The sequence below is a fragment of the Passer domesticus genome, chromosome 2 (genome assembly GCF_036417665.1).
Source record: "Passer domesticus isolate bPasDom1 chromosome 2, bPasDom1.hap1, whole genome shotgun sequence".
Taxonomy (NCBI): Eukaryota; Metazoa; Chordata; class Aves; order Passeriformes; family Passeridae; genus Passer; species Passer domesticus.
The window spans coordinates 73,680,747-73,824,925 of NC_087475.1; the positions used below are offsets into that span (position 1 = coordinate 73,680,747).

General features: G+C 39.8%; 2 protein-coding genes and 3 long non-coding RNA genes across 16 annotated transcripts in view; 2 read left to right on the forward strand and 3 right to left on the reverse strand.

Annotated features, from left to right (window-relative positions):
- Positions 1 to 5,902: 5,902 nt before the first annotated feature.
- Positions 5,903 to 23,217, forward strand: CENPJ (centromere protein J). Of its 5 annotated transcripts, none has more exons than XM_064409313.1 (17): positions 5,903 to 5,996; positions 7,437 to 7,945; positions 9,034 to 9,157; positions 9,951 to 10,184; positions 10,851 to 10,998; positions 12,141 to 12,246; positions 12,543 to 14,157; positions 16,496 to 16,628; positions 17,385 to 17,550; positions 18,620 to 18,859; positions 19,460 to 19,559; positions 20,710 to 20,810; positions 21,492 to 21,590; positions 21,700 to 21,840; positions 21,948 to 22,032; positions 22,126 to 22,246; positions 22,884 to 23,217. In XM_064409313.1, exons 2-17 carry the CDS (start codon positions 7,568 to 7,570, stop codon positions 23,074 to 23,076), a joined length of 3,984 nt encoding a protein of 1,327 aa, XP_064265383.1. In that variant the 5' UTR covers positions 5,903 to 5,996; positions 7,437 to 7,567; the 3' UTR covers positions 23,077 to 23,217. The 5 variants fall into 5 exon arrangements, with proteins under 5 accessions (XP_064265383.1, XP_064265386.1, XP_064265387.1 ...); XM_064409316.1 differs by having other exon boundaries at positions 20,713 to 20,810; XM_064409315.1 differs by lacking the exon at positions 5,903 to 5,996 and adding an exon at positions 6,012 to 6,126.
- A 1,242-nt stretch (positions 23,218 to 24,459) lies between these two features.
- Positions 24,460 to 64,238, reverse strand: RNF17 (ring finger protein 17). Of its 5 annotated transcripts, none has more exons than XM_064409311.1 (37): positions 64,189 to 64,238; positions 63,767 to 63,848; positions 63,066 to 63,157; positions 62,335 to 62,393; positions 61,347 to 61,402; positions 60,023 to 60,122; positions 58,904 to 58,984; positions 57,444 to 57,541; positions 56,481 to 56,652; positions 55,113 to 55,189; positions 52,818 to 52,931; positions 51,577 to 51,668; positions 49,871 to 50,032; positions 49,094 to 49,286; positions 48,470 to 48,635; positions 46,970 to 47,160; positions 46,256 to 46,394; positions 45,640 to 45,793; positions 44,837 to 44,952; positions 43,779 to 43,899; positions 42,936 to 43,053; positions 41,096 to 41,314; positions 39,982 to 40,132; positions 38,795 to 38,913; positions 38,115 to 38,205; positions 37,161 to 37,276; positions 36,541 to 36,848; positions 35,628 to 35,791; positions 34,736 to 34,855; positions 32,305 to 32,385; positions 31,606 to 31,731; positions 29,165 to 29,269; positions 28,444 to 28,594; positions 27,403 to 27,538; positions 25,899 to 26,088; positions 25,472 to 25,573; positions 24,460 to 24,636 (listed from the first exon to the last, which is right to left on the reverse strand). In XM_064409311.1, the coding sequence occupies exons 2-36, from the start codon at positions 63,841 to 63,843 to the stop codon at positions 25,475 to 25,477; spliced, it is 4,554 nt and encodes a 1,517-aa protein (XP_064265381.1). In that variant the 5' UTR covers positions 63,844 to 63,848; positions 64,189 to 64,238; the 3' UTR covers positions 24,460 to 24,636; positions 25,472 to 25,474. The 5 variants fall into 5 exon arrangements, with proteins under 5 accessions (XP_064265381.1, XP_064265379.1, XP_064265378.1 ...); XM_064409309.1 differs by having other exon boundaries at positions 64,133 to 64,208; XM_064409308.1 differs by lacking the exon at positions 64,189 to 64,238 and adding an exon at positions 63,935 to 63,992 and having other exon boundaries at positions 52,818 to 52,892.
- Positions 64,239 to 66,953: 2,715 nt separating this feature from the next.
- LOC135295516 (uncharacterized) lies at positions 66,954 to 78,766 on the forward strand. 4 transcript variants are annotated; one of them, XR_010357641.1, is made up of 3 exons: positions 67,173 to 67,334; positions 77,064 to 77,805; positions 78,277 to 78,766. It is a non-coding gene; the product is annotated as an uncharacterized LOC135295516 (long non-coding RNA). The 4 variants fall into 4 exon arrangements; XR_010357642.1 differs by lacking the exon at positions 67,173 to 67,334 and adding an exon at positions 66,954 to 67,156 and having other exon boundaries at positions 77,064 to 78,766; XR_010357640.1 differs by having other exon boundaries at positions 67,166 to 67,334; positions 77,064 to 78,766.
- An 11,754-nt stretch (positions 78,767 to 90,520) lies between these two features.
- LOC135295517 (uncharacterized) lies at positions 90,521 to 100,609 on the reverse strand. The gene is made up of 3 exons (XR_010357644.1): positions 100,473 to 100,609; positions 91,208 to 91,306; positions 90,521 to 90,750 (listed from the first exon to the last, which is right to left on the reverse strand). It is a non-coding gene; the product is annotated as an uncharacterized LOC135295517 (long non-coding RNA).
- A 38,377-nt stretch (positions 100,610 to 138,986) lies between these two features.
- Positions 138,987 to 144,179, reverse strand: part of LOC135295518 (uncharacterized) — an 11,346-nt gene continuing 6,153 nt past the window's right edge. Inside the window, exons 2-3 of the long non-coding RNA XR_010357645.1 lie at positions 141,363 to 141,505; positions 138,987 to 139,681 (exon numbers count right to left, since the gene is read on the reverse strand). This is a non-coding gene — a long non-coding RNA (uncharacterized LOC135295518). The remainder of the gene's footprint in view (positions 139,682 to 141,362; positions 141,506 to 144,179) is intronic.

Here is a 144,179-nt window from a genome sequence, read left to right on the forward strand (position 1 = left end):
AAAGGTTTTCTCCAACCTAAACAATTCTATGAATCCATGGATTTGCTGAAGTACAGAAGTATCAAAAGTGTAATTACCAATCCCAATCTGAAACACAAGATACATATTTGCTGGGAAAAAAACTACTTCTAACAGCCTTTACATATTGATCCTCACAGAGGAACAAGAATTAACTTAGATAATTTAGGCTTATGTTGTTTACTGATTCAATTAGTAAACCAGCCAGGCCTTTCATAGAATTATCAGCTACATGGACATAACAGTCTGCAGACCCCAAATTGTTACATTAATAATAACATAACTAAAACCCAATTCAGTGATGTGTTTTTTATTCAGAGTTTCCCCTCTCCAACAATGAGAGAAGAACAACAGCATGGCAGTTTTAGCCAGGGGAAAAAACCCTCACTGGTTCTTTTGTGGAGAAAGAATATTGCTCTTCATTTCTTTATATAACATTTCACTACTACAGCATCACATGCACTAAAAATGTAAATGTAATGTTTTAATTTAAATATTGAATCAAGACAGAATCTCTACAGTTCTTGTTTCTCTACATGAAAGCAAAACTCTACAACACTTGCACCACTTGGTATTTTCTATCTGAAATCACAGAAATAAGTGTGGCACTTGTTATTCAGCACAAAATTAACTATTCTACTGTTTTCCTTTATGGATGCTTTCACCTTGCTCTTCTCCTGAATAGGCAAGAATTTCAGTTTAATAAAGAACCCGCAGTTTGCAAAGATTGCCATTGCTGTTCTGTTACAAGAGAAAAGATTTTTTTTTTGGCTGAGAAAACTTCTGTTCCCAATATCCATCCAATCTCTCATATTCTTGCGATTCCAGGGAGTTCCAAATCAAATCCCATTTTATCAGCATGCTATTCAAAGCTACTTGTAACATATCTTAATCAGTTTTATTCATTTTGTTTAATTATGTGGAAAATTTAGTGTGACCTACATTTTCAGTAAAAGCATGGCTTTAACTAAGTGCAAACTCTTTTCTTAATCTCTTGCTGCTAATACATGCTATTAGTAATGTGGAATTACCTTAATTTGGACTGGAACAACCTCGCCTTCAGTTCTCCTTTCACACAGAACCATTATAAAATAACTTGCTTTCAAGAATGTAAATTGCATTTCATGTTTCCACTCACTGATTTTTAATCTGAAAATATTTAAAAATAAAACCAAAACAAAAACTCCACTGCACAACATCTAAAAAAAAACCAAAACCAAAAACTTTGGAAAACTAATCCAGACTAAACCCAATGCAGAAAACACACAACACACACCTCAACTACAACAAAACCCCCAGACCCACCAGGACAGTATTACTCCACATATTTTTCTGATAGAATTCACCTCTGTCAGTGGAAGTGAGGCTGATGCAGAGGAGAGATGGAAGTAGGAGTGCTGTTCTTTTTAGTCTCAATCTAAATCATCTGTAAAACAACTTGAGTGAAAATCGGCTGCATGTCGTTTATGACAAACTATGCTAAGATATGAGAGACTGGGAAAGTTTCATTTAAACTGGAGTAGAGTTTATGACAACAAAATGTTAGTATTTGGCTTAAGTGATTAAAATATATCATCAATGTCTATTTGTTTTCCTGGGCACCTATGAGTGTGAAGTTATTTTAAAAGCTGATTTTAAAAGAATGATAAATGCTGTGTAAATGAGCACACTGCACAGAGCACTGACCTCTTTATATAGCATATGAGCTCCTCAGCATGTCATGGGGCTTTCTAGGGTTTCAGAGCCCCTCAGTGGTAAATAAGTCTTAAGTGCAAACTAGCCGGTCTCATGACTGGGTGGGTTCAGACAGAACAAAGCCAAAAACAATGCCCCCATTAAGCTTATTTGAAGCACAGGGCAGAGTTTAATTTTCTCTGAAAGGCATTCAGAGGGTATGCTTCAAAACCCCTCTGAGAACTTAATCAACCTTAGGCAGCTCTTGATTTGGCTGAAAACTGCATTAGTGCTCCAAGCCAAGCTAAGGCAGACACCCTGCTAATGCTACAGTGTGAAGAGAACACATGCTTGTAAAACAAAACATTCAAGTCATAAAGTTTTTCACTAAGGAATGTTTGGATCCCCCTGCACCGTGTCCATACCTCATCCAGAGGGTTTGTATCAGTGTCACTGGGAAAGACTTTTACTCCTTTTACTCTATTTATATTTCTGAAAAGGCTACTTGATGATGCAAATTTTCCACAGTGACCTAAGGCCAAGTAATTTTATTTGTGAGATAATTGGACAGAGCTGACACTCTAGAATACTTGGCCCCTCCAAATTCATCCTGCACTTGCAGGATGAGGCAGAAGAAATCAGAAACTTCTTGTTCAAAGGTAAAGTGAAAGGAATGCAGTTCTTGTGCTTTGCAAAAACATCTGATGTTAAACTTCCCTCTCTCTTGGCGAGGCCCTTGAGAACAAAAATGCCTTTTCTCTATCTTAAATGAGAGCTCCACATAGACTGCAAATTCTGATTAAGATTCTATCCTTCTATAAATAAACCTACGCTAAGGACTGAAAAAAAAAAAGCAGCTGCTGCTTGAAGTACTTATGTTCATTTCTTAATTCACATTTTTCTGTCCTATGTATGTACAAATGGGGAAACATTGATTAGAAAATTTTGTTTAGACTAAACCCAAATAGCTTAATTACCCAATAAGTCCTTCTGGCTTTAAAATTATTGGTCAAATTGTGCCAAAGCCTTTACAAGGTCAATAAAACCTTTGCACCATCGCTGCAGAAAGATTCTGCTTTAGTGCAGAAAAAGAATAAACCAAGAGACAGTGACAATGCAGAGGAAATGTTTTAATGGAACTGACATCAGAACTTGACAATCTGATATAAAACTATGGTTTGATTAATTTATCAAGGGCCAAGTTGAGAGGAGATGATTAGGATAAGGTTTCAGATAAAAAAAAAACTCCAACAAAACACATTGCCCTGAGATAATTTTAGGCTGAGATTGACAGCATGTTACCTACACTACATTTAAGGAATATGTTTATTTTCTTACTCTCTGACCTACTTGATTTTCAATGTATGCATTGTTTCTGCAGCACAGTAAAAAGGAAATCAGATGGCCAGCTACTGCGGAATAATATAAATTATTAGCTAAAACATAAGTAGTTAGTCAAGGAGAGAGAGCATCATAATCCATTTGAATTTAGGTTTTTTATTAAAACCTGGAAAATCAACACTATGAGATGCAATTTTACTGATGTCTATATACACTATACACCTGATGGAACTGGCAACTCTATAATGGTAGTGGGTGCATTTAGACCAGGTAGATAACAGATCAAAGGGCACATGAGGCCAATATATACCTATATATTATGGTTCTTGTTTTTGGTTTGTTGTTTTTGCATTAGCAGTGGTTTTGGCATAAAAGTACTCTCTGCTCACACACACACACCCCCCCACAAAATGGGACAATGCAGTCATCAATCACAGCCAGCTCAGGCACATGAGGAAAAAGTCCTGCTTGGCAAATTTAATTTCTTTTTTATGACAAGATAACCCACCTAGCTGATCAAGGGAAGCCAGCTGATGTAATTTTTTTGGATTTCAGTAAAGCTTTCAAAACTGTCTCTGACAGTGTTCTCTGGCTGAGGAGGGGATTGTGCTGCTCTGCTTTGAGCTGGTGTGGCCTCACCTTGAGTCCCATGTGCGGTCCTGGGTGCCACCATACAAGAAAGACAATAAATTATTAGAGAGCATCCAAGGAGGGCCACAGGGATGGGGAAGGGTCCTGAGGGGAAGCCTGATGAGGAGCAGCAGAGGTCACTTGATGTGGTCAGCCTGGAGAGGAGGAGACTGAGGGGAGATGTCACTGCAGTCTGCAGCTTCCTCGTGAGGGGAAGAGGAGGGGCAGGCACTGATCTGTTCTCTGTGGTGAGCAGTGACAGACCCGAGGGAATGGCCTGAAGCTGTGTCAGAGGAGGCTCAGGTTGGACATTAGGAGAAGGTTCTTCACCCAGAGGGTGTCTGGGCACTGGCACAGGCTCCCCAGGGAAGTGGTCACAGCACCAGCCTGGCAGAGCTCAAGGAGCATTTGGAGAATGCTCTCAGGCACAAGGTGTGACTCTTGGTCCTGTTGAAACACAGGCCTCAATTGACACAAGTGACATAAGCACTTTAGCACAGGCATGAATTAGCAAAAGCTTTAAGTGTAGCTGCTGTGTCTGTAACCACTTTTGCAAGCAGAGGCCTAGCCCTAGCAGGCTAAGGTGGTAAGAAAGGAGAGGCATGCTGGCTGTCACAAAAGCCTGGAAAAAGGCAAAGTCATAGGGGTTGTTTTCACAGACACACAGTTATAAAAAGCATAACAGCAGTAAGGTGAATGTGATGAATGTTAGATAGGAACTATGTACTGTGTTTGTAGCCCTTATTTAAAGAAACCACATGTTATGTGAGACCCCAACCCTTAAAACTGCAGCTTTTAGATAAACAAACAAACAAGGGTAGGTGCCAGAAGTGTGAAGTATAAAAGACTGCGCAAAATGAATCCCAGTCAGACGTGCACATGGAGTGCTAACCCCTGCATGATCTCTTGGCTTCAATAATGGTGTGCTGTGCTTTGCTTTGCAGTACCTGCTGTGGAGTAGATTCCTTTGAATCACTGTGCAGGGCCAGGAGCTGGACCTGATGGTCCTTGTAGGACCCTTCCAACTCAGGATATTCAGGACTCTGGAGTCTATGAACTTTGGAATACCTGACAGAGATCAGAAATTTGAGTTAAAACCTGTTCAAAGCATGTACTCAGCCTCTTTTCTCTCCCTTGAGTGAGGGAGATTCTCTCTGATCTCTCTCATTATCAATTAATGCTATCACTGGATTGTTGGCCCTTTTCTCCTATTCCCTAGAGAATGAAACTTTAGCAGTGTTTGGCTGAACTAGTTTTGAATGGCAAAATTTACAAAATTCAAAATCAGAATTTGTGTTTATTGTATATCTTTTAATCTGTGTGTTCAGGATTGATTAGCTGGTAATGAAAACTTTTATAATTGGAATACTGTGTTGTTGCAGAATCTAATAAAGTAGTTATGCAAAGTCTAACTGCCGACAATTTTCCCTGTTTTAATTTTTACAGTTTTATATTGGTGGAGATCCTTAAGGTCCTAACAGCCTCAAAAGGATTTCACACGAGCACTCAAGCTTGTAGTTCATGATCAAACCACAAACTCAACACCGCTGTCAGTAATGGATTGTATTCTTAGCACATGGAAGGAGCCAAAAATAAATTTCCATCATCCAGCAACAGACCATCATTAATCTGTAGCCTTTAAGGCCATAAGCGTGCAGGTCCTGCTGCCGGCCGTGCCCGCAGCAGCCGCAGCCCCGGGACACGGCCGGGGCTCCCCGGGCTGGGCCGTGCCGCTCCGCCGCCTTCTGCCGTTCAGAGGAAAACAAGAATTTCGCTCATAAGACAGAGCACGCCTAAAGCAGAAATGGCAGAAAGTCTGGCCGTGCTTTTCGCCCATTTATCTTCGCGTTCCTCGCGTCCCGCTGCTGTTTAAAGTTTAAAAGGCTGTGAGTAGCCGCAGCTAAAGCACACCGAAGCCCGCAGCCTCGCCCCAGCAGCAGAGCGACGCTGCCCCAAGAGGCCTCCGCAACGGGAGCACCCGGGAGCCACCCCGAGCTGCGGAGCGCCCTCGGGAGCCGGGACAGCCCCGGCTCCGAGCGGCTCCCGGGACAGCCCCGGCTCCGAGCGGCTCCCGGGACAGCCCCGGCTCCGAGCGGCTCCCGCCGCCGCTTCCCGCCCGGACAGCCCCGGCACGAACCGGGGCACGGCCGCCTCTGTGGACGCCCATTAACCGCCTTCCCGCCGCGGAGGCTCGTGGGAGCTGTAGTCCCAATCTGCCGCGTTCCCCGGCCAGCTGCGAGGCGGTCCTGCGGCGCTCGAACTACAGCTCCTAGCATGCGGGGCGGCGGGGCGGTGTCCGCCTGTGGCGCCGGGAGGCTGTGCGATGGCGGCAGGTTTGTAATAGAAGGAGAAGGCTGCGGCAGTCGGAGCTGGGCGCGGTGGCGGCGGCGGCCCTGAGGAGCGGGGCCGGCCAGCTGCCTCGCTATATGCGAGGGGCCGCGGGTCGGAGCTGTCGTGAAGCGGGTACTTGGGGGCCGGGGGTGCGCTCGGGGCGTGCTCCGTGAGGGCGGTGTCGTGAGGGAAGGAGGCGCTGGGCCCGGCGCCTCGGCTCGGCGGGGGAGCGGGGCTGTGCTCATCTCCCCACTGTGGACCCATGTGGGGATCCCTTTGTCCCTCCTCCCCTTCGCGGGACGAATCAGCCCGGTCCCTGCCGGCTGCTCCGCTTGGCACGAAGGTGCTGCTGCCGTGAATTTCACGGGGAGGTTTAGACTGGCAGGCGGCGTCCCGAGGGTCTCCCCAGGGGGACGGGAAAAACAGACCGTGAGCATTGCAGGCTTCAATTTGCCACTGCGGGAATCTGCACCTCGCTGGGAAACAGAAGGCAGTCGTTTCTGTAGGAAACATTTGTTTGGTTTTCCCAGTCGCGGTTTCAAACTCTCGTTGGAAGCGTAAGTATTTTGACTGCGGGAAAATGAAGTGAGAGCTGGCATGGGCTGATCTCTTGGGAATGAGGAAGCTTTAAGAAGTTATTTCCTGACTAGCAGAACTCTTGAACCTGGGCTGCTGTGGTTGTCTGTCCTTGGTGCCCTGGCCCCTTTTCTCCTCTGTATTCCCTCTGACACACCCCATGAACAGGCAGAGAATCGTTTGCCCTGGGATTACTTTGGGGAAGCAGGGCTGAGCAGCCCGGCTCGTGTTGTCACACTGTCACCAGCAGCAGTTTTGTCTTTTTCTTCCTAAGTGAGGAAATCACTTTGGGTCTCCTTCCTACATGAATTTGTTCATGTTTTATGACACTTGTAGGATTTGTTGCTGTATTTAAAATTTCTTCTGGATGGATTTTAAAGAAGCTTTTTGGGAGAAGGAAGATAACAGGCAGCATAGTTGCAGCGTTTCCTTGAGAAACTAAAGATGTGAAAATGATAAGTGTTGCATTGAAGTATGTGCAGTAAAGTGTTTGTATTTAGATGGACACATCTGAAACTTTGCATTAAGATGAAGTTCATGTGGCGGAGATCTCTCAGCTCATCAAATCACTTATTTTGTTTTAGGTGTTTAAAAAAGTTCTGAATCCCTCTCAGTACTACTGAAGAAAATATTATGTACATCTTTATGGCATTTGAGATTATAGTGGCTGCACTCAAATAATACAATTAAGAGTTGGATTATGTTGATTTTCTGCACCAAAAGTGTTTGTTACTTATTATCCAAATTGTTTCTATTGACTATGACTTATTTTTATAAATACACAAAGTTCGTTGTAAGAGAGTAATTTTCTTTTACTGAGAATGTTATTGTAAATTTCTTATTATATTTATCTACTTAATTTCTAGGTGCTGCAAGTGGATAGATAGCTGTCCATACCAGCTACCTGGAGCTTTGAAAGTTATATTGTCTTAAATCTACAGAATGTAATATTATTGTTAGTGCTGATCAGCAGAGAAATTGGAATACAGTTTGCAAGATGCCAACTGTTGAAAATCTGAGTGGTGAGCAGAACTTCAGTGCACACTGGATGTTCAATAGTGCCCGTGCTGGAGTCTTATTAGGTCCTGGTTTTACTGGTTTGAACTTCAAGAAAGAAAATTTGTTACCTGGACCTGAAAACATCTCAGCTTTGTCTGAAGAAGTGCAGCATCTGTCAGACAGCTGTTCTGTAAGTGATGACTCCCTGTGTGAAGAGTCTGCCAGCTCTCAGACACTTCAGCAGTGTGCCACTGCAACACCTTTTCCAGCAGCAGCTGGAAACATGGAGAGCTCTAAACCAGACTTAGTCCGTGGTGAAGTGGATGGTCAGAAGAAATCCAGTCACAGTGATCCACTCTTACAAAAGCTTGAACAGGTAATAAATACACCTAGAATTCCTTGACATACTTGCAGTAAGATTTATTCTGTTCCTGCATATGATTTGTCATGCCTGCAAGCAGGCAAACCCCTTGCAACAAATGTACAGGCCACGGCAAGCTTAAAGAGGAAATCCTAAATTCCAGTTGTGCTCACTTGGAAGTTGGTGTCCTCCTCATGATGTGCATTTACTGAGAGTGTAACTGCTGTTGTTTCCAGGTGACACAAGTTCCAGTTTAAAATGAAATCGTTCTTAAAAACATTTTACCTGGAAAGGTGCACACAGTTCTACAGTGTTTCTTCACTCAAGGCTGTGGAAATGGGGTGCTGGTCATTGCAGTGGTAGTGCTTGGCCACAGGTATTCACAGCACAGCGCAGTTGAATGTTCTTGTAGCTATAGCAACTTCTTTTGTTAGTACTCAAAGTAGGTGTGACAAACCTGGCTCTGTGAGAGAGTTCTCCTCTGATGAGGAGATATGTTAGTGTGATTGTGATAAAGTATCCAAGACATCAGGGTAAAAAAAGGCCTGGAATTGTAATGCTGTTATGTTATTTACTTTTTTTCTAATGCAAGTGTGTCAGTCAATCCACTGTAAGTGGCTGTTTGTTCACTTAAAGCTCTTCCATTTGTACTGGATACAAACTGGGTTGACTGGAAGTCTTCAGCAGGACTTTAATAGATCTTGCAGTTAAGGACTAAGAAGTCCTTGTCCACTCAGCCAGCAGCTACATCAGCATAAATCCCTATGTCTGTTCACTGGAGTGCAGAGAGGGAGATGGTGTGTGTGTGTCTCCAGAGTAGAATTCCACAAATTACCAGGTGCTATAAAAGTTTTCTCCTGTATTTTACATGATAGGAGAATATTTTCTCCTATCATGTAAAATTTTTAAAATATTGCCCAATATTTTAAAATATTATCAGTAGTATCAATCAGTGACTAAATAAATATAGACTGATTTATTGGTATCTTAACAGGAATTATTAAATGTCCTTAGAAAGTTATTGACAATCTATAACAGAATAATTCTTTGGTACATTCTAAATAAACCTAGCCTCTAATACATTTATTTATTTGTTTGAAAAGCTGAAGGAATTGCAACTGCAGAAACAGGAACAGTTAAAGAAACAACAGATGGAACAACTTCAAAGGTTAATGGAAGAGCAGCAGAAGCTACTTAGCATGGTATCTGGCCAGCCAGCAGCTCTTGGTAAGTTGAGAAAGAAAGCACATGATGTACTTTGTGTAAACTGGAAAATCTAGTCTCATTTTTCAGTTAAAATCTGAAAGTGTCTTCTGGGTTCTTCATTATTTTAAGATTACTTGATTAGTCAAAGGTAAATGCTGCATTGCTTCAGTGCCTGAAAGTTGAGTGCTACTGAAGAAGGAATATTGTCCTATTTTTATAAAATGTCAGCCGTAATTGTGGCTTGATCGATATGTGCTATGATGGGAGCCCTTGCTTCAAAGTACACGTCTTGAAGTGTGAAACAAGTACTTTCCTTTCTGATTAGCTGCTTCTCACAGAGCTTTTGATTGCTTAAGCTTTCAGTGTAGCCAGATTAAATGGTCCCTCCTTGTTTGTGCTCACACACATCACATTCAGGTGATGAGGTGAACCAGGATAGAGAGCTGATCTGTATTTAAAAACAGAGAGTTGTAGTAACCTGTATCAGTTTTCCAGTCTTGTTTGCTGGGTGCAAGGAGAGGGGGCAGCTCTTGGCTTCTGGAGCTAAGAAGGGGTACTTTCTGCTCTTGGCAGTGTCAGTCCAACCTGACTTAAATGATTGTCTTTCACTCTGCCCACCTGAGAAGATTAAATTAGGGCTTATTTTAGGAGAAGAAAATCAAGATTGCCCAATCGTTTATTCTTGGTCAGTGACATACAGGTGGAGGCTGGGTGATCAATCCTGCCCTTCAGTGCCATTTCTTTTCTCCTGTGGAGCAGTAGTTCTGTGATACAAATAGAATGACACAGCCATTTTGTTCCTTCTCCTTTCAAGGTTATACTGTAATGGCTGAAAGCCAAAAGCTGAGACCTGGGCATTCCACAGGCTCAGCACCTTCTCCTCAGTTGCCATTGTCTGGATATCAGAATATCTTTGAAGACAGAGCTCGTGCTCTGGTTGTTCCCTCCCATACACAAGACAACGATTCTTTACAGAAGCTGAACAACAGAGAATGCACCTCATCTTTGAAGAGCAATCTTTCAGAAGTGTCTGCCTGTGAAAAGCAAGGTCTGTATGTGCCTCTGAAAAGGCCAAATTGCTTGAAAAACAAGGAAGACAAATACATTACTGCTTAGTCATTTATAGAAAGATAACTTGATGTGTGGTGCTTTTTTCCCCCTTGTCACTGAGAGTAATTTTCTGCTACTTACTTTGAAGGTTTTATAATTTTAGTTGGTTTACTTGGTATGTTGGTTTGTTTACTGATGGCTTACAGACCTCAGAATGTTCCTGTTGTTGTCTGTTCAAGTTTGGCTATGAGCAGCATGAGCCAATAATCAAATTCTTCTCAATTTATGTATGCATACGTGGGAAACGAGAAGCTTGATGAGAGAGCTCTTCAGTACTGCAGACATCAACATTTGTTCAGTTGTGTTTTTAAGCCATACATTAGGTAACAATAACAAAGCAGATGAACAATCAGAATGGATTATTTAAGGTCTGTGGAAAATTTTTAATGCATAAGTGCTTGTTCCATTAAAAAGAAAGAAAGTGCAACTCCAAATAAGAACTAATTTGGGCAAATCTTAGAACTGTTTTGTGTAGGAATTCAGATCACATGGCCATGAAGCTCCCTTCTGGTTTGCACCTGACCTGAGTGCTGTTTAAAGTATGTGCTAAAAACTGATTTGTTGTTGGGATGAGAAAAAAAAGCCAACTCTGTTGCTTTCACAGGAAAAAACATGTGGTGTCCAGAAAAAAAGATGGAATTATTAATGGAGAGTGAAGATAATCACATTGGTCACATATTAGGTGTGGGAAGTGCAGATGTCTCTGAAAATTCCCGTGGAGGTGAACAGTTGTTGACTAATGCAGAGGAAAGGTAATTCAGACGACGATTATGCATTTTTTATCAAATTACACAAGTTTGGTTGAATTCTGAGTCCTGAGTGAAAGAGACTGATGCTCTGAAATTGTGCAATTTCTTAAGAAAGGATTTGATTTTTCTAGCTACTGTGGAGCCCTGTGGTAAGAGAGGCTCTTGCTTGGAATTGGTTGTGCTGTAAAAGATGGAATGTTGTGTGTTGGCTGAAGAGGTGTGTGAGCAGCCTGGGGTCATGACAGCATAGAAGCACCTTTCAGTATAGCTGGGTATATAAGCAGTCATGACTGCTGTTCCCAGTTTGATTTATTACAACCTCCTATCCCCTGTTATGCTCTGAAAGTAGTAATGTGAGGGAGGACAGCGAGGCTGTGACTTTTTAGTTTATCATGGGGAGTTGTGGTTGTTTGAAATGTCCAGTGCCAGGCTGGATGGGGCTCTGAGCAACCTGGTCTAGTGGAAGGTGTCCCTGCCCACTGTGGCAGGGTTGGAAGGTTGGAACAAGATGATCTTTAAAGTCCTTTCCAACCCAAACAACACAGTGACTACATCGTTCTATGAAATGTGGCTGTATCTCCCCTGGGGTAGGTCTTGGCCACCCCCAGCCTGCTTCCTGGGGTGGGCAGCAGCATGAAACAGCAAAGAAAGCCCTGATGCTGTACAAGCAGGGTTCAGTAATAGCTAGAATATTATGTTATCAGTGTTGTTAGCTATAGAAAAAGCTCACTCCCTGCCAGCCAGACCCAGCACTCCTGTGAAGGAGGAGGAATATCAAAGAGGGAGACAGGGAACGTTATCTCAGTAGCATTCCTGAGTGGAAGGGTGATACTGTAGGAATTGGCAGTGTGACTAAATTATGAGGGGAAGTTGGGTGATTTGTCTGAAGGAAAGGGTCCTTAAGAAAAGCAGTGAAAAAAAAGCAACAAACCCTGCACACAGTGTCTTTTAGATATGTATATTAACTATTGCAGGGATTGGATAAACATGTAGTGTTAAAATGCATTTCTCAGATTAACTTCATGCCTAAAGCACCTCAGAATTTGTCATCTTTTATACAATTACACCATAGATCTTTGATTACCAGTGATGTTAAACATAGTTATTTTATACAGAATTATAAGTTGTTTTTATAATTACTCTAGACCCATTAAAGCTGCAATACGTGAGAAGAAACAAACTTTTGAAGAATTCTTGGAAGAACAGATACAACTAGAAGAACAGCGTCTGGAGCAAACCCAGAAGTTACAGGTTATTGATTATTACTCTAAAAACCTTCATTATTGTTTATATATTGTGCTGAGATGTGATAGGTGCTTTAAAGTGTACAAGGAAGATGCTAGCAGGGAAAGCTAACACTGAATGCAGCATTCCCATTCTAAAAAATAATAAGCCCCAAATACTTCACTTGCTTAAGTCTTCAGAAATCCAGTAGAAATGTACAATGTAAATTTCTGCCGATATCTGGGATTTATTTGAAGAAATCTTCAAACTGTGTAAGGAGCTTTTTAACATTTTATTGTTTGCTCTTCTTTACTCATTTTCAGGAGACAAATGGATCAGCTGTCCAAAAACCAGTGATCAAGAGACCCTTCCTGAAAAGAGGGGAAGGTTTAACAAGATTCACTAATGCCAAGTCTAAAATGACAAAACTTGGAGAAAACACCTCAAAACTTCAACAAAGGGCTTTAGATGATAGAAATGTTATTAAAGTGGACAGATTACAAATACAGAAGAAAACTGTGCTTCCTGGAAAAGAACGGGTTTCTGAAAATCCTTTTGCACCATGTAAAAAATACAGCCACCCCCATAAAGTAAAACGTTGTCCTATTCAGAAGACAGTGGTACTCAGGAATCACAATGGAGAAAATATCTTGCCATTAGAAACAAGAATGCAACCAGGAAAAAATCATGATGGACAGATAAGAGATTCTTACCCATCAGAAATTAACAACAAAATAGAAAATACAGAGAACAGAGTAGAATTTGCTAAGTCTAACACTGGTAAAATCAAAAACAAATTACCTGGTGTTGAAAAGTCTCAAGAACTGACCAGTGCCTTTTCTAATTCTAAATGTCCCGTAGGTCAGCCTGTGAAAGATTCAGAACTGTCTTTTGAGCTTTCATTTCAGAATAAACTGGAGAACTGGGAAAAAGAAAAAGAAAAAGAGAATCTAGAATTAGATGAATTTTTGTTTCTAGAACAAGTTGCAGATGAAATATCTTTCTCAAGTAATTCCTCATTTGTGCAAAGGATCTTGGAACGAGACCAGCAAACTTCAAAAGGCCGTAGGATGTCTTCTACTCCTATCAAGGCAAAGCAGCAGCAAGTCACAGCACTGGCCATCGAACTTAAAAATGAGAGAAATAAAAGGGCAGACTGCATGGCACAGGAAAATATAAATGATAGCCCAGTTATACACACAGCCTCAAATTCAGGAACAGATTTCAGAATGAAGGATCCATTGAGTAAAACAGATGGTGTAATATTCTCAGCTTCTTCCGTGAAAGCAGCTCCTGCTTTAAAAAGTAATCACTGGATTGTAAGTGAAGATAAGAGTGAGGGCAACAGTGATACTGCTACAGATTCTGAGAGTGAATTTGGGGCCACATTGAAGCATGACAACAAAGATGCTAAGACAGCCCTTGTGAACCACAGAGAAAGTGATGCAGAATTTTTTGATTGTGGAAGTTCTGTTACAGACATCAGAAAAGAGACCAGAAATGGAGATGCTGACCTTGTGTTGTCAGACAAAGATTGTGGTGCACTGTCAAAGCAAAAGGTTAGAAAAGATGCAGATGATCACAGAAGCATGTCGTGTATAAGTAGGAATAAGTTTGAGTTTGATGATGAAAGAACATGGAGTGATCTTGATGAAAATTATGTTAGCATTGACTTACCTGAGAAATATACTAAAACACCTTTGCAGATGGACTTTGGCTTTAAAAATGATACAACTGTCCCTGACAAAGCAATAAAGAGAAAAGTTGCCTCAAAGAAAGGAGATGAAATGTTCAAAGAGTCTGCAGTGGACAGTGATTCAAACGGACCTCCTGTATCAAACCTGATGATGAAACTGTTTCCTTCACTGAAGCCAAAGCAGAAGGCAGGCTGCCATCCAGAGCATGAAACCAAATCAAATGTGGAACCAGAGCTGGGAGGTGAGAGAACAGCAACTGGTAGGAGGTGGTGAGGAAGGCGTGTTGTACAAGTCTTCCCTACTAGAGCTTAAGCTGCAAACTGAAATTACACCAGAGGGTTTAGGTACAGACTTCTGCTGTGAGAAATGGCCCTACTCTCCCCCTGCATCTCTGGTTGCATGTCTGATGCCAGATCTAACAATTACACAGCTTGCAGAATGACTCTGATTGGTGAAACCTTCTTTTCAGAAATTTAATTGGTGGGGGTTTTTTTCCTTCCCTCTGGAGGCTTCAGCTCATTGAAGTAACTTAATCTGAAGCTGCTTGATCACTGCTTCTGAATGAAGGAAAATAGTAAGGGGAAGCTGAAAATGAATTGGTACCTTCCAATTGGTGATGAGTTGAACGTGAGCCAGCAGTGCCCTGGCAGCCAGGAGGGCCAACCCTGTCCTGGGGGCATCAGGCACAGCATGGCCAGTGGGCAAGGAAGGGGATTGTCCTGCTCTGCTCTGCTCTGGGGCAGCCTCACCTCCAGTGCTGGGGCAGCTCTGGGTGACACCATAAAAACGACATTAAAGTATTAGCAGGTGTCCAAAGGAGGGCCATAGGGATGGTGAAGGGTCCTGAGGGGAAGCTGTATGAGGAATGGCTGATGACACCTGCTGTGTTCAGCCTGGAGAAGAGCAGACGGAGGGGAGACGTTATTGCAGTCTGCAGCTTCCTTGTGAGGGGAAGAGGAGGGGCAGACACTGATCTCTGCTCTGTGGTGAGCAGTGCCAGACCTGAGCAAGACACACTGGCCTCGCTTGACATCAGCACCACTTTTGCAAGCAGAGGCCTAGCCCTAGCAGGCTAAGGTGGTAAGGAGGAGAGGCATGTTGGCTGTCACAGAAGGCCAAAAAAATGCAAAGTCATAGGGGTTGTTTTCATAGACACACAGTTATAAAAAGCATAACAGCAGTAAGGTGAATGTGATTAATATGTTAGATAGGAACTATGTACTGTGTTTGTAGCCCTAGGATGAAGAAACCACATGTTATGTGAGACCCCAACCCTTAAAACTGCGGCTTTTAGATAAACAAACAAACAAGGGTGGATGCCAAAAGTGTGAAGTATAAAAGCCTGTGCAATGAATCCCAGTCAGACGTGCACATGGAGTGCTAACCCCTGCATGATCTCTGGGCACCAATAAAGGTGTGCTTTGCTTTGCAGTACCTGCTGTGGAGTAGATTCCTTTGAATCAAGGGAATGGTCTGAAATTGTGTTAGGGGAGGTTCAGGTTGGATATTGTCTGGATATTACCTTACCACCCCAGAGGGTGGCTGGGCACTGGAGCAGGCTCCCCAGGGAAGAGGTCACAGCACCAGCCTGACAGTTCAAAAAGAGTTTGGACAATGCACTCAAGTACATGGTGTGACTCTTGGGGATGTACTGTGCAAGGCCAGGAGTTGGGCTTGATGATCCTTTTGTGTTCCTTCTAAGTCAGGATATTCTGTGATTCCTATGAAAGCTGCTACTTCTGCTTATTGTTTTCTTGAGAATTGGTTGTGTAGGCTTGTCTAAAGATGGCTGCTAAAAGTTTGCAGGAAATGGGGTGGGGTTGGGGTTTTTTTTACAGCATTTCAGAGGAAGGGTGAGCAAGGAAACCACCTACACAGCAACATCAATATTTCGTCTATTCTCTTGTAAAGTCAGACTCTGAAACCCTGTGGATTCTTAAGTGGTGACTGAACAGCAAACTGGGATGGGAAAAAAAGCCCATAAAACCCCCTCCCTATTATCAGCTCTGCAACAGATTCCCTGTCAGGGATGGATGTGAACAGACTTTGTAGTGACTGAAACTTGAGAAAACTTAGAACCATAAACTTTCCTGTTTGATATACCCTATACCATCGTGCATCGATGTATATACCCTATACATCGTATACATGTACCTGGCACATATATGTGGTATGTATCTACACATGTGCCATGTACACTCATTACACCCTTATACCTCCATTTTATTTCTCTGGTTTGCTGTGAAGCCCTTCAAATTTCAGTTCCAAATATAGCTTTAGTTCTACTAAGATGAAAGGTACATTCAGTACTTAAAAGTACAACAGAAGTAATGCATCTACTCCATATTTGAGGTACTTGAGTAAATAGTGCAGTGTTTTAAAACATAACTTCTGTATTATTTGGATAGTAGAAATTTTTTTGCAAAATTACTGCTGTCTCTAAATGATATTTACTATGTCTCTACAAATAGTATTTACTTGGGGTTTTTTTGACAATTTTTAAGCTGGTGTGTGATAATTGTTCACTTCAGTCTTATGAATGCCATTTGGATAATGTGCCTGTGGCTGTGCTTTGGCAGGAAACACTGTTCCATCCCAGCTACTGAGAGAGAGACTTGCTGAGTTGGAAAATGAAATCGAGAGATTCCGAGCTGAAAACACAACTCTGAGTAAACTCCGTGAAGAAAGAGAGCACGCCCTGACAAATATCAGGTAATTTTTACTCCAAACATTTTGGGGCATTCACTTTCATAGTGTGTTGCAGACTCTCCTGATGTCCGCTTACCAACAGCACAGGTTCACATGCTTCAGTTACAGTGGAGATAGGGCTAGACACAAGTTGTTGCTCTATGGGTGTGTTAAACTGTAATTGTTACACACAATTTAATAGTGTTAAGAACCCCTGCTCAGTTAATATGATGGCCCTAAAGGCTGTATTTTGGAGAATGTGTACTTTGTTCTAAAGGATAGTACAATCCTGAATTAGCCTTGCAGAACTGGTCTCAGTGCTTTTGCTTTGGATTTGATAATTACCTGTGATGACATAAATGGGGCACATCTGTTCCTACCACAGCCACTTTTTTTTTTTGTTTGGGAACAGCATTGTGTCTTTGGCTAACATTTACTTTTTGTCCTCGTATTAGCAGATTCTTTTCTCTGGTGCTTTTGGGGGATGGTGTTCTAATGTTTTGAAGAATGTGGCAAGATTTTGGCCAAAGCTTTTCTAAATTCAGGATAATGTTTGTGACTAGAAGATGTAAAAATATGTATTGTCGGACATCAAACACCCGCTGTGTGACAATTCTTACTCCTTGAATAAGTAATACTGGTTATAAGTAAGTCTTCCTGGGGGTAATGGATGCTGAATTGCAATCTGTGACCACAAGACACAGAGTCTTCACTTTCTTTCTTAAAATCCAGATTAAAGGAGATTTGGGCTAAAGCAACAACTTTGTTTCATAATTATAGGAAAGAAATTGCAGACTTTGAACAGAAGAAAGCCCAAGAACTGGCTGAAATAGAAGAATATAAAAAAAAGGAAATTAAAAAACTGCAAAAGGAGCGTAAAGTTTTTGAAAAATACACCACAGAAGCTAGAGCAATTCCAGATAAAAAAGAACGTGATGAAATTCAGGTATAAAAATATATTATTATTCTAGTCCACATAGGAACATGTAAGTTCACTTAAAGGCAGTCAAGAACTAAATTCTAACTTAGTTCAAAGATTACAAGTGATTTCAAGATGGGAACTGCTAGCAGATGTGGGTTAGTGGTGAACGTGGCAGTGCTGGATTAACAGTTGCATTGAATGATCCTAAAGTTTGGGGTTTTTTTGAAATCTAAATTACTCTAATTGAGGGAGGGAACTGTAATCTTTACAATGCTGTTTGAGGGTTTTAAGGCAAAAAATCCTCATGAGCAAATCTTTTTGTCACGTTTCCATACTAAAAACTGCTGGTGACTGATAGAATGATCTTCAGCTTTGAAACAAAATTCCTGAACTTAAAATATTAAATTGTAAAGTTTTATTCAGGTAGTGGATCAAAGTGCAAACTAGAAGTTCACAAGGGTTTTGTTCTGTCTATAACTCTGTTCAGTCTATGTAGTAATCTTCTACAATTTTCAAAGTTACATTTTGTTATCACTTATAGGTCTTTAGGTGTCAGTGATGTAAAGAACAAGATCTGTTTCTTCTTTCATTGTCAGATGTATGGTATATGAGATGCATAAACAAGCCGTATTAAACATCACACAGGGATTTCCCTCTTCCTTCCCTACAAATTTCTCTTCAGAAAACTGAATTGACATTTGCTAAACTAGGCAGATTTCCATGTGTTTTTGTGTGTTTGTGTCCTCCCTGTTTTCCTGTGCCAAGATTTTTGAAGGGCCTTCCAAAGGTAGCATTAAAGATTTTGTGTTTCTGTCTCAAGTGTATTTGTACTGACCAATCTAGGAAGTATTAAAGGATGCCAAGAAAGCAAGAAAAACAATTCCTGTGGTTGGAGTAGAGCTTATAAAGTTGGTAGTTTAAAGTAAATAATCACTCTTTCAGAAAAGAAAATTCTTCCTTACCTTTCACTCCAGCGCTATTAAGCTGATTTGGCTTTTTTGCCACTTATGCCTTTTTTGCTTGTGTTTGTATTTCTATTAGAAACTAAAATATATTTTATTATATTAAAAATGAAAATGTGCATTTTTCTAAGGCTTTAAAACAGCAGATTGCAGAGTTACAGGAGGATCTAAAACGAAAAGAGGCAAAATGGTCGACCACCCATCGACGCCTGAAAGATCAAATAGAAGCTTTAGTAAATGAGAACTTTGAGCTAAAAGAGGAAATCAGAATTATGGAGAAGTTTCGTCTAGAAGCCTGGAAGAAAGTAGAAGCTGCTGGAAACAAGAAAAAAATAGGAAATCCTGGGATGAGTCTAAACAGAGCAGAATCTGTAAGTTATTAATCTTGGTGCTTTAAATATGTTTGTGTGAATACTGGTGAGTTTTCTGTTATATACTTGGACTCTAATAGCTACAACTTAGCTGCTTACTTTTAATTTACTGCTGTGGGGACTACACTAGTGGTGACAGACACAGAATTTTGTTAATGTCATATTCTCTGCAAATGTCAATGCTTTTGTTGAGGAACTCATCTTGGAAATTAAAAATGATGCAGTATGAAAGAAAAGTAATTGTTGGAGTCTAAGCTGTGAACTTCTGCCCCTTCAGGATCAACCAGGCAAACTAAGCAGTTCACAATTGTCTGAAGCAGTTATATTAAGTTTTGAAACTATAACTATTGTTCTGGATTGTTTGCATCAAATTAACGTTTTGGAGTTGTTGATAGTGAGGGAGCTGATGGAGGAAGAATTCCAAAGTGCAGCTTGGGCTACATCACACAAGCCCTTCTGTTGATCAAGTCTCAAAACTGTATAGTTTGTGAAGAAAGCTTCCAGTAAATTTAATGTCATATGGTCTATAAATTTTATTGACTCAGTATGAACAGTTATGAGTACATGTCACATAAACCACAAATACTTCCTTTCTTTTAGTGTCTACCAAGTAGAGGCCTAAAAAGTCGAAGTGCATCTCCGCTTCTTCCAGATCAGAAGTGCAGCAAGATAAATGGCAAAAGTTATTCACAAGCAAAAGGTAAAAATATTTGTCTCTGCAGAGAATTCTGTTAAGTCTTTAAAATAAAATGAATGTGAAGTTTTGCTTTGTGAGTGCATTACCACCTCAAAAGGCAATAGAGTGGGAACTTGAGCATATGCATAAATACCTCCTAGGGTGGGATTCTGGAGAAAGCTGTGATTTCACTCCAGTTTTGGAGTGAAAAATGCTTCTGGTCATACTTGATGGTCTGGAGCACTGCAGAAGCTGCTTTCTGTAATCAGAGATAAAACTCATCACTGGTGTGCTCCAAGCTGCAGATGTTGGTTAGATCAGAGTCACTGAGTGGTTTGGGTTGGAAGGGACCTCAAAGATCATCCAGTTCCAACCCCTTGCCATGGGCAGGGACACCTTCCACTAGACCAGGGTGCTCAGGGCCCCATCCAGCCTGGCCTTGGACCATTCCAGGAAAGGAGCAACCTCAGCTTCTCTGGGCAACCTGTTCCAGTGCCTCACTGCCCTGACAGTGAAGAATTTCTTTCTAATGTCTAGTTGAGTTGCTGATAACATCAGAAATGCTGTGTCTCTTCAGAACCTTCTGTTAGCAGATCTGTCATCATATGGGCAATGCTGTGGCAGCTGCTCCTTGTTCACAGTTAGTGTCTGCCTTCCTAAGGGATAAGCACATATGGAAAGTAACTGCAGGGTACTTTTTTTGACACCTCTGACAGCTCATCCAACCATCATGTTATCTGTTACAGGAGTATGTTCCAGAATTGAAGGTAGTTTTATTTTGGTAATTTGATAGGAGAGACATAGAAAAAATACGCTGATCAGTTCCTCTTAAAAGCTGCTATTCATCTTCCTTTGTTCATTATAAAGCATCACTAATAATGTCTAAATTTCTAAGAGGGGCAAATCCTTTGTGAATCTACAGAGGTGAAACAGGAGAGAAAGTGCATTAAATGTCCATTGTAATCATTCTTCAGTTCTTGCTGACACACAAAACAATGTCAGTGATTGATTCTTTTCTGGGCATGTGCCTATCCTTTTAATAAATATCCTGCTTTCAGTTTCTACTGCAGTTAAGAAATGTGGGGGTCCTGTACAGCTTGACCTACTAGATAACTGTAACTCTTAAACCACACTTTAATTTCTCAGTCCAATTTAACTATTACATGTATCTCAGTAGGAAAACTTTCTAGAACACCTCCATCAGGACCTGCTAATGAGAGAAACAACTCTGAGGCAATGACAGCACTAGAAGATTATTCTCAGACTTTAATGGTGGTAAGTCCTCTGTCTTGATTTGATTTTCAAAGCAGGGAAGAAAAAGCCTAAAATAGAAAAGTTAATGAGTATCTGGAGGGTGACTGATGAGGCTGTTGACTCATCTTTTTGTGTTCTTCAGCTTTTATTGTCACAACAGAAAATGGCTGTGTACTAGTCAATGAGGAGTGTTTTACCTTTGTCTAGTAGTTGTATTGTTCTTTGGCTCAGGAAAAATAAAAAGTAATAATCTCCTGCTCTTTTGAATTTTTTACCTTTTGGGAGGGCTAAAGAAGGATGGATGTTCATAAGCACCATGTAGGGCAACTGTGCAAGGATCTTTTAAATAGTTTAATTATTTCTTATGTTATTTGCTGTAGGTTACACTTAGGCCATAGAGAACTTGATAGTTTCATACCATGCTGTGGATTTCTTAAAGAAATTGAGCACCATGTTACAGCACAGCACTGAATTCCACTTTAGTCCAGACTACAACTGACCACAGATACCCAATGATTGCTCAGTCTCCATCTCTTGTACCATGTGAATTATACCTGGAGTTGCTTAAACCCCAGATTGTGTTTATGCCTCCCCATATTCATTTTCCTTCTGTGATGCTCCTTGTTTCCTAAAATACCTTTCAGCCTAGGAAAACAGTATATTAAGACAAAGCTTGATTTGAGTTTTTGCTTGTCATCTCAGGACACCTCTCCTAATGAAGCCTATGTGTCACCACCATCTGCTCCTGCATTTACAGGCAGTGAAGAGATACAGAGAGAAACTGCTTATTCTGATGGAAAGGTAAAATGGGAGCTTGGCACTTGGAAATTCTGGAAGACAGCTGTTGGGGAAGATGCGTGAGAATTTGAGTGTGAGGGCTCAATACTGACCTCACTCGTGTTTTCATTAGGTTGAGAAGGTTTTAAAAAATGGCTGTCACCTTATATTTTTCCCAAATGGAACATGGAAAAAAGTGGGCTCTGATGGGAAGACCGTAACTATAACCTTCTTCAATGGGGATGTGAAACAGATTATGCCTGATCAGACAGTGGTAGGTATCCTACATCTGCATTTTTCAGTAAATACTTATTTATCTGCACGTGTACACTCATTTAAAACTTCTCATTAGTTACACTAAATCTCAACTGTTGTCTGCAGATTTATTACTATGCTGATGCTAAGACTACTCACACTACATACTCTGATGGCCTAGAGGTCTTGCAGTTTTCCAATGGACAAATAGGTAAAGAAATCATTCACCCCAACTGCCAGAACTATTGCCCAGATACAGATATGTATTTATGTAATAAGCATATTGTCTCAAAATACATTTCAGAGAAGCATTATCCTGATGGCAAGAAGGAAATAACCTTCCCTGATCAGACAATTAAGAGTCTATTTACAGATGGCCAAGAAGAAAGTATCTTTCCTGATGGCACCGTTGTTCGTGTGCAGCGGTGAGCTTTTCCCTCTGGGGGCCTGGGCTGGGCAGGGGCTGGCAGCACCTGGGGCTCAGTGACAGGGGCACTCTATGGTGACAGCTCTGCTTCCACATCTCCTGCAGGTTGGCATTTCAATGGACTACACTGTGAACACATAGTTACTGCTCGAGGTTTGGGGTTGGGTTTTTTTTTTTGGTAGCATGGAAGAGGGATGAAGACAGTGCATTGTCTCATACCCTAAGAGACTTCTATTTGTGCATAATTCTAGAAAAAATATCTAATTTCACATTGTAAAATTGTATATAATTCTAGAAAAAATATCTAGGAACCTGGCTGGTGTGGGAAGCAGGTGTGACTGACAGCAGATAACTGATTGTGCTCAAAATACCAAGTTTTAAACTTCCCTTGGAATTGAGCAGTGATGGATTTGATGCAGATAAAGTGCAGGGGAGGCTCTCAAGTATAAAAGGGTCATATCAGTTTTGCAGAAACAGGGTTTTGAGTGTGAACCAGCTGAGATAGTTAACAGGTTTTTCCACAAATACTGTTTTTAAAGTCTTCCTTCATTTAGGCTTACGTATCTGATGCTTGTTCTGAGACTAATCTTACACCACAGCGTAATCCTTGGGGTTTTCTCTCCCCTTTAATGCAGAGATGGAACCAAAACTATAGAGTTCAATAATGGCCAGCGAGAACTGCACACAGCACAGTTTAAGAGACGGGAGTATCCAGATGGGACTGTCAAGACTGTGTATGTGAATGGACAGCAGGAAACCAAGTATGTCTCTGGCAGAGTCAGAATAAAGGACAAGGATGGTAATATTATCATGGACACTAAGTTGTAGACCATGTCAAAACTGTTGAAGTGTTAGCACATCAGCAAAGATAATGTACATTTCTGTAAACAGTGCAAAAGCTTAAAGCTTGTTGTGTATATATTATTTATAATTTTCTCTAAATAAATTTATTTTCAGTGGGTGCTACTACATGAGCTCTTTTGCTAATTCTTTTTTCCCATGTCTATGTTTAGAAACAGTTTACTGATTTAGTATTCAGCCATGTGGCATTAAAAGGGTGTTTTTTAAAGCAGCTGTCACTGAACACTCAAACAACTGCACACCACACCTTATTTTGGACATCAGTTAACTTACTGCTTAAAAGACCAAAGGGATGGCAGTCTTGGAGTATTCTTTTTCTTTCATCATCTTGTTTTCTTCATGTCAGAGTTGGGAGGCAAAAGCATTAGCAGACTGCAGTGTCTGTTCTATAAACTGCTCTTCTATACTCACAGGGCTAACACAGGTGAAACTGGGGGACAGGTTCATTCTCCAAGCTACTCAGAAACACCAGAAAATGAAAAAAAGTAATCTCATTCCAGTTTTCTAACAGATATTTTTAAGCTGACTTGTCTTTCAAAATTCTGCAGTACCTACTATCAAGAGGCTGCTGCTGGGCTGGCTGTTCTGAGTCTCCATTCTTGTGCTTGTTGAAAAATTTTCCTTCTCTCACAGGTAGAAGACACTTTCTTCTCCTTGTCTCCTCTGCCCCCTCCCCTTTCTCCTCAGTGAAGGCCAGCTCTGTCCTTACTCTGTCCTTTATTACTCACAGGATGGCAGTGAGAAGAACTGTGCTCACCCAGAAGTTCCCTGGCTGGGTGCAGAGACAGGTCCTGGACTTTTGGGTCCAACTGCTCAAACAGCAGCTGTTACATAATTCAGGGCTGAGTCGCTTTCAAGACGGGTGACAAACAGTGGGGTTTTGGCCTTCTTTAAACGAAAACATTTTGAAAATGATCATGAGCTCTCTGGGGTATTTGCAACAGCACCTAGGACATGTGTGGTTAGTACCAGAATATGTCCTGGAAGTGTGATAGGATCCTTCCACTGCTTGTCCCATTGTGCCTGGGCACAGAGGTCAGCTTTGGACCCTTGCTTTCGTGGGAGCTTGAAGAGTGTGCAAGGCTGTGTGTATGAGCACAGACTGAAGCACAGCAGGCTCCCTCTGAACAGCAAGGGGCTGCTTTACTGGGAGTGTGACTGAGCCCTGGAACTGGCTGCCTGGAGAGGCTGTGGAGTCATCACACAAATGCTTTCCTTGATAATCTAGACAAAGCTCTCCTTGGAGAGGCTGGGAGGGGCTGAGATTTCCTGGTAAAGGATTTAGTACAGTGAAGAGACATCCAAAGAAACCTCACAAAATGCAGCAGTAAAGGAAAACAAGCTTTCAGGTGCATGCTGACCAAACTGTTTATTCCCAAACTGTGAAGTGAAAGAGGTGTAACAACACCTGAAAGTGAAAACAGAAACCAGCAACAATGCAAACGTGTTCCAGAACAAAGAGTAATGCAGCCCCAGCTGTTTGCTCCCTAGCTGGTGCTGGGTGGAGATGTCTGTCACCAAATAAACCTGAAACACAAACAAGAATTATGTCACAATAATGAAAGTTCATCTTCCCTCCAAGTCTTTTAACAAGATAGTAGAAAAAGTGTCCCAGCATCATCTTTTGATTTAATTCTTCACCATGCATTAGTTCCATCTACTCCTATGAGACGGGTATCACAGAACAAAACTTAAGGCTCCAAGGCCAGAAAAGATTGAGATGTGGATATAAAGTTTCACTATTCCAATATCAGGAAGTGTTAGGAACATCATATATTTCAGAGTGCTTATAAAATGGGAAGGGAATAGAAATAAATAAATGGGAAGGAAAAATGATATAAGGTTGGCCAAAAAATCTGAAAACCAAGTCTTTGCTATTCCCCATGGATAACACATAACCTTAATGAAGAGCTTTATACACATAGTAAAACACCAGTATGTTATCTTGGATGTTTGCCTGAGCAACCACTGAGAACCACCAGCACCCGATACAGAGTAAAAGCAGAAAATAAAGATTAGCTCTCATTGTTTGGGCAGAGTACACTGCCACATCTGCAAATTGCCTTTTTCAGTTACTGGCAGCAGAAGCTCTATGTTCTACCACCCCAGGGTTCTGTATTTCAGTGCCTGTAAATTCTTAAAACTGAGGGTTTCAGTAGTGGTATGTAAAAAAGTTAATTTTTAACAACTTTTTGTTTTATATGAAATACTTTACTAACAGAATGGATGTGCGGACAGAAGGGATTTTTTCTCAAATAAACTTTAGTTGTCCACATTACTGGCAGTTTATACTTCACTTATAACTGCTGAAATTATCCCTCCCCAGTGATATGAATTTGTAGTTCATGGTCACTGCACTTACGTGTCACTGATCCAACTCCGCAAGACCCATTTCTATCAGCTTCAGATGAACCAGGTTTTTGTCATCTCCATACAAAGAAATGGTAACCTCTGGTGAAACAGTCTGAAAGTTCACAGTGTTGACAGTTACAGATTTAAATCTCAAGCTGATACTGAAAGATTTTACTGGCTACACTCACTGTCTAAATAGAACTGTGAATATAAAAAGAATGCCTGTTTTTACATAAACTGGTTTTAAAATAATAGGAATGCTCAGAAACTTCATGATTGCAGAATTAAGAACACCACACCATTTTCTCTTAGCATTCCTTCACGGTTTTCAATTTTAAACTATGAGGATTCAAAGTAAAACAAAGACTTAGAAATTAGAGTACTAGTAAGAATTTTAGGCTCAGCAAGAACAAGGGAAAAAAAAAGGCATTTCTTACAAGTATGGAAGCAGAGAGACGCTTTCCTTCAACACAGTCCACCATGGTCCACAAGGCCTTCAGGCTCCATTCTGGGGAATAAGGAATTCTTTCCACGTTTTTGTCATCTGAAGCAGGTCTGAATCCAGCCAACAGAACTCGTACTGCTTGAACTGGGTACTTCAGCAGATGACAAGGTATGTGGCGCAATCTGAAAGCAAAAGGAGAAGCGTTTGCCCACGGCAATCCACCGGCCAGTAAGGACATCAGGATGGCTGAGTGGCTCATGCAGCACTTTTCTGCTGTGGGAACCACGATTGGAGTCCCTGCTCTACAGAAACATGCCAACATCAGACCCAACAATTCCTCAGGGAGGGCTAGGCCTGCTGAAGGACTTAGCAGAGGAGCTACCAGAAAGCAGCCCAGCTTCAGAGACCCCTCCCCAGTACCCTGCTGAGGGAGAAGTCCCAGGAACCTGCAGCACAGGATCCAAGTGTGAATCACCACAATGCAGCTCCACAAACCTTTGTGGTCCAAATGCTTCACACCTGAATGTGCTCTAGACACACTACTGGTAATAGGTACTGGGGGTTTACATTGTCATCTCCCCATTCTTTATCTCTCTATCCCAGAAGCAAGGGAATGGGGAAGGAGAGAAATGCAACTCTGGAACAGAAGAGACAGTCTCCCAAGACCCTAACAGACTGTAAAGCACAAAATCTGTTCAAACCCCCATTTCTGCATCATCTTCAGCAAGGAAGTTTATGTTCCACAATAAACTTGAGAGCAAGTCACTGTGATTAAGCAGCACATATATGTGTGTGTGTGTGTATGTACTATATATACAGGTTCTATATATGCACTGTAGTTACTATGTACCATCCACATATATGTAAATGTATACGTATGAGAAATTCAGATAGGCTTACAGAACCCTAAAAGCCTGGGATGTTTGAGACACTCAGCTGACATCTGTGCCAGCACAGGAGCAGTCCAGAGCATCTCAGAACTGCACAGAACAGGGATCTGAACTTGCGTTTTCCACACAGGCAGAGCAGGGTATGTCCCACTCTGATACTCCCTTACCCCTTGGTTTATTCCCCAGCTGTCTTCTGTGTAGAAGACAGTCACACAAGACTGGGATTTGTTTGTACACCTGGATGGCTCAGCCCTTGTTTTGAGTAAAGGTTCTCACGTGCAGAAGCAGATTAACCTGAGCCCACTCACAGGTTAAGTAAGTGGAGATAATGGAGACATCTGATATAATAATGGGCTTCTCAGAACAACCTGAAACAGAGAACCAGGTGCACAACCCCCACACCCTGCAGATGGAAATTTAACCAGCCAAAACACTTTCTCTCTAACTGAAATCCAGCAGTAAATGATGGTAAAAATATATACGTAGTTCTAGAAAAACTAATAATAAATGTAACATACATATATTTATTTTTAAGTACATATTTTATAATTTAAGTGTATACATACATACACATAGACATTTTACATGCAGTTATTTCTTATTTACCTGCTGGTTGGGGCAACTAAGTAAGTACCATAGTCAACAAACTGAACCAGAATCTGAACAGGGACAAGCTGTGTAATAGAGAGGAGCTTTGCTCTATACCATAAACCATCCACATATTCTGCAAGGCAAGGCAGCTCTGTAAAAGAAAGAAAAAAAACAAAACCATCACATAACACCCCATAGTAGTCAGTGCAGTACAAACTGACCCTGAAAATCAACTTTACTTTGTGACCAAGATTAAGTCTCCTCTTCCTCAACAAAACTGTTCTATGATTTCGTTCCATGCATCCTCGAATTCTCTCTGAACTCCACTCCAATCAGTACTATGCAATTTAAGTCAAGTTTCTCTACCTCACATGGCAATGGTGAGAAATAACAGTGAATTGCTTGGTAAAATTAAGTGATCTAAACAGTTCAGTGTACCAGCTTTTCAACTTGGACTCATCTGCACAATCCAGTTAGCAAACAGACTGATCTCCCAATGAACAGACATGTTTGAAAGACAGGAGGCACATAATGCCTACAACCTCACCCAGGGTTTTATGAGTTGGCAGAATCAAGTATGAGTGAGAACTGCTTTCTTCACCAGGTTTTAGACAGGTTTTGTGTTAGTTTAGGCCCAACAACTGTGGACATTAAAGTGGTGCGCCTTAGGGCTCACACAACTTCTAAACATTTATAACATGATTTGCTGTATGTAACTTTTATCTTTTGAATATTTAATAAAACTGTCACAGTTCAGTGACAGGTGCCTTCAGGGTAAAGTTTTATTACTGCCAAATGGGATCTAAAGTCAGTTCATAACTCTAACAGGCATCAGGAGTCTGAGTTCTGTCCATCATTTTCCAGTGGAGGAGAATGACACAAAAACCTCAATTTAATGAAGAGTAAAAACGTATTACAGTATATCATGTAATTATAGTGTGATCTTACTCCTTACTCTCCAAAACTTTTATTTAAAGATACATAGAAATACAAAAGGAAACTCAGGCTTTCTGAATAGCCACATGAAACAACAGGGAAAATAAACACACAACGTACCTTTTTTGAAGTTTGTTAGATGAGGAAGTGTCTTTACAATTTTATTGCACCACTTCAGGGCTTTACTAAGGCTCTCTGAGTCACAGCTGGCAGATCTCTCTGTGGCAGAGTGCTTTGTAAGGTTCTCAGAAGAATCAAGACAAATATAAACCTATTTAAAGAAAAGGCTCTGATGTTAGTATTTTCTGCAGTTAATTTAGAAACCAGGAATTCCAACCATTATTAAAAGGTAACTTTTAATCCAGATCCCATCTTTGAAAGGTTCAGCATCTCCTTGCTCCCCTTTCTTCTCTATTTCATCATTCAACATTCAAAGTCCACACAGGAATCTTTTATTCAATCAATGGACATGACATTCTGCATTTTGCCTGGAAGATTGGGCAGAACTTCAGGAAGCTGTGTAGGCTTACACGAAATTCACTACTGTTCTGCCACATTAAATTCCAACGACCTATTTTCTTATTAAAAAAGCTAACTAGCAGACTGCAGCAGTGTAATTCTTTCAGTTAATTTTTCTAGAGAAATGCTTAGTGTTTCACTGCCCCACCTATGAGGTTGTTTCAACACAGCATTCATCCAGAGACCTGCCCCACACAACCCCCTGCAGCAATAGCTCAGGACCATTTTGCAGCCTCTAATGCTCTGAGATTGCCAGCTGTGATGTCCTTTTCCCCAGCTCAGTGGGACTGCAGCAGGTGAGGTGCTGACCAGCCACCCTTACCTCCTTGGGGGACACCAAGTGGGTGACTGTGACAGGAAAGGTTTCTCCTGGAACAGGCAGTGGCTGCAGCAGGTACGAAGGTGAAAGGTCTCCTTCAAACACCCCCTAGACCAAGACAGACTTCAGCTGAGCACCATACTGAATAACAAAACAGAAACTAACCTGGGTATGACTTCTGGTTCAAAGGAGTTACCTAAGAAGGTGTGTAACAACAACAAGCAGGGTGTCCTTGATGACAACACCCAACATTGCAATGTACAGATATTTTTCTCAGCAGCATGGCATTATCCAGTGTATCTTTTAGAACCATGTATTTGAATTCTACATGTCATTTCTGCATTTGGTTCACCACAAAATAAACCCTGGTGCATTAAATTATACTTTTAGAAGGATATATGGCACACAGCTCAGCTAGATCATAGGTCCCGAAAAGAGCTCATATTACCTATTGTACTTAAAACATGATTAGTAAAAAAATGTACAATTTCTCCAAAAAACATTTTTACACATTTATACTTGAGGAACACTGTTGGGGTCCACTGAGTTCCCACAGAACACTTTTCATTATGCCCCAAGAAAAGAGAAAAGTAAAAGCAACACATGTAACTGGGAGATGAAACAATAAATTATGACCCTTTATCTCCCCTGCAGGATCTGACAGTGGATGCAGTACAAAAAAATCATTATATTCCTCAAACTTAACTAGGAAAAAAGATTTTTTCCATTCAAAGTTCAGACCCCTACAAGTAAAGAAAGGATGTCTAACTAAATCACAGATACACATAAACTGAATGCCAGATTTCTGCAGAACTATCAGGAGCACTGTGAGTCAGAGCCCACCTGACTACACCTGGACACACACCTGGAGTAAGAGTCACTGCTGTAAAGCTCAGCACACTTGGAGGTTCTGATGCATTCTCCAACATCCTACTGCCCTACCAGGAATCTTTCAGGCTAGTGCCTAAGCCAGGATTGTCACATGGTAACAAAGACCAGCTCCTAAGCTCATCAGTGCAGTGCAATGAAAGCACATCTCAAAGACAGAGACACACTGCAGCAACAGGTGCAGTTAGCTCTGCATAAGCCACTGCTAGCAGTTACTCACAAAATAGAATGAAGTCCTTATCAGTTTAACTTACCCCAAATCACTGATTTGAAGCTGTGAAATAAAGTTACAAAACTATAGAATAAAATAATAGATAATGGTTACAACCTTGTGTAAAAATAATGCACTTTAGCTGTCCTGTGAGCATGGCTGCTGTCTCTCTACAGCTAAAACCAGAGCTGATTATGTTTGAACGTGTTCAGAGCTGCTTGCTTCCCACTTCTGCTGTTCCTGAGATTCAGCTCGAGTTCTGGATACCTTGCTTCTTTTCTGGTCAACATCTGAACACTTCTGATGTCTGTTTTCTTACAAATTGTTCTGAGTCACTTATTCCTGGAATGGATCTGCTTAATGCTATTATTCCTTGAGGAAAGCACTTCAGACTTTCTGAATGCTTCTTGCTTGCAACCTTCTTAAACAGCTTTATTTTTGTTTTCCAAATTTAATTTTTGTGTTAAAGGTACAAATCTCATTTCCAGATCCATATTTAGTTTGCTGAGCGCTGTGTGTCGTGCTGACTTTATGAAAATGCAACAAGAGATTGATGTACAATGAGGTTTTCCATGGTTACTCAGTTCTAATATACACTGAGGGATTTTTCTAACTGCATCATCAGCCCAGTGGCAGACAACTCAAGCCTTGCACCAGCAGTGACAGCAGCAGACTCTGTACTGGAAAATTATTTTCTGAAGTAAAGATGTTCATTGGAAAGAAAAGTACACTGGCAGACTTAAACAGAATTAAGAGAAAAATGCAATAACAAAGTCTTAGCAATGTAAATAAACCTGATCCTCAGATTTCAAGAACCAAAAAAAAACCCAAAAAAACAAAAAAAAACCCCCACAAACACAGAGAAATTACTTATGTATGGTTTTTTTGTGTTAAGACAATGAAGTTAGGTGGAAACTTCAATCCTCCCCTAAAGACCACCAGGTAAGTGTCCCACACTATTGGAATAAAGAACCTAGGTAACTCCCCTATAAATCACTGGCTTTATGATTAAATACTTGATTTAATTTACTCAATCCTTAGATATATTTCTATGAGTAACTAATCCCTTCAAGTGACAAAAGTACTACCTTATTCCTAGTGTTCTAGAGGAACACAAAAACTAGCTGGACTTTAAACAGAAGTGCAAAAATCTCTTTTCCTTACAGAGCCCATGAACAAACTCTTGGTAATTTGCTGTTCCACAGAATCTTAGCACATTACCATTCAGAAATAAAAAAAACCAAAGTAACAAATCCTCCTAGGTCACAACAAGCAACTGAATAATCTTTCCAAAGTTGGAACAGCAACAGCAACATGGGGACACACACAAACACACAAGTCTCACCAGCTTTTGTATGTCCTGGCAGTCTTCAGCAACACAGTACCTCTGGTATGCCATGAAGGATGAGAGTGACATCCCCCCAAAATACAGGCTGATGGACAACTTGCCCCACGGGTTATCTGGTAACTCCTATTTACACAGGACAAAACAGGATTGTAATAGTAATACTGGCTGAAGTTTTAGAAACAGTGACCAAGAAATTCAAACCTCTCTTGTTGATATGTAAGCTCCAATTGCTCATCCTAACACTAAAGTATTATCCCACATTGCTCACTCAAACCCTTCCCCTTCACAATTTATCATTAATCTGTCTGAAATGGCTTTTCAGACAATATAGATGATGTGTTTCCTTATAATTTTAATAAATAAATTTAACCACATCCAGGTAAATTATGTCAGAATTTTATCACTTAAAACAGAATTTAGAACAATTTATGCTGCCAATAGGTTGATTACTTGTTAAAATGACAACTCAACCTGAACAGGGTGAAAAACCAGCACTAACTCTAATGGACATATTTTAAGGCCTGAAAACTACAGCAAGGGTAAAATCACAGAAGTAAGTTTAGTTGTGGTTTTTCTTCTGCCTAAGAAATACATTTACTGCTATACTCCCCCATGTACCATTCTTAATGCCAGTTAGAAGAAAAAAAGACAACAAAAACTTTGCTTCATTCCACATCTATGAATAAATTGGGCTACCTTAACATGAATTTCAACCTCTTCATTTTTGAGAAGTTCTTGAAGATATTCTACTGCCTCCTGCTGCCAAATATTTCCAATCTAATTAGAGAAAACCAAGAAACCAACACATTAAGATGCTAACAAGTAATAGTCTTCCTATTCTTAGGATAGATGGAAATACACAACTACCATTAAAAAAGAAATCTGACTAGAAAACACACATCATTAGTTTGTCTACAATAATTTAATTATTATCTGCTATTTGGTGCATTAAAATTTAAGTGACAATGCAACCCACAATTTTCAGATCCTGAAATGGTTAGAAAGAGATGCTACTTGCCAAATCTAACTGATACTATGTACACAATGATGTACATGCACAAAATTGTCTGAAGCATAATCCAAAGAATTACAGAAACTAAGATAACACTCAACAAAACACAAAAACCCTTAAACGCTTTTATTCTCTGCTGTATCTGTTTGCTTTCCAGCCTGTACACTTACAAGCCTCTCTTTCACAGAATCATAGACTGGTTTGGGTTGGAAAAGACCTTAAAGATTGAATTTGAACCCTCTGCTTGTGGGCAGGGGCACCTTCCACTAAATCAGGTTGCTCCAAGCCCCCTCCAACCTGGCCTTGAATCAACAACATCCCTAGGCAGCCTGTTCCCATGTCCTGCTATCCATGTAGTTAAGATTTTATTCCTAATACCAAATCTAAACCTGCCCTCTGTCAGTTTGAAGATGTTCCCCCTTGTCCTATCACTCCCTGACTTGTAAGGAGTCCCTCCCCAGCTCTCTTGTAGCCCCCTTTAGGCACTGGCAGGTGCTGAAGATCTCCCTGGAGCCTTCTCTTCTCCAGAACAGCCCCAACTCTCTCAGCCTGTCATAGGAGGGATGCTCCAGCCCTCTGATCTTCACTGCCCTTCCCTGCACTTGCTCCACAGGTGCTGCTCTTCAGGTGCTCTCCTGACCTGCAATCCCTCTCCAGGCTTGGCACACCTGCAGACCGAAGAGGCTCTTCCCCTTCCCTGAGACACGGGCCCCACAGGGCCCCACCAGAGCAGGCTCCTCAAAGTGAGTGCCATCATCCAAGCAGCCCAGCCTCTGGCTGGGGCAACAGTCCTGTGAAGATTTCTTAACTCACCAGACTGGAGTGAACCTTTCAAATTCCTTCCCTCTGCCAGGCAGGACTGATGAAAAAACTACTGGCAGGCCACAGATCCTTACAAACACTCTTGGGATCTGCAACCCGTGCAGATACAGCCAGGAGCAGTCTGAGGGGTACCACTGGTGTCAACAGGAGTAGATAACTAACTCATGGCACTGGGTAACAGTGAGAGGGCTGGCAGCCTCTCAGTGATGTCCCTGATACAAACAGGCAGGAGCACCATCCCTCTTTGGAGTGTCAGGTCAGCACCTGGGCCCCTCTGAACCCCTCTGCAGGGAGCAGCCACTCCTGTCTCCTATCACCCACTGCCTTTTGCCAGCTGCACTGGGGGCTACACGGGGAGCAGAGGGTGCTGCCCTCCTCAGCCCTGGCCTCTCTCCTGATGGGACAGCTCTGTCCTCATCAGCCCCCAGAGTGATGAAGCAGTGCTGCAAGTGCACCTCACACTCTGGAGAAAATCTCTTCTTGCAGGTCCTTGCCATTGCAAGCTTCCACTCTTCTGCATGATTGCCCCTTCTCTTTTCTACACGTGCTGCTGGGAGGGTTTCTGGCTGTTTGGCTGCAGGTCCACTGCAGACTGCACTTGGAATCAGCTATCCAACCCCTCCTCAGCCTCCTTGATTCTACACAGCCCTCTCACCACCTGCTCCAGGAGCTTTCCTACCTGGGCATGCTACCTCTTGCTGGCAGGTCTGCTGCCTGTCCCTGCCCCACCACCCCTGCAGCCTGCCTTACTCTATCACTTTAACTATTCTCAGCAAATAAAAGTAAGCTGGTAATTTCAGCATTTCACTTTTACTAAGTGCACCATTCAGAGTAAGCAAGGTGTGATGGTACATGATGTTATTTACACACCAATTACTGACAAAAACCCCTAAAACAATTCAGCTGTATTAGTTTACATTGTTTCCTACACAGCAAAGATCAGAATGTTAGAAACACTGTTTTGCAGGACTTCACAATCAGATTGTCTTGCCATTCTGCATTAAGAAACCCAGGACTTACTTTTTGCTGATGCTATTGTAAAATGAATTGTCATTTCAGAGTACCCCCATGCGAACCCCACAGTGTCCTGTCTCTCAAAGGTTTAACTCCACTGACAGCTGCCTTTCAAAAGGCAAACGTGTTGGGCCCTGACAAGGACCTGCTGAAGCAATCCCCATCATCTCTTCTCTGAATCCTGGCAGGCAGGAGAAGAGAGCAGTACTGCTCTTTCTGACTAAGCAGGCATTGATTGGAGTAGCCACCTACCAACACATGGAATGTGTCACTACTCACCGGCAGCGTCTTGTAGAGCTGACAGGGGATGCAAAATGGAGGAATGCCCGTGTAGAATGTGGTTGGATACAGGTGACACTGAGGAATGCTCTCTATGTAGCCACGATCGATGTACTGCACCTACAGGAAATGCAAAGCTTTCCTGAAATAATTCCCAAAATACTTAAGTTCAGTAAGGGAATACGTTCCTTTACAGCATTACTTTTATGGAGGAAAAAAAAAAAATGGTTTGATGGTAAGTAGGTGATGAAACAAAGTGAAAAAGCAAGAAAAGATTAAAAAAAGTGGTGTGGCAGATTAGAAATTCAGTTTATAAACTTCTCTTGCAAGAATTCCTACCTTTTGTGGAACAACCAACACCGATTTGAAATTAAAGGAAAAAAATTTGTGACCTATGACAGATGAGTCAGACACAAGAGCTTAGGTAAGATGAACTGCTAAGGAGAAGAAGGCTCTATACCTGTGCAGCAGAAAGAATTTGAAACAGCCAATACTTTTTGGGTGGAGATTAGGGCAAGTGTGGGATTATAAACCTAATTGTTTTCAAAGCACTCTACATACTACAAGAACAGCAAAATAAAAAACCTAAAAGGGATTACTTACAGGAGATCAAGAGCAGCTTTTTACTTAAGAAAATGAATCATTACTAGGGAAACTACAGGAAAAATTGTGACAACTGAATTAGGTAGACAGATCTGATCTTTAAAATAAATGCAAAAATGAGGACAGTAATTCACACCTTTAAGCAGAATGAACAACTGTATAGGTCAGCTGAATGAAATAATGTTAAATCCATTATTTGTTTCAGAGGATTGGATTATATGCCTTTTTTAAATACACATATGCAGATATACATACACCCTCCCCCCTTACCCCATACAATCAAACTTACCTGGAGAGTACTACCACTGACTTCTACAATTTTAGCTCGATACCACACAGTATCTGATCCTCTCACAACACAAGCTTCTCCCTTCTTCCAGCAGTAGGGTATCAGGAGACCAAGGCCTTTGAAGGTATTTTGTATTTCAGCCATCAATTTGTTTAGTGCAGTTTCTTGGGAGAGGAGGTGAAATTAAAAAAATAATTAAGAATAAGTCTCTAATATTAATGCAAAATATTTCCATCAGTAAACCCCATCAGATCATGATGACATGTATAAACAAACACATGCAGCTCTAAAATACATTTTCCAACACCGATACAATATGAATGTTCAATATCTAATGTATGCAGAAGACTTATTAACAGTAAACTGCATTTCCAATTCTGAAGCCATTAGTAATTCTGAATTCTAATCTCAGAAGAACTTACAAAATTTATAGACTCTCTATAAGTGACACCTAGGCAGCACTATATCAGAGCAAAACAAAGCATGAACAAGACAACAACTCCCAAGCCACTGTTTCAGTGGTAGGACACCAAGAAACAACACAGAAGAGGTGTCCAGAAGAACCTCTCCTGCTATGGTACAGCCTACAGCAAGAACTGCAGGAAGAACACAGTCTTTTGCAAGCGGTGTTACTGTACTTGGAATTTCAAAGTTTCAGGAATAAAAATAGTTACATAATCTAGTAGGTAAATGCACTTGTGGAGCAAAAAAAAGACAGAATTAATGGTCTCATACGTAAATATTTCTCTAAAGCACAATATCCTAACATGGAACTGAAGAGTGACACTGCATCAGTTAGAAGAAAATGAAAGAGGAATATTCCAGAACATGTACCAGATAGGTGTTCTGATACACATTCTGATACCCAAGAGCACTCAGGTTCATAAATCTATTTTCTTCTACGTAAACTCACCAAATGATTTTGGTATTATATAAATAGTTCCATCGCCTCCAATACAACTCACTACAGCCTGGAAAACTTTTGCTTCAGGCACAATGGGAGACTTATATACTTCATCCATTTCTGAATGAGGCAACGACTCATGTATTTTGAGTGATTTTTGTTCACTCTCTGAAATAGTGGTATTTTCCTCTGGAACAGTCCTGTTTATTGCAAATTCAATTTTGGAATTACAACCATCCAGCTGTGTGTCCTCCTGCTCAAAATGTACTTCAAGATGCTCCTTGGAGACTAAACAATCCCCATCGTCTTTAACAGTTCTAGAAGATTAATCAAATATCAATGTATTAGCTGACAAAGAACTTCCAAAGTGCAAAACTACAAACTAATACAAGTAACACAGAGAAGTGGCAAAGGTATCTCAAAATACTGTCAAGTATCTCATCTACAAACTTAGAGAAATGAAATGTACCATGGATACAAAAAATAACATTCTACTCAAGTAAGTCCACTGAAGATGGAGGTCTGCTGCTACACCTGTAGAACACAATCCAATTTTTTAAATTCACTTATTAGTTTGGTCAAATATGAACATCAGAGTCTGAAAGAATATAAAAGAAAAGTATCCAAACCTTCTGTTTCTAAGAGCCAAACCCTGTTCAATAAGGTATTCGGAAGTATCAGTCATTTTTCCTGTTTCATCTTTGCAAAGAATTTTCACAGGCAATGCACAACCCAGAACATTTTCCTGGAAAAAATGGGAGAGTTGGACAACATACTACAAATATGCATTTCTTCTAAACTACAGGCATATTTTTCATTTTATTGGTACTGACTGTCAATCAGACATCCTTGAACAACTGGTGCCCACATGAGAAGACACAGATTTATTTAATCCATATGACAGTTCCAATCATTTTACCAACTGTTCTATGCTACACATGACATTAAAAAAGAGTTGTAGAGTAAAAGCTTGCTTTTCCCTTCAGCTTTTTTAATAGAATCAAATGCCAAACACTTGTTTTCCAGCAGGAGATTTAAACCCATGCATAAATAACTCCACTCATCACTGCTTTTATTTCCACACACACTGTAAAATATCACTGGCAGCTGATAACAGACACTGAACAAATCAAACCCTTCTAATAATATTTTTTTTTAAACCATGGAAGAGATAAATTGCTAATGATATTCATACAGCACTGGACTAATTCTCCCAGTCTCTGAGGCTTGAAAATTAATAAAGTAGCTGCTGAAATAATTCTCAAAAAACCTGAGCAGCTTGCTTATCTATCCATAAAGACTGTCAGCATCCAGTGACCCCAAAGATACATCTACTATTCTTCAGTAACCAAATATATCAAATATGAAGTCCTCTCCACACTGGAGCCAACTGCTCTAGTGCTCCAGTGAATAACAAAAGTAAAGCACAAAGAAGAAAAAGCACCTTTTTACCTAGAGCAAACAGCTATACAATCAAGTTCTAATCACGACTTTTTGAAAGGTAAAATATTCAGCAAAAAAATCCCAAATTAGCAGACAGCGTGACAGGAATTTTATAATTACCACTGGTTTTGATTACCAACCTGTATGACTACTTTCACTTGTGCTCCAGTTAGGTAATAGGACAAGCATTCACACACTGTTGCTGTCCACTGTGTGCTTCCACCTGTGGGTCTAACATAGAACAAATGATAATCTCTAGGTACAAAAGAAGTTGGCATCTCCTGAGTATAACCACCACCTCTTACCTCTACTAAAACTTGGCTTTTTTTCTACACTGCCTAAACTGTTAAAGAAAAAAAAAAGAATCTCTCAAGTCAAGAGTAACATGAAGTCATTATAAATTTCTGGATTTCTACAACCAGAAAAATTACAAAATACAAGCCCAGAATTTCAAAATGAGGAGGATAATGAGTTCTAGAAGTTATGACAACCTGTCATAACAGTCTAGAAAAGAGACCTTCTGTACAGTTTCAGGAGATCCAATTCATCTCAAATTCTGAGCCAAGGGAAAAAAGCATTCAATGAAATCAATCTGTTCACAACTCAGCCTATAAACATTATTTATTTCTACAGCACAGCTTTTGCTTTACTGCTATAGAGTATAACCCTTAGAAAAAACTAAACCTTTATTAAATAAATCACAACCACTACCCCATTTCTTTATTCAAAAAGCAAACCACACCCAAATCTTACATAATCAGTGCAAACAAAGGTACGTCATTATTAATGACATATAACGCTGCCACTCAGGAAAGGCTACCTTATTTCTGTCAGTGAACATTCTACTGCTAAAGTCCTAATGGTCTTCATGTTTTCTTCAAGTTTCCTTAGACAGCCAACCTCCACTGTTTTTTCAGCTCCAGAATCATAAAGTAGTACCTGTTACACACAAGAAACCACAAAACAGAAAAAAAAAACCCTCTCTTGCTGTTATCTGCAAGAAATGATAATTCAAAGCATCCCTGAAGAGGTTAAAAAAATTTCCAACATTATTAGGATTTAACAAATGTTTTTTGCACTGAAATACTTAATGACAACTCATGCAACTACCACAGCATAGCAAAGGGACAAACCATACAAGTGTGCTCAATGGGGCTTAAGCAACTTTACTGACTTCTTGGTAAACCAAGAAACACTGAAATCACTCTCCTCTACCCCTTGCTTTTTATTCTGATGGGTTTAAATTGCTGTTTGAAGGCTCCTGGGCTCAGAAAGCAGATGACACAAACCTGAAGTACACCAAGTCCCATTTCTGCTTCCTACTAAAAAGACCCCTGGGCACAACCTGATGATGGTGGAAAAAAACCCAATAGCCACGCAGTCCTGCACTACCTGCATGATCAAAAAGCCATTCTCACTTTGGAGACATGTAAATATCTAGTCACAAAATGCTTTTTCTGGTGCTCATTATTTTCAAATTGGTACAACAAAACACATGTTTCAAGCAGTACTGTGTGAGGTTACTGTGGAAAATGTCATAGCTACTGGCACAGTGCACCACCATCAGCTTAGGGTTCATGCAATTGCCTGACTACATGTGATCTTGTGGTGGGTGTTGCACTTGGTTCAACTGGCTCCCTCTTTCAGCAAGAATCATTAAGTTTGAATTACTGTAACCATCAGTTTCACACAGCTGCTGGAATCTAAAATGCATTGTTAAGACTGTAGCTTGGGAATCTCTGCCACATTCCTAAGGGCAGTGTAAATAATGAGAAAGTCAACCTCATGACCCTTCCTCAATTCACTGCTAAAGGCACCTGAGTTTTGACAAGACAGTGAACTGATTTGCAGCAATGTACAGCATTACTCAGACTCTCAACAAAAGCAAAAGTCTGTGAGAAAATATTAACACAGAAGAAAGAAACAAAGATTTGACCTCATTTTAATCAGTGGATGCTCCCAAGTTTAGAAAGGAAAGTATGAACCCTGTTATGATAAGGGCTTTACCTCTGCACTTGATTCAGAGACAATCCTGCGGATCTGACCTCTCTGCCACTGTCCCACATCGTGTACGTAAACAGCACAGTGCATTTCCCTCTCCCACTTCACAGACTGTGGCTGGGAGTCTTTGTACATGGAGGCCATCTCCTCCTGTAAACTGACATTCAAAAAACCACTTTTCTAGAGACAAAATGCAATGCAGTAAATAAAAGGCTTATTCATACATTGTTTAACTAGCATACAATGAAGCTGTACTGCTTCAACAGATGCACAGTGATGTAGTTTTTCTTCATGACATGCTAAAAATAGATGAAATATGAGTTACAAAACATGCATCCTCATTAAAAGTCTGTAAACCTATCATGTTAACTTAGATACTAGAATTAATCTGAGCAGATCTGAGTGCTTTGTATGGCACTATTTGAAAACTACACCGTTTTCTCTTGACAGCTTGGGAGTGTGGTCCTCAATGTCATGACTACATAAATGAAAATCCAGACAGTTACAACCAAGAAGATTAAAAGATAAATGAATGCATAAGCAACTTGCACTAAACCACAACACACTCTTAAATATTTCCAAAGAGTAGGCATGACTAACTAAATGTTACCTAAATATCAAAGGCAGGCTGATATACACTGTGTCTAGAAATTGTGTTCAGTCTTCCTAACAGGGTACTGGAAACACTTTGAAAAAAAAACCAAACCCAAACAAAACCCTGCTATTACCACTAATAGTAAGTTCTAAGACTTGGGATACAGGTTTGATTTAACCAGATTTCTAATGAGGGAATGGGAAGGAGAGAAGAAAGAGCAGGAAGATTCAATCTTTCTGGACAGTGTTGTGTTCATCAGACTCCAATACTTACTACAATAAAACTGATTTGAAATATGAGTGAGATCATATACTTAACTTGGAATCAGAACTATTTAAGAAGCCACAATATAGTGCCAATCTCTCTTTTGCGCCTATACTTTCCTCAACAAAGACAAGTAGGTCAGCAACCTTCAAGAAGTACACAGTATCAAATTCAACTATCATCAGAGTTTGCACTAACTATACTTCACCACTTTGTCATAAGGAGACTTTAACTAAAGGAAAGTTCTCTGAATTTCAGTACCTTTTCAGTATACTTTCTGATGCCAGCAACTGTACAAAAATTTTACTAGGAGATACAACATGACTAATTGTCCCATATAACTCCTTGTTACAAAGTGATCTGAAATCTCCATCCACAGATTCCACGTCTGTAGGAATAAAAGCTTCTGAGGCTTTAGAAATTTCTTCTAGAGGATCATCCCATATTTCATTAGACTTTACTTCTGTTTTTTCAGTGTACCTGTAAAAGCACAAAATAGTTAGAATGGAAAGTTTAAACTGATTTTAAATTAAGTCAAAAAGGCTCAATAACAAAATAACAGGAATTATTCAACATGAAAAAAGTGAGTTGTAGCTTCGACAAAACATTAGTAAGTTCTACTTCTAAACACTAATGATAGTAATAACATTTTTATTCTCCTTCAGAAGGTATCCTTGCACATTCAGGGAACAGAAGAGACACCACAGGGAACACCAAGATCTTAAGAAGAGAATATTTGGAGTGGCCTCTTGCCCCACAAATTAAGGAACAAAGGCCTCCGGGGGGGTCCATTCTTAAGCACAGAAATAAAAGAAGGAAGGAGTAGCACAGATAAAACTGCTGTGTCCTGACACCAACTCCCTGCACTACTCACTGCCTCCCTGAATGGGCTGAGTGTAACTCAAGTGCAGGAGAGGAATGAGAGCTGCTTGGAATAAACTCAACCTGGGAAAGGGGGAGGGCAGGTGCCATAAATCTTTGTCTTCTGCGTACCAATGCCTGAATTAGTAATTCAGTGCTTACGCTAATTAGTAATAACTAAGTAAAAGTACTGTTTTGCCTCCAACAGTACTTGGTAAGTGATTTCTCAGTCTTTATTTTGACCCATGAGTTTTCTTGCTCAAATTTCTTTTATTTTCTCCCCAGTCCAACTAAAGAAGGTGGAATGAGCAAGGGATCATAAAATCCACCCTGTTCAAGGGATCAGCGTTACACAACAACTTAGGGTAAAGGAATATACCCGCTTGACTGAAGGCTGGAAACAGGATCTAAGTACACATGGGACACAACAAAATACCTTTGTGGCAGGGAAAAAATAACTCAGCTGTTCAGGCTGCTTACAAAAATCTTACTAGAAATTGTGACTATGACAGTATTAGAGTATTACTAAGATTTAGTAACATTTCTGAGCTAGGAGAGAAAATCCACTTACATGCTCCCTTCTAGAAAAAGCAAATTCAGGAATTTCCTTTTGAATGAATGAAAATTTCCCATTTAATGACATATTTCCATTAGTATTCAAAAAATATTAATGAACGATTAACTACAGATTTTCATGAATACAGTCCATGGATTATCTTGGTAAAAAGCCAGCAAACTAAATGCAGCAGTGTTATAGCCTCATCAAGCCTCATCTCCCCCAGCACACTTCCCAACTCTGCTGTCTTCCCAACCCTTGTGTTGCTGTCATAGCTGGTTACCCAAATGTCTTATAGACCTCCCAAAGAGATGGCTCACTGTATGAGCAGGTTTAAGACACAAATTCCTTTCCTTACTACATGGGAATGGGAACCTTACAGTGAACACTTTGGGAAGATTTGGCACTTAAGGACACAGACACTACAAGTACAATGCAAACATCTAATTTCCAATTTTTTCACAGGTACAACTTCAATACATTAGTTAAGATTTAGTTTGAGAATTCAACTACTGAACTGCAGTTACACTCTAAATTACACCAGCTGACGGATGTGATCTTAAAATCAATTTATTGCAGATGTAGTAAATTCCAGCCACTGGAGGCAACACACAAACAACAGCAGTTTCAATTGACAAATTCAGTATTTCCAAATACTTTAAAAGTAATGCACAATGTATTTACCCAGGTATGTAGGATGCCAAGTCTTCCTCAACTAGCTGGCAGTTAATACTAAATTTTTTCCCATTATCAACAGAGGCATTGAAGAGTTCAATAGATAAGATGTTATTATCTAAAATTTCTGTGAATGAATAATAACAACAAAGTTAGTGCCAATCAATGACAGCATGAAGACTCTGGTTTCAGAAAAATGACAAGTAGTGCTAAAAGACAGAATTCTCCAAAATTACATTTGATGTACAAAATAATTGATTATGAACATCAACAACATGCAGATGCTTAGCTTTGCACATATCCATAAAATTAACTTAAAATACACCAATAATCACAAAATACTTTTGTACAAAAACTCCAACTGCATAGTTCCATTTATCAAATGGGCTCCAATTCATCATTCCACAAGGGCTGAACAAGTGGCTACATATGAACAATATACGGTATTGAGAAAAATCCTACTAAGTCATATATGTGTTATCTGAAGTTATTGTCTTTTTTGGCAATGTTTTAGAGCAGCAGCAATCACACTCCCAGCTACCAATAAAGTCAGGAAACATCACAGCTAGTACTTTTGGAAACAAGCCCACCTGAATAATCAGAATACTTATATCATGTAACACTGGTGTGGTCTGTAAGACAAGACACGAACAGAACTTTTGTTGCAAGTTTTATCTGTCATGCCTCCTCCAATCAGAGGAGAGAACTTAGATATTCTCACTCCAGGATATCTCTAGCAGGTATGAACACAAGCATTTCAAATAAATACTATTTTAAATATCTAAGTGATTGTTTCTACATTGGAGACAACTTAATATATAAATTGAATTTAATACACTGCTGATAACTTACCAATAACTGAACACAACATAAGCTTATCTTCAGTCATTTCTTCAAATCTTTCCTTGGCTTCTCTGTTCCACTCATTTGCCCCTTTGAATGGCTCAATGCAAGCCAGCCTACACCTGATTGCCTGAAGAATAACCCAAGATTATGCAGCTAACATCACATACAGATCACGATCATCTCATTATGACTGAATCACAGGCTTTGCTTTGCACTCAAGCAAGACAGCACGACCTTGCCTTCTGGATTCCACATTTTGAACTAAATCAGATTGTGGTAAAGATCCCTGCCTTCCCAGTAGCTGAGCATGAACCTCACATTCAGAGACCTTCTTGCTGAGATGCAAAGAGTCTAAAACTCTTTTTCTCCTTTTCTGGTAAGGCATAGAACTGGTGCAGAGATCAGTAAAGATTATTGCACAGTGATAAAAAAAGCCTACTGGTGCCTTCAAGGAGTAAAGAAAAACCCCTACCAACATATGAATTTTCAAAGTTCAGCATAATTTGGATTGGTAACCAAAACGATCAAATTAATAGCGAAGAAAAAAATAATTTCCTTTTATGGGCATTTTTTAATTTGACAAAAATACTTTGCCACTTTCTTTCCCAGTCAGTTTTCCTCCTTATCAAAACAAAGACACTCCAACCATTCCTCAAGTTAGAAAAACACAAAATTTTAAATGCAAACAAAAATATATATAAAAACCCCTTCTTATTATGAGATTATCATTTAAAAAGGAAAAAAAAAGGTAAAAATTAATTTGGCGTATTATGGAAATAAATTTAAGTAAATTAAATACACATGTATATACACATTTCTATATACCTCTTCTGCAGGATGTATACTGCAGGGCAACATAATTTTTTTATCTTTCAGGTGTAAATTAACACTGAAGTTTTCAATATGCATCCAAAACATTAAGTCAGATGCTGCATAATGGTGGGCAAAAACAAAGTTCCTCAACATTTTATCTATTTAAGATATTTCAGAAGGTGAACAATTCTCCCTTTCCCCTCTCATTCACTAATTTAATTTGACTTTGAGTGTTTAATCCAGGCATTTACCTTTTCTGGAAAGCTCAGGAACTCCTGTTTGACTCTGCGTATGTCTTTATGAGTTAAGTTAGCAACGTTGCCGTAGTCAACGTATTTTACCAGAACTTCCCGACAACTTGGCAGCCCTCCAAGGAAAACAATCCAAGATATTTCAACAAAAAATTAGTATCTGATACAGGTTAAAGCACCAGAATTTCAGAGCAGACCCCACATTCATGCCATATGATCACCTAGTATAAATTTTTTTTAAATTTTTATACCCCAACGAAAATGACTATTCTTTAGGAGCCAGTTCCTTCAGGTCCCTGAAATGACAGCCCTGGCATTTTGGCCCCCTTTGTGAGACACTGGCACACTGAACATATGCCAAGTAGACATGCTACACTGCTCACATACAGACAACACAGACTCAGCACAAGCACAACCTCCCCACTCCCTTTGGAATTACTCTGGAGAATTATGAACCAGCACCAGATACACTCACAGGCTGGCTGGAATAGCCAAAGCTGGGGTTCACACTGTAATAGCAAGAGAAATACTACTTAAAATAATTACATAATAGAATTTCAATAATCTCTAGAGGATGGAATATGTTGCATCTCTGATTAGAAAGAGGTGGTGTATAAACCAGTCTATTAATAGCAAAAGAATATGAATTAGTACTACTGACTTTATGAAGCTACCTGGTAGCACCATGATTCCCAGTAAAAATACTGGCTGGATGTTACTGCTCATATCCAGCGTGTGACTCTGACCTGCCAGCACATCTGATTTTGCAACCAAGCATTAGAGCAAAAGAGTCAATACTTCACCTATAATCTGTGCTCTATACCAATTCCCATCTTCCTGCTTTGCAATGCATGCCTGGCCTTCAACTGGGCAGAAAATTTCAAAGTTTTTACCATTCTCTTGTTTATATATCTCCTGAATTTTCTGTGGAAGAGCTAAAGATTCCACACTCTCTCTCTGAAATAAAAACAACAAACCACACATACACAGATGTTCTTTTTAAATGGCATTTTTACACTTTTAAGGGATAATTTTTTTTCCTAGTACTCTACTTTCCAGTGTTCCTGCCAAAATTAAAGTGGTTATAAATACATAAAGTGAATTAAAGACCCTAACAATTATTGGATAGTGGCCTATTCAATAAATTGTAACCAGTAAAATACTGCACACCCACAAAAGAATTAATAATGTTACAGAACTTACAAAAACTTTCCAGGATTTTAAGAATTCCTGAATTTTAACTAGGCTGAATCAATGACTGTTGGAATTAATCTCACCTACTAATTCTAGGAACCCAACCACTGGTAACAAGTGACAAAACTTAACAGAAGTTGTAGCTTATTTAGTGTGGACTACAAATAGCTCAACATTAGAATGTATGAATAATTTCATCTGAACAGGCTTTATTTCTAAACTTACCAAGCGAAGATAGAAATCACTCGGACTATTAATGTGACAAACCACAACAAAGACCTCTTCTCCTTCCTGTGGAATATTTGGTGGACTGTACTGCAAGACAGTGCCGTTTTCCAGCTGGCTGGGAAGCTGCAATTTAAACCTAAGGTAAACAAAGCGAAATTTTGAATAAATTCAGTCAAAATGAACTGCAAATGAACCCTTTTATATTCAAATGTCAAATTTCCCATTAAAAAACCACAAAATGATCTTATAAAAATTACTTATTGATTCATACTTATATGTATAGCTTCAACTTTCCTTCTTGCAGGTGGTGGAGCCAATTCTCTGCAATCCTTCTCCCACTGCCTACCAGCCAAACCAAACAGATCCCAGTCTCATTTCTGTGTGGTTTTCTGTCGGTGACAGACATCAAGGGCTTCTCATTTAGAGAGACTCCACTGCTATTTAAAATTTGTACAGAAACATATATTTTGCCATTTTCTAAAATAAAGTTCCCCCATGTAAATTAAGCCTGACTAGTGCAAATGAGTACAGCATGGTGTGCATTGGTGAAGGTGAAAAAAGGAAATCAGCAGGCACTGCTGAAGGTTAATACACCACACATTAACATATGGAACACTGCAGAAGCAACCACCTTAGCAAACTTCACTTGGTAACCATTATTCTGTTATCAGTTATGGCACAGAGGAGCAGGATCCAAAGGAAGACACATACCTTGCCAAATCTAAGAAAACCAATGCATCCTTGAGAGACAGTGGTGTATTACTGCTTACTTCATTAAATGGAGGTTTTCTCAGATCCACAACGAGAACACCATCCTCTTCTCTAAATACCATCATTGAAACAACTTTATTATTTACCATTTCTAAAAATTTTGTCTTTGCCTCCTCTCCCCAACCTTCATCCTGTATTAGAAAGAAAAAGTTACTGAGGATGTCAGAGAACGTTAAACAAAAAAGACAAACTTTAATTAAAAATTAAGATAAAGTAAATGCAAGGAAGAAAGCACAGTTGCATCTGAACAGATGAAATACTGAATATGGTCAGACTTGTCTAGTCCATAGCCAGGAATTCTTTCATCATGGATTATATGTGTATTAAACAGTACAAAACTGAGTCAAGTTAAAGGATTGCAGTTTCCACCATGTTTCTGCTGCAGATGCCCTCAGATTGTTTTGATACATGAACCAGAACCATCTTACCTTACTTTCATTTCATGACTTTCCCATGAATTGAGAGAGCAGAAATATAAGTTTGTCGTCTTGTGTCTTTACACAAACGCACAACCTGATCTGATCAATTTACACACTGCTGCTCTCCACAGCATCCCTTGTAACACTTTATCTACTTTGAAAAAGCCTGCCTGAATTTATTTCTCTGGGATCAAGTTAATGCATTTCTCATTTTATACTGCAGAACTGTGCTTTTTAGGCACAGAAAAAACTGAAAGTACATATAAGGAAGGCATTTTATCTACACTTGTGAAAATTGTTCCAGCACTTTCCTATTTAAAGTTACTTCAGTCACCATCAGACTGGTAAAAACCTCTCAAAATTGATCAACAGTTAACACTATCAGAAATGCACAGCTGTACTGGACTTAGTTCATTTCCATGTGAATGTGGCAAGAATAAAGCAAGCCTAATAAAAAGTCAATATTGAAGAAAATAATACTGCAATATATATGCCTTTTTTGGTAATGGAATAAAGGTTGACAGTACTTTGTGGTTATACTGAAAGAGAATAAATAACACTTCACAATAGTGGCAAAAATTTTTAAGTAACAAGTACAATCCCTGAAGGGATTATCTTAAATTTTTTTCAGAAGCCATTTATTCTTTGGATGACTTTTGAGAGTTACTACTTGCATAGTTATCACACAGACACAAAAGAAGAGAATCAGTTTTACAATTACTTTTTAAACTTCACCAAAAAACACGTCTAAAGTATGAGCAGTGAGATTTAAGCCTGAAATATGGATTTGCAGTCTCACAAGCTTTTTAAGACAGACTGCTATAAGCTTTTGTTTCTTTTCCAATGAAAGCAATGCAACACATCTTTTTACAAGAGAATCTAACTTAAAAAAATACACTCTGTACACTTGAGTTTCCTTCTGTTTATACTGGAATAAGATAATTTTAAATTTCATATTTAAATTCTTCAACAGAAATCTTATGAGGAAGGTCCTGAAATACTTCAAGCAGTTTGTACTTACTTCATTTTTGGGAACAACATCCTTCAGTGAACATCGTACTGCTAAAGGAGGAATGGCTGCAAGCTCTGCCTCAATGTGCTGGTCAGGCTTCCTCACAAACAGACAAATGTCATGGGTTTCAATAGTTTGCAGAGCAGTAGGATCAGGCCTTTCAGTGGGATCACATCTAATGTCAATGGGAATAAATGCAGCACTAGCTTAAAAGCAAAAACCTCAAATCCAATGCCTAAAACCCCCCCAAACCAAACCCCAGACTTTTAAGTTACTATTGCAGTAATTGGCATAATATCATGTCAATAAAACAGAATTCTAAAGTCTCAGTGAAATGCATTTTTTTAAAGCATTTAGTACTTACATGCTCTCTTTTGCAACTCAAGTCTCAGTTAAATATTTTAATTATTGTATTAAATATTAATATTTAATATAGTCTTGTACACTTGTGCACTTAAATACAGTGCAACTTTTTCTGAGGAGAATATGTATGAAGAGAATACCAGAGCCATTTGGATATCTGGCTAACTGCCTGTGTGAACGTGAGCAAGGACTTGTTTCTCAGGAGAGACCTTGAATAACAACAGCAAAGACAACAACTGCAGACAAAAATCCCTCTCTCCATAAACATACCCTGAGAAAATCAGAACTACAGAGCTTCCAAAGTCAATCAGGAATACTTTTAGCAATGCAACATCACACACTTTGTATCTTATTGGATCACAATGCTTCTTCCTCCGATTTTTACTTTCTACAGGAATTAGTTCAGTGATAGTTCCACGACACCACATTCCAGTTTCCTTACTCTTAACGAAAGTTCTAGCACCTATATAGAAACAAATAAAAAAGGATTAAATTCATTATTTTAAAGTACTTCACAATGACACTACTATTACAGTTCTGCATAATGCTTCCCTGTTCCCACCCTCCACACAGGTAGTAAAAGTGCTACTGCTACAATGAAAACACAAAGACAGTAAATCTTGTCTGTGCAGCCACCACAAGCTCCCCTCACATTCATTAACACAGTGCCTTTAAGGCTGGCAGGTGCTTGGCTGGTTATCAAGAAGTCATTTCTAGGAAACTTTCTATAGCTGAGTAAAGTGGGAAAAACCCCACTGACATAAAAAGTTCTTACATACCTTTCAGCAGTTTTCTGAACATATTATAAGTAGGTAAGACTATTAACATGTGGGCTAGGAAATAATTTTAATGATTTAAGAACGTATTATTGTCTTTCATTTTTCTTTCTAGAACGGTTTCTATTCAGTCAGTGAACTTAATAAGGACTGCTTTACCACATATAGGAGTGGGGAGAGGAGAGAAAAAAGAAAGAACATGATACTGAGGAAGGTATATTGGCAAGGCAGTATTTTAAGCTCTGTAGACTTTTAGAAATTAACCATTTACCTAGTTCCAAAATGTCTGAAGGCAAGAGATAGGAGCTCTTACTACAGCAGAAGTTTTCTAATTTTGTCTGCAAAGCAAATGCTTCTTTCTTCTGTGAATATCTCCGAATATAGAAATGGCATGGATTTATAACATGGCTTACCAACACCAATTCAGTCAAACCTGAATAAGACATAACACAAATTACTAAACACCCTCCAAGTGAATCCAACAGATATTATCAGGCATAGGATTGAGCTTATGTTGCATTAATCATGATAATATTACCTCAAACAGATTTTAATGTGACAAGTCTGGTCATACTTGTTTCAAACTATTACCATGTTTGCTTCCTGATGAAGTTGCTCTTTTGAGCTACCTCCCTTATATTACCCTCCAAAGCAAAACTGTCTCACAAAGCGCTAGCCTGAATTTAAGTGGGTAATTCAGAGTTTTCATTGCCTCTAACAAAGACATAGAAAGCAAATTAGAGATTAAGACTTCTACCTTTAAGAACAGGTATGCTAAGCACTTTAGTCCTATAGTTACTCAGTGTTAGTGCACAAACACCAAGGAAGTAGCCAAGAGATGACCCTATGTAAGACAGGACTTGTGACTAAGCATCCAAATCCTCTGAACTGCAGGTACTTCCCTCCATTAGGGATACAAAAGACAGGTTTCTGTTCTGAAGCTACTCAACAAAGGTTGTTAATGGGTCAGAGGGTTTTAGAAGCCCCACAATCCAATTCTTACAAGAGTATTTTATACCACAAAGCTTCCTGCAAAGAAGAGAGACAACATCATCTAGACTGAATGTCACCTGCATGACTGATCAGGGCAGACCAACCAGATGGATTCCCAACATCTTGGAGCACTGCCACCTCTGATCTGCAACACATCATGGGTGACAGACTACACAGAACCCAGCATCTGAAACAATCTGAGCAGGTATCCAGGACTGTGCTTCCAAGTTTAGGAAACGCCACATCCAGAAGAGAGCCAAGATTTCTCTTGGCCATTTCCAGTGTAAAAAATGGCATCTGAACAAAAAGTCTGAATGACTTGAAAGACTTCCCCTATAGGGACACAGCCTCTTTTGGGTCATCCTGGTCACCATCTCCAAAGAGTGATGAGTCAGCTATCTTGTATTACATAACGAAGCATGGAATTATTAAGGCTGGAAAACACCTGTAAGACCCTGAGTACCTCCTGCACACCAGCCTGGCACTGCTGGACTCCCTCCTGTGTGACAGTGACTTTCAGTACCACAGGGTTCAATACTGGACACAGTACTCCAGATTCAGTCTGCTAACAGAGGGGAAGGATCCCTTCATGGACTAGTGCAAACCAGAGAAAACCTGACAAGCTGAGGAACCTAATTGTTCCTGCCAAATATCATAGGATAATGGCCTGGGAGAAGATACAGGAAGCTGAGGTAACTGACAGAAAAGAATTCTCCAGGAGCCAATGACAGGAAATCTGAGGGGACTGCAATAACTACAAGTCAAAGTAAATCATTGTATAGCAGATAGTGCTTTTAACCCTCTTTGGCTTGTGATAAAGTTTTCAATAAGCTAAACAGAAGAACAAAAAAAAAAAAAAACACAAAAGAATTGAAACAGACACGATTAAAGAACTTGCATGAGCCAACAGCATAATACAAGACTCAAATATAGGATCAGACTCAACAATGGAACACAGCAAGCATGAGGTACTAAGACACTTACCTTCCAAGTCATCTTCCAGTATTTCTTCTATTATGACATCAGGTGTTTCTTCCTGGTCATCAAGGATAAGGGTGTCCTGTCCATTATCTTCACTGTATTTGGGAAAAATTTTATTTGGAAACAAATTAACATAATTCAGTCCGTTTCTAGAAAAGCACAAGTCAAAGCAGAGCTTTTATTAAGAATTGCAACACTACGTAAAAAAAACCCACCTCATAAGACCACTGGAAATAAACTGAATTACATTTTTTAATACCAAGACAACAAAAAAACAGTATTAAAACTCTGAATCCTAGGAAGACACAGACACAGCACACAGTACTGTGGGCACAGCTTACTTCAAGAGCTACTTCCCACCTAGATGATCAGAGAGCACAAGTACAGATACTAACTCTTTGAAAAAAATGTTCATAATGTGATAAGATAGCTCATGTTGAAAAAAAAAGGCATATCAGATGCTTTTGTACTAACAGTTACTACTCACTCTCATATGTAGGCTTTTCAAGTATTACAGTATGCAATAAATCTTTTTTAGCCCTTTCAGTGTTAACTACAACAGCCCTAACAGCAACTCCATTCCAATTTTTCAAGCATTAGCCAAAGGCCACAGAAACAAACAAAACAACAACAAAAAACCCCAAATAATATAAAAGCAATTGTAATTTTAAAAATAAAAGGGTTTTCTTTGGTAATTTAAAGAAATTTCTTTTGGCATTTGACACAATCTGTATTTAGACTGTGAACTGGAAATACTACCAATTGCAGTACTTGTGGTTCATTAGAGATTCATTTACATGCACTTTCATGTGCTGAAATGATTAACATCTCTATTACATGTAGTACACAGTAAACACAGCACCCAGGGACATGGTTTAGTGGTTGCCTTGGCAGTGTTAGGTTTATAGTTGGATTCAATCACCTTTTCTAGCCTGATTCCATGGTCAAATCATTAATTGCCAATCGAAGTTGAAAAGTACACAGCATAAATGAAATCTGGATAACTTAAGTGATTCAGCAAAATGTACTAGGGCAAAACACAAGTAAAACCAAAATGCCAGGACTGAAACACAAACTGGACTCACTAGAATGCTGATTTAAATACTAGCATATAAAGATTTGCTTTGCAATTCTTAGAATTCCACAAGCACCTACATTTTGTTTTATTTGATCTCCAATAAATACTTAACCACTAGAGCAGGTAAATTACTATACCTATTATCTTTCATTAAAAAAATACTTACTTCCTTGTCATTCCCCGTTTAATCTCTCCCAAATTTTCTAATGAAGATGTAATCTCCAAAGTGTTCAGGAAAAAGCTCAAGAGAAGAGAAATATTATAGAAGGTGACAAGAATACTTTGATAAGTAATTTTGACAGTTTGACATCTATGGTGTTTTTCAGCACAATATTCATGGAGGGGCAAAGTAAGATTAATTACCTACTCCAGTTTATTTCTTCCTACAAAAACCAGATTTGGCTGCTCATTTATCTTCATGTTCATATTTAAAAACTCTTGTCTTATGCTTTCTCCCTTATGCACAGAGTACTGCAAAATTCACTCAGTTTTCTCATCCATACTCAGTTTTTCAATATATTATTCTGCACAGAGACAAAGAATTTTCTTTCCTTTGTAAAGAACAAAACTGTCTCAAGTCCAAAATATATGCTTCTGTTTATTGCTACACTATTAACTATTTTCTTTACCAATGAATGGTTTTCATTGGTAAAAAAAAAAAATCTTTTAAGCACTTTTACATTTAGTCTAATGGAACTGTGTATGCAACTTAAATAAATACCTTAGCTTTTCTATCCAGTTTTAATGAATGAAAACCCCTTCAGGAACATATGCGCTTTTCCACAACATTTTATGTCTACAGCAAGTGTCTCAATTTCTATGCACCTCCTACTTGTGTTTTTTTTTTTAACCTTTGGTGTAATTTTGGAGTGGCACAAGGTATGTAATACCTTTATAGTTATCCTTCATCAGGTCTCTTTTGTCCTCTGCTCAGCTGAATTTCTCAGAAAGTTTTCCAATGCAAAAAAATTGAATTTTATTATGTTTCAGCTTTCTTTTAAGTTAAGAGAGTTTACCATTATGCATTTAAACAGGCTTCTCTGAAATTGCCATTCATCACTGTCAGTATCTTCAAAGCAGTGACTTGGTAGGCAGGGCCTAAGTTTTCTAAAAGAGGATTTCATAGATAGAATATGGATAAAACAATCTCAAGAACTCAACTGACATGACTGGAGGGGTCCTAATTTTTGTCTCATGTTGGAACAACCCACCCAGGGACTTGCTGGAGACATGTGGCTAACAGAGCTGGGGCTGTTATGCCTGGAAAAGTCAAGGCACCAGGGAGACCTCACAGCACCTCCCAGAAAGACAGGCACAAGTTTTCTGCTAGAGCCTCCTGCAACAGTTTAAAACCAGTATCCCTTGACCCAAGGGAATGTTGATCCAGAGTAGATAAAAGGAATTTCTTACACTAAGAGCGGTGAAACAGCAGAGCAAGCAGCTTGGGGAGGTGTTAAATGCCCCTGGAAAGATCTAAGGTCAGACTGGATGGGGCTCTGAGCAACCTGATCTAGCTGAGGATGCCTTTACTCACTGGAGGACACTTGGACTACACAGCCTTTGAAGGTCCCACTCAAACCAAACCATTCTATGACTCTGTGATTTAAGACATGCAGACACTACACTTAAACACATGGTGAAGTGGAGCTGGTAGTGTTAGGTTAATGGTTGGACTCAGTGTTCCTAATAGCCTTTTGCAACCTAACTGATTCTGTGATCGTACAAAACTTGTTTGCATTTAGCGTGTAAATAATCAACTTGGTAAGCTTCATTTCCCTGTGCCAGTCAGAATCACACCCCTCACTCTATTACCAGAGTGGTTCCACATCCTGAAATATAACAGGGGCCCCCAGGATGTTCCAAAGTAGCACCATCTTTGTTCTGTCCCTCCATCATTTTCCAGTGTGGCCTTTATACAGTAGGAACTGCAGCACTCTTGACCAGCCTTGTGACCAAGCTGCACAGGGTCAGGTGTACCTCAGCTGTGACCTATTTTCTTACTCACTTCTGCTACAGAAATCAACAATCACTTCCAGTGAGAACAGCATGGCAACTGGGATTTTCCACAACTTTCTTTAGACATCAGCAACTGAAACAGCATTTAATGTTTCCTGAAGGTCAAAAATTGATTCACTAAAAAGGTAGTTAAGCCCTTATTCTCTCAATTTATTTCTATTTGTAAGGAAAGGAAGATTTCAGAAGTGGCAGTAGTCTATCAAGGATTTTTAAAATCCACATGTATTTGCCTACATTTCAGCAAATTGTATGTGCTTTCTCCCCCATGTCTCACATGAAGGCTATTGCCTACTTTTAGTGAAGAGTTCATACTTATGCCTGAAGTAGTAGTTTTTCAGTCACTGAAAGTAAAGAAGCTCAACTTCTGCTGTTTAACTGTCCCATGAACAGTTTTTGTAATTAAGATAACCCGTGCCTCTTTTTACTTCCCACTCCAGTAATTTACCTTGAAAGTATTTTGTCCTTTAGATTCATCACTTGTGAGAGCTCAGCCTCCACAGGCAACTTCAAGTCACAGATAATCTGAAATTAAGAAGTACAATCTTAGACTCCATTAAACAGGAAGTTAGGCAAGCACCTATTATCTACAGCATGACCTTAAATTTTATGGTAAAAACCCCGAGAGTTCAGCCAACAGCCAATTCTCAAGTATGTCTTCTTGCCTTATTAAGACTTAATGGTTGGGATTCTGTAATCTAAGCATATAAACAGAAGCAAAAGTCAGATACTCCTTTTGTTTCAACATCTAATGAGAAAGTGATCTCTACATAAAAAGACAGGCCTATGAGAGTGGTGACTGCCAGTTCCCAAAAAATCACAGTGGTGAGATGGAAGTAAATGACAGAAAAAAAAGGAAGGACTAGACTTCTTTTCTGGGTCAGAAGACTCAGTTTCTTCAGCTGGAAAGTGACAAATAGATGCAGGGTAGATGATTCTGGAAAGCACATTTCTTCAAGGAATGACAAGACCAATTATTCGCTCCTTTTCTCAATACAAGGATTACAAAGGCTCCAAACGAAATAACTGAGTGGCACATTTTGAAATAACAGAGCAAGTTATTTTACCTGATTTTAAACAGTAAAAAGTGGAACTCACTGACACAACCTACGCCTATGTACATATAATGCACATATGTACACACCCAGGCACATTACCATGACATTAAAGAAAATGTTCCACAATCTTATGACAGAATAAGGTAATGTTTATTCAGTGTAATGAGCCTGATGTATCCTATTGATACTAAAATCCTTAACCCCCAACTTTCCCAGTTTCTTGGATGCTTCCTCCAAGCATCTTTCCTCTGTTGCCAGACAGGAGACTTCACAGGATGGACCTCTGCTCTGCTACAGCCTGGCAGGTAGCATGGGTTTCTATGAACAGCAGATATGATGGCGAGAAACAATAAAAGGAAAGGCCTGGGACCAAGAGGATCAAGTGAGTGTGGCTATGAATTTTGGAGGAGTTCAGTGAGAAGGCTGGAGAATGGAAAAGGTTTGAGAAACTGAACTGATCCAAACGCCACCTTTTCACTGATCAGCAGCACTGTGCCACTTTTCCTATCCTCCCCTCCATTTCTCGTTTCAGATGCCAAACTCAAAGTAAGAACCACCTTTTTGTGCTTTGTATCAGTCACCAGACTGTAACTTGTGACTAAGACCAAATAAAAATTCTGTGTCTGTGAAGAAGCAGGGGAAGAATATAATAGCCAAAAAATGTCAGCATTGAAGCAAACTGGGACCACAAAATTTCAATTCAAACTTGAATATATTCCTTAAAAATAAATTATTTCACAGTGCAGGAATGTTACTACCTGAGTGAGATCACAACAGTTCCTTGGAGAACGTGAAAATTTTAATTCCTTTGCTGTCTTAATGGCACCAATCAAGTGCTTCCTCTTCTCTTCGATGATTTCCTTAGTTTTTGCAATACTAGAACTGTAGTTGTTGATGTTCTCCTTTAATTCTGCGAATGATTTCCTTTTCCTGTATTAAAAACATTACTTTTCACAGAATTTAACACGCACTCAGCTGCACAGACTCAAATGTGAACTGTAACACAGCTGCCAGCCACACAATACAAAGTGGATACATCTCACACCCAAGGATCATCTTCCCCAAACAGTGTGAAGTACAGGCATGGGAAATGCATTCTGTAAGTGGAGGAACCACAAAAGTTAAAGAGTTCACACTGAAAAGACATTTATTAATTAAATATTAGGACCACTCTTCTATTTCAACCTTCTGAACACATTCAACTGAAAAATAAACAGCTGAATCTTACAATTAATTCTACTAAGGTAAGATTGAAGACCATCCCCTTCAGAGGCTCTTCTGGAAACCTGAGCTTTAACATCTCTCTCCCCTCACCCTGAAGACATAAATATTGTGAAAATCCAGCAATGAAGTGTCCCTACACTTCTATCAGCTTGAAAACGTGAAGGAAGTAAATTAAAAACCCCCTGCTATCCCTGCTGTTAAAATTATCATCCACTAATAACAGTATTACAAAACCTCAAAATTGAGCTTTTTCAGAAAATTAACATTATGAGCAGTTTTTCTTATCTTTTTAAGAGCAGAGGCAGCATAAGCTGGTGTTTTCCAACCATGCAAACCAGCTCCAAGATGCCACAATGAAAGAGTAAAAATAAAAGACAGGTACTAGAAATACTGCTATGAGAAAATTCTAAGCAAAATTTTAGTCTTTCACCTGAATTAGGAAGAGGTTTGTGGTAAAAGTAACTCACCCGTGCCATACTACAAAACTAGATTACTACCTTGACAGAAGAGTAATAAGTTCATCAAGTGTTCTATCTGCAGCTTCTGTAACTTTGTCTTTTTTATGCTTTACTTTCAACTCCAAGTATTCCAGCACCTATTTTGTTCAGTACGAATAAACATGCATTATTTCATTATTATTTTATTATTCTCACAATACTACTACTACTTTTAAAATTGAGAAGAGAAGCAATGAACAGTAAGACAGTGATGGATACCCCAGCAGACAGAATTACATTAAACCACTTATAGCTCATTACAACCCTCTGTTTTCTCTAACTTGGAGTCAGCTGGCACTGTTTGAATCCTCCACTGAAGCTTTTAGGTCTATGAAGACTCAGATCTTGGCCCAACACTTTCCTCACCTGACATTCAAACACTGCACCATACACAGATAACACCACGCTGAGATTTCCACTGTTTTTTAAAACTCATTGTGAGCACAAAGGGAAAATTAAAAAAAAAAAAATCTTCCTCTGACTAAACATCAGTTTTGTCACTACAGTTACATTTAATAAAGAGACTATGGGAAAAAAAATCTCAATAGTGCAATACTGCTTTGGCAATTTCTCAATCTTTGTTGAAAACCTGTTGCAGAACCACAGTCTTGGTATTACAATATTATACCCATGAGTTATTATATTATAGCTGCTGAAACGGGAAGTTTTTACAATATGCTATCAGTGTATGAATTAGGAATTCAACATTGCTTTGCTTAACAGAAAGACTGGCCATTAGAAAGGGAATGGAGAACAGGCCTCACTGACACTTCCCACCACATTTACCAGAACTAAGTTTTTGAAACATTAAATACATCTATGCTGTGTATCTTACAAGTAAAATGCAGCACATTTAAGAAGAGCTAAAGTTTAAATAAACTAATTATCATTGATAAAATTAAAAAGTTAATTAATAAAACATACTAACACCCAAAACCTATTAGCTGGTATTTTAGGATTCTTCCTATGTTTTATACTGTGCATATAAATTACTTGATTACATTTTTCTGCACATTCTGTGCATTTTTTACTTCTGCTGCCCTCGTAACATCTTTTTCACCTTTAAATGCAGAAAGAGGCACACCAGATTTAAAAAATTAGAGTAGCTGCTAGAGTAGAAACAAAAGCTGAATTTTACCCTGATCTAAGGAAACATAAACCCAGTACTTAAAGACTGGCTTGCATATGGTTCTGCTAAATACATGTATTGACCTATTAACTTCAAATTATGCACAGGCTTGTGCACTCCTCTGCAGACTACTTCTCAGGCAGCAGCCTGGACTTTAAGGCTGTGTACTCACAGAAATAACATCAACAGCTGAAAGACAAAACAGGTAACAAAACAAAGGCAGAAAAAGTAAATTTAAATAGTGTGTTAATGCGTGACTACTCGCAACAAAAACCTTCAGTCTAAGAGAAGACTGATTATTTCATTATTTATTTAATTAAATTTCACCCACCTTGCTTGCATCATGGAAGTGGCCAAGATTACTAACAGCTATGCCCAAAGCTTCATCAATATCTTGCCCAGTGTTGTTCTCCTGAGGAAAAGTTTGCCAGTGAACATAAAAGTTGCTTGCACAACTAAAAGACAAGATGGTCTACAACCATTTGCCACTTTGACAGAGGCATTTGATGTGGATGACTGATGAGCTATGTGAAGACTCTCAGCAGCTCCAAAATGGCCATCGGGCACAAAATACATGGCTCACCTGAATTTCACTGACAACATTTCCACTGTAGTATTTCTGAAACAGATTCCAAATTTGCTTTTCAAAACAATTTAACTGCATACTCATGTACAAAGACCAAATTAAAACAGTACATGAAAAAAAAGCAAAATAAAGTTACTAATACAGAGAAAAGAAAACATGGAAGATTGAAGAATGGGAATACTGCAGCCTAGAACAAAAGTAAAACATTCAGTAGTTTGCCAATACAGGGAAGCCATTTTCAAACTTTAACAGGCACTGTAACAAAACTACCCAAGAAATCACATCAGACATTTGCAAGGTCAGTTTACAGGACAATGTCCACAGAAGAAAACATGACTGGCACTGGATATACAGTTCCTTTACAGTCACTTTAAAACATCCATAACTTGTGCTTTCTGGTCTAAAACCTCACAAACCTATTCAGAAATACGAGGTTATGAAAATTAATGGAATGTTTAAAAAGAGGTCCATTTGTCCACCAACCTTGCTGCCCTGAATTACTGTTTTGAGGATGTGAACATGAGCCTTGGCAGATGCCCCAAATTTAAAAACAAATAAAGAAGTCCCCAACTCAAATGTTGTGAAGCCTGGGGTATCTTTAAAGAAAAGCTAAATTCAAAATACATCATTTCACAGCAGCTGGATAGAACTAACAGTCTTCAGCTATGATCTCATTGGGGGGTCTGACCTGCACTCTTTTTGTCAAGTTACCTTATGGACACTGCAGCTGCACATCCCTATGATAAGGCAGAACAGTATCAAGTAACTGTTAAGGCTGAAGGGTTTTTTGTTTTACAAAGTGCACTATTAACTAAGCATATACCAAACCAAGTGAGAATACAAGGAAATTCCATGTTAACACACCATGTCAGATGATGGAGCTAGAGCTGATCCATCACTCAGCCCACCATTGGAAGAAAATGGGTACTGAACATTTTTCTCTTTGATATTGTGACTGAAGGGCCTGCAAACAAAAAAAAAATTGAAGATCTATGCATTTTCAATAAAGTACCAAACTTCCTACAAATACTTTACAGGAGTATTTCAAAATCTATCATTAAATATTTATGTAACAGATGAATTCACAAATAAAGCAGATACCCCATTTAAAAAAAAAAATCTCCTTTTTACTATAATCCCCTTAAACAAAACCTTAGTAGCTGGTAGTGATTCTTATCCTCAGTGAGAGTAAATGCATGACTATGAATATTCCAGGATTCATTTTTCATTTATTACTGTTAAAATCTTTAGAACACATGACCAGTAACACCAAAACCATTTGCTGGCAACCTGTTAGGAAGGCTCTTAAATTTTATTGTATGATGACCCCCAGCTGCTCTTCTGCAGCAGCTGAGAAGACTCCCACAAAAGCAGTCTGCATAAACCAGCCTTATTCCAGGAGGGAAGCCTTGTGTTGTTCTTCCTGGGCTCAGTTTGTTGTGTCTGACCAACGGTGAGAGATCTGGAGAACACTGCTGCAGAGACTGACAGCCACACATGAAATCTTTCATTTTGGGCAAAGTTAGCATGTTCTGAGTTTGGTGCATGTTACGTGCACCAAAACTCAGAAGATAAATTTCCAACATCTTCCTTTCAGAACAGGTTCCCTATGCAACAGACCTGAAAGAATTTTCTGGGACTATCCTTATTTGCATGAACATCAATCTCCACAGTAATAACACTGCAGGCTGAAGACAGCCACTTCAAGACTTCCTTCAGGTTCACACTGACTGGGCAAATAAACAAGTGAATGTACTTTAGATTTGACAAGACCACAGAATATTGCTGGTATCTGATCTTCATATAGCTGTGACTAGTTATGAAAACAGGAGCAATGGGATCAGCAGGTGTTGGGGGGAAGCAGGCAGAGTCCTTCCTACCACAGCCTGGCATTCAGCAGATATCTCTCCCTCTGAACTCTTATCAGCCATCTAACACAGTGCTTAAAACTTTCAGTTTCACACATTTTCAAGCCAAACCAATTTGTTTTTCCCTACCTCTCAATGCAACCATACCTGTACTCAAGGTGTTCCCACAGTATCAGACACTCATACCAACAACACATTAGTGAAGTTTAAAGAACACGCTAAAAAAAACAGCCCAAGGAAAATGTCTGGAATCACTTACTTGATCAAGTCTTCCCCCAGGCTGGCACTTAAAGTCATGAAAAGATTTAATAAAGGTTTACCTTGCTTGTCTTTCTGAGCTGCTGCCACGCAGCCCAAATTTAAAGTCCGTTCTGCTCTAAATTCAGAGGGGAAAAGGAAAACAAGTTAAACCACAGGCCTACAGCCAAATCCCAGGAAAAGGTGTTCTATAAACCTGTTTTCACCTTCAGTATCCACCCCTGCCCAGTATTTCAATTAGACCAAGCTTCAAAGTAAATGCTGCTGAGTTGTACAAGAGTAGGTCTAAGGAAAGAGCTCCAAAGTAGAACATATGTAGGCATGCAGTGCACATTTGTGATAAAAAAAAGTGTTTCAAGTAAAAGGAATCCCGACTTCCTGTTTGCACTTAGTATTTTCCCCATTATTATGCAAACCTTGTAACATACTGGACTCCTGAACCAAATTCTACAATGTACCTTTTCTATAAGGCTTAATCTCAGGGTTTCAATGCCAAAGATCTGACTAATTTGTATTTTGCAATAAATGCTGAACTGAATTTCATAAGAAGAAAAAAAGGCATTTCATGTTTGTCCAACATATAAACTTTGATGAAACAATGGCATTAACATGTTGTAACACACAAAAGTCATGCTCAAGATGCAGAAACAGAAAACCTCAAAACTTACACTACCAGGCAAAATTAAGGGATTTTTTTTTAGTATCTTTAAAATCTTTATGTACAGAAAATGTACATATTAATGAGTTGCTTTCTTGCACACTGTGTGCACACAAGAGGGTGGAACAGATCTGGCAACAAGGGGCACTGATGAGAATTGTAAGAACACACCTTCCTAAACGTCTGACGTGCACGACACAGCAACGCTGTGTAATGAGAAATGCCAGCAAGCTCCTGCTGGGGATGTAGGTGGTCACAAAGCACAGACCTTGAGCTCAGAGGGGATCTGAGCCTACTTTAACCACTCTCAGTGAAAATTCACAAGATCCTGTAATATTGCTGCTTTACACCACCACAGTGACTGCTGAACCGAAAGCTTCAGATCGACTTACTTGTGGAGAAGAGAAACAAAACAAATCAGTGCCTTCATCCTTCCCATCACCACGCAACACTGCAAAAGCAAGCACAGAGAAACACACTCCTGTAGGACATCCTAATCCATGAGACAACAGGAGCTCACCATCATCAGTGTAGTCTTCTAAATAGTATTCAGCAAGTCAACAGTAATTAGAAGCCTGACTTTTTTTAATAAGATAATTTAAGAGCTAGGAATAGAAATCAGACAGATAGATATAAAATACAGATATTAGCTGAGAATTACAAAGACTGACTTGTGTGTACTTATTTGGGTATTATCTGTTAACATCAGCTATATATATTGTTACAACATTCAGTACAGGATAACCACACAGAACAAAAAAAGGCAAACAACCCCAAACCTTCAAAATGCATAGTTAAGTAAAGGAAAAAATTGCTTCATAAATACTACGCATCCCATACAATTTTTCAACTCTTGGAAAAAAGTTACTCATGCAGAAAAACCCAGAAAAATGAGGTTTCTTTTAGAACAAACTTGACAATCACTTCATCAAGAAAAGGAGCTGGAGAGGAATCAAAAGGAATTGATTCTTCTTGCTTGCTACTGGTAAGTAGCAAATAAACAATGTGTTAATCAAATGCAGCAGCCCATCTACTGTCCTTAACAGATCATATAAAATGAAAATTAACAGTGAGTAGTGCACACAATAAAACTGCTGGAAATAAAAAGATCCCAAAGCCTTACCTTCCGCACTGAGAGCTTTTGACATATGACACAAATCACCGTTTCTCTGACGTGCCTGTGTAAAATGCTCTTCTAGTAGCTTAGGACATTGCCTTCAGAGGTAAAAGTAAAGATTTAGGATCATTAAGAATACTGGTAGGAAACTAATTTTGACTTTTAGCTCTTTCAGAGCTAAACTCATCCACTTTTATCAAATAATTTTATGAAGAAGCTGCAGTTAACAAAACAAACCACAAAAAATTTGTTATCCTCTCTTAACTGGGGAAGTACTTTAGCTCTGTGACACTGAATTAATCAAAGATAAAGGTGATACTACAGCTGCTAGGCATGCAGTATTTCAGGTAACTAGAACCAGCAAGAATAAATTTATGTAATCAGTTTTAATCACATTCATTATAGTTATTTAAAATGCACTGAATAAATCAACAGAGCTAATTTGTAAAAAATACATACAGACCAGTATGATACAGTATCTGACAGCATACCAAACTGCTTTTAAAATGTCTCTTTCCACGAACCTACTCCAAATACCGAAACTTTACACAAACTGAGTATTTTACTCACATACATAACACAGGAAAACGGTCTCACAACACTGCAGAATACAAACATTACTTCCCACATTTTCTCCATTCTATTTCCTGGTAACTGCGCAGTCAGAGCTTAAAAATATTAAAGCCACCATCTCAAAATTCACATACCTCACACCTTTCATCCTCCGTCTCGGAAGCTCTTTATTACTATCATCCAACAAGGAGAACTCTCCCCTTCCATTCATGGTGCCTAATTAAAAAAAAGGGATAAGTAACTTTCAACCTTTCAACACAGCGCAGCTCATCACTTGAGCCAACACTACAGGTCCACATCACTTTGTGCAGTGCAAAATGGAAGCGACAGATGCAGAAACCACATCAAGCACACGCCAGTTTCTTCCTTGAAAAGCAAATCCAAATGGCCAGACCAGGCTGCCCTGCACTGCTCAGCTGCTCTGACCCACCCGGCACCGCTGGGCACCCCTGACCGCGTAAACTCAAAGGATGCTTCCTCCCTACTGCAATCATACTCACTCCCTGTCCGCAATCCGCCCCGGCTCCCTTCCCTGGGGACTGCTGCCGACCCGCACCTCGGTGGTTTCTCCGGGCGCTGTTTTGCCCGCCGCCCGAGAGCAGCCCCGGCCCCAGCCCCGGCCCCGCGCGCGGGCTCAGGGAAGCGCGGCCGCCGCTCGCGCCCCGCGCCGCTCCGCGCGCCCAGCCCCTCGCGCGCCAAGATGGCGGCCGGCCGGGGCGCCTCTGGCGGCGGCCGCAGCCAATCGCGGGCAGGCGCGAGGGGCGGGGCGGGCCCTGAGGCGCGGGGCAGCATGGCGGCGGGCCCGCCCTGCAGCGGGCGTGGGCGCTGCGGCCCGGCTGGGGCACTACTCCGGCAGCGAAATCCGGGACAAAGTCGGGAGAGGGAAAGGTAGAAAACCCGTGGGCTGAGGTTAAGGTTTAATAGAGAAAGAAAAAGCTACGCGCATTAGCAAAGCAAAACAAGGGATTAATTCCCTGCTTCCCATGGGCAGGCAGGTGCTCAGCCCTCCTCGGGAGAGCAGGGACCCACCACGTACAATGGTAACTTGGGAAGACAAAAGCCATCGCTGCAAACATCCCACCTTCCTTTCTTTCCGTGTTTTGTACGCTGACCGTGATGTCGGATGGTCTGGAATGTTCCTTCGGTCAGACGGCGTCACCTGCCCTGGCTGTGTCCTCTCCCAGCCTCTCATGCACCCTCAGCTTCCTCACCAGCACGTCAGCTCAAAAGCTGACAATACAAAAGCAAAAAAGGGCCTGGTTCTGTGTGAGCAACAGCAACAACAAAACCATCTCTATGTTACCAATGCTCTGCTCAGCACAAATCCAAACCACCGCCACTGTCACTACCCCAGCCAAGACCAGCACACTGGATTAGAAGCCATGAAGTCCATGCTTTGGGGTTACTTTATTTACATGCAGTCTCTTTACTTGCAGAAGAAGCAAGAGGTATCTTTGCAGTGTTTTGCCACTCGTGTTTTGGCTGTCACAAATGTAGCGTGAAATTCTCCAGCTATGTTTAATCACCTCTAGTGAAATACAGTTGTGTTTTAAAATTAAAGACATGTTGATTTTCCTCTGCTGATGTCCAGGTGTTAAAAAGATAAGTTTCTTGTTGGTGGGATTGTCCTGTTAAGGTTTTGAGCTTGACATGCTCGGGGAAAGGTTACCAAAAGCTAATCAAGGTTACCAAAATTTACCAGGAAGGACATACCACTGATGGCACAGGGAAGGCTGAAACACAAACCTTAGTCAAGGTTTTCACAGAAACAGGGTGTACTGCACTTGGTGTGGCCAAGGCAAACAGTATTTGTGCGGAAAAGAGCCAAAAGTGGAGAGACTGCAATCCTGTGTGCTGAAAGGATGGGAGAAGAATTTCAGGAGGAATCCGGAAGAAAGCATGAAGAAAGGAGCAGTGAAGTTCAAAAACTACACAATTCTGTGGAGTAGGGCCTCACCCACTTTTTGGTAAAACACCCAAATCAAAGAAGTTTGCATTGGATTTTTTAAATCTACACTTGAATGAGCCTGATCTGTGTGAGGGGTGGAACTTTCCAGAAGTTACCCTCAAACTGATTTCCCTTGTAAATAATTTCCCTCAGATGGGAAGAACTTAATCATATCTCTCTATGTGGCCTATAAGAACCAACCCCCCTTCTCCTGCTCTGTGAATACCTGTCTTTCTGACTCTCCCTTCATTCTCACTTTTTGCAATGAAGCTAAAACATCAGGTGTTTTCTCAACATGTATTTAGATTTGGAAATTGCTTCCTCTACTTTCAAGGTGAGGGCAGGCTTGTTCACCCAAAATTTTGTTTTCATTTTCCTTGTTATGTGTTAATTCCCATTTAAAATCTAACTCACAAACAGCTTCTTAAGATCATAATGAGTAACAGCTGAGGAATAAAATGTAGGATTGGTGATGGCAGACCTGCTGTGGATGTAGGAGAGAAAGGGAAATGATAGGAAGGTTTGCCCTGATTAGAGATCTGAATGCAATTTTAAACCAGCAGAACATGATTATCTGAAAAGCAGTGTAACTAGCTATAAGAAGCCTGATTAGGCCTAATTAGCTCTTTGGTGGGAAGACAGCTCATTCTTGCTTATATTTTAGTTAAGTGAACAATAGCAACACATTCCAAAGTCATAGTTTTCTTGTTATTAATTGTGTAAAAATTTAAAAATTCACATTCTGCTCTCCATGTCTTTACAGAGAGATGTGCATAGAGGTTATATTATGTATCATGTATATATGATGGGATTTTATAGCTCTGTCAGCCTGTCTCCGAAAGAATAAATGAATGTAAACATCATCCCTTCAGTTTTGTGCTCACAGCACTCTGAAGACCTGAAGACAAAACGGGCGGTTCGGTTAATCATTCCTAAAAAGCGGTACTTATCCTGGAGGGAAGGAATACCACCTTGTGCCCGTGCACAGAGGGCACTAGCGATGTTCCCTAGTTTTAGCGGTGGCTGCAGCGGGAGGGCCGCTGTGTCCCGCGAGGTGGCAGCATGGGCTAGCGCTGGCCCGCCCGCCTCGGCTGCCGTGCGAGCCACGCTCACCGCTGGGGCTGAACTCTGCTGAGCTCCTACCCTAAAGTCAGTCAGATGCAGTTTGACAACATGTACTAGGCCCTGGGGGTGCTGGTCAGCAGCAGCTGAACACGATCCAGGGTGTGCCCAGGTGGCCAAGAAGGCCGATGGCATCCTGGCCTGGGTCAGCACTGGTGTGGCAGCAGGAGCAGGGCAGTGACCGTCCCCCTGTACCCAGCACTGCTGAGGCCACAGCTCCAATCCTGTGCTCAGCTCTGGGCCCCTCACTGCAGGAAAGACATGGAGGGGCTGGAGCGTGTCCAGGGAAGGGCAACGGAGCTGGGGAAGGGTCTGGAGCACAAGTGCTGTGAGGAGCAGCTGAGGGAGCTGGGGGTGTTCAGCCTGGAGAAAAGGAGGCTCAGGGGGACCTCATCACTCTCTGCAGCTGCCTGACAGCAGGGTGCAGCCAGGTGGGGTCAGGCTCTTCTCCCAGGTAACAAGTGCCAGGGACAAGAGAACACAGCTTTAAGTTGCACTGGGGAGATTGAGGTTGGACATCAGGAGGCATTTCTGCACTGAAAGGGTGGTCAAACATAAGAGCAATGGTGGAGTCACCGTCCCTAGAAGTGGAGATGAGATGTGGCACATACTGCTGTGGTCTAGCTGACAAGGTGGTGATTAATTTCAGGTTGAAGTTGATGATGGAAGTCCTTTCCAACCTAAATGATTCTATAATTCTATTCTGATTCTGTGTTTTCTTGATAATCTTTCCAGCCATCTGTTATTTCTTCAAATGCATAATTGCATCTTCCTTTCATATTGTCTGTATCTTACCTTTTCTCAGCAAGAATTTCTGCTTTCCAAATTTAATTACTGAAACTAAAACTGCGCTTTATTTTTTTTTTTTTTTAAGCTGTGATTTAGATGATAGATTCTGCAAATGTGTGTCTTGGTTATTTGGTTTGTAATTGCTATTAGATTTTTTCCCTGTAGTGTGGCTGTGTGATTAAGTGCTAAGCAGAAACAAAGTCTTCCCCTAGATGCTGTATGACAGGTTCCATGTGTGTTTGCAAAAGGAAGGATACCTGTTACATTACTGCAGGCAGGGCCAAATGACACAATTCAGTCAAGTTTGTAGGTGGGGTTTGTGCAGGTGTATTGGAAGGATGGTTTCTTTAATTGTGTAGCCTTAACAATTGAAGGTTTACATATTAGACAAGTAACTTTAAAATGTTGTGGTGGCCTAACACAGAGACACTGATACCTGAGGGAAAGGTACTTAATGTTAACTCCTGGCTCATAGTATTTATAATTGCCTTTCTGAAGTATCACAGATTTAAGTAATTTATACTGTGAGAGATCTGACTTTTCATGATCATCAGATTTTTTGTTAGCCAGTATCTACATTTCTAGATCTATTCAATGTGCAAAATTTCTGCTCTAACAGTACAGCTGGTGTTTTCTTCCATGATGTTTATATGCTGATAAATTAATTTTTACAGCTTTAGTATCTGGCAGCAGTCACTCAAAATAAAATTTAAGAGTTATGACTTACTTATATTAATTTACTATAGTGCTATTATCACTGTGCCTAAAATTGCTTTTTATGACCAGTTAGTGTTGATGTAAACCTGTGCTGTTGCTGAAAGGGTTGGTCTGCATTTTTCTCGTCCCAGGTGTGTGTTCACCCTTTCCTAGTGTTACCACTGGTGTTTCTGGCACCATCCTGGATGGATTACTGAGCTGCTTGTATAGGTTCTTGTTGAGTAACCATTTAGTTCCCTCATAATTCACACCAAGAGCCTTGGAGCCTTGCACTTAACAATGCAGTGGCTGTTCTTACTTGGGTTAGTAGTACCACTACCCAATAACCACTTAGTAGTGGTGGTTATTGTTGATAGGTTGTATTCAGTAGCTATTTTTTATCTAATTTTCTGTGAATGAAATTTATTGCAGGGTATGCCAGATAGGTTTTTGTCATCCACCCTGTTAGTTAAAACTAACAAACTCTCTCTAAGTGTAATGGTGGACACTTTGGTCCCAGGTACTTCCGTGGCATTGGTGCTGCAATCACACTGCTCCTTTTCTCTAGAGAATCTTACTGTGTCTGAAACACAGTGTAGGAAATCTGCTGAATCTGTCTTCAGATATATTTATAGTAAAAATATAACAAAATTCAGAGGGATAAGAGTGTTTAATTGAAAATGTTACTGTGGTTTTTACCATACTATTAGTGCTTGAATCAAGCAGCCAGATGTGGAATGGTGCTTAGCCTGGTCCATTCTACTCAGCTGCTGGGTCTTGTAGCCTGACAGAGCTGATGTTGAAGCTCCATCTCTGTAGGTCCAGCCAATAGCGAGGATTGATTGTGTATTCCCAATTTTGGTTTATTATTGAAAAGACTACACTGCACCTTGACCAAACAGTATAAGTAGGGATATCTGGAAATAAAGACTTGTTAAAAAAGCAAAGTATTTTTCTGACCTCAGCTTTGCATCTCTGAAACTCAGTATGCCTGTAGCAAGGCAGAGATATGGGTCCCATTACACAAATGGATATCAAGTACAGAGATTGCTGTATCCTGTGGGATCTGACTGAAGCCCCTGTGCGGGCACTGAAGTTGGTTTGGGGGTCTTCCATTTGTTTGTATGGAGAGGTATGTATAAAAGATCTGCAGATCAGCCATTGTTAGGCTCATTTTTTTTTAAGATGAAACTCTGTCTCTAGGCAAACCAAGCTTTCTCTTTTGTTTGTAAAATCTTTAAGAAACTTGGTTTCACAGCAAGAATGCCATCTGGTCCTACGATACAGTGTACTCCTAACAAATTATGTTCTCTTGTTAAGAAACACATTTATTAGAAGATCTTTTGGAATCACCTATGCAAAATGAAAGTGAAAAGATCAGCACTATTTTTTTCAGTGCCTGTACACAATTTTCAGAAGTTCAAGGTGCAAATATGCAATGATATTCCCTTCACAGCAGATTGTTGGAAAGATTTGCCACGTGCATCTGTAGAAATTTCTCAGCATCCTCCTGAGCTGCTCATGTGTGGTATCCCTTACTGGGCAAATCCATTAGTTTTTTTGTCTTTTATAGTCAACACATAGAAAATTGTTGATGTCTTTAGAAGGCCTTTAGAGGATTTATTAATTAAGTTTCTTCATAATGCACTAAAAACGTGTAGTGATGAGGGAGGAGTATGGATTATTTCTGTGGTTAAGGCTTTATCTGGTCTAAGAGCTTGACTACTGAAACCATTGAAATGATGGTTTAGTACCACATTCCTCCACTAACTCCTTGCTGGACCTTGAGCTAGCTAGCTAGTTAGTTAGTTGATCATCATTTCCCCTTGTTTATTTTGGTTTCTTTGTGATGTTCCTCCAAAAATATAGACAAAGGAGTTGGATGGCTGTTAGGATGGCAAATACCACATACTGTTGGTTCTGAATTCTCTTGCTTTACTGATGAAAGTGATGTCGTTTAGAAAGAACAGGATTACCACCCTGTGGCACATCCATTCCAATCCCTCCTGTCATTGTAATTACTATCAAATTAATTCTGGCTATTCTAAGAAAGATAAAATATTTTACTAGAAGGTACTCTGTGTCTTTTGTGTTATTCATACATAAAAAAAAAGGAATGAAATCAATGACAAATGGAGAATCTGAATTTAAAATTACTCCTAAGCAAGTGGAGCACATCCTCAGGACTGTGAGTGTTTTACTTTTCAATCTACGGAAGGCATAATATCAAAAATCCAAGAAACAATATGTTTGTGGTCCCAGAGAAAAAAGTTTATATGCCTCTTGTACCTTGTGTTCCTGGAAATTATCTTTGTATGGTTCATTATTTGGGGTGCACATCTGCTGATTGACAGAGTGTAAAGCATTGCTGTTATTTGTGGAGCACGTAAGCTTTAATATGCCCAGAGCTTTTGTGGAATAAAAAAAAAAAAAAAATGAAGAGCTGTATTTTAAATTTCACTTCCTTTAAAAATACAAGAAGATATCAGGAACAGAAAGTCTTTTGTGTTTATTTTGGCTGGTGTAGCTGTTTGCTTCATCTTTCATTATTTTTTTCTGGAATAATAATTGAAATGTGTGGTTAATGACTTCAGTTGGTGTAAAAGCTATCTTTTAGTACATTCATATGATGCTGAGCATAAAATTGAAGTTGATAATTATACATGAGGAAAAATTACTCCAAATCACAGGAGTATTCACTTTTATCCTTTGTATTTGAAGGTAAGAATTACTGTGAATGATTAAAAATACACAGAGATTTCTGCAGAAAAAAAAGCTTCCATGGGCTATAACTCTTAGGATGGCTGCTGCTGAAGAATGGAGTATAGGATAGAGTATTTTGTAAGAATTGGGCAGGCATGGTTGTTAATTTCTTCTAAGTAATGTAAAAACTAGAAGGCATCTGAGTAAATGATGAAATGATAAAATGACAGATCTTAAGCAAAAATCACTTTTGAAAACAATCTGTAATTAAACATTAAAAATTACTTCATACAGAATTATAAATGTGTTAAGATATGATCTGTCAATTTTATGGTCTATGAATTAGAGCTGTTGGGAAGAATGGTGCACACATGATAGATTGTAATTCTGTTAGTCTCTCAGTGCTCACAGCAAAAGAGTTTACTGAGGGAAGCACCATTCCATAATGTTCTGTTTTTATGTGTTTGCTCTAAACACCCACTTACGGCCACAGTCAGGGAAAAGGCCACATTTCTTTAATTTTCTCTTTGTATGCACCAATTTGCTTGTATTTCCATGCTAATAAGTTATGATTCCAAGAATCTAAAAAAGGTCTAATACAAAAGGTTAATATTACTGAGTTAGGTACTGTGATTTAGGAGAATTAAATTCAGCCATAGCACAAGATTATTAAGTATAGATACAATAAAATTTTAAAACACATATACTTCAGGTGTGTGATTAGTTTTTTGTACTTGGCCTAAATGCACTTTTAACAAGTGCATTTGTACATTTGTATTAGCAGTAATAAAGTAGTTAGATCTTTGTTATCATCACTGAAATACATTTGGAGCTTTAGTGTATTCCATGGTTGGGTAAACATTCCAATTAACATATTGGCCAATACATTGACTTTAGCAAAAATGATGCTATGAGTTCAGAATGGGAAAAAGGTTTCTTCACATAAAGATACAATCCTTTCAATATAGACTGACCATTTGGAATGCAGGGGGGAATCATTAAGAGCAGTTAAAGCCCAGATTACATTTCTTGTGGTAGTTGTTCTAGCACCGTATTTCATTTAGATGAGAGCTTTTTTTGAGTACTTATAATATGCCTCAAGTTTATGTTTTAGGGAATATACAGAGAAAATTTATGACATACCCTTAATCAAAAACTTGGGTATTTTCCAGTGTCTGTTTTCTGTGAAGGAAACGCTTTGCTGGATTTTCTTTCTATGTTATTTTCTCAATTTTTTCAGTCACACTTGTCAGGCTGAAACAATGTGTGGAAGCTCTTCACTGTAACTCGCCTGTGTTCCAGGAATCACTGGAGTTCTAAATGGAAAATGTGAAACCTGTTCTTTTAAACTCAACAACATGCACAGCCAGATTGGAGTGGTAGAGCAGTGGCTGGAATGAGGAGAAAAAGAAATCCAAAGTTTTCAAGCAGACTTCAATTAAAAGAATGGAAAATACTAGAATATAAGCAGAAATGCTAGAAATTATTCAGAGTATATTTCCATGTATTTACAAAGCAGTTCTCAGTTACATTCCAGGCAAAGTTGATCAGTTCATCCCTGGTCAGTTGTTTTCAGTCCTTCCAAGCAGGTCATAGGTCTAAGAGTTTAGAAATTCAAATCAAGTTGTTTTCCTGGAGTTGCTGATGAGTCCAGGAAAGGGCCTACACATTGGTTTGAAAGTGTAGTTTTTTGTGTGGGTTTGTTGATTTTTTTTCCAGGTGCTTTTTAAAACCATCCATCTCAGATGTGGTTCTGCATGGAGTTTGCAGTTGAGGAATGCAGTTAGGTAAGACAGGTTGTTTCAGCAGCTTCTGGATGTAGGCTTGAGAGAGATTATTTGAGAATGTAGAAAAGAGATAAGGTGTTTGTGAAAGTGTAGGTGGGAAGAAGGGACTTAAAGAAAGAAAGCTTGACAAAAAGTGTATTAAAGTCTGCCCAAAATAATCTTCTGAAAATATTACATGGTTTTACTTACCTTGGTTTTTGTGTTTTGCTGATGTAGCCATAAAAGCTCTTCCAAGGACTGATAAGACCCCCTAAGCTGTAAGAGTTCTTGAAGCTAATAACAGCATGGTGTTTTTCTGGCTTCCTGTGGTATTATTTAAAGGCACATTTTCAAAAGGAGTCCCAAAGCATATAGAGAATATTGTTAATCTAAGGTTGCTCTCCATTACAATAGTTATTTTGGTAAGGCAGGCAAGAAATGAAGTTGGCAAAATATCAGTATGACTTCACAGAGGTAACTTAGAGAGACCAGCTGAGTTTGGGACATCTGCTTTATAACCTGTCATTGACATGAATTCTGCCCAGATGATTTAGATATTTAATAATGTGTCTGGAAGAGTTTTCTCTTCTCTCCAACCTGTACAAGGTCTTTTACATTCTGTCTGTTATGGCACGTTAGCCATGTCTTGGGTTTGGGATTATTAATGCTTTCAAGCATGACTGAGAAAAAAACCAAAGTGCAATTTGTTACTACAAATGAAGTTTTGAAGTGTATGCAGAAGGTGCTGAACATACTTAAAATCTCAGGAAAAAACCCAAAGATTTCATTTTATGCTTATCCAAAGCTGACTTTTCAAAGTTAAATTAATTCAACCCAAATGGTAAAATAATCTGACCACAGGGAGCACACTTCTAGGGTGTCTTTCTTTTTGCAGAGTAGATAAAAGTGCATTTTTTATGCTGTGGTATTAAAGAGACCATCTTTATGCTCCACAAGTCATGTGATTTTATCCACCTTGACAGTAGATTTCAAAATTATCCTTCTGGTATTTAAATTTACAGAACATTATTTTTCATATATTCACATTATAGCTTTATAAAAAAGGGATTGTGATGCTATTACTGATTTCTGTCCTTTGAGTCTAAAATCCTATACTTAAAATTTATTTGCAATTTGCTGTAAATTGGATTAATATAACCGCCATTCTAGAATCATTCTATTAAATTAATAACATTATCTGGAATTACATGTTAACTTTTTGCCAGGTTTTTCAAAGATAGTAAAAATTAATTCAGTCAGCTTGGCTTTTCCTTATTTTCTTTGTTTCTTTGTGTAATTGTGTTTTCTGTTTGCAATTATTATTCTAATTAGTTGATAAAGATTTATGGCAAAGAATTAATTAAAAGCCATGCACAAGAAAAGCTTGTTTGTGTTTTTCTAATAAGATATAGCATTTGCTTTCTCATGATTCAAGTGGCAGGTTATGCAAACATTTCTATTTCTGATCCTTCTAAGGCTTTTGTCTCTTGTCTGTTAAGTATTTTGTGGGGGAAAACATGATCATCAAGTCGGCAATCTGCCTAGGATTTCAAAATGGCATGAAAATAAATAATTACACATGATGAAAACATTTAGGATATTACATTGTGATCATTTCATTTCACTGGCAGACCCATTTCAGGAAGAAAAACAACATTACATAAAGTCTAGTGGTACAGTAAACAGGGGGATTTAAAGACTGATGGATATCACTGTCTGTTCTCTCCCTAGGGTAAAGCATTGCCTTTAAAATCCCTTTCCCTTTCCCTTTCCCTTTCCCTTTCCCTTTCCCTTTCCCTTTCCCTTTCCCTTTCCCTTTCCCTTTCCCTTTCCCTTTCCCTTTCCCTTTCCCTTTCCCTTTCCCTTTCCCTTTCCCTTTCCATTTCCCTTTCCTCCATGACAGAGAAATCTTCAGGTGTCTGATAAATACCACTTTGGCAATCTGTAATAGCTGTTGTTGGAACAGAGGACCTAATTACATAAAAGGATTTCCCTTCAAGATAACCTGAATTTGTAAACATCTCACCTTGCTCACCTACCTAATCATCAGGAGCAACAGAGCTGCTCAGTTCCAGACTTGAGGCCTGAATGTCTTTGTAATATTTACCATTCTCTTCAGAATCCAAATACATCTGGATTCCCCTTTATATACGTCTTTTGTGCTTGCTCTGACTATAATTGTAATACCCATCTGAGCTGCTGCTCAGAAGGCAAGTTTTACTTATGTGCCGCATCAAAGGAGAAAGTGAAAATGATCATTAAAATACAAGGTGACCTAATTGAATGTAATTAATCTACTGTGTTTAAAATAGCTTAGATATGTCTGGCTTTCAGGACCATTACACTTCCCGAAGACTGGTAGAAGAGAGTTGCATTAGCATGCTCATGAAATAATTCCTATGCCCATATACATATGGAAACAGAAGTTTTTAGCAACTCCTATAGTGCTATATATTTATCTATAATTTTAAATATTTGTCTTGACCTCTGGTCTTACAAATTAATAAAAAAATGCAACTTGAAAACCTTTTTAAACAATGTTCAAGCAATGTTGTTACATCCTTGGATTTTATCAGCCTTTGTGCTTGGAAACCCTTGGAGTCAGGAGAGCAGCTTCCATCTATCTTCTAGTGTGAACCTGCTTTAATGTAACCAGAGTCACCTTGGCTTCTCCCATTTGGCAACTGCCTACTATGAATGAGTGATACAGGATCTCTGCTTCACATTGCTCTTACCCTGAATTAGTGGGAGTTCAGCCCAGTGAAAGTAGACTGACTGAACACATTTTCTCTTTGAAAGAAACAGAGGAACTGTAAGTTCTGTCAGTAAGAAGTTATGGAAAAAACACAGGTTATTCATAATGAAAAATTGCTTGCTCTAATTTGCGACATACAGATTTTATTTACGGGGTGGATCTTGTGGGCTTTATCTTCAGCAAGAGCACACAAGATAAACAGGTATTGTACAATATGTTCATGCAAGATGATACTGTTAGATTCACTTCAGAGAAAGGCAGGAATTCTTTGGGGTGGAGTTCTTCATGGTGCAATAGGTTTTTGGAAAAGAGAAATGTTTTGCTGGGTAGAAGGAACGTGTCCTCTCCTGCCTGTGCCATATCGCCTCTGTGATCCACCTGTTTTCTGAGTGACACCCTTTTTCAGTTGTTTTTCTGTTTCAAGACCATTAGTGCTGCTCTCTTCCATCAGACATTGCATTGTGGTTGTCTTCAAGTAAGACATAAACTGGGCCTGTAAATATTCTATGAAAGATTTTACAATAATGTTGTTTAGAATTACAGAGTAAATGGGAGTACGTCATGGTATGTTACTGTGAGCAGGGCAAGTGACATCTGAAAGATCCTTAGTGTACTTTCTCTGTTTGGCAGACCTCAGTGCTCTATTATATCAGTTTTTGGGGAAAGCACGTGAAGAAAAAGATGGCCTGGTTGGATAGAGTGCCAGGGAAAGCAGCCAGACTTGTCAGGGAACAGGAAAGCACAGCTAATGAAAAGAAAATGAAAGGAATGACAGTAACAGTGAGAATTTGTACTTTAGCTGAAGCAAAGACTAATTATGTTAAATACTATGGAGAAGTTAAGATATTAAGGAGAGATATACTCTTAGTGGGATCATTGATCTTTGAAACTACTGCACACCTTAAGAATCTATTTTAAAAAGTGTCTTGGGAGCAATATTTGACCCTAGTTGAGAGCAAGGTATTGGACCATGACCTTTTAACATTTGTTCTCTACCTATTGGCAATGATTTTTGGTAACTACCTGCAACATTTACCTGGAAAAGGCAAAAACTCAAGAGTGCTGGTTTATAAGATTTCCTGTGCTGATCTTGGCTGGGATAGAGTTAAATTTCTTCACAGTATCTGGTATGGGGCTGTGTTTTGGATTTATGCTGGACACAGTGTTGATAACACAGGGATGTTTTTGTTATTGCTGAGCAGGGCTTACACAGAGCCAAAGCCTTTTCTGTTCCTCGCCCCACCCTACCAGTGAGTGGGCTGGGGGTGTGCAAGGAGTTGAGACAGGGCACAGCCAGGACAAGTGACTCCAAGTGACCAAAAGGATGTCCCAGACTGTGTGGTGTCATGCTCAGCAGTAAAGTTAGGGGGCAAGGTTGGCCAGGGGCAGCTGCTTCTCAGGAACTGGCAGGGCAATGGTCAGTTGGTGGTGAGAATCTCTTTTCATTTGCAACAGTTTTCTTTCTTGGGATTCACTTTTTTCTTTGGTATATTTCCGTCACTATTACTACTACTACTACTACTATTATTATTATTATTATTATTATTATTATTATTATTATTCTTTTTGCTTAACTATTAAACTGTCTTTATCTCAACTCACACATTTTCTCACTTTTACCCTTCTGATTCTCTCCCCTATTCCACCTGCAGGGCAGAATGAGAGAGCATCTGGGTCAATCCACATCAGCATCCTTACAGGACCAGACCAAAGATTGAACTAAGCCACTAAATCAGCATGACCAAATACCTCTCTGGAGTGCCTCTGTGCAGCTGTACTGCTCCACAGGGAGCAAAAAAGGAGGATTTACAGCACTGCATCTAACTGCAGGGTTAAATGTCATGGTGATCACAGCAACATGGTGCGATGGCTGTGTTGGAAGAGCAAACTAGGAAGACAGGGAGGAGGAGTGTAAGAATATGATGCACAAACCAGAACAAGTCCAACAAAGGGACATGTAGTTGATTAAGCACTTGAAGAATCTTCCTTATGAGGAAAGGCTTAGAGAGTTAAAACTCTTTACCCTGGAGAAGACTCGGGGTCCTAATCAGTGTTTGTACTTCATGGGAGGGAATAAAGAAGACAGAGCCAGAGTCTTCTCAGTGGTATCCAGTGAGAGGACAAGAGGCAGTGGCACAAGTGGAAAAGTGGGGAATTCTGTTTAAACACAAGAAAAAGCTTTCTAGTTGTAAAAGGTGGTCAAACATTGGAAAAGGTTACCCAGAGACTTTAGAGTCACCTTTCTTGAAGATATTCAAAACCCACCTGAGAACAACCTGTTCACTCTGCTTGGATATGTTGGAGTAAATTATCTCCACAAGTTCCTTCTAGCCTTTCTGGATCTGGGACTCTATCAAGTAGTGGTAAATAGTGGTGCATGGAGAAACATTAGAGGTATACATTGCTCCTTTTCCTGGTTTGTCCTTTTAGCTTCTGCAATCAGTAGATCAAGTATTAGTCATGTTTAATAGTCATTGATAGATCCTCTCTGCATAGATTTGTTTAATTATTTTAAATCTATTTATGCATATGATGTCTCTGGCATGTTCTGATAATGAATGCCACAATTTGATTATGCAAAACATAATTAATGCAGCCAGAACTATAAAATCAGGCCAGTGAATCCCCCAAAGCACAAAGTTCTTAGCCATTGCTGTAGGTAGGAAGGTTGCATGGGAATCAGAGGGAGGGTGTGACTCTGTACAAACTAAACACATCCCTATAATATTTGGTGCCTTTTATTTACAGTTGCAGATCATTGAGAAAATCTAGTCTGCTGTTGTGTTTTCTGCACTTTGATCTCTCTGCTCCTTCTTCCCCTTCACTGTCTTTGAAAGGCTTCTTTCTCATTTGTGTTCCTTGCAGCTGCTAATGGAGCCATTTTCACTCAGTGCCCACCCTGTCTGAGCCACTAACATGACTGCTTCTTGATGAGGGAGTTTTGACCCCAGATGACTTTCATGTACTTCAAAGAAGATAGTCCAGCAAAGGAGGAGATATGATTGTGGGAAAATTATGTTAGATGAACTTGCCTCTCTGCAACCATGATAAAGGCTTATATCTAAAATAAGTTAATAGGTGAATTTCTGAAGATCTTTATATACACTTATCTATGACTATTTAAATGTATTATGCCATCTCACACATTTGAAAGCCTTTCTGTAAAGCCATGTGAATTTATAGAATACAGTGCAAAGTCTGGTATTAGAGTATGTTTATGCTTGGACAACATCATCTAATTCATGTATTGTGTTAAAGTCTTAGAAAACTACTCTTAAAGCTTTCCTCAAGCAATACAAGATGAATAACTAATGAATTTTCAATAATGTAAAAAATAAACTCTTCTTTTAAAAATGCTTGAAATACCATTTAAATTACTAAAGCTGGGGTTTTTTTCTGCTACAATTACTACAATCACTACCAAAAATAACAAAAGCTTTGTAACTGGTCCTGATCCAGTTGAAGTAAAGATTGTTTTCATGTGAAATAACCTGGTTAAGGATTAACTGGAGTTATATTGGATGAAATCCATATTATTTTTTAAAACTATCATTATGGACTTTAATTTCTTGCACTTCTCTAGTTTGGAACATTATTGTTTTGTTTATATTTAAGGTACTAGGAAGTACTCCAGCTCTTTTCAAGCAATTTTTAAAATTACTTGAATTTTAGGAAAAAAATTTAAAAAAAAAGAAACAAAAGTGTGAAATAGATCAAGACAGAGAAATTGTGTTAGAGAGGCTGGATTATTAGTAAGTTCCATGCATGATTATGGGAGGAGCTATGGAATGTAAATTTACTCGTTTGGCCTTTAGCTGGGGCATGGCTTTATAGCCACAGCCCTTGTGGACGTGTGTAGTTCAAGCAATTCTGCTCTGTATCAAATGGGAGGTTTCCCTGCCTGTTGCCACATGATTGTCACAGCTGGCTGTCTATGGTGCCACAAGCTGGGCTGCTGTGTGCTGCCCAATCTGGTTCACTCCCATCCTTGTTGCACCCAGCTCTGCTCGTTCTGCTCACATTGAGGCCAATGGAGAGAAAGGCAGAAGGGCCTGTGTGTGAGAATTCACATGTGAGAACCTGTGATGGAGCCTGTGTCTCAAAGACTGCACTTCAGCATTGATATAGTCCATTCAATGAAACTAAAATGTCCATGGAGGCAGCTTTGGAGAAAAAAAGTTTAACTAGGATAAACTACACAACAAGAGAGACTGGGATTAGGAATATTTCCTGTGAAAATTTTCCCGTTGCACTGACAAGGGGGTGAGGTAAACGCACAGCAGCCAAAACCAGACACAGAGGTGGTGTAACCCAGCATCCTGCAGAGCCACAGAGCATTAACAGCATTACCTTCACATGCCTTTCTGCTTCCCCTGGCCCTCTGTGACTCGGCTGATCTGTAAATTACAGGATGACAAGCGTGCAGGGAGCACAGCTTTGCCATGTGTGACAGAGTCTAAGCAGATGGATATTTTCAGCCTAAGAGATTCAGGAGGGCTGGAGTCTGCTGTGTCTATAAGGAGAAGGTCAAAAGCATCTCTCAGCATCTCCACCAGGACAGCCTTCCCAGCTGAGCAGGAGGGCTGGCCTGCTGTGCTGGAGGGGTGGGGGAGAATGCACAGGTCCAACAACACTCTAACACTGGCTGTCAGAGCTCCTGGGGCTTGCTTAGGAGCTACAGGGAATGCTCTTATAGTTCAGACCAGTGCCCTGCATACCCCAAGAATATTACTGTGCACAAGGCCCTGGAGAAGACCTTTGTGAAAAAACAGGGAGGTGGAATAGGTTAGTAAGGACAAACATTGGTAATTAACCCACATTTTATTGAATAGCTTTATTTTTAAAAACTAAAAAAAAAGGCATTTCACTACATCTCTGTGGAGAAACAAAAGTTAGAATATTTTTAAATGTTTGCCCCTTTGAGAGCCTTTCAGTTTAAACTCCGTTTTGCTGTACACTGTGGCAGAGGGCTTCCAGCACTCAGCTCATTGCAGGAGAGGGAACCAGTGCAGAAAGGGATGGATTTTCATAAATGCATTCTCTCACTTACAAAGACACGTAAGAATTTAGCAGCTAGCAAAATCAAATAACATCTAATATAATGTTTAGCATGGATTTTTCATTTAAAAAAATAGAAAGAAGAAAATTACCTTTAATTTGTCGATATCAAGCATGCAGATTTGAACTGGATAAGGAGAATATCACAGTTATTGCCCAAAAGTTTTGGATTACTTTCTCTTGTTCTACTAAGAGATTTCCTATATTTTTATATCTCTGATAGCTTTTTTTCATCCTACATAACTCTTCTGAAACTGTTTTGTTCATGGTGAAAAAATGAATACAAGGATGAGAAAGAAGGTTCTGGAAGAAAAGTAAATAAATAAAAGATTCAGTATAAATCCTTGTAAAACCAGGCTGGCCACATTAAGTAGTAACTATAGAGGCATAAATAAATTAATTCCAAACAGAGCAGCATACTTCTTATTGCATGAAGGTGAAAAAGGTCTTGAAATATTGAGTCTGCCAGAGGCTATGAGCCAGTCAGGAACCAACAACTGCCATTTAGAAATGTGAGCATTGCAGAAAGACACACAAAATGTTGTCAGATCAAGCCTCTAGCACAGACAATCCATTGGGAGCAGATTCTTGTCCTATTGATGTAGAATTGCCAGTGTGTAAGCCAGCAGGGATTTGCCCTTTGCTTAGCTATAGCTGTCCCCAGCAGACTTGTGAAGAGCACTGGATTCATGTGCATGGTTGGTATCTTACAGCAGCCTTCTCAGCCAGCTACTGCTTCTGATCTCACTACTCCTGCAGTCTTAACATGTAGCGACGTGAAAGTGTTCCCCATACACTTGAGAATTTAAAACAAAACCTTTGATCAAAGTGATAAGTTTGGTAATCAGCAGGTTGAGTGTCAGCATCAACAACGACGACAGACTAACAAGTGAGTTTTACTGAATACATACACAATTATACGCAGTCGGGAGTTTGTTGTTAGCTGTGTGATGGTCAGACACTAAACTGGATCTGCAGTTTTGCCAGTCAGTGTGAATGATGGTTCCTCGCAGGCTGCTGGAATAGATATCTTCAAAATTATGAGAGAAATGAAAAATGTGGGAAATAGAAAGTGCATGGGGAAAAGAAAGTCTTCATGCAGAGCTGTTCTCTTTATAATTTAAAATGTTTTAAAAGCTGTTCTTGGAAGGCATTTTGTGTTCCTGTCTCCTTTCTACTAACAAGAGATGAAAAAGAGATTTCTGAAGAGAATGCTAGAACTGTATGAGGATACTTACTTGCATTGATCCAAACACTTCAAAATAATGCCATTAAGATGTAATGGCTGTGTTAGAAAATATGTATTAAAGCATTTTAATAAATATTGTACTTATCAGGTCTTCGTATTTTTATTCCTGTGTCCATCCCTGTTGAATTGCAGATATGAGTAACTTAATATTTGTAAACAAAAGGACTTGAAGGTCAAAGATTATGATATTTTACAAGATAAAGAAGAGGTAATGCTTGATACTGTGCTAACATAAGCCATCATCTATCAGAACTACAATTTTTTTGAAGCAGAACTAAATTGAGTGGGTAAAACTCGCTGTACAAGAAAAGTGCACATTATTCAAGGAAGCAAGGAGAGGTCACTGCTTACAGGTTTTACTGTGCTGGTAGTGAGATCTCAGTATGCCTGAACCCTGATATCTTGCATCCTGCTGAGCTGTGCCCAACTGTTGGATGGGTGAAGTTTTGTACTGGACCAGGATTAACTTGGTTAGAGTGTCTTCCTCTCCTGCTTTGCTCCATTTGCTCCATTTGTCTCATCTGAAAATGGACATTTTCCCGTTATGGCTCCCTGTACATAATGTGACTACTTATATTCTACTGCTAGTGATTCACATCAACAGAAAAAACACGTTTGAGGAGTGGCATGTGGGAAATACACTTGCAATGTGTGATTTTCTTTAAGTGGTAAGAAGCCACTGGCTTTGGGAGACTAGTCAACTGGAAGCCAAGCTGTCCCAAGTATGTTCTAGGTCAACACATTCAGCTCTAATGCTGTAGTTTTGAAAGTCCTTGCAATAATTTTTACATCTCATAACTTTTCTTATCAGTTATGGTAGGCATGATTTAAGCATGCTGAATTAAATAAAAGTTATTAAAAAAATTCTCTTACTAGTTCTCACTGTCTTTTGTGCTAGTTGATAATGGCTATGAGTGTTAATAACCTTTAGAACTGCATTTAGGTTTGCTTTTAATACTGTAAATTTAAAAGAAAATAAAATCACATTTATAAGAAAGGTTTTAATTATTTGTTAACAGTTTTCACCTATTTTTAGGCCAAAGTGTCCCGTTTCCGTATCTAGATATTGAATCTCATAATGTCTTTGCTAGCTTTATCTACTTTCAGAAATATCTATTGCTGTTTAGAGGCTGATCATGCTCTGTTTGGCTTCCACTAGAGAAACTGCTTTTAATTCTTTGATAGCAAAGCTATATCTGGATGTGCCACTGTAATTTGAACAGCTTTCTGAATGTTTGTCTGACATGAGTACCAGAAAAATGCTATGTACTGAATTACTACCACTTCTCCACTTCAACTCTGTAGTGTCTGTTAATGCACTGTGAGGTTGCCTTTTTGCTCTCAGCTAAAATTAAGTTGCTCTCAACTAAAATGAAATCACTCTCAGCTCATACTTAGTTGGTTACTCGGTCGCATCCATGCCATTTTCTCTGCTTTATAAAGCTTTCATCTGCCAAATTAAACAAATTTGTTTTCCCACTCAAGTTTGCAGACACAGGTTTATCCAAGTTATGTATTTGTTTAATTAGTTATACCTTTTAAAAGGTACTTAAAAATATCATTATGAGTGTATCAAGATTTTCATGACAGTATGTGGGGGAAACAAGCAGAGATCTAAAATTCAAGTGCTCCCTTCTTATTCCTTGTTCTTATACTACAGATTCTGAATGTAAAAGTGTGAAGTGCCAAAGATAAATAGCAATAAGGAGCCAGAGATTGTGTTAGCTTCACAAAGAGGTTTTGCATGTGTACCAAAAAAGTGTAATGACAAGTGGTCTTCGCAATAGAGTTCCTCTAACTGTCCATGTACCCACAGCTGCCTGATATTTTCAACCAAGCATTCTGAGCAAAAAGCTAAAATTTCTGAATTGATTGTGCTGACAGGAGCTGAATCAATATTTGGGGGTTGATTCCTTTTTTTGGTTTGTTCTTTTCATTTTCTGCTTACAGTTTGTAACTGTCCTTCTGAAAGTCTAGTTCAGATTTTCAGGGTCACTTATGGAGGCACCAGGTACCAGGGAAAGTGTCAGTTTTGGTTTATATCTGAGAACAGTTACAGATATTGTACTGTCTGAAATATTAGGGAATGGCTGAATTGATTTCTTCCTCAAGTATAATCGACTTTACGACTGTTACAAAGTCTAAGATATCTTACTTAGGGAAATGTTCCCTGCAGAATTTCAGAAATCATTATTGGCTCCATCCTTGTGCTGTATTCCTCTTTTAAACATTTTTAAATATTTACAATTCTGTGAATGTAAATGAAATCAAACTAGTACCAAACTGATGTGAAGGAATGGAAGACCAGATCCTCCCTGAGTGCACTGATGTATTGTGACTGGAGTACTGTGTTCTGACATTTAGGGAAGACAATGTAACTGTGGAAATGTCATGTTCATTACCAAGATCTGAATGTCATCATCCTTTGACCTCAGAGTTCTGTAAAGTTTGTTAACTACAAAAAAAAGCTGTTGTGTTTTCCTTCCCTATTTGTCTTCTGAGTAGAGTTTCTGCTTCTTTGGGAACAGCACTGACATTTGCTTGAGAACTTGGTGGCAGGCACAAAATCACATCCTGAAAACAAACATAGAAATTTGTTGAAACATGCTGACAGCTAGATACTTTCAGCTGTGCTACTTTTAACATCTCTGTAGACAGATGTTGTGTAGAAAATGGATGTTACAGAAGAGATGTGAACAATATGGATAATACTGACTTCTCGATGCTCATGAATTTCTTGACTTCTCATAGATTCTGCTCTGAGTCTGGGCAGAAGTGAATGTGAGAAAGATGATGGGTTCTGTACATGGTAGCTTGTCTGGCAAGTGACTGACTTGTACAGCCTCTAGAAAAAACCTGGTGTATTGCAAATGCTAATGCAGTCTGTGACCTTTGCATAATAAGAACATTGATAACAGATTTTCCAATGGTGCACTCATTAATAAAGTGTAGGAAATGGGACTGGTGTGATGGGTGTGAGGCAGATAGAATTAGCCAGGATCTTTAATCATCTCTTCTTGATGACTGAACTCTTTTACACATGTTAATCTTGGAGGCACGGGCTGGAATTATATATCAGATCTCTACAATGTTTCTGGTATCTCAGAAGGCTAAAACATTTTTCAAGATGATGCTAAGCACCTTTCTACCTGGCCTAATGTCTGAGAAACCAAAGGTAGTGACTTCTAACACATGAAGACTAACACAAGTAGGATATATGTAGTGAGAGATCCAGTTTCCAGTGAGGATGAAGAATTATCATTGCAGAGTATTTTCTAGAGTTGTCCAGATTTAGAAGTCACATTGGCAACAATGTCCACTTAGAGCAGGACATGAGTTAATTAATTTTTGTTGAACTGTTCTGCCAATGATCTCTAATGATCTGCTACCTTGTGTTGAATCTTCCTAACAAGAAGCAGAATGTTGGCTCTGTTCACGTGGTGAGGAAGTCGCTGCTGCTGGGAAGAGTGCTTTCTAGGAAAAAGGTAACACTTGAATGTGGTAGATGGCATGTGTTCAGGCAGTACTTAGAGGCATTAGGGGTGTATTAGTATTGTAGGTGCTGTGCACAGCAAAATCATTCTGTGGCAGAGTTAACCTGGAGGAGAGCATTAGGCCATGCAAGGATTCAGCAGAATAAAAAAAATAAGGCAGTAAATGAAGGAAACACAATCTATGATCAGCATATGGAGCTTATCCTTCATTTAGATGAGAATGACGCCATCGCTAGAGGCATTGCAAATTCAACTGGTATAGAAATAGCCCAAGAAGGTAAATATTAACCTGTAAAGCACTGAAGAGGACCTTATTGCAACTGTATAAATATGTGAGAAGGCTGAATGCAGGCCCACTGCTTTTCTTAAAGGTAATTTGGTGTAAATTTGAAATGTGGATCTGAGATCTTTGGTAGAGTCCTCTGGTCGCATAGTGACTTCATTCTTTACTTCACTACAGACTTATTTTGGTGCCTCTTTAGTGGTACAAGGCTTTACATTCACTCAAATGTTTCCTGGAAGAGGTTAGTTTCAGACCAAAATTAAGTTCAGGAGTAGACTGAGTAATCAGCTGAGGCTGAGGATGTTGATAGCAATCTCTTTGTTGACAATGTGGAAAGGTGTAATTATTGTAATTATTATTTCTGGAATTAGTTTAGATACCATCAATTTGTTGCCAAATGTGTGTGGCATGTACAGTGTTTTAACAAAATAAATGTTTCCATGGACACATATTAAAAATACGTATTACCTGTCAACCCTCTAAAGACTGAAATGCAATCTGTAATGAGAAAAAAAGGTCCAAAGTAAAGAACAAAGAACTGCACAAGGGATTTCAGATGGTGTGGAGTCTGCTCTGAATTTCTCCAAGTGACACCTATTACTTCAGCTTCATGTTTCAATTACCTATAAGAGAGACTGAGAATTAAGATTACTGTAAATATGTATTTTTTGGAAATAAAGCTGTAAAAAAGTAAAAAGAGCAAAGTGATGAACAAGAGGCCTGTTTTCAACAAGCCATGTTAGTTATGTGCTCACAGTCCCATTCCTTGAGAGCCCATGTTGTCTGGCTCTCCTCTCTGAGTGTACTTGACAACATCTTTGTCAAGTGTGGGTGACCAAGCTCTGGAAGAGATTGCCCAGAGAGGTTGTGGAGATATTCCAGAAGTGTCTGGACACAATCCTGTGCCATGTGCTTTGGGAAGACCCTTCTTGAGCAGGGAGGTTGGACCAGATGACCCAACCAGTGCCCCTTCCCACCTGATCCATTCTGTGATTCTGTGATCAGGAGCTGTTTACTTTAAACAACAGATCCAAAATACCCAGAGTTGCCCTCCAGCCTGTGTTTACAACCTTTATCCAGTGTGTATGTATGTATGTATGTATGTATGTATGTATGAATGTATGTATGTATGTATGTATATATGTATGTATGTATGTAGGACTATTGTTTTTGCAGGGTGCCCCGACGAAGGCAGGAATGATGAATCTGACTCCATCTTGTCAGAAGGCTAATTTATTATTTTATAATACTATATTATATTAAAGAATACTATACTAAAGAATACAGGAAGGATAATTACTTAATTCCAAAAAATAATAATGAAAACTTGTGATTTTTTCCAGAGTCCCAACACAGCTTGGCACTGATTGGCCAATGAGTCAAAACAACACACCAGAATCCAACAGAACAATCACCTGTGGGTAAACAATCTCCAAACACATTCCACATGAGGAAAACAGAGGAGAAGCAAATGAGATAAAAATTGTTTTCCTTTTTGTCTGGAGCTTCTCAGCTTCCCAGGAGAAAAATTCTGGGTGAAGAGATTTTTTTCAGAGAATGTGAATGTGGCATAGGACGTATTCTCCTGCTCTGAGAACACAGTGTGATATCTGAGCCATGCTGGAGCCCAGAGTGGTACCAGGATAGCCTTTGCCAGTACTGTGCATATTTAGATGAAGTAGTTTAATCTTTCAGCTTTTATTGTGTGTACTTGCAGCCAATGTGTGTGCTTAGGTCTTTTTGTCCCTTTCTCATCAGACAGCAAAAGCTGTCCACAGCTGCTGAGCTGCAAAGAGACATCAGCACCATTCTTTGCTCCATGTACATGTACAAACACACAGACAGCATGCCAGGAGCCAGAGGAGCTGTTTTTCTCTGGACATAGGGCATTCTCATTCTTCTTCATTGCTGCAGCCCTGCCTCTTCTTCTGCTGCCTGAGCTGCATTTCCAGATGCTGTTGAAGGCAAGAACAGTGCACGGCCCCGTGTCACCCGCCCAGGCCAATGGGAGGTCCTAGCCTTTGGTCTGGCAGCAGCTGTTGTGGGGTCTAAGTACAGCATGCCCTTGATAGCCAGGAGTTATTTTTGGGGATGGACACCATGGAACTCAGAACTCCCAGGGTCAGTGCAGCTCCTCTCATCACCAGTAAGAATATGGAACCCTAAATGCCCTACACTGGGTTTTTGTGTTGTAGTAAGAAAAAAAGCCCAGTGTGGGCATTCTTCAGCTCAAAACCTTAAAGGGATGGGAAATTACATTACTCCTGCCATTGTGTTCTTGAGGAGAAGGAACTAATAAGGTTTTTGGGGCACCTAGTCAGATTGAAGAAAAAAACTACCAATTTCCTCTCAAACAAAGACCGTATCTACAAAGCCATCTTCCCACTAGTGCAGTTTTGAGAGGGCTTTGGGACTGACTCTAGCAAGCAGCTTTTTGGTCACATCTATTCTTTATGAAGTCTATCAAAGGATTCTGGAGGGTCTGGGATGCAGGGGGGGCAGCCTTCCCTCCATGAGGCAGCCTTTTCAAGGGGACAGACAGATGTGTCTAAAAGCTCGAATAGATCATGAAGTCAAAAAAAAAACCCCTCCATTTAATTATTTTATATGCTTACTGCTGGCCTTCACACTTTTCTTCTGTTGTTGACCTTATTTAAATTCTCACTAGCATGTCTGTCAGGGGATAAACCACTTCCCCCCTCCAGTGCAAATCACATGCAACAAAATGTCTCACAGATATCTTCTAATGAGTATGTAGCATCCCCTGCTTCTTCAGCACATATCATATGAAGACTTTCCTGAGGTGTCCAGGGAAATAAAAGCTGGAAGGCTCTCTTCACTTATCAGCAGACTCCCTTCTCCCTTGGGAGAGTCAATTGCTGTTGCATCACCTGAAAGCACTGCCCCCTGCACCAGCTCTGTGGTGCTCTAGTGGTCCTTTCTGTCCTTCATCAAGATCTGTTGTTAGGAGGATCTTCTCCAGTCAGGGTTCTGGCAGCCTGTACAGTACATCTATATAGAGTCAGATTTTTGTGTGCCTATTTGGTAGCAAAGGAAAAATGTATTCAGTTTCCATTAGAGAGATCCCAGAGAAAATCATACATTTCATGATGAAACATTCTAAGAGTATTTAGGAGAATTCACATGGTTAGAATGACACGACCTGATTAGTTGTGAAATCATAGAAAATACTGTGTACCAGGGGTCTGAGTGGATATAATGATCAGATTGCAGCTCTGGTACATAGTATGCTGGAAAACACTTGCTCTTACTTCATTATTTTCTAAAGCAATTCAGGTTCTTCCTCTATTTGCATCTACAGGCCTCTGGCTTATTTTCAAAAATGTAATTCCCATTTATCCAAAAGGTAATTTTGCTTGACTTCAGATTGCCATTTCAGGGTTGGTGTTTATAATTATAACAGATGTTTTCACCACACACAGGGTTGGAAATTACAGTGACACAATCTCTGGGAAATTACATGAGCTATATTAACCATAGAAAAATATTTCTTAGGAATTAGACAGTTATGATTTCCCTCCTTTCTGTAATTTTAGGTTTACCTGTACCAAACTTGATCTTTCATTTTCTCCCTTGATCACTTAGTGATACAACCTTTCTGCATTTCTGCAGTCAGCTGGCATCTGTATTACCTTGCACACCTTGGTATTCTTAACAAACATTGACAACCCTTATGCATATTATCTATCTCTTTAAAGATCTGGTGAAGCCCCAGGCAGGGCTTCATAGCAAATTCCCAGTTATAAAAATTGAATAAATATTCTTACCCTTTTTTTTCTAGTCATATAGCCATGCAAAGACCTTTTCTCTTGTGCATTTTAGCTTGTCTCTATAAAAGTGTCTCATAGTAAGCCCTGCCAAATTTATTTTGGAAATGAAAGTAGATTATATTAAATGCATCTTCTTTGTCCACATGTTTATTAAAGTATAATCAGAGAATTCTGGTAGATTTCTGATGCTTGATCTTTGTAAAGACTATGTTGATCTTCTCCACTTTGTACCTGCTAATTCTACTCCTGGGAAGAATTGCTACCAATTTCCTCAGTGAAATGTTGAGGTTACTTACTTAAAGTTCCTCAAATCTCTTTTGAAAACCTTTGTAAAAAAACATTGCCACTTTTCTGCACATGAGGCATTTTTAAAGGATTTAGTGGTTTGGCTTTTTTATCCTTGAGAGTACCTTTAGCAGTTGCAAGTTCCCATTGTCTTGTCCCGATTGTTGCTGCTCTTTCTTTTTCTTCACTTCGTACCTACTGCTCCTGACACCTTGGGTTGAGACACATCTTCACATGCTTACCATGAAAAAGTTTCCTGATGTGTGAGAGCATATCATCTCCCCATCCCCACCCCTCTCCCCAACATGTGAACTTACAAAATACACTTGGTTTTTGGCTGTGGTTTCATTATGTTTCTGGGTCTTTCTGTTGTAGCTTCATCATCTATTGTCTCCACAGAGTGTCTGATATATTTTTGCTCTTATTGTTGTGCTTGAAAATTTATGACACTTTTGTTTCTTGCCACGTTTCAGTTCTAGTTATTTGACTTCTTCTCTCTATGTACTTGAACTCTACAAAATATTGCAGCTATCAACACAAGAAGTGTTACTTGTGTAAATGTCTGCTTTTCATTCTTTTCTTGTTTACAACAGGGCAAGCTAAGAACAACACTAAAATCAGTAGAGTTGTTCAGTGACCTTTTCAAAGGAAAAGACGATTTAGAAACCTTGAATTTGCCAAAGAATTTCTGTGACCTCTAGATACAAGAATCTCACATCTGTTGGCCTAGCAACCCCAGGTTGTGGTCATACCTCAATCTCTGATACAGAAATAATGATACATAACATTTCAGCCTCATGCTCTTTTTTATCCCCTTTTTGATTCAGAACATAACAAATGTCTGACACGTGTTCAAAGACACACTACAAGACTTGGCATCTCTAAGGCTTTGTATCTAAATGCTTACCTGCCCCTCCCCACCGGTCCCTGAAACCATCTGAGAGGACCATGAATCCGCTGGCAGAGAAGCTCCCATCCAAGTAGTTCCTTGTACCAACTACAGTCCAATCAGTTCTGCTGTTTTAGACTTGCAATTTTATGCAAAAAACTGCTCTTCAGTTTTTGAGTGTGTTGGTTTTTGCTAAGGTCATGCAGATGACTTCCAAAATATGGGGTCCAAAATCGGCAGGAGCATTTGAAATTTTGGGCTTGTCATTCTTGCTTTCAGCTAGAGGAATACTGCAAAGAATAATATTACTGAAAGTAACAGAAACATATCCCAATACATCATGTGTACATAGTGAAATATCTTCAGGCAAAACTGGCATTTCAGGCTTTCCCTTTCTAAAGCTCATTCATGAACATGATATAGTGCTGGCTAATCAAGTTTGAAAGGCTGAAACACCCATTCTTTGCTTATGAGCTTTTACTGGAAGCCCAGCAGCTGAACAGAGTATGTTAAACCTAGAATATCACAATGGAAAGATTTGAGGACTCTTTTTGTTCCCTGCCTCACCTTTCAGGCCTCTGGCACTATTCCATCTATTCTGGATTACAGATGAAATAATTTAATGAGGAAAAATGTGAGAATGTAAGATGTGTGGATAAATGGTTCAGAAATTAAATTTATGAAACTTTTCAGGCCCAATCACTGGCAAATTTTACAATTAGTGAGGCAAAGCAAGCAAAATCTTACCTCTTTTGCAAAGAGTGAAAGCAGGTCAGTTTTCAGCAGACTGGTTTCACAGATTGTCTCAGATGAGGGACAGGGAGTTCTGATGTTCTGATGTCTGAACTACAGTGAAAACAAACAGAAATAAAAAAAAGGTATTCCTCTCTCTCATCCAGTTAAAATTAATTTGGGAAAACTTACTGCCTTTGCACCATGGAAGGAAAGTCAGTTGAGTAAGAGGTAAGAAGAGGATATCTGATATATGGCTTTATTAAAATATAATATGACAATATCAATTTGTAGGAACAGGAATTGCCATACATTGTACTAATGCAGCTTCTGCTTATAGGACATATTGCCTTTGATTAAATTCTTCTGGATTACAAACCTGTAAAAGATGCAGAAGGTGATGTATTTAATTTTGGCCTTGAGAAAAGGCATATTTCTAGTTTGCATGGGTGTTTTGGAGATACATTATCTCATCTATATATCCAGGAGTCTAGCTTTGTTCCCACTTTCCCTTCTCACTCTTCTTCCTTTATTTAGCTGAGAAGTACAGGAATATCTCCTTCCTTGAAAGAAACTAATTGTGTCCTTGGGTTGTATGTCTTGCTGGAATCATCTGTTTATGCAGCAGAAGTCCCATGGCTTTTCCTCACTAATCAGAAGAACCATTCAATTAACAGTACTCAGAACAGTTGGGATGCTGTCCATGATGGGTGAAATGTTCCCACTATGAGAAAGATCCCCATTTTCAGTGTAGCTCCACAGTGGAATCTTCTTTAGAAATGTTGCAGAGGCAACTGCAGGGACCAGCATCTTAAAAACTTTGGCAATGAGGGAGTGGTACAGCTTTCCTTCCCCTGAGAGTCAGCTAGATAATATACAGTAGTCAAAACTTCCCTGAAGTAAGCAATAACTGAGACAAGTATGTCAAGGGTCATCCTAAATTCTCACATGACATGAAGAAATGCTTTGTGGGAATAAGAACTGTTAAGTTACAGAATCACTTCTGAACGGAAGCAGGAAGAACACTGAGACTTGCAACACTGACAACTTGCAGGCTATGAAATGTACTTTAATAAGAAATTGTGTATGCAATCATGTAGTTATAAGGAGACAGATTTTGCTGTCCACTTGGTGTTCTTCCTCCCTGACTTCATAGAATCATTTAGTTCAACCATTTACCTAGCTCTGCCAAATCCAAATATTCTTGCCTGATAGTCATGACCTCAGGATTTGTTCAGAAGCTGAAAACAGGTCGCATCAAGACAGAGGATGAGGATAAATTGATAGCAATTACTATAAATTTATAGATAATCTTTGAAGACAAGATTTTTTTTAAAAAGTAGGTCTCTTTTGACTGTTAGCAGATGGCAGTGCACTGCACTTCTCAGCAAATTCTTTTAGCAGGCTCTCTGAGCAAATGCACGAGGGGGTGGAAGTTATGATGCATTTCTAAAATAGGAAAATAACTTATAACCCAAGCTTTATATATTTTAAGCTATTATGAGCAGCTGTGAAAACACTTGTTTATTTTGACTATTTGCCTTAGCTTCAAAATTTGTAATTGGAATGAGAAATCACAGGGTGTTCCCTTTCTATTTCCTTTCCTAAGGATTTGTGTTCAAGGCTTTTTTACCCCTGTAGATTCCAATGCTATAAGTAATGCAATAAAAACTTGATCTAAATCTCACTGAAATTGGCAAGTGGCTATCCATGGGCTTTATGGGGCTTTCTCATGGACTTTCTCTAGCTTTGGAACAAGGCAGATGCTTTCCTGTTTTCACAGCGACATGAAAAGCTTTGCCTATTTTGAAGTCTTGTTAGGAAGCTGGGGCAAGACTCGCCTGCAAAAGTCGGACATGTGCGACCTTCCAGTTACAGCTCTGTCTACCAGGGTTTAAACTGAAGTAGAAATGGCAGCATGAGAGGCATAATGTCTGATCTGAAATAGGTTTTAGGAAGATACTGAACTCTTGGACTGTGCTACTCTGGGTATGCACCAAAGCACAGGGTAAAGCAAAGAGGACTTGTGGTTCCACCCATCCAACTGGGAAATCTTGGCAGTGATAGGGTAGAGCCTTCTGACTTGGTTGTTGGATTTGGAGACATAAATTTCTTCCACAATCCCAGTGTGAACACTTCTGCATCCTGCTATTTTAGTATTTTCCTGATATAGTCTGCCATCTGCTTCACTCACTTCATTTAGCAATGGAATGAAAAAGTTGTTTTAAAATCCAAATTGGGACTGTAGAGTGATTCATGACCAGGTATAACAGGAATAGTTCAAACAAAACTAATTTGAGAGTTTGTTTAAATTTTGGGAGTAGCTTTCCAGAAGGTACAGGAACCTGTAAATTCAGATCACCAGAAGAAATTAGTTCTGTAAATATGAAGGAACCACAGATTGAAATGTAGTGATGAGCAGTTCCACGAAACTGACTTCATTATCTACAAAGGAAAAAGGAAAGATACTTCTGTCTACTTCTGTAGACCTACATAATCCTGTACCTGAGTGGGGCTGCTTTGGGAGTTACAGGTGTCACACTATTACTCTCTAAGATACTGACTTGTGTTAAATGAGAGCAGCTCCTCAGAGAAATACATTGATTCAAAAAATGTCACATTGATAGTGGTAAAAATTTCTAAGTATTTGTAGGCTCTTAGGATTTAATTTTTAATGTTGCCTCTTGGTGTTTCACAATGAAGAGTTTTTTGTTGTTCTCCCATATCAATCCAGTAAAATTGTTGCAAAATAAACTCAACTAATAATTAATCTCCTCCACATGTAGATTTTTTAATAGACAAATGGACAAAATTCTGTATTTGTAATACTTTAAATTTAGTTTTCTTGGGATTCATGAACTGGATTGTTCTAATATTTTTTCTCATGTTTTTTTTTGTTTGGTTTGGGTTTTTTCCCAAATAAAAATACAGTTAAACTTCTCATTGAATAATTAAATTGAAAAAAATTGCTTAGTATCTGCATGTTCCAGAATTACTGTCAGCACTGTTGGGAAAATTCTCTCTTCTTATAAAAGCATCTTCAGTAGCAGGGAACATTTTAACTTTTCAAGTGTAATCCTTGAAAATAGTTTCTCTTGAAGTGCGAGCATACTTTGCACATTTTTTTTTTCATTATCTTGAAATAGTTTAATATTTTGAGATCAAGATAAAAAATAGCAGAACACATGAAGCCCACTGGTTACTGTTGATAACAGTTATGGATAATTCTGGCCAGTGAAGGCTTGCCATGCTGTTACCTTTTCCAAAATCTGAATAAACATGTATACAACTAAGTTATCTCATACCTTCATTTGCCAACAACACTAAATACTATGAACTCCCTTTTCCAGAACTATATTAAACTAATGATTTTCAGTGCTTGTAAAACATTTCCCCTTTACATTTTCTTTACAATTTTCAGCCATTTGTTATTTTTTATAATTTTTGGTTTTAAGTGTTTTGTTTACTCTGAACTGTTTCACGTGTGGCAGTGAAATGCCACTTGAATGCCCAGTTCCTTTTCCATAGGCATAAGAGTCCACAAAAATCTCTGACTTGGTTCACTATTTTAAAGAAAATATGTGGAGTTTGATATTATAAAATAATTTTCAGGCACTGAGTTGACAAACACACTTGATTTTGTTGTTTGTGGAGCTTAGATACTCTTTTCATAATGTAATTGTCAATTATCTCAGAATTCTGTCATCTACAAACAAAGTAAAAAGCATTTTTCTTTGCCCAAATTATCTTTCAGTAGATTTTAATATCATATCTAAATGGGCTCATTCATCTTTCGCTGTATCCAGCACCATATTTTAATGCATTAATACTCTTAACACCTGTGTTTTCAAGAATGACGTAGCAGAAAGCAATATAGTTTCTATTATGCAGTTCTTGTCAGATAGGAGCTTTCCATATTGAACAATGGAACATGGGATCTGGTAATTTATTAAATAGTAAAGTCAGTCTACTCTTGTTGTACCTCACATTAAAGTGAATTAGAATATTTGGAAAGAATTGTGAATTTTGAGTTCACTACAAAAATGAACTTGTCCTTCTTCTCAAAAAACTGTAATATCACATTACTTCAGTCAAACAAGTAATTTCCTAAGCATGCTGCTCAAGTAATAAAAATTATTCTTTCTTCCACTTTTCTTTTTTTCCTGGCATCTTTCAAAATGGCATTTAACAATAAGCACTCAACATTTTTTTTAGATAATGGTTTGTTCTTTCATTCAATCACTATGTGCTTGAGTATTTACCACCTTAGAAAACTTCTACCAGCACATGGTTTTCCTTTTTTACCTCTAGGCTTCACCCTTATGAAGCCAAACTACTTAAGGATCATGGTGTATGTACATGTGATGCCATTCTAGAAGATTCTTCATTTCTTCTTTTCAAAAGTTTGTGGTTAGGAAAGCTTTGTATGGATGTGTCATGAAATAAATCTTGTTATAATCAGATGTGCTGTAAGCATTGTTGCTGGTGCCCACCCAAACCTCTCGCAGGACCAGTGGTGCTCATGTGTAATTACTTCTGGCTTCAGTGGCATCTGCAGGGGAGAACTCCTTGGGCTTTTGTACCTCTGGAGTGAGGCGTCTGAAGGAGATGAACAGAAGCTCCCTGTCCTCTCCACTTTGTTTCAGTTCCATCTGCCTCATTTTCTTTATAGCCTTTTTGGTTCTTGTTTTCCAGTTAATTTCTGGTGATGTTCATTCCATCATTTGAAGAGTTCTCACCTCTATGCCACCTTAGACCTCATCCTATGTCTACAGTCCTCTTGTCCAACCATCTGCACTTCTCTCAAAATAAACTGTGAAGGTCATTTCATTAAAACATTGAAAACAACCATTTTCTTTTTATTTGTTCATCCTTACAAAACTAAAATCTTTAAGTAAGTATAAAGAGGTAAATCAGAATGCAAATAAATGCAGATTGAGCAAAGTTCCTGGAATTAAATATATGGTACTGAGCATGCAAGTAACTACCCTGTAAGTTTCTGGGTTGTTGTACTGGTGTAATGCTAGCTAAATTCTCCTACTTTAAATAGTGAATGATGTAAATCTAACTAACAAGCATGAGGAATTCCTCAGAGCTGATGTCAGCAAGAGACTTTCAGTAATTTCAGGGGGGAAATATTTGTAAGCTGAAAAAAATGTTTTTATTGTGTTTATTATTAGGATTGGGAGAAATAGACCTATTATTCCAAAGCCTTTTAAAAAATGTAGTTGCACAGTATTAAGACAGAATTGAAGGGAACTTCTGTGAGGTAACAGAAACTCCAAAATTATTCTTATCCAAAGACATATTTTACTGTAATACAAAAAGCACAACTCCCTTGGACTGTTTTCTACGGTGGCAGCAGAACATTTTTCATTCTTACACCTTCCAGTGTACAGATGGCCTGTGTCAATGCAATCACCTTTCTCACTCAGCAGAGAACAGATGATAGAATTTAAATTAGAAATGTGAAAGTGCCAAGTAAGAAAGTGCGAGAGAGAGATCTGCTCGTTTCTCTCACCTCCAAGCCTGCAGCAGCCTCTGTGCACAAAAGCTGGAGGTCTGTGGTCTGCAGGACCCTGTCAGAGTGGCTGGAAGCCACGAAAAGGCAAGCTGGTAGGCACTGGCTTCAAACAGACCTTGATATGTCACACAGGAAAAAGAGGACAGTCTTCAAAAGTGCAGAAATAGAAATGGGGAAAAAAAACAAAAACAAAGGGAAAAAATACAAAGCAGAAGTAATGGCAAGGTATCTTGTGCAGTAATGTAGGAATTCAACACTCAGAAAGACCTAACCAGAGAGAAAGAGATGTGTTGTTAAGGGCTGGATGAAATTAGTAGCTGCCATGGGACCACTCTGAGGAACAACTGTATTACAGCTGTGAAACAGACAATTTTGTTCTAACAATGAGCAAGGCAAGATATTTCCTCTGGATATAGTCTCACCAACAAGTGTGCCTATGGAGCATAACTGTCTGCTTTAGCTGGGAATTTTCAAGAAGGAGTTAATTGCAGAGGAGTAGACACTGTTTAAAAAGGGCTGTTTGCATGATGGAGGAAATAGAAGGGATCTTCTTTGAGAGAAATAAAAAAGAACTTAGTTTCTTCTGCTGAACTGAATTTAGAAAGTGGACATTATTGCTTTCCATAATTTAACTGGAGGTGGCAGAAAGGAGAGGAGGACATGAAAGAGAAACATAATACTGGAGAAGAAATAGGGTTATTTAAACAGTATAGACAATTTTGGCACAAAACCTAGTTTTGTCTTGAAAATTCCCACTCACACAGATGAAATTATTTTTCTGGAAATAGGGCCCTTCAGGGCCAATTCAGTGTTGCAGTAAGGGCAGAGTAGATGCCATAAAAGAGCAGGAAAGGATGGGCACCAGGAGTCTTCCTAGGTGGCTCTGGGTTTTTGTGGGTGCATTGGGGAGAGGCTGGGAAGGGCTGGCCAGTTCTTGTGGGGCTGTGGGAGATAGGGCTAAAAAAAGTTTAAGGGAAAGCTTTCACTCAGACATTAGGCCAGTATCTTTCTAGGAATTTAAGTTGTTCATCTGGGAGGGTTGGTCATAGTTTGGTGGGAATCTTTGGATGTGGGTAAGGCGATGGGAGACACCTCTTCAGTTGCCAGCCTACTCTTTATCATACTGAAAGAATACTTTTACTTGGGGAATGAGAACAATATTTTTTACCCTCGTGGAAAGGAGGCTCTGAAACAAGAATGGTGGAACCAAAATAAATAGCAAATTTTGAGGTGAAACTAATTCACTCCATAAAGGTCTTTATGGAACATTACTGCAGAGCAAGGCGAGACCCAGTGACCCTGGACATCCTTTTCAGTGATGTACTTCTATGGAAAAAATACTCTTAAGTTTTGTCTTCTGTTGCCTTGAAGAAATGTTTTATGCTCAAAGAAACAAGACAATGAAAGCACTACTAATGTCCATACACATCAGTGATTTCTACAGAAAAGTCACAAGGCTTGGACAGCCAAAGGGGTGCCCTAGAAATTAAAGCACTTTTATGAGAATATCTGACCCATTCAGTGACCCTCTCTTCTATCTTGCTTTACTACAAATCTGACTTGTACCATACTGGACCCTCTCTCTCTAAGTTGAAGAAGGAATAGAGGCGCAAAACAATGACGTGATGCTTCCTCAAGCTAGGTTTTTTGTTCACACTGTAGCCTTCACCAAATCACTTCAAAATATCACTAGATTTTATTCGCTTTAAGATGAGGATATTGAAAAGAAAAAAAAAGTATTTAAATTCAAAACTCTGTAATTTTTCAAAACTATGAAGTGCTGCAAATGCGGGATTATTTTGTAAAACACAGGTAAATATTAACAGCATGAAAACTGAACAATGAGCCATCAAGCCTGTCATCTTTATCTGCATCAATAAAGAAAATATTTTCTGTCAGAAAGAAAACTTTGGCTGAGTGGTCATGCCCAAAGCTTTTGACATCTATTCTGATTAATAGCTACCCTGAATTTTCAAGATACAGCTCTTCTGTCAGACATAATTCTTCCAGAAACAACAAATATGCTTTGAGTATGTATTGTGGAGAGAGGTCAGCTGTGATGTGAACTAGAAAAGTCTGGGCTTGACTTCTCTCTGTCATGCCAAAATTAGTGGTTTATTGTCTGCAGCCTTCAGGAAAAGCTGTTAGAGACTTTAAGGTTATTTTTCACCAGGAGGTCTTCTCCCACTTCCCAGCAAGACTTCCCACTCCATTTAAAGTATCTGCCCAAATGGAGATTAAACATCCTTTTAGAAAGAAGAGGAAAAGCTGTGATGGGTGTTGAAGCATTCAGTGCTTCCTAAGCCAGAAAGCTTTCCACAAGGCAATTGGCGTTGGCAGGGAATGCAGCCTCCACCCCAAAGCTATTCCTTGGACAGTTAAACAAGATGTTGGACTGTTTTTGAGGCAAAATATAAGGTTTCACTTGGAAAGAGGAAATCAAGAGCAATCCATCAATATCATTAGCAATCAATAGCAGATTTTGCAGAAGGAAGATGGGCTGGGATGGTTACAGTCATTACCCAAAGCCACAAATGTTGCACTGCTGAGGTCAACAGAATTGCTAATATATATTTATATTTTTAAAATTTTTTTTTAGTATGAAGAGAGAGGACAAGGTTCATGCAGAAATTGCTGCTCTTCTTTCTTCTTTATAAATGCAGTCAATAGAGCTGCTTTAAATTAAGGAACCAGTCCTTCCTTTCTGCTGTCAAGCATTAACATCAATGTTAATGAGGCCAGCTTCTCCTTGGAAGAGAAAGTTTCTCCCAAATCAACAACAGAGGTGTGAATCAAATCAATGGTACTTTGAACTCCAGTGACATTCTTTAACTTTCTTTTTTTGAACACTGGAAAAAACTATTTTATTACATGCTACACATCAAGGCATACATTCAGATGCAAATAGAAATGTTGTATGGCCAGTATGGGACTGGTTTTCAGAAAAGTGAGGCACCCATAGCAGACACTCAGGTCAGTGTGAGACAGTAATGCTCAGCACCTCTAAAGAAACCAAGGCTAAGTTATTTTAAAGTGTCTCTTTGCATGAATCAAGTTCATGAAAAGTAGTGTTTAGTCTGAAAATGTGCATGCCAGTGATTTCCCCATATACATATTGAACCTCATGAAGTATTTGAAATGGCAGTAGCATTTTAGTTCATCTAACATTGTCGTGGTTCTTTCTCCCTTTCTCTCTTTATTTTTGCTGTGTTTCTCATGGGCACAAATTTTAATCATTACTTATGAGAAAAATTTAAACACAAAGGCAGTGTCAGAGAAGTATTTTTGCTTTCAAGGCATCTTTGTACAAATTAGCAGAGGACATACTGAGTAGATGTTTAAGCACACAGGAAAGCATAGCATGTGTATACACTCACATAACCATTGCCAGCCATGCACAGGATTTTTCTGCTAAACAGTCCCAGTCTAGATTAAATTGATATTGCTAAGGGGAAAACTACAGTGTGCAACACAAAGGGCATCCAGCATCAAGGAATGACACATCAAGATTAGCCTTTAAAAGAAAAAGACAGCCACCTTCTGTTTTCTTACATTACAAGGAGCACAGCAAGAGGATGGACGTAGGTGGTGTCCTGTCTTGCAAAAAGTCTTCAGGTTATGTGGGAAAAAGTAAGCAAAACTGGGAGAACAGCTTGTGCTCCTATATGACAAGGCTCACTGTTGTCTGTGGGTGGAACAAAAAGATAACTGTTTGTTTGCATAAATGCTGAAGTAGAGCCATGAAAAAATCCTTACCTTTCTGGACAGGAAAAAATTGCAAAGGCCTATTGCAAAGGTCTTCCTATTCTGTGGCACCAGATCTTCTCATAAATCTTATTTTCAGTCTGCTCCTCAGTGTGGTCTGTACTACAGCAGCAGGTCAGGGATGTGTGCTGATTTTTCATACTCTGCCAACTGAACTGCACCTGGGGCTCAGGCTTTCCTGGTGCAAAGTCTTGGTGCAGACCCAGCTTGCTGTACTGCTGCATGTGGACATGCTCACCTGACAGAGCTGCACCAGCACAGCTGCACCACTGGCAAATGTGCCTCCAGACAAGAGGTGGGTTACAGGTTACAGACACAAATGACCTCAGCTGGAGGGGCTGCCAGCTTTCAAAACGTGGTTTTTGTGCTGGCTGGGACATCTGCAGCATGTGCTCCCTGCACATTGAGTATTAATACCCCATCAGACAGCATTAGCTTCTTTCATCTTAACAAATGTAGGTATCTGTGGTTATGATTAAGCGATCACATGGCAGAGCCTGTGTTAAGTGTGTTGTCTCCTTCTCCCTGCTGATTTTTCAACCCCCACTGAACCGTGCCCCCATCTCTGCAGTCAGCCTTCCAGGATGCTCTGCTTCTCAGGGCCAGGCTGCTCTGATGTAATTCTGTGTAGGCATCTCTATCTGGCACAGGGAGCTGTGAAGCTCATTTTGCATTAACTTGCACCACGCTCCCTCAATCAGCAGCGTGTGAGACAAAGAAACATATGGGCCTTTATTGTTGTCATTACTGGGATGATGATTACCCAGGGAAAAAGGGGAGATAAGAGCAAAATCTGAACGGCAAGATTCTTATATTAACGTGCCATTCTAATCAAGTAATCTGGTTTAAGTAATTGCATTATGAATACTCAGAAGGTATTAATTTTAAGATCCAGAAATCTAAATGTATGTAAGGCCAAAGCCCTGTAGCATCTGTGTTATTGCTGCAATGCATAGTTGTTTTATGGAGCAGATATGGGAAGAGTTTTTTCTAGAACACTTGCTTTGCAGTAGAAGCAGGTATCTTTACAATGTATAAATAAATTAAAGTAATCCCTTTTCTAAAATAAGAGTTTTCTTTTCTTCTTTTGAGATTTTAAACACAGGTACATTTAAACATCTATGGTAAATTCCTCTAATGTCTTTTATGTTAAAAGGAAGATAGGAACAACTTCTCTATAAATGTGCAGCAGTTAATAGTAACTGATATTTTGCAAAATGTACCAAAATCTATAAATAATAAAGATTAGCTAAGGAATTATCCTTTTATGCTTAAAATATACATAACACTGCACAATAGCTGAATATAGCTATTTAGTGTTGCTCTGCTGTTTTTGAAATACCTGTTTACTAGCAGTTTCTCAGGCATTTCTAATGGCAGTCATAGTAAATTTAAACTGTTTTTTTCTCTTAGTATCTCATCTGATTAGTTTAAGCATATGGCAGAGAACAGAACCCGCAGTTAGTACTAGGCTCAAAATGCAGTTCTGGCTTCACAGCTGCATAATTAATTTCTTTGTTGCTGAAAAAAATGCGTGTATGGTTCATCTGCCTCTATTAATTTATGTTAGACTGATTACTTTATTTCCCTTTAATTTTGCTCTGCTTCATATGGAACCTTGTCCTCAAGGATGTCCTGCTAGTTTGATCTGCTGAGAGCTTCCAGGCAGCCCTCACTCCCGGTGAAATACCTTCAAGAAGGGATTGGTATGATATAAGGTCAGATTTAGGGTTCCTGCTAAATTTCCATGCACCTTTTCCTTCACTTCTATGCAGGGGCTCTTCCCTCGCCTTGTGTTTCTGACTGTCATCCTCTGCAGTGACTGCCTCCAAGGATACCTGTATCTATTTGCCTCTTCAGTCTCCAATTCTGTGCTCTTCTTTTTCACTTCTCTTAGGCTCTTCTATTTTCCCCTGTAACTGTGTTTTTACTTCTGTAAAGGTTTTTGGACACAATTTACATATAAAATGTTAGACAAAAGAGACCATATTGCATGAAGCTTGGGTTTGCTCTGCATCCACAGCTGTTAGTAATAGAAAAACTGAAACATTATCAAGTTGATTGGGATACTGCTTGAATAAAGAGCTGTGATTTCATTTAAAGTCTCCTTTTTTTTATTAGAAAGCTCTAACATGTCTTTCTATGCAATTTCATTAAAAAGGCACATACTTCAGTTTTGTTTGGCAGGAAACAATGGGCACTAACAGCCCAGTGACCAGCATTTGGCAAGTGTGCTGTCCAGAATACGTATTTGCTGGGTCAACAAGTTATATGGAGTTAGGAAACTGCTGATTTGATGGTGCAAAGACTGTGAATATCTTCTCATGTAGAAAGCATGCAGTCCCTTTCTCATAAACCCTACAGGTAGAGTATGTGTCATTCTTTAACGCTGCTATGGGGAAAATTGCAAAATGGAAAAAATACTAATAAGCTTTTCCAGACGGCAGTATAAAAACATTATTGCTTCTGCTACCATGTCTGTTATTTATTATATCTCCTGTTACCCAAGCATGCCTTAACTCTATCGTAAGTTCTCCTCAGTTCAGTTCTGTTGGAAATGCCTAAGACAGAAAAATGGGAGACTGTTTTTTGTTTTTGTGGTTTTTTTTTTTTTTTTTTTGAGACAATTTATATGGTTCTGAGATTTGCAACTTTTTCTTTTTCTTAGTTTGAGTCTAATTTTTGTCTTAGCTATTCCATCAGTTTTGCCATCAGTTAGGGAAGGACACGAAATGTCAGTACATGGAGATACTTTTAATGTTATGGTTTAGCTGTTAGGCTCAAGTCTTTTGTTGGTGTGACAAGAGGTGGGGCTGTGAGCCAGCAGTGTGTAAATGCTCTGCAGGACACGTTCTCAATGCTCAGGGTTAAGTCAGGGACTGTAAGGGAAAGGCACTTGCCCTGGGAAGTCTCACTGAACACCATTGCAGAAGAGGGACTGATGGCCAGGAGGTGCCCAGGGAAGGAGGGGTTCAAGCAGAGGTCCCCACGAAGTCACAGGCTGGATCCAGCCTGCAGGAGGCATCATCCCTATCTCCAGAAGCCTGCAACCTCCTGCCAGCTTCCCCAGTAGCCAAGGTTAAAGTCAGAGGTGCCATTTTTGCCAAGCAAGAGATTTATAAGGTGAGCAGCCTAAAAGACTAAGATAGAATTTTCCACTGTGGACTCTTCCTCCAAGAGAAGGTCTCGGGAAGGTTCTGAGCAGTCAAAGACTGGTGCCCTGTAGCTCCCCAGGATGGGTGAGGTTGCTGCTCATATTGCAAAGAATAAACCCAAACATGCCATCTGAAATTAATAGGATCAGTAAGGATGGATTTCTGGACATCAAAAAGACATTTTTCTGTAGGTATTTAAGTCCTGTGATCTGTCAGAATCAATGCTTGATCCACTTAGTTTAGAAGACCTCTGTTACACACTAGTGAAAACAATATCTTGAGCAAGGTTTGTAAATTTTACTCTCTGGTGTCAGTGAACTTACGTCATTAAAAAGCCCTGCTTGGAATCCTTTCCTCCTGATTAATGGGGATTTGATTTTCCTGAGGATGTGCTGATTTTATTTGTATTTGGCATAAATAATTTTGAATTGACTTGTTACTGAGTCTGAGAGATGGCCCAGCTGCATGTTGCTGGCTTGCTAGCTCTTTAGCTTGATTGATTGCTGGGTCAGATTCTGAGAGTGTTTCTGGGAGAACAGCTTCTAGGAAATCTACTCCTTGATTTGTCCCAGGGCAGATGAATGTCTGTAATTTCTAACAACCCTCTTCCCTTAGTGGCTTGAAGTATGTGTGCTCCTAAACCGTCAATTGCTTCCCTTTTTCTCCTGCTTGCAGCAGTGCCTTAATCCCTGAGACAGCAATCAGCTGGTCTAGTAATGGCATGTCTAGTACTGAGTTAGATACTGATATCTAGAAATCTATTAATTAATTTTATTCTTTTTAGAAATCTATTAATTAAAGAGTTAAGAGTGAAAAGAAATAGCTTTTATTTGATGAGGAGGATGGAAATTATTCTGTGAACAGTGTGTGGCATTTGTGTCCATATGCACAAAGGAAGCTGGAAGAAGCTGAAGATCCACCACTGAGCTCTCTGAATTAGTCTTACTTTAGCTGAAATGGTAAAAAAAGCTTTAAAGAGACATTGTTAAGATTGAAGAAGAAGATGACCCCCTTCATCCTACTTCTCAACAGAAATACTTGGATTAGAGAAGGAGCTAAGTGAGGCTGGCTGTGGAGACAATTTTCTTACACACCCCTTAAAGATGCCAGTTACAAACTGCTTTGGATTAGGACCTGGCAATGTTGCATCTGCCATTTTCTTGGTTTCTTTGCAGAGAAAAGCAGACTGATTTAAATAGCTTTTACGTCCTACATTATGCAACCTGAGTGAAATGCTGCAGGACTTTCTCTTAACCTGAATGTGGATTGTCATAAAAACAAAGTGTTTAGGGAAACAAACAAGAAAGAAACCTTGAGAGTCTGTTTAGCTTGTCCTTCCTCACTCAGCCAGGATTAATTTGTGTCTATATAATTAACGATTCCTAATTATTCAACATTTTCTTAAAAGCTCTGATTGTAGACTGCACAGTCTTGTCAGCTGTCCTCTTCCAATGCCTCACTGTGCCATAAGTATGGAGTTTATTCCAGCCTACTCTTGTTAGATCCCAGTGATGACTATTTCTTCATGTACAATGCCCAAACCTGGACCTGGTACTCCAATGAAAGTTTCACCAAACCTTTTGGTGTATCACAAGTTGCATTTCACAGAATCACAGAATCATTTAGGTTGAAAAATACCTCCAGGATCATTGAGTCCAACCTTTGACTGATCACCACCTTGACAGCTGAACACCTTCAGGGACAGTTCACCACCTCCCTGGGCAGGCAGTGTCCACTGTTTGAAAAAACTCCATGTTTGTATGTTTTCTTTGCACTTCATTGAAAAGAACATTTCATCCTTCTGTAGATTAGTGGCTTGCTAATACTCAGTCAAACACTGGATTTATATTTAGCAGATTTTGAGAAGTGTTCAGTGCATGATGCCCCCAACTGGTTAACCCCAAGGGATATCTTCAAAGCTGGGAAGTTTTGATAGTGGCATCAAAAAATAGTGGCAGGCAGGTTGAAAAATCTTTCCTGAGTTGAAGATTAAGAAATCCTTGTGAGGGGAAGGATTTGAATCCAAATAACTCTCTTAGTTTGGCCTGGGTTCTAAAAAGTGGATCTTCCTCTGTGGAAGCAATCTAAGAACATAATAGAAATAAGTTTTCCATTCATTTGATTGCAAAGCCTATGGAAAACACTAAAGAGAATATGGAAGAAATACAGTGAGCTGTCTGTCGAAACTGCTCTGTGTGTATTTCCATGTGATGGTTCTGTAGATGTGATGATCCTAAATTTCTCCTGTTACAAAAGTTTCCTTCCTTCTCTGAGAATCAGAACTCATGTGGTCCCCAAGCAGATTCATGACTTTGCAATAATGTAGATACCAAGAGTCTCATTTGTGTTCCTGATAGTATTGCAGAGCAGTGGGAGCAGTGGGAGCAGTGGGACAGGATTTGCAAAGAAAACATGAAGGATTCATACATTTTAGGACCTTCTTTGAGCTGCATTACATGGGATTTTATGGGAAATTTACTGATTTTTACTCTTCAAAAAATGTTATAAATAAAATAAAAAATAAATAATGTGGAGAGAAACTTTTATATGGGGACAGAATACAGACAAATGATTTCTGCATCATTTTGCCATGTATAACTTCATTTTATATCAAAGAAGTGGCATTCCCTGCAAAATATAATTTGTTTTGGCCCAATATTTGAAGTCTTAGGAAAATATTAAGAGAAGATATGAGAATGACAGACTAAAGGGCATCAGTGATTGAACACCTGTGCACTACCAAACTGCAGGGTGATGATGGAGGAGATTTGGTACACCCTGCCATGTGATGTGCAGATGTGCAAGGCTGCCTTACACACTGTCCCTGGCACTGAGGTAGGAAGCTAAAAAGTCTTGTTACCCCTTGCCCCACACTGAGAATGTGGGGTGCTCTGTGGAGGATTTGATGTTCATTGGCCTTGCCAGCAGTGTTTCATCACCGTGTCAGGCAGAGGCTGGAGATGATCTTCAGGTGGATTGGGCTGTCCTAACTTCTGCATTTCTAAAACTGGAGACCATGTCTTGCCCAGCAGGTTGGTTTTCTGGATCATCTGCTTCAGTGTTGTGACTCCTCATGACACACCACTGTGGGAGGAATAGCAGGAAAGGGTAGGTGAGGTCAAAGTTGAGGAGGAAGAAATACAAGGGTCCTCTTCTGTAAGTGTCTGGTCCCTTGCAATGGGTCTGGACAAGCACCACTGCTGTGACCATGACTGGGTTTGCCCTCTGTGCCTCCAAAAATATTGGGAAGTTGCTTAGGCTGCTTCTGCCAGTGAGCTGATGTGTTCTGGTAAAAGCTTTTATAAAAAACTTATACTTGGAATACATAAAATATTAATATGTGTTGTTCCCAAAGGAATGAGTTTAAAGACTGTTACTGTGTCAGAGCCAAATGCTTTGGTTGAAGCTGCATACTCAGTTCTTCAAAGAGAATCACTCTGAGTACAGCATTGTTTGCAGGAAGGCTGGTGTTCTATGGTCCTGGGTACAGGGAGGCTCAGTCATGAGATTTAAGATTAAAAAGATTTACCTCTTCCTATAATCCTTCTTCCTTGTTTAGCTCTTGAGTCATTGCAGGTGCATAACTCTACTATGTTCCTCCATTGCAAGAAATATTTCTGAGCCAGGGTATCAAAAAATAAACAAAAGGTGAAAATAATAGGAAATAAAAGTATTTATAGGGAATAACACAATACAACTTTTGATCCAGGTTTAATTTCCCACCAACATTAAATCAGCTATTTCTTTTTATTTCTACCATATTTATGGCTTAAAGCAGGCAACATGTTTAAAATAATCAAAACAATGAATGTTGGGAAACTCTAAACTGGAAAACAAGCTGCTTTTGACTTCCTTTCCCCCCATGGACTTCAGAGTCACAAATACAAGTGTGTTTGTTTCTTTTGATGTGATTAATGGCCCATTCTTACAATGTGCTCCATGAACTGGTCAAGAATTGGCAAGTGATAAAATGTTATTCGGTGCCTTATCAGAGCCACTGCCAAAACAAATGACTGGCAGCCCTTGAGGTAAATAAGTAAGTGGCTGTCCCTGCAGCCTGGGGAGGGCTGGGGCATTCCATCCTCATCAGCTCGGACTTCTCAGAATCAGCTGTCAGCGTGGTTCTTATTGAGTCCTCACTCAGACTGGGACTCTGCAGCATGATCTCTGCCTCTTTCCAGACACTTTATTGGAATTATCTGAGAAAAGGAAACTGCCTGAGCCCTGGCTGTCACTGCTACTGCCCTGCTGGCTTTGCTAGATGCTGATCTGTACCATGGCAACAGTAATGTTGTCTCTATTGCTTTTAACCTTTTCATATTCTTGCTGTGCTTTCTTTTGATTTTCTGACATGTGCTGTCACTTAGTAATAATAAAGCTGTCAATGGTATCAACAGCTGATCTTTTAAGATGGGATCAAGAAGACTGACAAGAGCAAAGGAAATGCCAGATTTTTTGTAGCAGGTTAATTTATTCAAAGTACTCTGAAAATTATTTCCATTCCTGTTATACACAAGTGATGCCCAGCAAGACCAAGGCCTGCAAGATGAGATGCAGGCTGCAGAAGGATTCAGTGTCTAGGAATTCTGTCAAGTAAATGATTTAGCTACAAGCCAAGCTAATAACTAAAAGCTGTTTGCTAAATATCCTGAGGCAGAGCCTGTAGGAATAAGTTGGAATTGCTATTTATTTGAATAGGCTATGAATCAAATTTTCAATTCCCCATCCATATTCCTAGGTGGTCTCAGCAAATAGATAAGCTGTTTCAGAAGAGCCCAGCAGAGCAGCAGGCTTTCCTGGGAAGAATCATTTCCAGAGGATGCTGGGCGATGCTTTGTGCTGAAGCACATGGCAGTGCTTGTTCTAAGGAGTATTTTTCAGATCTCCTACAAGCAGATCTGTTAGTGAGTGACACCAGGAAACACTGGGGAGAAATAACTTACTTCAGTGCATTAGAATTATAGTGGTAAATTTTGTTGTGTGTTTAGGTTTTATTATTATTATTATTTTTATTTTAAAGTTCTCAGTGATTTTAAGTCTGTCTTTTGTATTCAGACAGCACCTAGTTTATAGAGGGGAGAGGTCATTGCTTTCTGAAAAGCAAGCAACTTCAAATATCTCCAAAATGAGGCATTAATTGTGTCCATTTAAACCAACTCTTAAAATATCTGGAAAAGCCTGCTTATGGGATGCCACAAAATTTGGAAACATTTTATATATCATTTGAAGATTAACAGGGGATTTTTCCTGATACTGGGTTGCAGTCATCAGAAAGATAAAGTTATCTGTAATTTGCAGAGAAAGACTTGAGTAGCTCTGACTGATATTTTAGCATGCCTTTGATGAGTTTTCTTTGTCACCAAGGAGTGAAAATTATAGCAATGGTTTTGAATGGAAGTGAAAGGCAAAACATGGATTAGATTTTGAATAGAGTGAATTTTATCTATTTCTTTAAGTTTTTTTTAGAGCCAAGAGGGAACAAGAGATCAAGAATAATATGGAAAATTAGGCCATCCACAAGCAAACTGAATGAGTAAAAAAAAAAGCTAGCAATCTTTATGCTTCAATGCATAGGCCAGTGACAGGGCATAAGAAGACTATTTCATCATTCTGTTTTCTGTGAAGCATCAAGTAATTAATTAAATTGGACTGATTTGTTCCACTGTGTCAATCTCCATGTTCATGTGACAGATAAAGACTATGCACAGCAAATCATGCATTTCAAAATCAACTTCCCCAATTTAAAATAAATTATTTTCACCTTTTAGTCTCTTCTACCCTCTCACGATTCTCTTAATACAGGCTCCTTAACAAAGTCAAGCAGTGCCCAGGATTTTCCCCATGACCTAGTCCCTCCAGGGTGTGTTCCAGTGTTTTTGCTCAGGGATGTGCCGTGTCTCAGGAGCACAGCTGGAGATCAGGTGCTGCGGCTGCCCTGGTGAGCCCGGCTCCAGCTCCACTCATCCTGACCTTTCGTTGTGCTCTGCCTTGCCAGGCAGACTGACTGCTTCTTTCTGTCCCTCCTGGTGCCCTGTGGCATTCAGAGGGCATGGGCAGGGTGTGCAGCAGCAGAGATCAGGCTGTGCTGTCTGACCCTGTACATTTCTCAGTTCTCCTTTCCCATCTCCCCACCAGACTGTTCCACGTGTCCCAGCTCTTATCCTACCAAATCCCAGCTGACACTGGTTTGCATACCTGCTGGCACAGACATGGTTATTTTTGTTCTGTTTACAACCGTGAACAATTCTGCCTTTGATTACATTATTTTTGAGAATATTCACTGTTAACTTCTCTTTTCACTTTGGGCTGAAAGCTGAGTTAAAACATTAACAGCTGGCAATCATGAGGACACTAGACTTCTGTACTGGATAGATCCTGCTGGGTACATCTCTGCTACCATCTAGCCATCTAAAAGGTGTGATATGGTTTAAGCAAGTCATCAAAGCTTCCTCATTCCCTGTTTTGGAGAGAAGCAGGGTCCTCCAAGGCATGAATCATTCCATTTTAAGGCAGGTCTGTGATTTTAGCTGCTCTCATTTTTCCTCGGAAGGTAATGGCTTCAGCAGATGTATCAGGTCAGTAGTCTCAGAAGAGCTCCTACCTCAAAACGCAGGAGGCTGTGTTGGGGTCATGGACCCCAGTTTAGTGGGATCCTAAATCAGAGTCTGCTTTTGGAGCAACACAGATGAACTGTGGCAAATTTAAATAGGTATCTAGCTTGGAACAGAGCAGAAATCCAGCCATCCTTGGGGTTGTTTTTAATTCAAAATGCTGAAAAAATCTAAAGGAAAATTTTCCAACAATTTTTTTTTAATGCCTATTTTCAAAAACATTAATAGATTGGAATTTGGAGATTTGGACTGAGCTTCCAGTTTTGTGGCAGTGTGACTGGATGAGTAACATTGCCTCTGTGTTTTGTTGATCCTTCAGTTCTTTATCTGTTGTCTTTCTCTCTGGTGACCTCCTTCACTGTAAAACCAGTAATAATATGCATTTAATAAGCCAGTCTCCTTCTAAGTTGTATCATTTGTTATGCAGGCTGATAAGTACATCTCCATTTCACACTTAATGAAGTATTCATTTAAAATAAACTTCAGTGTAATTCAACACATTATTTCTTCATTAAAGAAAATCTGTCCCTTTTGTCTGATCAGCATTGATGATGTCTAAATACTTAATCCAGTCTTGCTTTTCCTGCAGTAGATGTGCATTTGCATGAGCAACATTTACAATACCGAGGCATGATTATGCATCCTCTCTAAATTAAAAATGTAGCCAAACTCTAAAGCACTGTAGGTGCCAGTCAGGTGAGTGGAACTGTGTTTATCTGTTGACAGCAGACAAAGAATTAACTGAGTGGCCAGCTGGCTGGAAAGCAACTTGGCAGGGAACTCAGACTGGCCATGACCTGAGCAACCTGCAGTAGCTGACCCTGCTCTGAGCAGGGGCTTGAACTAGGTGATCTCCACGTGTCCCTTCCATCCTCAGCTATTCTGTGATTCTTAGCAACCCATCCACTATAAATGCAGCAGAAAAATGGTGTGAAAGCATTATTCCCTGGTTACTGTGTTCACCTTGGGATATTTTACCTAAACCTAGGCATAAGAATCTGAAAGTATCTGCCGACATTGTTTTTAGTTCAGTAACAGAATACTTTCCAGAAGAAGATTTTATTTTGAGGTTTTTCTCTAGGCTAAGGCTCAGTAACAACCAAAAATGGACAAGCAGAAGAAATGAAATCTAATTATTTATTTGTAGTTAATATTGCCTGCTCCCATTAAGTCTGGGAAGCAAATAAAAACCCAATTAATGATGGAATTCCCTTACCAGAGGAGAAGCCATGAAACATAACCTCTAGCTGTAAGAACAGACGTCAGTGTTAGTGCAGTGCCTTGGAGATAATAATTGTTATTAATTCCTTTTCTCATCTTTCACTTGTCTTGTACATGATTACTTCACTAAAGCAGGCTAATTCTGTCTTCTCACACGTGGGTCTCACTGCTTTCCACCGCTACCTCACACTTGGAATAATTCCACTGCGAATATGGATTCATAAAGACAAAAGGAAGGATAGGCCCCCCTTCTGAACATCAGACAATACTCATGAAACTGTTCCTCACTTCACCTTTAAGAGATATTTAATTTCTCTTCAGGAGTCAAAAACCTGTGCCTTGTTTCATTGCAGCTCTCACTGCAATGACAGGGCTTTCAGTCACATATAATTCAGCTGAAGGAGTGTTCTGCCACCAGGAGATTACATGTCTTTTCTTTTTCACAGTAACATGCCACCTGCTGCAAGAGGAAATACTTCTGAGAATGTTTTTAAATGAGGCAAGGATTTATTTTGAATTCATTTTAGCAATGGTCTTAGCATTTCTTGTATTCCATTTGGGGTTCAAATAAACTTAAAGAAAGATTTTGCATAACTTTGGACACAAGGGTAAATTTAATGTGGTCTGTCTTTCAAATCAGCTTTGTTCCTGTATGATTCCTTTATTCAAATAGAAGTAATTGCTCTTCATGCCTTTCTGAGAATTCTCTCAGTTAGTATCATGACCTGCCTCATAAGTGAGGATGTGCCCTTTTGACACTGACTTTGTTCATGCTCCCTTAATGCTCTGTTTGTGTAAAAATGCATGCATTTATCTGCATATACATTTTACACCTTCAAAATTGCAAGCCAGTCCCATAGTTGTGTTGCAAATGAAAGAAAGATAAAACTAACATTCATAGAATCATAGTATGGTTTGGGTTGGAAGTGATCTTAAATATCACCCAGTTCCAACCCCCCTGCCATGGCAGAGACAGCTCTCACTAGATCAAGATGCTGAGAGCCCCATCCAACCTGGCCTTGAACACTTCCAGGGATGGGGCATCCACAGCTCCCTGGGCAGCCTGTTCTAGTAATTGCTAGTAATTTCTGCTGTCTGATCCAGCCTATTTCTCTGTGAAAGTGTCTCTGCCCTCTCAGGGACCCGGTGAACAGCAGGGACTCTGTGCCAATGCACGAAGCTGATGGATCCACCACACCTTTGCTCGCTGGAATTAATGTCAGTGCAGCAAACCTGGCAGCCAGAGCAGATGGATTCGCAGTTGCTTAATCTTGCCTCTGAAGCCAGAACCAAAATTCATGTAGATACAAATGATTTTTCCCTTGTCTGTGTTTCCGCCTGGGAATCCACACAGACTGTTCAGGTTTACCCAGACACATGTTCTGATATCAACAATGTGTAAATTAAGGCCAGATGGGGCCATCCTTCAGTTCAACCTTTTCATACCACAAGTCATAGGATTTTGCTGACTTCATGTATATCTGATCTGGAGCAATATTTTTGAATTTTCAAATATACATAGAGGAGGACTTGAGTGTGACCCCCAGGAAGCCTTTCCTATGGGTAATTGCTCACTCATTTAACTTCAGCTTCCACCCAGTGGATCTGTATTACTTGTAGTTTTCCAGCATAATGAAAAAAAAATAGAAGTAACTGTCAAAAGAACCCCATTATGACATTATCTGAGATATTAAAAAATGATGATCAAATCTCTCTAAAACATCCTTCTTGGAAAATTGAGGGATTTTATCAGTTTGGCAGATTTTAGTCCAAATTATACATGCCATGTTGATATTGTGTGGTTATATTTTGTTTAAAATGTCATGCAGTCTTAAGCAAACTTGCTTACTTAGGTCTGCTGTTATTATATCAACACTAGTCATTTTATCATCCAAATACATAAAGCCATGAAAAAAAATTCATTCAGCTGCTTCACCAAATCTGTTTTCTATAAATCCACATTAATATTCAAAGATTGCACTAACTTCTGTCGTTCTGTGTTCACTGAGTGTATGTCCCATGCATTCTTACTTTCCTGGGGATCAGTGCCAAGCTAACAAGCTTGCAAGTGCACAGGTCACAGTAGCCAAACACTATTCCTCTCAATGTCAAGACATTTTAAAAGGCCCTAGGTGTTTTAAGATCCACATTCCTCATGGACTAAACAAATGAGCTCAGCACGAATGAGCTAGAGAAGTCCTGGGCTGGCTCCTTCAAACTCTCACGTGCTGTTTAGATAGACATGCTTAAAAAAATGTTTATCTTTATTTACTTGTTACATAATTAATTAACTAACTAATTTAAACAAATTAAAATGAACTAATTAAAATAAATTAATAATTATTTTATTCACTTGTTAAATAAATAAACAACCTATTATTTAGTTATTAACTTTTTTATTATAACTACTGATTGACATTGTCATTTGTTGCTCAATTGATATAAAATATTTTGACATAAACTTGATAGCAATATATTTTTTTAACCACAGAAGAATCATAATATTTCTTGAACATTTCTGCTTACTTTTCATAATTGCCCAAGACTAAAGTTTATCTACAGCACAGGAATTTAATTGTTATTAAAGTTGGTATTATACCTGAGATGCTTAAAATCCAGCGTATTATTCATAAGTCTGAAGGTCATGGAAGTGTATTTGTGGCTTTGTTTTCCTTTTCATTCTTCTTAAATTTCTGGGGGTTAATGGGAGTATGTTTCTTTGCATAACCATTATCTCTGTGTTACTTTCTCTTTTCTTTCTTTTTCTTTCTCCACCTGATTTTTTAATTAGCCCTATTTTTCATTAGGCCATTTGGGCATCTTGGGAAGTGTTCTAAACTTCTCTCAATGATAATTTATGTCTTTTTACTTCATTGTAATAACTGATTTAGTGAATAACAATCTTTGGCTTTGTGCCACCTTTAGTGGTCAAGACATTTGCCTCAAGACCTGTAATCAATGAACAAGCACTTCTTCTGGAGCAGCCACTACAATTGAAGCAACCCCTTCTATAATCAGCTATATTTTCTGTGTCATGACGAAGCCTAATATAGATTTTTCTCCACAAGTTAGGAAAGTGAGAGACATACTTAAAAAAATTTAGGCATCACTTAGTACTGACAGCATAAAAAATTTGAGTGCATGTCACTTAAATCAAAGGGTGTATCAGAACACTTTTCTTCCTGCTATATGAATGGTAATATTTTATTAGGAGCTGCTATGTGGCAAGATATCAGCTGTTGTTCTTGACAGTAATAGTTGAATCCTCAGCCCCTACCCTAATTTCTGGGAAATGTTTTTAACTAGAATTAATTTACTAGCTCTATCTGAAATTCCTGTGCAGAGAAATCAATTTGTAGTTTTTCTTTGTTAACCGAGTTGAGACAAAGATTTTGCCTCTTCTAATTGTGCTCTGTGGTAAAGGTAATTACTTCTTCAGGCAGGGTCCCTGTGTGCAGCTAGCTGGTTTGCAGAGCACAGAGCTGGGTGGGAGATGTCTGCTTTCTCCACCAAAAATAGTGGCAAGGAGATGTCACTATCATCAGGAAAAAAAACCCTGCTCTGGATGTAAGGTGTCAGTATGATGCCTTGGAGTGGCTACCTAAAAGAAAGGTCAGTCAACATTAAGAGTATCAAATTGGGTGTTTTTTGCCGGCCTTCAATAGGCACACCGTGGGCAGTCAAAAGCCTCTCAGGGGCTACACTCAAGACAGGTCACGAAGTTACAAAGTTTGGTCCATTTACATATCAGGGGTTAACCCTCCAATGTCAGCTTCAGGTAATGAAGCATTTACTCCAAGTTTGCCCTCCCCCAATTCACTGTTGTTTACTTCTCTCATGGAGACAGTGATGTGTCCTTGAATTTCAGGCCTAGAGAGGAATTGGTTTGTCTGAATAAAATGGAGAACAGTAGCTAACACTCTGTATGGAGTTTATGCACTAAAGAATTGAAGAATTTCAAATATATGAAAAACATAAAAGCTAAAATCCTAAGGCAGTAAAATTGTAAAATTGACAGAGGACCCTTTCATTTGATAAGCATTGTAGGGTTTGAAAGGCCCTCAAAATCTGTATCTTGATTTCCTATTATTGAGAGGTTTTGAGTGATTTTCTGTTTTCTGTATCTGAGTAAATCTACTAAATCTACTCTCCAGAGACACACAGTACCTTTTACACAATGCTCGGTTTGGTGGGGTGAAAATCTGTACTTGTTTTTATACTCATTACTTTCCTTCTGCTCAATGGGTTACCCAATAGTACAAGGCTGTGATTTTGCTTCCTGAGTAACTATTGAGCCTTTCCTTTGCTCAAAGGGCATTTTCTTTCCCAAATTCTTTTGCGTGTTGTTCTTTTCAATGCATTGTGTTGCTATCTGTAGTGCTCTTGCTTCAAAGCACAGAAGCCATACAAGTGAAAAAGCCCTGCTGTTAATTGTTAAAACCAAAGTTAATCTTAATATTTCAGCTTCCCATATTGGTTTTTACCAGACAATGAAATCCCTCTTGTTCCTTTCACCTCCTCTGACAAAGCAGGCTTTCATGTAACACCCAGAGCAGTAAGTGGGTTACGCTTGCCTTCCAAAATCCACAGCCCTGTAGGTGGATTCTTTCTAAAGAGTTTGATCTTTGTGAAGCACCACTAGGAGATGGTACAGTCTGTTCTTTACACACTATTAGAGACAATAAATAACCCAAGGAGAGCTCAGGGCCTACAGCTAGACCAACTTTATATATCCCACTGAAACTAGTGGGGCTGCTGACTGGAGGAAAGTTTGCTTCCTTTGGTCAACTATGGTGACTTTAAATTGAAGAAGTGTCGCTGTCTCTAGAATAAATGTCTGCTCTGCCATGTTCCTAGTCTCCATTTTCAGCTGGCTTCTTCTGGTCCAGATCCCTGTAGTATGTTCCTCATGCCCTGTGCTCTAATTACTGCCTTATTTATTTTTCCTTCCTTTTCTCTGTGGCCCATAATTTGAATTTTCCTGCTGGAGCCCTTGTTGTGATGGTCAGACAGACATCTGCCTCTCCTTGCCTTGTGCAGGGAGCCTGACCTGGGAGAGCCCCATTACGTGACTGAGATGCAGAGATGGGGCCAAAGGGGACAAGAAGAACTGAAGGCAAGTGACACATCTAAGATGTAACTCTTAAAATTGGGCCTGGCAGGTAAATGTGTCACTCAGCAGCTGTGTATGCTCTGAAGAAAGGTGTGACACTGCACTGCAGGAAGAGCTGAAGAGCGCAAAACCCACATCTCTCATGCTAAGTTGTGCTGGTGGGAATAAGAGAGCTTGATGTGCAGGAATCAGTCATTGGGATGTTCCTGGGAACAGTTTTACATGGCCAATTCAGCCTTTTTTTTTTTTTTTTAATAAAGAAGAATGATTTTTTTGCTTGCTTTCATGGTCAGCTTGGCAGTGACTGCCAGCATTGTCTCAAGAAACACATGGAAATTGAATCACAAATTTGCTGTGGATGAGTAATAACTTACTAATGTCTAGTTCTTACATAATTTTGTTTTGTATTGGGTTGAAAGTGTTTTACAGAAATGTTCACTTAAATCCATTTATAGAGAAGAGGTTCATGACACAGGGGATTGAAGTGACTTTTTGAGTCCACAAGCTGTCCAAGAGGAAAGCCACATCTTTATGCTCTCAGCCCAGCATCCTGCTCATGTTTCCCTCTTCCCTGCAACTCATCTTTATTTCTGTGGCAATCTTAGCAGACATTTCTATGTTTTCCTTTACATTACCATAAATGCTGGGCTGTTTTTTTTTCATGCCTTTTCTTTATTGCTGCCCATGGAGTCCAATTAAATCAGAGTTGAAAGCAACTTCTTGTGGCTTTCTGGATCATTGTTATCACTTCCCTGCATTCCCAAATGGGGAACTGGAGGAAATGGCTTTAGATGTCCTATTCTTAGCAGCTATTGAAAAATGTCAGGAGCACCACTGAGCTGTCTATGGTAACAGGCTTCTTACACCAGCCCACATACAGGGAAATGTTCAGTGCTGTGATTTCTCTAAGAGTATAGCTGTTTAAAGCAAATATCTCAGCTGGCATGAAACTAACCTGGCCAGTGCAAAATGACATTTTACAAATGTAGTAGCTGCAGTGATAACTGGTTTCAGATTTCATCTCAAAGCCTTAACTTTCCTAGAACTCAAAATTGATGCAGTTGGACAGATAAAAAAACCCCAAACCTTCCCTTGTAAAAACAAGGAATGTGTTCTTAATGTAGGTGTATTTGTATCTTACCAGCACTTTTTAAGAAATGGTCAGTATTTCATTAATAGAGCATTAAAACTCGTGCCATTGCCCCTGACACAGGCAAGGCATAGTAAGAAATGCATGTTCTTTTCTTAATGAAGTCACTTTTCCAATAGAACTCTCCCGTTGTAACTAGTGAATCACAGTTTAAGGTAAGAGGTGAAAAGAAGGAAATTGCAGGTATATGTAGGGAGGGTCTGAGCTGAATAATTTCTCTGATTTGAGTGGAAATTGGCCAAACTAACATGCCCTGCCTTATTTGCTATGCTATGCAATGCTTTACTGTGCTTCTCAACATCACAGAACTTTATGGCACTGAAACCTTTAATGTGACAAATATGTAGTGTGCTTTTTCTGTTCCTTTCTTTTGAAGATTTTCCAGGTGGTTGTTTAATTTTTAATGCCCAAAGAAGATGTATCAATATGCATAGGTGTGTCTCGTTTTGGAGGAGACAGGGTCAAAGAAGTGTGCTCTGCCCTGGGAGCAGCAGCAGGGAGGTTGGGACTGGCTCTGGTTTCAATGCAAGCACAACTCAATTTTCAGTGCTGCCTTCCCAGAAAGCCTGGGAGCTTTTCTCCTCTGTACAGAGAAGATTTTATTCTTGCCTTACTGAGTTTTATTGTGCTGAAGACATGAATTGTCAGCTGAGGACTTGGTGCAGCAGTAGGTGCAGTGTGCCTTCGTGACCTGTGTGGGATCTTGATTTGTGATTTATTGCTGGGGAACGCTGGGAGAGGCACTGGGTGAGAATGAAAGTAATTTGGAATTGTTTCTTAGAGCTAGTATGGCTGAAGGTATCTTGGATGTGTAGATTGTGTGGCTAACTGGAATCTTCCAGGTCCTGAAAGGGTCACATCAAGTGCATTATTTATTTAACCTGCTTATTAGCAATATTGCTGACATTATTTGTATTATCTCACAGTGCAACAAGGAGATAACAAAGCTGAGGGAGGCAATGACCAGACCACAGATTTCAGGGAATGGAATCTTCTAACCAACCACAGGATTTGGGGCCTTGGACACTTTCTTGTTTTCAGAAAGTCAGTTTTTCATTTCTTGAAGTACAATGTGATCATATTGAGTTCCTGGAAAATTGAGAGTGGAATATATTTTAACTTTAGCAAGGAATTTACTATGGATATCACATGTTTTTTACCATAGAAACTGGAAAAAATTAACTGGATGGAACAAAACAATGAATGATTATCCCTAAAATTTCATCGTGAAAGTACTTTAGGTGTATCAAATAACTTTGCTACTTGGATGGAGGTAAACAACTGCTTAAAGAAATGTTAGAAACCAAAAATCCAGAGAAGCAGTCATGCCATTCTTGCTGGTACAAGTGCTACATTTCTAGTGCATGGGAGGACAGGACAATTTGGAACACACTGTGTCTGTGAAAGAGCATATATGGAAACGTGCCTCAGAGAGTAAAGTTTCAAGGAGCAGACTTAGCTTACTTTAAAAATTTCACATTTCCAATTACTACAGAGAGTTCAAATCTTAGAGGTGAAAATAATCCTCCATGCAGTGCTCAGAATAATTTCCTCCAAAAGAGGAAAGAAAACGTTCAGGTTTGAGAAATTTCTTGAATTATCTTAAGCATTTCTAAAAGCTGAAGTGATGAAACGCCAAAAGGCTCAGGAGCAGTTAGATCAAACTCAGTCTTCTTGATAAAATTCTACTTCTTGATAAAACTCTACTTCTTGATAGAACCCTATTGTTCACTGACAGGGACAGAGAGCAGAGATGGAAATGTTTTGCTGGGATGGATTAATCTATCAGGCTCTTTTCTTGTCCATAGCAGAGCTTTCTAAGTGTTTTTGTCCATCTGTGTATTCAGTGATACAAGAGAAAGATCTTCCATGAATTCCTCTGACATGCTGTTCCAGTATAATGAGCTTTCTAATTAGTTAATAGTTGCTAATTTTCAGGCTCCATTTTTCTTTCAAATTCCATATGAAGATAATCCTAACTTTATGGCCTGCAGCCCAAACTTAATCAGAATTTCAGGGCTATTAATAGAGCTGGTCAAAATGTACAATTACCTCCCATGGGGCTTTTTCTCACTGTAGTGCTTGTTTTTGTTCTCAGCTGGGAACTGCAGAAATTTTGAACATCCCTTATTACACAAAACATAATATATTAAAATAATTCTGCATGACTTTGAAACATCTCTTTTTTTTTCTGTAAATCACATGATTATCCCTTAATGTTTTAATGAAATGGTACTATATTCTGAATGAAAAAAAAAAGAGACAAGGACTGTGTAATATCAAAAGGTGCAACTGTTTACAGTAACATTTCTTCCAGCATTTTCCTTTATGTTGAAGACATTTGATCCTAGCAGAATATGGTGCTAAATGAATGTGATTGCCAACAAATTTTGTTGCTTCAAAACATTTTTTTTTTCTGTGAGAAGCTTGTCCCACGAGGTTTTGATCAGAACTTATCATGGTCAGAATTAGGATTCAGATCTCTCCACTAAGCAAAGTGAGTGTAACCTGGGAGGCCAAAGAACCATTTTCCATGTCTCTTCACCAGAAATTGTGAATTCGAAGGCATTTCAGAAGTACTGATTCTGCACATATTTTTCTGTCTGTAGCTCTGAATCTGTCAGTAGTCATAGCAGAAAATTGAAACTAGCTCTGATCCCTCTCAGACTTATGCTGCTGGTAATGAGTAATAACCTAAATTGATACAGTTATAAACAGAAGTGATCGGTGAAGGGAGGTCTGGGTTCTGAAAGCCAGAAACCAGTTAAGGACACACAGGTCTGATATCTGCATCTGTGAAAGACTGCTGGGGCTGATGGAAGTGTAAGAGTCAATTTCAGCTGAAAGGAAAACACTGTTACATTGAAATTCTGTATTTATAAATTCTAATGTGTATATATAAATACTATTTTTTTTCCTCAGGTATCTCTGATATGTTGAAAGCACATAGTTCATACCTTTTCACTAAATTCCAGTAAGTTAAACTATCTGCTAACAATGTTTCTAGAGTGTCTGATTACAGTAAAAGTCTGATTGGTCCAGATGGGTGACCAAAGGGAGAATAATTTCCAGTTCAGCACCTAGCATATTAGTCAGCATTTTAAAATCCAGGAAGAAATATGGGGTGAGCAGAATGAATACCACCTATCTCACAGCTTTGCTTTCCTGCTGTCTGAGACCCACCCACTGATGGTCAGTGTAGCAGCTCAGAAGCTGTATAATCTGTCTATGAAGGGAGAGAAACAGCATCAGAGTTCAAGTACTAATACACTGTCCTTAAAGATTTTAAAAATGTCAAAGAAAATTATCAGTATCTAGTGATTACCTCACTGGCCTAATAATATTTCTGTAGTTATGCTCATATTGAAGGGAAAAAGGAATACTCACAGTCTCTCTGAGGAGAGAACCAAATCTGTCCCCCACTGCATTCAGTGACATTTTCACAATGGATGTTAGTAAGACCAGGATTGACACCCCTAGTAATTTGTATGGAAAACATCTACCTGCGAGGCCAGGCTGACATAGTGTGCTATAAATTCTCCAAGTCCCCTTTTAATTAATGAGTCCAACATTCATATGGAGGTAATTGCATGTAACACATTGCTTGTGTTCCATCAAATTAGACAGAGCCACTTCCAATCTGAGAACAGGTTCCAAACATCTGCTTCCAGAGAACATTATTATTGTTTGTTTGTACAGGACTAACCCTGTGCCAGCTGCTTTACCAGCAGAGAGGAGCCAGGTCCTGGCTTCAAAAAGTCTGCAAACTGAATAGACTGCTTGAGCACTAAGGGGGAGGAAGGGGAATGAAAGAGAGCAATGCTGTTGAGACAAAGAGTTTCCCTTGATCCCATCAGAGCTCTGACTTTTGCAGTGCTAATAAAAGACCTCATTCATTGAATATATACTACCCCTACACAGGCTGAAGAATTCTCATCCTCATCCAAATTTAGTCACTCGAAGGAGAATCTAAGCATGTTTGGTCTCCTCTAATTACTGAAGAGAGGCACTTGTAAGGGATGATCCCTCCTATGCTGAAGAAGGGCAGGAAGGGTAAGTTCAGGTTCCTTCTGTGGTCTTCTCTCCTCATTAGCATAGCAGGATCCTAACAGCTTAAATTAAACTCCCAACTTTCAACTGGGTGAAACAAGCCCTACCCTGAAACCTCATCCTGCGAGCTGTCCTCTTGCTCAGTCCAGTTGCTGCTGTGTGTGTTTAAATGGCTCTGAAGCAGAGGCTAGAAGTGATCCTGTTGGGAATGGCCAGCAGACCACATCCCAGCACACAGCCCTTGTATTGTTGATATTCTATTCACTGTCTGCACACGTGCTCTACATGGTGCACCTATGCTCAGCCTGGCTAGAGAGGGTGGTCCTGGAGAGGGGTTCCATTTGCATTTGCTTCCAGCAGTATGGATCTCTGGCACCTCCTATGTCGCTGTGGGCTGCTGCCTCTGACACTTGTGGTGTGTGAGCTTCTCCTGGAGCGTGAATGTGGAAGGGTGGAAGTGTGCTCTGGCACCCACTGGCATCCACAGAGGAGGCATGGCTCACACTGCACATATGGCAGAAAACACCACCTGGAGAGAACGTCAGAATAAACACATTTGGGACAAAACAGATATGAAATCAATGTGTCAGAGTGCAGCCATACTCCAGTGGGAAAGAGGATTTTGGATGAATAAGCTCCTAAATAAAAAACATTTATAAAGTAATATGTGCCTCTCGAAAAAGCAGGTAGCCATGCCTGCAGGGGCTGCTTGGATGTGAATTTTTGTCAAATTTGCAGATGGCAACAAAGTGGGGGACCTGTTGGTTCACTGATAAATTAGCATGTAACTATGATGGACCTAGCCAGGCTGGGGGAATGGACTGATAGATACTTCATGAACTTCAGCAAGAAATAGTGCCAAGTCCTGCCCCATGGATGGATGAGCCCTGCACAACAACAACCCTAATATCTTTGGCTCCTTGCTTTGTTCTGTTTTCTATGGAGCCCAGCCAAGCACATTTTGCTCCAGTGTCCGAAACTATTTACTATTACTATTTATGTTGCTGTAACTCAGAATGTAATCTCATATCTGTACATTTTAGGACAAGATGAAATAGCCTCAAGTTTCATCAGGGTGGGTTTAGATTGGATATTAGGAAAAATTTCTTCACTGAGAGGTTTGTCAAGCATTGGAACAGGCTGCTCAGGGAAGTGGGGGAATTACTGTCCTTGGAAATATTCAAAAGATGTGTGGATGTGGTTCTTAGGGATGTGGTTTAGTGGTGGAAGTGTTAGGTTAATGGTTGAACTTGATGGTCTTGGACAACATTAATGATCCTATGATGCTATGGTTTGACCTTGTTATTGCTTTTCAGTATTAAACACAGGGCAGCTTATTTAGCATTAAACACCATATACTGTAGAACCCACTGTTAGCTCACTGATATATTACAAAAAATAATCAAACTCAAATACTGTAGTGTATCAAAACTCATGTGGAAAAAAAAATCCTGCAGCCTTTGTCTCAACAAAACCTGCAGCCATTTTTCTGTTGAAAGATCTCATGGGATTGGACATATTTTATTGAAATGCCTCACTTTCAGGTGCTGCTTGAAGAACACAATCTAAAACCAATCAAAAATGTTTTGAGCAGGTTCTCATGAAATAATTGAGGACCTTGCTGACATGTAGAGTGGAACTTGGATTAAAAAATGGCTAGCACCATTGAAAAGGTCTGGCCTTATGTAGAACTGAAATAAGAGACCACATACACTGTCCTAACAGAGATAGGTTTGTCTAACTCCATGATGGGAAATGGCCTCCCAAGTCAGACAGTGAAATGTGCACAGTGACAAACAATGGCTTTGTTTGTCCTGCTGTGTCCCGGAGGCAAATGGACACCCTCCATGGACTGACTGAAATTAAGTGAGAAGAGATTTCAGATTTTAAGAGATTCCAGTCTATACTTAAATAAAATATAAGGCAACAAGTGAAATAAAGAGTGCTGGATAAATCAAACTGGACTCATACTTGAAGGCAAAATGCATTTGCCGGCTCAGGCTGGCTCTGAGATTTTCTGCCTGCAACACAGCTTGGCACAGAAGTCCAGGTGCATTGTGAGGTGTGTTTTTATGCTTCCTGATGCCAGAGGAAGGTAGCTGAACCAGATGAGCCCCTGGTCCTTTTTGGTGCAGCAATTTGCATGTAAGCGTGTGATTTGAAAAGCAATGTGTTGTGTCTTTAAGGCTCCCTAGTAAATGAAATAATTTGCTGTTCATGATGTATTTCTGTGTTTTGTTGGAAGAGTGTTTTTTTGCCAAATTATAAATGTACAAATGCCAACAGTTCTGTAAGTGTCCCTGCTATAATAAATCTTCTTATGATTAAGAAGTATTTTAATGTTTATTTATACTTTCTATCAATCATATCTGGTCTGTATTTCCAGTCCATTCTTATGTTCAGACTAATCCTAGATGACATAATTTGCACACACAACTTCAATTATTACCTCTTTTTTTTGGTGACTCACAATATCCTTTCAATGGCCACGTAAATTGAATTCTGTACACTTGTAAATAATTGTTCCCAGTGGAAGTTGTTTGTTGAAATTATGAATCAGTAGGGACTATAAATTTATTTCTTCATTTAAAATCAATGAAGCACCTCACATGTAGCTGGCATTTCATCAGCTATTGCTGACCTTCTGTCCTCTGTGCAGGCTCTTGTAGCTCAAACTCTGCTTGAGCTATTCTGGATTTCTGCTGCCACTCAAATGTAGGCTTAAAATATAAAGACTGTGGCTCTCTCTCAGTACACTTCACCACCTCTGATGGTATGCCAAGTCAGCCAAAGCTTTGAAGTGAATTTGTGTAGGCATTTCCATAAGGTGAGCCCTGCATCAGGGCTTACCAACTACAATGAGTGACCACACTTAGGCATTCTTTTTTCAGTTTCGTCCTCAAAGGATAGTGCTAGTAACACCAAAGTTGTGTGTTTTATCCCAGGATGGGCCATTCACGTAAGAGTTGGACTCAATAATCCTTATGGGTCCCTTCCAACTCAGAATACTGTCTGATTTTGTAACTGTAACTTGACCAGATGCTAAAAGCCTAGCCCTCTATTTCTCCTTCCCTTCCACCTGCAGCTGAGCCACAGCCAAGCTATCCACAGCTGCTCTCTCACTTATCTGGGGAAAATGCACAGGGACCCTGGTTACCTACTCACTGGCATGAAGGTTTTCAGGGCAGTACTGTGTCAAGCACAGTAAAATGCTATGATATTGCAATAAGAAATTGCAATGATTTAATCATAGCGAATTTAAATTCAGCAGCCTATCCTATCAGTTTCAGTTCATATATATTCTTGAGGCCAGTTCCAGAGATCTTTCAAAATAGCTGGAGCTTTTGATGGAATATAGGCTACAGTTTAAGTGCTGGCATTCCAAATGACATTAAGAAGGTGCTAATTGTCAATCTTTTTCTTGTCTGAGTGGAACAGAAGAAACATGTCACTATCTTTGTCAGATCTGCTATTTTTTGTAGGTCCTTGAAAATGTTTCTATACCACCACTATGAAGCCTACCAGCACTTACTAAAAACTTGCATGATGGGAGTTAGAAATATATTTTGTATTTTTTTCTTTCCTTAGTAATTTTGGAACAAAACTCTTCAGCTTTCCTTCTGCCCAACTTCTAGATGTTGTAAAATTTATTGTAAAGCCAACTGATGCTGACACCTTTTTCATTCAGCTTTTACAAGTAGAAAGGTTACATTTACATGAAAGTACATTTGCATTTTCTTATTTACAGAACAAATATAACTATATATGAAGCAGAAATAGAAATGCCTTGTTGGTTATTAACCTCTTCTATAGGAGATATTTGAGGCTTTACTAAACGTGTTGCTTTTAGTATGGCTCTTAGAATTAAAGCTGCGTGGAATTCTTGAAAAACACGAAGGTAGAATGCAGAAACAGGGGTGGAAGCATACCTAATAGCAGAGTAAGAGTAGGAAAACACTTGTTTTTCATGTTTTGTAAAGCATTATTTCCCTTTCTTTCTGCAGGATTCTGGATCTGACCCTTAAATCTCAGCAGTGGAGCTCTACCATGGAATTCAGTTATTATATTTGTGTGCATATTGCTGATTTAGGTGCTGTGAGGTATCCAAGAGAGTTCCATGGGCCTGGTAGATAATAGAGAGGACATGTGAAAGACACTTCTCTGCTGGAATTGCTGCTGGAAATAGGATAATTAGAAGCAGCTCAAGATGCTTTTCGTGGAGTCACAACCTGACAATACGGTGAGTGCAGTCCAGATAGCCACACGTGTCCCTGTCTGCTTTAGGTGAGTTGAATATCTCTCTGGGTTCTGTGAGAGACTTGATTGTATCTCCACTGACAACAAAGGGAGCAGAGACAGCGACTGCGCATGTACACTGCTAAATTTAGCCATGCTAGTCTTTGAGCTGAATCCTACCTGAAGAGTTCAAAACATAGCTGTGCCAGAGCTGGTACACCGAAATTTCTGTTGTCAGTTTTCATCAGCCAGCACTGGAATGTCTTTCCTTGATGTATGATTTTATCCAGAGCAGCAGCTGAAAAACATACCGTGGGTGTCTGCTAACTGCTGTCAATTCCTCATTTTTCTCAGCAGGATACGGCTGCTGCTCTTTGCTCCTTTATTCTGGGCATCCACAGAGAATAGTTTTTCTTCTTTCTCTCTCTCTTCCCCCTGCCCCATCTCCAAACACAGAATCACAGAATCATAAAAACACATTAGAAAAGATCATCAAGCCCAGCATTATCCCAGCACTGCCAAGTCCACCACTGAACCATGTCCCGAGTGCCACACCTAAATGTCTTTAAAATATCCCCTGGGATGGTGACTCTACCTCCTCCCTGGATAACCGGTTTCAGTGCCTGTCAACCCTTTTGGTGTAGAAAATTTCCCTAGTACCTAATCTAGACTTCCCCTGGTGCAACTTGAGGCTGTTTTCTCTTGTCCTGTCACTTGTTACGTGGGAGAAGAGCCTGACCCCACCTGGCTGCACCCTCCTGTCAGGCAGCTGCAGAGAGTGATGAGGTCCCCCTGAGCCTCCTTTTCTCCAGGCTGAACACCCCCAGCTCCCTCAGCTGCTCCTCACAGCACTTGTGCTCCAGACCCTTCCCCAGCTCCGTTGCCCTTCCCTGGACACGCTCCAGCCCCTCCATGTCTTTCCTGCAGTGAGGGGCCCAGAGCTGAGCACAGGATTGGAGCTGTGGCCTCAGCAGTGCTGGGTACAGGGGGACGGTCACTGCCCTGCTCCTGCTGCCACACCAGGGCTGAGCCAGGCCAGGATGGCATCGGCCTTCTTGGCCACCTGGGCACACCCTGGATCATCTTCAGCTGCTGCTGACCAGCATCCCCAGGTCCTTTTCCACCAGGCAGCTTTCCAGGCACTGCCTCCAGCCTGCAGCAGTGCCTGGGGTTATTGTGACCCAAGGGCAGGACCTGGCCTTGGCCTTGCTGAACATCATGGAAATGGCCTCTTCCCTTCAATCCAGCCTGTCCAGATCTCTCTGCAGGACTTTCCTGTCCTCCAGTAGATCAACACTCCCACCCAACTTGGTGTCATCTGGCTGAGGGGCTCTCGATCTCCTTGTCCAGATCATTGGTGGACAAAACCAGAAACTGTTCTATTTAGCAGCTTGTTTCATGGAGCTTTTTCTTTGCAAGGTCTGAAGATGGTCTTGACATCCTGGGAAGCATTTCAAGATATTAAAGTGAACTGGCTCCAGTACTGAGCCTGGGAAAGAGCACTTGTGATACATCCTTCTCTTTGACTCTGTTATACCCTCTTTATCATATATGGATAGTATTTTTTCAAGATTACAATATATGTTAATCAGGTGCTCTTATTGATATGGACTATTGTTTGCCACCCCAAGCAGAGTGGAATACAATGTCCTAAAATACCATTGGGCTGCCAGGGAAAGATACTTGCTGAAAAAGACCAGGTTTGCTAAAGAATAGTGCATTACAACATCTGACAGAGATCTGTGGGAACCATTACTCCATTTTGCTATAAGACTCCTATTTCAGAAGATGGACTGTTCAGAGAAACACTCGGAGAGATGGAGAAGAAAGGTTAGAAAAGCCTTGGGTATTTATTGTTGTGCTGTAGACACAGTCTTCTACCTGGTAATATTGCTCTTGCTCTAAATTTATATTTCCGCTTGGTGGCTCTTTTATTTAGCATCTTTTTCCATGGAGCTTTTTGTTCTGAAGGTCTAATGATGCTGCTGATGTCCTGGGCAGCATTTTCTGTGCTTCAGAGGCTCTAATGTAAAAGATGTGGAACAGGCCATTCCAGAGATTGTAACAGCTGTTGTGCTGGCTCACACAGGCACAGCACTGTCTCTTCAATATTCCTGAAAACTGCTTAAGTGGTAAAGACAACCAAACTCAAATTGGTTAGATGTCCCTGCATTATCATTACAGAACATAAAAAAATTGCATTAAAAAATTGATTGCAACAAGTGAGAATAGAATCAAATACTACATTTTATGCATCTATTCTCTGACAGATTTTTTTTGCCTTTGTGCAAAATAGTTTCCCTTGAATGTCATCTAGGCACATAAATATTGTGTGTTTCATGCAGATTAATGAAGGTTTGATTCATTTCTATATAATTCAGTTTCTTCCCAGCTGCTGATGGGAGGAGGGAACTGTGTTTGTGTGCATAGACTCTGCTCAGCATATGGTCCATAGCTAGCAGCAGATCACATCACCCAGCTGTTGTATCCTCCAGGACTGCTCCAACAGATTCTTCAGACTCTTCAGAGTCAATTTCCATAAAGCTCACCCATAAGGGGTGAAAAACCTGTCCATTTGCAAGGGACCAAGCAGTAGGTAACAAGATTAAAATAAATTAAATCTTTGTAATAGAACATACAAGTAGTTGCATGTCAGGACCATCTGTTTACCCTGGTGTGAATATGGAGAAACTCTGTTGATTCTGTAGCATTTATTTTTACCTTTCTCCTGATTATGGATGTCAGGAAGAATTGTGTGTTTATTGCTGGATTTGGGACTCGAAAAACAGGCTCCTTAGTGCACTGTGAGCAGCAGGAATAGATTATTTTATTCCTCCCCTCCTTGTCCAGTGCAGTCCAATTTTGACCTCGGTGAGAGGTGAGAGCACAGATCAGTTTTCCAGGGTCATCCCCTTTTCCTAGCTCACAAGAAGAGCTATCACTAACTAGGATGGCTGGTTCTCTTCTGCATGCCTGTAGCAGCAGAAAAACAAGGGGAAGACAGTTTACTCCTGTGTTACTGCCTGGGCACTGCATCATGACCAGGCAGTAACACAAGTTGCAGTCGCTACAGACCAGATTCAAAGTGGTGATATGAATTCATATTTTCCTCCCCAGAATCTTCCTTCCATGTTCCAGCATATGATATTTTATGTCATTTATAAGTTCAGCAAAACAAGTTTGCCCTTCTTATTTACAACACTTTTAATGGTCACTTGGGGTTGGGTAAATCCTCTGGCATCCCGTGCTCTGCAGCTGCCTATTATGACTAACACAAGTTTGGTACGGCTCTTGCTGGCTTCCTTTGTGCATTACTTTGTTTAAATTGGAGAGTTATGTTACTTCTTATTGGCATATGTTTACATCTTCAGAACACCATACGCTGTCTGAGACTAATCCAATTTATTCCTTGTTGACAGGAATATAGGAGGCACTGTCACTTGCTAGGCTCAGTATGAAATGTGATTTCATGCTGACTCTCCCCTGAAAATGAAAAGCCAACCAAGTGTTACAGAATGGAGATATTTTAAAGATCATGACAGCTGGGAAAGTTTTGCATTTTGCTCAGCTTTTCCCAGATTTGATAGTTTTGTTGTCTTTACAGTCTTAGTACAGACTTGTTGGCCTATGGATCTTGTTGGATTTAATTTCTAGGATCTAATGTTTGTAAGCCTGGAGAGCCCATATGCTTCAGTAATTGTTATTAAAGGAGATTCAGCATGACACTGAAGTAGACTTTTTGTGGATCAAAACTTAGGTCAGTATGTAAGTGGAAATTTAACTTGAAACCTTCCCCCTATTACCAGAATATGTTTTTCTACCTGCTAGACACTGACACCCTTCCTAAGGGGAATTTCTAGATCAACATCTCTTGCATGGTCCTTGCTTCCTTCTGGAGTTCAAAGCTGTTCTGTGGTACAGACCTGCACGAAGGCTGAAAGCTGTGCTGGGAGCTGTCTAGGCAGGAACTTACTTGAGGAGTGAGGTCTCAAGTTATTGTCAGTACAGGTGAAGTTCTTCTGTGCAGACACCTCCAGTGTGGGCACCTCTGTCAGAGCTGGTCATTCCCTGCTCTCAGTGTGGACACACAGGGTTTTCTGAGGACTTCCTGAGGGGGTGAACTGCCCTGGAGATCTGACTGGAATAAGGTGCCTCTGCCTTGCATCTGATTTGTAGAGGAGCTTTGGTGGGGGATAGATGCTCTCCTAGTACATGCCAGGAAATTGCACTTGAGCATAGAGGGTGTGCTGCTCTTCAAAATAGAAAATTAAATGCCTCCAGGACCCTTATAAATTTATTTATTCCTAATTTATTTGCAGTCTAAGGTGCAGAGATGAATGTGCTGGGCTTTGTTGGACTGTGGCCTATGTTTTATATGGATTTAAATTATGGTACATGTACACCATCAGTAGACTCGCTTTGTAGATTTGTCCAGAGCTGTGCTCTTCTGTTTGTCCAAAAACACGTTGAGTTGTGTCTGAGAATATTGCCTGATGCAATGTATTTGTGCTCCCTGGGAGGAAGTCAACATACAGGTGAATCACAGGGTGGCTGAGCCTGGAAGGCATCTTGGGAGATTGCCTAGTCCAGTCTGTTGCTGAAAGCAGGACTGTGTCCAATCCAGAGACCAAACAAATTTCTTGGGCAACCTATGCCATCTTTGTTCCCCATTTTCATGGTTAAAAAATGCTTTTTGAGTGCAGTGTCCAACATTTCAGTTTGGGCTACTGAGAAAGCACTGTCTCCATCTTCATTACATCCTCTCATTTCTTTTCATTTCCTGGGTGTTGTTGGAATAGATACAAGAAAGCTCAAACATTTTCTCCTGTGGCATATTACCAAGACAGCTGAAGTTCTGTATAAGGAGTTTTAGTGAAGAATTAGAACAGATTCCCACCCCCCCCCCGCCTCTATTTTCAGTCCAAAAGCAGAAATTACAAGAAAGCTCATGAAAAAAGCAGTTTGGTGGGATTTCTGTGACAACACTGAAAATTATTAAAACCAAAGATGTTTAGGAGAGAATTTGTAACTTTTGAAGATTTTTTTCTCATATCTGAACTCAGCCTGTTTTTTTCCTAATACCTAAGTATAGGCAAGCGATTATTTTCCACCAGGAGTTCCATGTTAGGATAGAAAAGGATGTATGATTCTTTTTATTTTCTAGCATCTTACAGGACTGTAAAATCACATCTAAATTGAGAAAATAGCTCTCAAAGAGGAAACTGGTGCTACTGCCAATTTTTAATGCACCAGTGCGACAAGCCAACAAAAGCTTTGCATAAAAATTCTTTTCATATTTACATTTATTGAGTTGAGTATATCCAACCACTGACATACCAGATCCTTTCCTAGAAGCCTTTATAAAAGGAAATAAATTTAATTGTATTAGAACGAGGCTGGATTTATTTACAATCTGAAGAGTTTGGGTAACTGGAGACTAATTTTTCTTGAAACAGTTAATTTCACAATAATTTCTGATGTTCCATTTTGCACATGGTTGGAGGGAGTGTGTTAGAGTGCTTTGGACCTTAGAGAGCAACAACTTTCGACATACAACAGAATGAAAAGTGTACCCATTGGAATACAAAATCATTCTCTGTGTGGAAGCATACTTGGTCCATAATTTGTGGAAGTATGTGTTATGTGAGGTTATATTACCCCTACCATTTAAGGAATATTTCTTTCTTTCAAAGTACAAATATGAATTGGAGAGCTTTGAAACAGTGATTGTACTCATTTTGACAGTGGCCTAACAAAGGCACACAGACAAAAAGTCAGAGTCCCTTGACCTTTATAAACATTTCAGATTGTGACGCAGCCAGTGTGGTTTGTTTTGTTTCACAGGACCACAGTTCACCAGCTTCCCTCTGACTGTGGATACATTATGTGTACAAAGAAAATGTGGCTTTCCAGAGTATTCAGGCTAAAGTCAGTCCTGCATTTTGCTGTAGAATGATCAAAACTGTTTTGTACATCAAAAAATCTCAGAACTACAATTCTATGAAGTGCATAATCTACTTTCATTTACTGATAATTGTTTCCTGAATTATTGCCAAAGGTCACTTAAAAAGGGACCAAATCCCAATATGTACCCTCAATCTGAAGTCCCCCATAACAGATTCTACTTCAATGAATTTAGACCTTTTGTTTCCTGTAACAGGGTTTGAAAATCAGGTGGGAATTTGACCAACATAATGAAATACAGTGCATCCTATCATACAAAGGATTTATGGGTGCAATCAGAGCTATATTTTGAAAAAATTATGAAGTTAATATTTAATTAGTTTGATCCACCAAAAAGGGAAGCTTTTTAAATAAAATACTTGGAAAAACCAATAAAAGAGGATAGAGCTGAAGGTACTGTTTGTATAAGCCCTGGACTTTTCCTGGTGTGTGCTTGGAATGGACAGAGATAAACAGTGAAGCAAAAAAATCTAAGTAGCTCAAGATCTGACATGTGGATTTGCAAAAACATGAGGCTGGATAAACTCACATTATAAAGAAATTTACAGCATTGGATACAGTAGGGACAGTCTCACATGTAGTGTCCGAAACTTGTCATTTCTGAAGTCCTGGAATCAAGTTGGTCTGGGAATTGTCCCAGTTTGTGCTGCCAGAGGACCTTGTCCCTGTGGTACTCATTGTTGGAAGTCAGCAGGATTTTTTAACAATGTTTTTGTTAAGAAGACATCAAATATCATTCAGCAGACATTTACAGACTGTACAAAGGACACTGAGAATTTAATCTGCTGCTCAGGCTGTGACACCAAGCTGGCAGCCCTGGCCTCATCCCGTGGACAGTGATGGCACCAGACCAAGACGTGCCAGACCATTGCAAGGCAGCTTTCCTTACCTGGAGGAGCTCAGAGAGGGAAGGTGGCTCTCTCTGCTCTGCTTCAGGCTGCAGAGCCATGCTGGGAAAGGGAATGAATTAATGAACAGTGGTCTGAAAGTGTGTCCCTCAGCTATTCATCTTCCCTGGAGACTTCAGGGGTTGGATTTGAGAAAGCATTGCTTAATTAGCTCATCAAACTCTTTGAACCTGGAAGCAATTGGGTTCTAATTCACTTTTCATAATATGGTTTGTTTTTATGAACCTTGTGTGGAGCATTCACTATGTAAATAAATTATATTTTCACTTTTTCCTCTTCTCTCTGCACTGGGCTCATTTAATACTCACTTGGCTTGTATCTTAGAAGAAAACCATCACAAACCGGAAAGACCAGAGTTCTTTAATTTAAACAAATCCATTATCCTGGAGCTGAAAATTTAGTTTAGTCTCAGCAAAATAACAAGCATATGCAGTCTTTGGAGTAATTTTTATTTATATATTTAAAAGCTTATTTTACTGTTACCGCCTGGCTGCCTTAGTGTCTGAAGGCTGCCTAAAGATTTAAGGTGAACTCAGTAATAAAGCAGTCAGGAATCTACAGTTGGACTTAAATGGAATTCAAGGTACATCTCCAGGGATCAGCAAAATACTGTGCAGAGCTGCCTCAGCTAATGATGATTGAGATGGTTTGGTTGTTGAAGGCAAAGCAGAAACAAAGGCAGGGCCATTTCATTATGTGATGGAGCTCTCTAGTAGCAGTAGTATTTGACAGGTCCTGGTGAACGACTGTGCCCAACGGGGAACCTTGTGATGCTGAAGTGCCTTGACCAAACCATCTGTCACTGTCAGCATAACTCTCCCGTAGTTTAAGTCACTGGCCCTGTGAGATTTACCTTTGCATCTAAAGTTAGATGCTTCATACTCTCTACCTTGCTGTTTTGCAGGAGTTTCCAGCCCCTCTTGTGGAAATGGCACTTGCTCCCTGTGTCTATGCCTCTGGCATGACATGGTAGCCCAGTCCCTTCAGGACCAGCATGCTGAGCTGAGGACAGCAGTGTCCCAGCTAGGAACACAAGCTGTGTGTTCCCTCCTTACTGTGAGCAGCAGTGTCCTGGTGACTATGGAGGGTGTCGTACCTTCAGCCAGTGAAGACCCATGTCCAGAGGTCAAAAGGTTTCCCTGCAGCATCTAGAATCTTTGGGGGCCTCGAGGGCCTGCCTCGTGGGACAGGTATCCAATATTCTCTTTGTTTTCACTCTGAATGTAACCCTTGTCTCTCATTCACCCTGGTGTTATTTCAGATTTATGGGATACGAGTCCATCCAGACCTTCACTGGCAGGAAGAGAGATTTAGAGCCATTAGACTGCCTTACCCTGCTCTGTAGGGGATGCACAGACAAGTGCTGCTAAATTCTCTCCAGGAGTAGGTTCAGCTAAGGCAGGTCTTGTAAGGACATCCAGCCCCCGTGTACAAACCACTCAGGAGGTTCTGCTCATTAGCCTTTAGCTACACTTTGGCCTTTTACACACCTCAACATCCTTTGCTGCCCCTTCTGGAACTAGAGCTGCAACCAACGATTCCAGCATTTCCAAAAGTATTTTAGTGCCTCAGCTACTGTAGAAAGCTATGCTCTCCTGAGAGTTTTGTCCATGTTGTACGAGACTATTGAATACCCACTGTGTGAGACAGTCTCATGTTCAGAGTACCCACTTGGCTAATCCAACAAACTGGCTATTTTGCACACAAAAAGTCTTCCAAGAGTAGAAGGAGAAAATACCCTTACAGAATTTCTCAAGGTCCCCAGGGAAAGTGGGGCAGTAAGTCAAATTCAGCTCAGAGCACAGCACTAGGGATGAGGTTTGATTTGAGGCTAGTGCTACACCCTGGCCCCTTCCATCTCCTCACTGCCCTACAGGGTCTGTACCTCTACATTCATTAAAAATTACCCAAACTAAACCAAAGAAACGTATATCAGGTTGAACACAATACATCATTCAAATCAAATGGATTTATAAGTTTACCAGTGAGTTTACCTCTAAGGTGAGGTTGCAAGGAGGAATCTGCTGTTGGCCTTCCTGCAGGAGGAGCCTGGCCCTGGAAGGAGAGGAGCCCAGGTGTCACCCCAGGTTTGACACCAGAACCCAGGATGGGGAGCTGGGTGCCAAGATTTTTTTACTCACAGCACAGGGTAACCACCTTTCCAAACATCAGGGGTATGCTGCAGCATGGGAGACTGAAAAAAAAAAAAAGCTGAAATGTGAAATATATTAAGATTTAGCCTCGTAGCCTCTTTTTGAACATCGTGTTTTGGCTGGAAGTTCCCAATGAAAATCAACCAAGGATAGAAAGAGTCAAGGACAAAAAAATAGTTGTACAGTTGGACAAAATCATCAACAACTGAAAATAAAACCTTAAAGCAGCAAATCTCAGTGTATTTTTAACTGCATCTGTTGCTATCTGTGCTGCCTGTCAAAACAAGAGCCTGTTTCATACCCTCTGTGTTTCTGACAAGCTCTGGTGTGAGGCGTTCTTGGACCAGCTTTGCAGTCCGAGGGAAATGCAGCTGCCTCCAAGATGATTGTAGCATGGGGGAACCACAGATCAGGAAAAGGAAGATGGATACACTCATCAAGTCTGTCTTTAGGGTAAATTTGAAGTAGACAGAAGTTAAATGCTTAACTGGAATGTAGTCAGGATTCCAGCCCCCTGTGTAAAACAAATACAATCAACTTTAAAAGGTAAAAGAGACTCGTATTTATCTTTGCATATTTTGTTCAAAATTATTAAAATGTATTAGAGAAAATAATTCAAACTTGTAAAAATCTTTATAGTAAGAAAGGGAAATCTCATAGCAGATGTTACTGAGAAAATACTTTTGACTTACCACTTTTCTGAGATATTTAAGCTAAATAATCAGACTGTATATATGTCTCCAGGCAAATGCTTAATAATCTACTTTGGTTGTTGTTGCTGTAAGGGTAGTTCTTTATGGTAATTTGCCAGTGATGAGTGGAAAGCAATACTTCTAATGTTCATCTTCCTTCAGTGCTCTGTTGAGCGCGCTGAACCGCAGATAGCACACTGTGGTGTGTTAATCGTGTGAAGGGATTTATGGTCACTGTTCCCATTGGAGTTTGTGGAGATAATGTGCATTTATAAATCCTGCAAGCTTGCAGATGCTAGCATGCTTACTAACTGGCAGACATGGCTAGAAAATATTGAGGGATACACATTCTTTTCCCCCAATTTCTTTCTGGATTGAGGCTCCCTGGACAAACTTGTCTGAGCTGAAAATGCTTTGGTGAGAACTACCAAATTATAAAGTATGGATGACAGGTGTTTTCTGTGCACGGTTGAAGCTCCAGATTTCTAGCCCTCTCCAAAGAAAAGCTAAAATCCCAACCTGACACCTCATCCCAAGTGTATTCTTTGTGAGACAATCATAGGAAGAGCAATGGAGACAGTCAGATCTCCGTGGCCAAGCCAGGAACTGCCAGGAGATCGTAGCAGATCCTTACCATGAGTTTACCCATATGTAAAGTCATGCAGACCTTTCCTAGGCTGCCAAGGACACTCACAGGAGGTAAGGATTGAGTACCAGTCTCAGGATGGGAGTGGTGGCCCTTGCAAGCCAAAGAGGCTTAAACCAGGGCCAAAGACAGCCCCAGGCATGAGCAGAGCATGGATCTCCTGCAGCCTTGACCCTGAGCCCCAGGCTGAAAGATGTACCAGTATCACCCAGGCTGTGCAGTTTCTTTCACAGACATACTGGTGGGAAGGGACTCCAGGAAGTTTCCACTCCAAGCCTCCCACTCAAAGTGGTGCTATCAACAACACCGAATCAGCTTGCCTGTGCCTTTGTCTAGCAAAACAGCTCCAAAGATGGGGCTCCCCTGTCTCCCGTTATTTGGTTCCAGTTTTGCACCACTCTCAAGGTGGATGAATTTTTCTTAATGTTCAGCCTTACCTTGCTAGCCTACAATCTGGGCCTTTATCTCTTTCAGACCTTTGCCACTACCAAACATTTTTTGCTCTTTCCACCTGCCTTTTCAAAGGGGGCTGTTAGATCCCTCTTAGCCTCCCCTTTATCAGACAAAGCCAGCCCAAAGTCCTCAACTTTCTCTGTCTCTAATAAGTTCTGGCTCCTTGATCATCTTGGCAGCAGTTTTGCAATATCCTTCTTTAACTGGAGCTCCAAAATTAGTCCAAAAGTGCAACAAGTCTAATTGTTTACTGCAGAGGATTTATTGATGCCCTGCATTCTGGCATGAGTTCTCAGGCATCACAAACACCACAAAATTTGGAGGTGTTTGCGATGTAGAAGCGTTCTGTGCATGTGCACATTGATTGTGCATCAGGCAGATACTGCTTAGGGCCTTGTAAGTTAGGATGGTGCTCAGCAGATGCCTCTAGAATATCCTGGAGAATGGGAATGAAAGAAATGCATTAGGTGTAGATCACAGCTGACATACATGAGCTGGCTGCATTACTGTGAAGTCCACTGAGGAGCAAAAGTTTTAAGATTGCTTTTTCTGAAAAAAGATCAGCAGACCAACAGATTTCTTTCATCCAAGCACTAAATAATATTTTTATAGCAATTATTTTAAAAGTCTGTAAGTTTTGTGCAACTAAGCCTGACTAGTTTCTTAAATGTATAGTTTCTTTATGCTGTATGTTAGAACAAAAACCAATTGTTATTCAGAGCTGTCTTTGGAAAGAATATAATCCTGCTGCCATTTCAAAGAGAACTGAAAAGAATTATTTAAAATATGTGTGTTAATTAGCTTTTCTGTATCACTCATCCTTGAACATTGAAACGTTTGGAGCCCTGAAATGATTTGCTAGAACTTGGACAGATGTGGTAAGAATAAGAAGAAGGTATTTCCATCATTTGGTCCCGAGGCCAAGTTCTTCAGTGCTGCTGAAAATGCAGTTTTCTTGGCACAAATAAAGTAATTTTCTTTTAACAAAATTAGGATTTTCTGGCATACTCTAGCTGGCAGCTCTGAGAAACTTTACAACATCTGAGGAAAAAAACTGAAATGGGAAAGGAAAACTGAGGCATCCGACACCATGTCTGGCCTTTGCTTATGGGTTTTATTTGGAGGATGCTGACTTCTCCCTCAGCTCTGTTGTACACTCCATGTGCTATTCATACCAATTCCTGTGCCTGTGGCCAGATGTGACCAAGGGCAGCTCTGTCCTTTTCCAGCAGCCCACCTGGATATATCCATCTCTCCACCTGCCAGGACACTACTGTGGGATACAAAACCCCAGTCCTGTGCTATCCACGTGATTTGTGGGGTCTGGGTAGCTTTGTCATCTCTGTGGCATCAGATTCTTTCCTCATGTTGCAAACTGTGCCAGGGTGTATATGTGCACTGCAGATAACTTCTGGGGGAATCCATTTCAAGCAAAGCTGGAGTCTGAGAGCTGGCTGGATCCAAAGTTCATTATGTGAGCTCTCTTTCATAGTCCTGGGGCAGAAATGGGCACCTTTGGAGGGTGAATCACCCGCCCTGTTGTGCCTGTTGCTCCTGACTGACTCACAAGGAGCTCTCTAGCTCTCTGAGGCTGACAGCTGAATGACATGCCTCAAGTTATGTAATCACAGAATCATCAAGGTTGGAAAAAACCTTCAGGATCATTTACTCCCACCATCAACCCAGCACCATCATGATCATGCCCAAGCCACATCCAGACACCCCTTGGTTACTTCCCTCCACCCCACCATCTCCCTGAGCAACTTATTCCAGTGCCTAATCATCCTTACAGTGAAAATATTTTTCTAATGTTTAATCTAAACCTGAACCTGTTTGTTGGGTTTTTTTGAGGTCTTAAAAAAAAATCTTTTAATATCTAATCTGAAGTTAGGTCCACTAGACCTCACTTCTGGGGTTTGAATTGAAATAACATTCTCTTAAAATTCTGTCCAGGTAAAAAGTCATGGCTGTTTCTTTGTACAACTTTTCACTAAGTGGTCTGGCTTATTCCTTTATTCTTCCCACATCCAGGCACAGGCTTAGTTTTGACAGGTTAGAGACTGAAGCCAAACAATTGTGGGTAACAATCAATAGAGATCCTTGTTGAGGTCACAATCATAAAACTGTATCACTAGGAAATAAAAACAGAGGATGTAGACATTAAAATTAATGTTTGTGAAATATGTGCCAAAAACTAATTTATTAGGCAAGTAACCCTGGTTCAGTTTTACTGATAATTTGTTTATATTACACAGCATTCCTTCACTTACAGTTGTGACATATCACTTATTTCTTTAGGACTATTCCAGCAAGTAGAAGACCATATTAAGTTCTAACAGGACCTCTGGGACACAAAACACTCTCTAAATACTTTGAATTCATTTGCCTTTAAAAGCATAAAATAAATCATGAACTAATCAGACTCTTCATTGAATTTTGCCTGTAAACCATACAGTTTCCTTAACTTACCAACCTTTTCCAGCAATTCTTTTCCAATTGTACAAATGCAGCAGCAAATCAAGCACCGTAACTGTTTCTAAAATGCAGTAAAAAAAATCCTTAGAATGTTAAAACTATAAGTATATATTGTCACATCTCTTTTAATACCTGTGTATATTTGCAATAGGAAAAGCCACACAGCCAGAGAATATTAATAAGAGAAGAAAAAAGTCCTCACTATCATTCACACATATGGAGAATCAATTTTTCTTTTGACCGATGATGTCACCTTCCTAGAACAAAGTGCTGAGGAGGGCCAAGGAATGATGGAATAACTCATCTTGTAGTCTTCCTAATTTTTCAGTGGTTTGGTTTGTAAGATTTGTAATTGTTTTTATTCCACAGGTACCTGAAACAGACACAAAAGCTCATTTTAGGAAAGAAAACCATCAAAAAAGTCAGAATTTCACAGGTTTCAGATTGAGGTATTCAAGCAAACGTGCCTGTCTCAGTTTTCTGTGCAGCAACACTGCCAGGTGAGTGTGTTGCCCTGCATAGCCCCAGTGAGTCAAGGAGCAGGGCTGAGGATGTGGAGTTGTAACACACTGTTCAGTGAGGATACAGCACAACAATATAAAAGGTGTGGGGCCTCAAGAAAGGAACATGATTATTAAAAAACAAATGGCCAGCCCATCCTGCATGTGGTCTGCACTCCTAAACCTGCTAGCAAAAACATAAGAAAGTCATGCAATGAAAACTGTGTGTGGCCCAACAGAATCAGAAAGGGGAAAGACTAGAAAAGATTACCCAAAAGAGGGAACACAGCAGCCATAAAACATGGTAGTTGAAATGCAAACAGAAAAATAAGAGAGCTACAGAAGAAATAATTGTACCTGGAAAAGGGGGATAACAAAAAGCTGAAAAGCAAGAATACAGTCAGGAAACTAGTAGGAACACTTGATGACCAACATGTCAAAAGGTCATTTACAGATGATGAAGCCAGAGTGATAAAGATCAGGGAATTTTCTGCATCAGTCTTAAAACAAAAGACCATGAGCAGATTCTTTGCAAATAGGTGAGCAGAGCTAGATCGGGTTGAGATGAAGAGATGGGGTATAGCAGATTAAACAAGAAAACCACATCCTATCCAGTAGTGAGATTGGGATAACACTGATTTGGGTGTGCTGAAGGGCTCCAATGCACAATTAGGGGGCTGTGGGCCAAGGTGTATGAGTTGTTATTACAAACAGCTGCTTGCTAGAGACCTTGTGGATTTTCAGTGGAACTTTATCCACTAAAGGGCTCCAAAAAGGCACTATCAGTCAGTGCCTCTGACTTCCAACCCTGGTAAGGTGGCAAACCCTGATGCAGAACAGGATCGTTTCACCACATGGGTAAACATTATATTTTGGGGAAACTCAGTGGAGCCTCTGACTCAGTTCCTGTTGGAGAGGAACAACCAGTGGTGCTCTGGGAGGGTGGTAAAGGGAGCATGCTGATAAAGGCTGCATTCTTATTTGTTTATAGCAAGTGTAGGTTTGCAAAAAAAGTTTGTGATAAAGTTACACACTGAAGGTTGTGAAAGAAGTTATGTTGCTATGGGACTGGAAATAGGTCCTTTTTGGACTGAGAGCTGGTTGAAGGATTGGAAACAAACCATAATTCCTAATGGTAATTTTCCAAATTCTAAATATCAAGATTTTTCAAAACAGAAAGTATTTCTTTACAAGGTAGGAAGAATTTCTTCATGGAAAGGATTGTCAAGCGCTGGAAAAGGCTGCCCAGGGAAGTGGTGGAGTCACCATCCCAGGATGTATTTAAAAGACATGTAGGTGTGGCACTTGGGGAAATGGTTTAGTGGCAGTGCTGGGTTAATGGCCAGATGCAATGATCTTGAATGTCTTATCCAACTTAAATGATTTTATGATTTTAAGTGAGTAGTAATTTTTCCTTTTTATTACTTAGTTGTCCCAGGAGGTTGCAGAGCTGCTTAAATAGAGGAGATTCAAATAGAAATTAAGCAGATTTATAGGCAACGGGTTCAAAATAAGTACTAAGGGGGAAAGACAGGTATTTACCCTTTGACATACCTCATCTAGATTAGGAATTGATAGCAGATGATGGGGAAGTAGGATAGGAAAGGACCATAGAAAGCAGCCAGGTGTCAGTGCTCTTGAAATAGCTTCTCCTATTGCTGTTATTGTGGTCTTTTTCCCTAGAAAAAGTCAGAATTCTGAAAAAAGAAATATAGCTTGTTAAAAATACCTGTGTTTCTAATCTCACCCAAGAACTGAGGGCTATGAGGAGGGGAGTTTATGTTTTTAATGGAAGGAGGCATGCCAATCACATATAAATGAACACAAGCAAAAATGGGAGACATCTGTAGTAAATCTAACTACTCCTCAGGTACAAGTCTGACACCTGAAGCCCTCAGTGAAAATGTCAATGTAGACCCCATGCTGGCATCATAAAACATCAGCTGGGATTACAGATGGCACACAGCCAACAGAGTGAAATATCCTTCAGTTTTTGTGTAGAACAAAACTTTTCTCTACCAGGGCTTTGTCTTGACAATTAAAGGAAATCCAGCAGAAAAGGATGTTTGGCTTTATCCCACTTTGTCCCTTCCTTCCCTGTCTTGGCTTCATCTCTGCTGTGTCCTAATCCGTCCTGGTAGTCTTCTATCCCAGGAACCCCCTGGGGCAGATTGCTTCCAGGCAGCATGTGGGAGTACCTGTGGAGATCAGGCTTGTGTGTGGAAACCCTATTGTCCAAGTGTAACACAGAGAAGTTGCTTTCACCACCTGGAGCTCCTGCCTTAGCAGCCTCTCCCTCCTTCACCCTATCCACCTCAGTGGGTACTCTTCAAGGCATCATCTCCATCTGTACAAATCCCAGAGCTGACCTGGCACTCACCTCCCACAAACTCACCTGCTGAGTGTTTTAAGATTCATTGTTGGTACTTGCTTCTGACATTAGGTACATCAGAAAATCTTGCCTTAAAACACATTTTGAAGTTAAAGCTGTTTTTCCGATTTGTTGTTCCCAAAGGATTTCCCCCATTCCAGGTGTTCTCTGATTTCTACTGGAAGAAGGATTAACACCTGGACTAATGGCTGGGGGATGCCCCTTGATGTAACAGTGTTGAGAACCAGATGTTATTTGCACTTTCACTGCTGTACGTGCAGCCCTAAAGCATGAAAGTTGTTCACAGAGACACTGCCCAGTCTTCCCAACTCAGCATGGATTGTGTAATTCAGCTCTGCTGGAAACCTCTAACTGGAGACTTTAAATTATTTTCCTCTAGAGAAAAATGCAGGCACTAGTGGCTCAAAGTTCTTCCACTGTGACTTCTGTGTCTGTTTCTGAGTGTGAATTGTTGCACATAGATATTTGCTGGGCAATGTGTGGTCAGATGGGTTTACAGCAGATAAACGTGTGCCTTTCAATATGCTAAATTTAATTATATGTTATATATTTTTTCTTTTCATATCTTGATCTGAGGATTATTAAATTGATATTAGAAAAGACTTCACTGCAAATGTTATCTTTATGGCTCTTTGTTCAGGATGCCTTAATGATTGAGAAGAGGAAAGAAAATGGAATGAAGGCATTCTGTCAAAATTTGTTTAGTTGCTATAAACCTCCATATACTGTTGGGAGACTTGGTAAAAGTTCTTAGAAAACCAGTAGGAACTTAGAAAATGTTGGAATGTGTTTAGGAGACACTCTTCTTGTCCAGAAGACTCCTAAAATCTTGACAGAACAGAAAACTGTTTGACAGCTCCTATTTTGGAAGCTGAGAGATCTGGAGGTGGTTTGCTGGATTAGAATGTGCAGCAACAGCATTAATGCAGAGCCTGGCTTATCTTCACAGCAGCAGAGGCTATTTGTAAAATCACACTATCAGCACTAGCATAAAGACAGCTTAGAAGGGCTTCAAATATTCTGTGAAAAAAACCCCACCATTAATTCATATTCAAAAGGAGCTGCTCCACTGCTGATATAAAGGATGGAATCTGTCTTTGGGATGGGAACTGTGATGAAGCACTTTCTGGGACCATGTCTTCATCTTCACAAGGGTTTTATGAGAGCCTGCTGATTCTTATAGATGCTCCAGAAATACTAACTGAAGAAGACCTCTGCATCCTGTTTTGTTCTGAATCATTTTGGAGCAACTCAGGGGACCATGACAAGTCCTTGATGGTTCAAACTCTCTTCTTAGGTGTCTGGAGGCAGGTTCTGACTTTGGGTTGCTGAGATACTTGTGATGAGTGTGTAGAGCTGATCTTGCCAGGCACTGAACATCCTGGAGGGAGCCAGAAATGAGTGGCTGTGGTTACTCCAGCAATATGGAGTAAGCATAGAACTGGTTCCTTTAGCAAAATTACTCGACTGTTTAAACCCAAAATCAGACCTCTTTCTGGACTAAAACAGTGTGCCCTACTTTGGGCATCTCCCACCCCAAAGGTCTTACAAGAAGGATCTTATACATGCCCATAAAATAATCGTGGTTTTGTTGCTGCAGCATATATGGGGAGAGATTTTGTAAGAGATGGGGGGCAGGACCTGGGGAATGAGGACTGTGAGGTGAAAGGGATGTGAATTCTAGGTCATTTTAAGCTTATGGGGGAAGTGAATTGAGGATTCTTCTCAAGAGAGATCAGATTGCTGGGCAGTAAGCACTTTAGTGGGCTATCCTCCACAGCCAGGGGCCCATGAGAAACAAGGCTGTCATTAGGGCACCTGGCAGAGGGGCAGGTCCCAGGGACATAGGCCAGGTTTTTCTGATCACTCATTACAGCCTTGCTTGAGGAGAAGGTTCTAAAGCACTTTCCTGAGTCTCATCCTTTATCCTCCTGCGTGTCCAGGATGAGCAAGATGAATATTCTGAACAGGTTTCACCT

Bases quoted from the DNA above. Each gene is read 5' to 3' on its own strand.
- CENPJ (XM_064409313.1), top strand. From the start codon at position 7,568: ATGCCAACTGTTGAAAATCTGAGTGGTGAGCAGAACTTCAGTGCACAC. The intron at 19,560-20,709 runs GTAAAAATATTT...CATGTATCTCAG, and splicing joins AAGTTATTCACAAGCAAAAG to TAGGAAAACTTTCTAGAACA. The intron at 22,247-22,883 runs GTGAGCTTTTCC...CCTTTAATGCAG, and splicing joins ACCGTTGTTCGTGTGCAGCG to AGATGGAACCAAAACTATAG.
- RNF17 (XM_064409307.1), bottom strand. From the start codon at position 63,977: ATGTGGTTTCTGCATCTGTCGCTTCCATTTTGCACTGCACAAA. The intron at 36,849-37,160 runs GTTTGGATACTT...TTAATCTTCTAG, and splicing joins TTGGCTCTTAGAAACAGAAG to AACTGTTAAAGACGATGGGG. The intron at 28,595-29,164 runs GTAAGGGTGGCT...TTCTTTAAATAG, and splicing joins ACTTGGTGTCCCCCAAGGAG to GTTTATATTTGTCTTGATTC.